This window comes from Salvelinus namaycush, chromosome 26 (genome assembly GCF_016432855.1).
Source record: "Salvelinus namaycush isolate Seneca chromosome 26, SaNama_1.0, whole genome shotgun sequence".
NCBI lineage: Eukaryota > Metazoa > Chordata > Actinopteri > Salmoniformes > Salmonidae > Salvelinus > Salvelinus namaycush.
The window spans coordinates 22,048,546-22,170,441 of NC_052332.1; the positions used below are offsets into that span (position 1 = coordinate 22,048,546).

General features: G+C 42.6%; 1 protein-coding gene across 3 annotated transcripts; it reads right to left on the bottom strand.

Moving 5' to 3' along the window:
- Positions 1 to 69,018: 69,018 nt before the first annotated feature.
- Positions 69,019 to 117,223, bottom strand: LOC120021655 (endoglin-like). 3 transcript variants are annotated; one of them, XM_038965472.1, is made up of 14 exons: positions 117,116 to 117,223; positions 115,587 to 115,813; positions 97,818 to 97,966; positions 83,165 to 83,284; positions 78,078 to 78,249; positions 77,750 to 77,936; positions 77,516 to 77,621; positions 77,087 to 77,288; positions 76,519 to 76,667; positions 75,840 to 76,070; positions 73,685 to 73,751; positions 70,629 to 70,736; positions 70,431 to 70,478; positions 69,019 to 70,216 (listed from the first exon to the last, which is right to left on the bottom strand). In XM_038965472.1, the coding sequence occupies exons 2-14, from the start codon at positions 115,648 to 115,650 to the stop codon at positions 70,092 to 70,094; spliced, it is 1,728 nt and encodes a 575-aa protein (XP_038821400.1). In that variant the 5' UTR covers positions 115,651 to 115,813; positions 117,116 to 117,223; the 3' UTR covers positions 69,019 to 70,091. The 3 variants fall into 3 exon arrangements, with proteins under 3 accessions (XP_038821400.1, XP_038821399.1, XP_038821401.1); XM_038965471.1 differs by having other exon boundaries at positions 97,818 to 97,990; XM_038965473.1 differs by lacking the exons at positions 69,019 to 70,216; positions 70,431 to 70,478; positions 70,629 to 70,736 and adding an exon at positions 71,743 to 72,769 and having other exon boundaries at positions 97,818 to 97,990.
- Between the last annotated feature and the right edge of the window lie 4,673 nt (positions 117,224 to 121,896).

Below are 121,896 nucleotides of genomic sequence, written 5' to 3' on the forward strand. Positions count from 1 at the left end.
GGGCAAAAATCAATGGGTGCTGGCCTGAGTGATTTATGGAGGTTTTCAAAAAAAGTCAAAAAATATTCTGTTTCATGTTTTGGGTTACCACGCACGATTTTCAATACAGTTTTAAATGCTTCATTTTGGCCTTTTAAAAAAAAATGTTATTTTCGACTATGAAGGGGTGATACGTTTTTTCCAAATTTTTGACATTTTTGACTTTTGACTTCCTATGAAATCACATTCCAAATGCACAAAACATATTCCTTAAGTACAAGTAAACATTTATAAAAAATTATGATAATAAATGTGACTAAAGTATTTTCATACAGTTCTTACACATGTGTAATTGACATAAAACTCAAAAGAATTTCAAAAAACGGTCCAGAAAGCACTTTTTTAAAGGGGGTGATACCTTTTTTCCAAATTTTTGACATTTTTGACTTTTGACTTTTGACTTCCTATGAAATCACATTCCAAATGCACAAAACATATTTCTTAAGTACAAATAAAAATTTCAAAAAAATTATGTTAATAAAATTTGACAAAAGTATTTTCATACAGTTCTTACACATGTGTAATTGACATAAAACTCGAAAGAATTTCGAAAAACGGTCCAGAAAGCACTTTTTTAAGGGGGTGATAAGTTTTTGCCAAAACTTTCAAAATCTCAAAATTTTAATCTTGGGTCTTGACTTGCGTTACAAAAGGCCTATGAAAAATTTAGATAGAACAAACTCGCCCACTATAGGAATTTTGGAGTGTTACACAGCTCATTTGCAATATGGCATTTGCCATCAACTTTGGATGAAACACCGCCAGAAGTAGTGTACTTGTCCATCGTGTATATGCTGCGCTCGGTGCCAATAAGTTGCCATGTTATTTTGTACAATTGGGGGGGGACTTCCCTTACATTGGATTAAAGTAGAGACTCTGGTAAATGGTATATCATACACTACAGCTGAGTAACAATTGGATAGTAATTTTGCTTTGAAAGTTGATAAACTTGTGAACTCACTTTTGAGAAAATGGCCTTTGAATCTTTTGGTACTACTACTGGAGAGCCATTCTTTGTCTACACCCATTCAGTATCATTCACACCCTCTTAAGCTTCAGCCTCACCCATCCTCTTTAAGGGTTGATCCGAGCGTTCTGTACTAACAACAGAAGTCAAGCACCCAAGCTAACTTGCTAGCTACTTCCAGACACAAATGACAGAACAGCTCACTGACCATTACTTGCCCTAGCAGAGCTGGTTAGGCTGTTATGTTATCCAGAGCTTTGGTGACTGCAACTATGTTGTCAGATTGTCCGTTCGTAAATTCAAAACGTGTTGCTCTCGGAGCGTTCAGAGCGCACACAGGACAGTCTGGCCGATGAGTAGGATTGATCCGAACATTCTGACCTCACAATGGCAGTCAAGCTAACTGGCTAACATTGGCTAGCTTGCTCGCTACTTCCAGACACATAATGAGAGAACACCCCACTCTGACCATTTTACCCATCCTAGCAGAGCTGGTTAGGCTGTTTTCATGTTATCCTGAGCGTTGTTGACTGTAACTGTGCTGCTGGCAACAATTTAATTACAATTTTTTGCCAACGTTTACTGACACCGACCATATACAATGGGTGTTGAGCGTTTGTAAATGTATCAATTATTCTGGTCATTGGCACACTCAGACGAGAGTGCTCTGAAATCGGAGTAGATGGCCAGACTGAATTTACAAACGCACCCGAAATGGTTGTTTACATAGTGGATGGAGTCTTTTGTTAAGACATGTAGCTAGCTAGCTAGGTAAACAATGAACCATAATCCCAACTCATGACGTTACTACCCTGCATGAATCTGCAGGTAGCTAACCAACAAGGTTCAGTGTTAGCTAGCTAACATTAGGCTATAGCTAGCCAAGCAAATAGCTCTGAGATACGAATAATAAGATCATACACATAACGTTAGCTAGTGAGCCAGCCAGCTAACGTTAGCTAGCTAGGTAAACAATGAACTATAATCCCAACTCATGACGTTACTACCCTGCATGAATCTGCAGGTAGCTAACCAACCAGGTTCAATGTTAGCTAGCTAGCCAAGCAGATGTCTGTCAAAATTAGAAACGTGTAATATCTGAAAATGTAGCTAGCTAGACTAGCTTACCTGTGTACATCATTCATGGATGGACGCGTCTCCTATCGGATGCCATGGTTGCTCTTAGTTTGAAGATGTAATCCGGAGACAGGTGTTTTCTCTATCATACTCGAATTCCATTGACTTCAAAACTCTCCTCCAGAAAGTGGAGAACAACACTTATGCAGTTTTAATACAAGATACTTAAAAAAAAAACATGTTAGACAGGATTACCTAGACATACTAACCAGCTCAAATAGACCGAAGCATGCTATATGGCAGACCAATCTAAACTCATCCCTCGGCATGTCGAGCTCACTCATTATCTCAGCCAATCATGTCTAGCGGGAAGGTTGGTGTCATTTTATGTGGCTAAACCAACTAGGCTCATAATTTTACAATTTAGTTGTATTTACAGATGGCATACAAGTTTGTTATTAAGGCACAGGAAAGTTCACATGTTCAAGAAGGCAATTCTGACAAAAAAAACGTATTTTGATGAAAAAAAAATACGTTTATGTTCAAACGGCTCTCCTGTGAAGTTGTGACCCGCGACATACGCCTAGTTTCCTGAAACGGGTCACATGATCACACCAGTAATAGATCTGTTGTTGTGTTACTTGTGAAGCACAGATGAGTGAGTATACATTTAAATCATTTTTAGTTTACTGGGCTGATGGTGCCTGCATCTGATGGTCAGTCTCAGCGGAGGGAGAGAGCAGACTGAGGATCCGCCTCTCAATATCGTCCACTCTCCCTTTCCTCCACTGACACTGACCAAAAAAGGGACACCCTCTTCCAGATGATGGCGAAACTCGAAGCAGAATCGGGTGCACCTACTGCCAACAGCCTGAGACAAAAAAACTGTTTTATTGGTGGGTTTTCTACAAAAATGTTTGCCGATCAACTGGGAATGCCTTGGAGATCGAACAGTCGATCGCGATCTAGTACTTCTCTCTGTGGGCTGATATTTCTGCTGCAGCAGTCCCTGGGGAGCTGAGTGGCAGTCTCAGGCTGTGCGCAGCTTAGAGGGAACATTGCTTTGTGACACCCGTGAATACCATGGAACTTGGGGTAGAAACAATGTGTTTTTACATGCCAACATTTGCCTGAAGCCTGGTCCACTCTGGGTTCGGGGGCTTGTGCTACCAGTGTCCTACCCCGATTGGCCGTGCTACTTGGGAGTACTGTTGTTACAGTGAACATCTGGGGAGGGGGACAAGAGGGGACCCCAACCCATGCCAGTTCCCCTCTCATCGCGCTAGGTGTGCAGGTGTTGCACGCATTGAAAATAGACCCAGGGAAAAAATCTTTATCATGGAGATTATCATGGCCAGCAGTCATAGGTACCGGTGACAACGCACCTTGTAACCCAGCTGGAAAAGGGACAGGCAGCTCTGAAAAACTGAGTGTGTCTACATGTAGCTCTCTCTCTCTCTCTCTAGATTTCTCTCGCTCGCCCTCTCTCTGAAACACACCTGAAGGTGTAGTACCACAGAGGGCCAGCATGCAAATAAGCCTCCTCTCCTGCAGGGAGAATATGTGGGAAACCAAATTGGATCGAATGTAATTCAGTTCACCAGGGGAATGAATCAATAATGCTGAGAAATGGCTTTCAGAGAGATGAGAGTGCCCCCTTCCTTGTTTAAAATGCTCCTGTTTGGAGTGCAATCTTTGCTGATAAGTCATGCTTCTCCATGCTGCAGCGAGGTAATCAGAAGTTATAGTTATTGCCGGCTGATGCCTGACTTCTTCCTTTGTTGTGATTTAGACAGTACAGCACTTCAGATAGAATGGCTTTTCTGTTTGGAATCTCTCAACTGTGTTTCTGTGCTGACTTGACACTCAGTATAAGGGAGGGAGATTGTTGCCACCACTGCACTTATTTGCTCAAATGCGTTTTATCAAGGAGAGTACCACCCGATAACTTCTGACACACAGACACACACACGCACACCAAGACAACTGTATCTAGCATACAGTAAGTTACTGAAGAAATACTATCTTTACTATACAACAAACTGTACATTGAGTTGTTGTTTGGCAAGCCTGATCAAATCACAATCAAAATAGATTTGTTTTTGTTTTTCTAGTCACAACCCATTTAAAAAAGATAACACATAAATACATGTAATGGACAGGGATACTTAATCTAGTTGCACGACTTGCACACATTATTGGCTTCTTTCACCCTATGTTTTCATTTTCACTAAACTCTACAGTACATACAGTCCAATCGCATGTGTACGTCAAAGGAAAAGACAAAAAGTCTGCACTTGTTAACTACTTCAAAATGCTGTCAAAACAAACAAATACAGGAAACCAAATCAATAGCCCTCTCAACCCAAATATTTTATCCAACAATCTGTCATCTAATCTCTCATGTGTAGTGTTAATTAATGTATGTTCGGCTACATATCTTCTGGCAGACCTTTATCATGTACTGTGTGTTTATGTAAACTGGCGCCTTATGGTGTGTGGTTTTCCCAGGCTGGGGGGTAGAGCTGGATCCATTAGCAACCATTAGTGGGCTCTGAAGAGGTCCCCTCTGTGTCTAAGGCTGATAAAAGCTTCTTCAGGCAGGAGGGCAAAATGGGAGGGATAGTGGGAGGCAGACAGGCAGGCAGGGAAGGCGGGAGAGAAGGAGGCAGTGGTGGCTGGAAGCCTTCCCTAATGACAGGCTCTGCTCTCCTCTCACGCCTCGCTGGGAGAGAGGGAGCCGCTGGGGGCCCATCTGATAGAGAGGGAGCAGAGGGGAGGAGAGGAAGAGGAGTAGGTCCTGAAGATGAAGAAAAGTGGAAGTAGGGGAGAGGGGTAAGTTGAGCCATTTTTTTTTACCTTCAGCATCACGCCATCAAGGGAAACATAGTATTCTTTCTAACAAATATATCTACATATATTTCAGGATGTTGTGTATCTCAAGAAATAATCAGAATTTATGTAAAGATTACAGCTTTGAAAACATAGCTTGTCCAAAAACAAGTGGTCTCTTGGCAAAACTTCCCCCGGAATGGGGTAAGTTGAGACAGGGGATAGGGTCATTTAAGCCGCCTACACATTTATGTACTGAATTAAATATTAACACTACCTTTTTAAAACCATGTCTATCTTTATTTCCCAAATACAATTCAACACAATCAAGATCCCTTTTTTGTCTTTTAATAATTTTAAGCATATTTTTTAATCACTTTTTTTTTTTACACTTTTAACATAGGCCAGGCCCTGTTGATACCTCATATCCCAGCGATAATGCCTTGCATTATGCCTGGGAACAAAACAGTACATTTTTCTCAACTTGCCATTGGCTGAACCATTGGCTTAACTTACCCCAAGGCAAACATTTTGACTATATTAACCCACACAGCTACAAGGATGCTTATAGAGACTCCAATTGACGTATAGAACAATCTTTAAATTATCTACTTTGGTTTAGATACAAGCATCATGAAACCCCTAACACAAATTCATTTGACTTGGTGAAAATCTGTTTTTTGGACCTACCTTGCCTACCACTTTTTCCATGAGGTTACTTTATTCACAGACTCCATGAAATGATGACCTCTTCCTAAATATTCAGTCAAATTATACATTTTTTGTATGGTTTTCTAGAAACAAGGGTGGCTCAACTTACCCCTTTAGCTCAACTTTCCCCATTCTCCCCTATAAAAAGGAATTAGGTGTGTGTGAGGAAAAAGAGAGTATTCATGAGGAACAGACGAATACATGGAGGTGACATGAGGAGGGTCACAGGATCAACCAGAGAGCCATGGCAGGGGAGATGTACAGTACAGTAGTGATGCAGCTCTCGTGTCGAGGGATTTTCTCCTTTCCTCTGTCAGGTTAATCTGATGTCATTATCTGTTGGCAGTCACTATGATGACTGCAGTGCCTGAGAGAGGAGCAACAGACAGTGCGGCTTGGTGGCCTGCGAAGACGGTGAGATGTGAGATCCATCCCATCAAGCGGAATCTGTGAAAAACAAGTGTTTATCAGGGCGTATCAGAGAGACTTGGGCCTACTAGCCTCCCTGCTTTTCATGTCTCAGAGAAGAGAGAGAATGAGAGAGTGAAATAGAGAGAGAGCTAGAGAGAAAGCAAACAACAATAATCAGAGCACTAGGGGCCACCGCTCGCAAAAACAATGGATTGGAATTTAATGGGTTGGTCATACTCAATCAGATCCAATGCAACAGCGGCCCCAATGGTCACCAGAGGACCTGAGTGGAATTAGAACTTGTTTTGGAGCACTGATTGTCTGATAGATGGATAGTTAGAGGCCTGACTCCCCCTGCATTGGAAATATAGTGGCTGACCCTGTGGAATGTAACTGAAGTATTTTACACATAAAATGATAGAAGTGTGAGAACTGTAGAGCACCAGAAAAACACACAGTGCACATGCATACAACTGTACATACACACTTCATATGTACATGTATATACTGTATTCTAGTCAAGGCTCATCCTTCAAAACTACTGCTGTATACACCTTTTCTATTCATATACTGTCCATATTGTCTATACACATCATATACATTTATATTCCGGACTCTGAAATTGCTCGTTCTACTATTTCAATATTTCTTAATTTGTTTATTTATTTAGGGTTTGCGTGTATTGTTTTGTACTGTTAGCTATTAATGCACTGTTGGAGCTAGGAACATAAGCATTTTGTTACATGCGTGATAATATCTGCAAAATATGTGAACGCAACCAATAAAATGTGATTTGATACAAATGCATTCATATACTCAAACACACGCACAGCCAAGAGTGATACAGTACAGTAGACTATGCTCGAGTAAGGTTGCCTGCCTATCACTCAGCAGAGCACACAATGCTGCTGTGTAGCGGTTATCACTCTGGTGCATCTGTGCAGCTGCTGTCTTTAGAATATTACACCAAATAGTGATGACAGCCACGCTTCATCAGGCCAGACCCACATTTCGGAGTAACAATGTGTGACCACTAAATGCTCACTGTACTAACAGGCTGGTAGAATGCACTGAGTCAGTGAGGTCATTCTACAGAACACTCCATGGGTAGTTTCACAACAATAGAATAGTATGTGAATGATAAGGCCATTGTATAATCTATGATGTAGACTCGACATGTACCTACTGTACTGTATATCAAAGAAATAACAGTGTCTTAAGCGAATCGCCACCTTCCTCTAGTTCTCCTCCATCCTCTAGTTCTCCTCCATCGAATCATGTTTTTGTTTAGCACCCCCCCCCAGCAATTTCTAAAAAGCAATTGAGAGCTTTGGGATTGTTGTACAACAGTCTGTTTGTGGGAGGGTTGTTGTGAACATGTGACAAGATGGATGTTTGGAGGCATCCTAGTAGAAAACATGATTCCACTTCACACTTAATGGACTGGCAAGCCTCGTCTAAGAGTCTTGAAGAGAAGAATGCGAGGGCGCCCAACCGAGGTGCCTATCCAACACTATCCAACACTTATGACATCCAAACACAACACCCATCTCATCTGTCCTCACTGGCACTGCTTGGCCAACACTGGGATGGGGTGTTGCCACAAACGCGTGCATTGTTATACAGTATGGCTAGACGGCTAGATGAATCATCCAAGTGTATAATAATGTATCATTTCCAACTATTATGTAACAGTCATATTTCAGGATATACATAGAAGCTAATCATGTTTTTTATATAGGAAAAGTACTCTGAAAGACCTATACAGAACTTCTTGTTCTTTTTAACCATGAAAAATTAAGTATTGGTTATTAAAGTGTTGCAGTCCCAATTATATCCAATAACTGGAATTTGTCTGTCCTGCTTGCAGTCAAACCCAGGACATCTTTCAATATCACAAAGCTTCAAAGCAGCCTTAATCTCATCTCACATCTCCCCACCACTACAAAGTGCCTAACGTACTCGCCCACAGGCACACGCACACACACACACACACCCCGACTGCTTCAAACCTTTTTTTAAAGTTCCCCAACCCTGAGCAGCCAAGCATCAACAAAGCGAGTCGAGGAGAGCAGGGGAGAGGGGAGGCAGGCTGACCTGACCTCCATAGCGATGAGGTGACTTTGATATTCCCCGGGTGTGCGTTCAAGTGGTCCGATTAAAAGCCTTTTATTCACAATGACCTTTCTCTGCCTCCTTCCTGGGAGAAATCTCTCCTCTTTTCCTTCGATGCAACGACAGGACTTCCCTGGAAACAAAAACCCAAGTGGCAGGTTGACACAAAGTCAATACGGAAGACATGTTTGTGTTTGAGCACATGCGCTGACCTCTTTGTTTACCACAGTGAGCCTGAGCGGGAGGGCACACCCCAACAGACAGACAAAAGTAGGTTAGGTTAGCATTACATTACCTTGTCTTCACATACCTGCTATGTGCACTTGCAACATAGTTTTGTTGGCTAACTACGTTGTACTGCCACTTTTTATTTAACCTTTATTTTCACAGGAAGTCATGCTGAGAACAATGTCTATTTTACAGATGAGCCCTGTATCAAACATAAAGTATACACATCAATACATAAAAAGATAAACATTATCATATAAAATAAACATATTCTTCAGTAAAAAGGTCCTAAATCAGCCGTCTGAATTGCCCTAGAGACACCAACTCTTCCAATTTTAGAGAGCTTTGGAGATTATTCCACAAGTAAGGTGCAAAAAAACTAACAGCAGATTTACTTAAATCAGCTGAGATTGAAGGATCTCCAGAATTAGCCATCCCTGAGACCAGGTCTGGTAGCTCGTAAGTCTGTACAGTGGCTTGCAAAAGTATTCACCCCCCTTGGCATTTTTCCTATTTTGTTGATTTAAACCTGGAATTAAAATAGATTTTTGTGGGGTTTGTATAATTTGATTTACACAGCATTCCTACCACTTTGAAGATGCAAAACATTTTTTTATTGTGAAACAAACAAGAAATAAGACCAAAAAAACGGAAAACTTGAGCGTGCATAACTATTCACCTCCCAAAGTCAATACTTTGTAGAGCCACCTTTTGCAGCAATTACAGCTGAAAGTCTCTTGGGGTATGTCTCTATAAGCTTGGCACATCTAGCCATTCGGATTTTTGCCCATTCTTCAAGGCAAAACTGCTCCAGCTCCTTCAAGTTGGATGGGTTCCGCTGGTGTACAGCAATCTTTAAGTCATACCACAGATTCTCAATTGGATTGAGGTCTGGGCTTTGACTAGGCCATTCCAAGACATTTAAATGTTTCCCCTTAAACCACTCGAGTGATGCTTTAGCAGTATGCCTAGGGTCATTGTCCTGCTGGAAGGTGAACCTCCATCCCAGTCTCAAATCTCTGGAAGACAAACAGGTTTCCCTCAAGAATTTCCCTTTATTTAGCGCCATCCATCATTCCTTCAATTCTGACCAGTTTCCCAGTCCCTGCCGATGAAAAACATCCCCACAGCATGATGCTGCCACCACCATGCTTCACTGTGGTGATGGTGTTCTCGGGGTGATGAGAGGTGTTGGGTTTGCGCCAGACATTGAGTTTTCCTTGATGGCCAAAAAGCTCAATTATAGTCTCATCTGACCAGAGCACCTTCTTCCATATGTTTGGGGAGTCTCACACATGCTTTTTGGCGAACACCAAACGTGTTAGCTTATTTTTTCAATGTCTTTATTCTGGCCACTCTTCCGTGTAGCCCAGCTCTAGGGAGTATACGGCTTAAAGTGGTCCTATGGACAGATACTCCAATCTCTGCTGTGGAGCTTTATCTTTGGTCTCTGTTGCCTCTCTGATTAATTCCCTCCTTGCCTGGTCCATGAGTTTTGGTGAGCGGCCCTCTCTTAGCAGATTTGTTGTGGTGCCATATTCTTTCCATTTTTTAATAATGGATTTAATGGTGCTCCGTGGGATGTTCAAATTTTCTGATATTTTTTCATAACCCAACCCTGATCTGTACTTCTTCACAACTTTGTCGCTGCTTGCTTGGTGGTGTCCCTTGCTTAGTTGTGTTGCAGATTCTGGGGCCTTTCAGAACAGGTGTTTATACACTGAGATCATGTGACAAATCATGTGACACTTAAATAAAGTCCACCTGTGTGCAATCTAACTCATTACGTGACTTCTGAAGGTAATTGGTTGCACCAGATCTTATATAGGGGCTTCATAGCAAAAGGGGTGAATACAGTTGAAGTCGGAAGTTTACATACACCTTAGCCATACACCATTTAAACTCAGTTTTTCACAATTCCTGAAATTTAATCCAAGTAAAAATGAGTTAGGATCACCACTTAATTTTAAGAGTGTGAAATGTTAGATTAATAGAGAGAATCATTTCATTCAGCTTTTATTTCTTTCATCACATTCCCAGTGGGTCAGAAGTTCACATACACTCAATTAGTATTTGGTAGCATTGCCTTTAAATTGTTTAACTTGGGTCAAACGTTTCGGGTAGCATTCTACAAGTTTCCCACAATACGTTGGGTGAATTTTGGCCCATTCCTCCTGACAAAGCTTGTGTAACTGAGTCAGGTTTGTCGGGCTCCTTGCTCGCCTTTTCAGTTCTGCCCACAAATTGTCTATAGGATTGAGGTCAGGGCTTTGTGATGGCCACTCCAATACCTTGACTTTGTTGTCCTTAAGCCATTTTGCCACACCTTTGGAAGTATGCTTGGGGTCATTGTCCATTTGGAAGACCCATTTGCGACCAAGCTTTAACTTCCTGACTGATGTCTTGAGATGTTGCTTCAATATATCCACATAATTTCCCCCCCCTATGATGCCATCTATTTTGTGAAGTGCACCAGTCCCTCCTGCAGCAAAGCACCCCCACAACATGAGGCTGCCACCCCCGTGCTTCACGGTTGGGATGGTGTTCTTCGGCTTGCAAGCCTCCCCCTTTTTCCCTCCGAACATAACGAAGGTCATTATGGCCAAACAGTTCTATTTTTGTTTCATCAGACCAGAGGACATTTCTCCAAAAAGTATGATCTTTGTGCCCATGTGTAGTTGAAAACCGTAGTCTGGCTTTTTTAGAGCGGTTTTGGAGTAGTGGCTTCTTCCAGCATCTTCACAAGGTCCTTTGCTGTTGTTCTGGGATTGATTTGCACTTTTTGCACCGAAGTACGTTCATCTCTAGGAGACAGAACGTGTCTCCTTCCTGAGCGGTATGACGGCTGCATGGTCCCATGGAGTTTATATTTGCGAACTATTGTTTGTACAGATGAACGTGGTACCTTCAGGCGTTTGGAAATTGCTCCCAAGGATGAACCAGACTTGTGGAGGTCTACAATTTTTTTCTGAGGTCATGGCTGATTTCTTTTGATTTTCCCTTCAGGTAACTTCGGGCGTTTGGAACTTCTGACCCACTGGAATTGTGATAGAGTGAATTATAAGTGAAATAATCTGTATGTAAACAATTGTTGGGAAAATCCCTTGTGTCATGCACAAAGTAGATGTCCTAACCGACTTGCCAAAACTGTAGTTCGTTAACAAGAAATTTGTGGAGTGGTTGAAACACTTAGTTTGAAGTAATTAAAACTCATTTATGAAACTTCCAACTTCAACTGTACATATGCACCCACCAATTTTCAGTTTTACATTTTTTGAATCAAGTAATTCTTTTCATTTCACACCAATTTTGACTATTTTGCGCATGCCCATTACATGAAATCCAAATAAAAATTTATTTAAATTACAGGTTGTAATGCAACAAAATCGGAAAAACGCCAAGGGGGGTGAATACTTTTGCAAGGAACTGTAGGTTAATAATGAAGTAAGGTACGGTGGAAGTTTATGCAAGAGGTCTTCACAAACAAAAAGAGTGCAATGCATCGATCTACAAAACTTCAAAGAGGGCCACCCTACTTTCTGATACAGAAAGCAATGAATACATTTTGAAGCTAGAAAAGATCTAAGCTGAGTGTTGATTAAAGATTGAAAAAATGTTGATAGACAGTTTAGGGATCAGGCGATAATTATTAATGTCAGAAGGGTTCCCACCTTTGTGGAGAGGGAGCTCATGGGAAGCCTTCCAGATCCTAGAGATAGCACCCAAGATAATTGTCAGGTTAATTAGAAATATGAGTCAATAATTACACAATTAGAGAAGCAGAAAGCTGCAGCAAGAAATTATCAAGCAAATCAGCCCCACTGGATTTTTTTTACATCAATCGTCTAGCATATCACAAGTAGAGAATTGTTGAAATGAAAACAAAGATTCACTAGAAGTCGACGGATTTTCCATCATGCCAACTAGAGGCAGGAAGAGGGAAAAGCAGTCGATTGACTGACCAGGGTAAATTAAACCACCATTTCTTTCAAATAAAAGGCCTCCCGAGTGGTGCAGCGGTCTAAGGCACTACATCGCAGTATAGTGGCTGTGTCACAACCAGCTGTGACCGGGCGGTGCACAATTGACCGGGTTTGTCCGGGGGGGCCTTACTTGGTTCATCGCACTCTAGCGACTCCTTGTGGTGGGCCAGGTGAGTGCAGGCTGACTTCTGGTCATCAGTTGAAGTGTTTCCTTCAACAAATTGGTGCAGCTGGCTTCCGGGTTAAGCGAGCGGGTGTTAAGAAGCACAGCTTGGCAGACTCCAGGAAGGCCAGCATCCTTGAGTCACCTCTTCACTGTTGACGTTGAGACTGGTGTTTTGTGGGTACTATTTAATGAAGCTGCCAGTTGAGGACTTGTGAGGCGTCGGTTTCTCAAACTAGACACTCTAATGTACTTGTCCTCTTGCTCAGTTGTGCACCGGGGCCTCCCACTCCTCTTTCTATTCTGGTTAGAGCCAGTTTGCACTGTTCTGTGAAGGGAGTAGTACACAGCGTTGTACGAGATCTTCAGTTTCTTGGCAATTTCTCGCATGGAATAGCCTTAATTTCTCAGAACAAGAATAGACTGATGAGTTTCAGAAGAAAGTGCTTTGTTTCTGGCCATTTTGAGCCTGTAAATCAAACCCACAAATGCTGATGCTCCAGATACTCAAGTAGTCTAAAGAAGGCCAGTTTTATTGCTTCTATAATCAGGACAACAGTTTTCAGCTGTGCTAACATAATTGCAAAAGGGTTTTCTAATGATCAATTAGCCTTTTAAAATTATAAACTTGGATTAGCTAACAAAATGTGCCATTGAAGCACAGGAGTGATGGTTGCTGATAATGGGCTTCTGTACGCCTATGTAGATATTCTATAAAAAACAAGCTGTTTCCAGCTACAATAGTCATTTACAATATGAACAATGTCTACACTGTATTTCTGATCAATTTGATGTTATTTTAATGGACAAAAAATTAGCTTTTCTTTCAAAAACAAGGACATTTCTAAGTGACCCCAAACTTTTGAACGGTAGTGTACATACACAGACAGTGAAAATGAAACAACTGATAGGGTGGCATCTCTCTTTCACACATCCGGGACACATCTAGAGGTGAGAGGTCATATCCACATGGACGGGACGTGATAATGGCCAGCGGTTATGTGTCAAAGCAGCCTGTGTCATACCAAGTCACTGTCAACTGACCTGCTGAAGAAAGGGTAACCATATGCTTTCACCACAACAGTCACAAATAGAGATATAAAATGTCATTGGGCAAATGTTATGTCAATGTCAGTGGCAAAGTAAATAACAGGACTATTCTTTTGACTGTGTTGTTCGTAGCTACTTACAAAAGAGGTTATGAATAAGAAACTGCATGTATTAGAGGTACCAAACAGATTGACACTGATCCTCATATAATCCTCATATAATTATCCTCACATATATATTTACAAATAAAAATCCTCACAAGCATTTCTTCATGATATGTATTACTCTGACTTTTTCTTTATCAGCCTGACCCTGAATTATCTCTAGAGCTGTTTTCATCTATTTTTGTCTCTCTGGCAAACAAACATGCACCCTTTAAATGTCTTAGAGTAAAAAATAGAACATATCCTTGGTTCTCTATAGAACTTTCATATCTCATTATGATGAGAAATCAGGCCTGGGTCAAGGCTTAAAAAACAGACTATTTAATCAGCAGCTTTTCAGGCAATTGAGAAATATATACACATCCTCAATTAAGAAAGCTAAATCATGCTACTTTCTAAATACTGTCTCAACTGCTGGTGAGCCATCTAAATTGTGGAAAACAGTTAATGCACTGAAGCGTGAAAATTAATCTCCCTCCCTGCCTAAGTAAGTTGTATCAGGGTCTAGCATCTTTACTGAGAAAAATGAGAAGTGATACAGTACTTTTTTTGTTGTTATAAAATTTACCCCCTTTTTCTCCCCATTTTCGTGATTACGATCTTGCCTCATCTTGCAACTCCCCAACTGGCTCGGAAGAGGCAAAGGTCGAGTCATGCTACATGACCTGCCAAGCTGCACTTCTTAACACTCGCTCGCTTAACCCGGAAGCTAGCTGCACCAATTTGTCGGAGGAAACAAATGTGCTTTTCTTTCAAAAACAAGGACATTTCTAAGTGACCCCAAACTTTTCAATGGTAGTGTATGTTTGTGTGTGTATGTGTGTTTGCAGGGGGGGAGCATCACCACTTATCACACACAGAGACTCACACATGCACACCAAGATACAACTCATAGCATCCTGCTGAAGAAAAGCCACTTTTCGGTGGGGAACCCAGACTTTAAAGTGAGCCAGAAGTATTACAACACAGACTAGCTCTCCCTTGCTTTCCCTGGAGTAATGCTTTCTCTGTCTTCCACATGGGTGCATATCTCAGCCTGAAAGAAAAGTGGTCAGAAAACAATTAGAACAACCGAAGGCATTACCATATCTGGATGCAATTTCTTTGTGCACCTTCCAGGCACTAATCAAGTGTGTCTGTTTGTGTTTTCATGTATCCATAATGCATGCATGTGTGTGTCTGCATGCGTGTTTATGTGTGTGATGTAATTGCATGATGCCCCTAAATAGGCTATAGCTTGGTCATACATACTTGCCAGATATAATATTTAATCTGCTGTTTTATTGGGATTTTTTATTAAAGAAAAATTTGGACTAGTAACCTGGAGGATTGATTGGCTCCATCTTCCAGTTCTAATGGTGACCAAACAGATACTGACCACCATGGGGATTTGTAACAATTATGTTCCCCACAGCTAACAGGGAATGAATGGGTCATTGAAATCCTTTCATCACCTCATCTTCATTACAATTCATCTTTCACATCAACTACAGCGGGTTACATAGGCTATGTTTTTAATGAAATTATGAAAAAGGATATGAGTGGAAAATGCAGAGTGATGTAAGATTTTCTTGAAACATAATATGCAATTGAGGAGATGCTTTTATCCAAAGCTATTTACAGTCAAGCATGCATACATTTTACATATGGGTGGTCTCAGGAATCAAACCCACTACCCTGGTCTTACAAGTGCCATGCTCTACCAACTGAGCTACAGCAGATCACAACATAAGCCATCTGATTATTGTAGGACTAGGCAATGTGAAGTCCTCTATTTTCCCAGCCTTTGGCATTGTTCTGTAGTAGAATGAGATCATCTCTCTAGTGTAAACTGTATTGGCACAGCATCAAAGTAGTATGATTGAACATGCATAACATGCATAATTTGGAATGACTAAAAACAAAGTACATGTAACAGCCTGCAAACTACAGTAAGTGCCTGAAAATTCTGCTGTCAAACACAGTGCTTCAGGTAACCTCACACATACCACACACACCCTGAGTTCCCCAATCCCCCACCCCTCCTTGGCTTAGATAATGCATGCAATCATAATAATTCTATTGGGATGCACATTAACACGTGTGCTGTTCCCTAAATTCATTCTGGCAGTACTGTCACCGGCCTGGGGTTTGTTGTCATCTGATTGGTTTACGCCGGCTCGTGAGCAACCTCCCCATCTGCCACTGCCTCTCTCTCTCTCCCTCCGCCGAAACGCTTTGCTCTGCGCTCAGGCCTCCTCATTCATTCTAATTATTCCAATTGAATAGAAGCAACTTGTTTACGAGGGGCAGGGCTGCTTAGCATTCCAAGAGTGAAGCCAGTTGTCTTCACAGACAGGCAGAGGTTTACCGAGAGACTCATTTGCATTTATGTTTCTCTTCCTAGTTATTTCCATATCTCAGGCTACAGGGAGGAAACCACGGACTGGGAAATATATCAATCATGTTTAAGCCATGACTAACAAGGTTTGCTGATTGAAGGGAGGGAATAAAATAATTTTACAAATACAGTTAGTAAGCTAATATTTATGGGGGAGTGAGGACGTTTTGAAGCAGCGAGGGAAGGCTGGATTAGGAGGAATCATAGCTTGGGAATATTTATGTACATGGCGTTTGAGCACATACATTATTAAAGTGCTCTTTGATGCTACCAAAACAGTTAAAACTTTTACAATATGTTCTAATGTAGAGGCTAAGACCCTGGCTTCAAGACAAAACAGTATGGGCTAAGCACAAATTATTTTCTGGATATTGGATTTTCCAAATGAGTCACAACCAAATTGTACGGATGGTGGCACTCAAAGATAATTCTAAATTATAGCCTCTCCACTCGAATGTGTTCTTAGTGAAAATTTCTACTGAGGTGTAATTTTTGTTCCCCTTGTTAATTCTCCTTTGAGCGGTTTCGTTTTAATCTCAGCCGAAGGGCAAATGAAATATACACTGCTCAAAAAAATAAAGGGAACACTTAAACAACACAATGTAACTCCAAGTCAATCACACTTCTGTGAAATCAAACTGTCCACTTAGGAAGCAACACTGATTGACAATAAATTTCACATGCTGTTGTGCAAATGGAATAGACAAAAGGTGGAAATTATAGGCAATTAGCAAGACACCCCCAAAAAAGGAGTGATTCTGCAGGTGGTGACCACAGACCACTTCTCAGTTCCTATGCTTTCTGGCTGATGTTTTGGTCACTTTTGAATGCTGGCGGTGCTCTCACTCTAGTGGTAGCATGAGACGGAGTCTACAACCCACACAAGTGGCTCAGGTAGTGCAGTTCATCCAGAATGGCACATCAATGCGAGCTGTGGCAAAAAGGTTTGCTGTGTCTGTCAGCGTAGTGTCCAGAGCATGGAGGCGCTACCAGGAGACAGGCCAGTACATCAGGAGACGTGGAGGAGGCCGTAGGAGGGCAACAACCCAGCAGCAGGACCGCTACCTCCGCCTTTGTGCAAGGAGGTGCACTGCCAGCGCCCTGCAAAATGACCTCCAGCAGGCCACAAATGTGCATGTGTCAGCATATGGTCTCACAAGGGGTCTGAGGATCTCATCTCGGTACCTAATGGCAGTCAGGCTACCTCTGGCGAGCACATGGAGGGCTGTGCGGCCCCACAAAGAAATGCCACCCCACACCATGACTGACCCATCGCCAAACCGGTCATGCTGGAGGATGTTGCAGGCAGCAGAACGTTCTCCACGGCGTCTCCAGACTCTGTCACGTCTGTCACATGTGCTCATGTGCTCAGTGTGAACCTGCTTTCATCTGTGAAGAGCACAGGGCGCCAGTGGCGAATTTGCCAATCTTGGTGTTCTCTGGCAAATGCCAAACGTCCTGCACGGTGTTGGGCTGTAAGCACAACCCCCACCTGTGGACGTCGGGCCCTCATACCACCCTCATGGAGTCTGTTTCTGACCGTTTGAGCAGACACATGCACATTTGTGGCCTGCTGGAGGTCATTTTGCAGGGCGCTGGCAGTGCACCTCCTTGCACAAAGGCGGAGGTAGCGGTCCTGCTGCTGGGTTGTTGCCCTCCTACGGCCTCCTCCACGTCTCCTGATGTACTGGCCTGTCTCCTGGTAGCGCCTCCATGCTCTGGACACTACGCTGACAGACACAGCAAACCTTTTTGCCACAGCTCGCATTGATGTGCCATCCTGGATGAACTGCACTACCTGAGCCACTTGTGTGGGTTGTAGATTCCGTCTCATGCTACCACTAGAGTGAGAGCACCGCCAGCATTCAAAAGTGACCAAAACATCAGCCAGGAAGCATAGGAACTGAGAAGTGGTCTGTGGTCACCACCTGCAGAATCACTCCTTTTTTGGGGGTGTCTTGCTAATTGCCTATAATTTCCACCTTTTGTCTATTCCATTTGCACAACAGCATGTGAAATTTATTGTCAATCAGTGTTGCTTCCTAAGTGGACAGTTTGATTTCACAGAAGTGTGATTGACTTGGAGTTACATTGTGTTGTTTCAGTGTTCCCTTTATTTTTTTGAGCAGTGTATATCACATGCTGAGAGCAAACACTGAATATGGATTTGTCTTTACTCTCAGATTTTTCTCAGATAGCACAGAAAATTCTCAGGACTCTGGGAGAAAGAGGGAGAGTCAGTCTTAGGCAGATAGGGGGGGGGGGTTTGCTTAGAATAATGACTCATTGATTGAAGCGAACGTTTTACCTCTTGACAAAAAAAATGAAATGGAGAAAACTCTGGGGGGAATGCATCTGCATCTGTATGATTGATCGAGTAATATCATGGCAGAGCCCAAAAACCTGAACAGCCCTTTTCAGCAGGAATCTCACTCTCGCTCAGCATTCAATTCCAGGCTAAAGACTTCTCACAAACCTCTTGGCTGGCCTCATAGTGAGTTTGAACTGCACTTTTTGGCTGGATTTTTTTGCTATTGATTACATGGTAAGCTTTAACTTATCTACAATACCGTTACAGAGCTGGGACGGACAATAAACCGAAAATGATCGATACTGATCATACCGACCACTTATCACGGGCATTTTGCTGATATTGTTCATTACGATAAGTAGCCTATACTAGAGAAAGTTTTTCATAAAATAAGTTTGCTAATATGGGTGATTGTTAAATGGGACAATTGGTGGCGACAACCATCAAACTAGATGTAGTAGTTTAAAGGATAATAAAAAAAGAACTGTGATGCACATTGTTATAAACTTAGTGTTCTATTTACTGTTATCACATCAATTCAGGCAATTTATCACAATATGGATTTTTGTCCATATCGCCCAGAATTACCCCGTTACATTATGTGATGGTTAAGGTCAATATGCATCCACATAACTTCCATGCACACCAACCTTTTCTCAGTCAGGGCTTTACCTACCTTGATACCATATGAGGTAGTTTATGAGCATGAGGAGCGAAGCTGCCATATGTCACAGAAATTAATTGTCACATAAATGGAGGTGTATTACCCTGGGCCTTCCCTGTGTCCCTGCACACTAATAAGGCTCCTATAGCAGCCCCTCAACAGGACCTCTATGACACACACAGAATACAGTCTTAGTAAGATTGCCTGCCTACACACACACCTCTGCAACCCAACAGTCGCCACAAACAATGGAAAGCCTCAATGTATACGGTATTTCGGATCTCTCATTTCATTCCCTCTGGTGAATGTATGTGGGCTTATGTTCTAAAAAGGAGGTAAGGCATTGTTTATATGTGGAAATGTGATATAGCTTTAGGACTTAAATGTACACTTCTGAATTGTTGAAAATAATATTTGACTGTAGGGTGAGAGCAGAATCTCATTGCTCAATGCTGACAAACAAAGAGGAAAAGAAAAACTGAATACAGACTTGGTTGAAACACCCACTACTTTAAACTTGACCTTGGCTACAGCTAACAGTAGCATGCTGCCGCTTTTTAGTGAGGAACACAATATGTAGGAGAGAGCTTCAAGGCCACAAACACATCAGCCTCTTTTCTCTTTTCTCATCCCATTGGTAAAGGGCATTTCCATCAAAAAGGACACATGAGCACCTACGTGAAGTTCATAAGAGTATATCAAATTGGGTATCAAATTAATGCTAAGAGCATATATTTTGGGGACATTAAGGTGTAGATACATTTTTCAACCATTTTCCATCTTAAAAATGAGGCATAAGTAAAGGCTTTGATTTCTGAATAAACAAATGGAAAAGGAGTCTTAGAAAACATCTACCAGATAAAGTCTTAAAAGGCATCAGGAATACATCAAAAAACAATAATGTTGACGCTAAGAACCCTGCCAACTAATATCAACACTTATATTTCGTTTTTAAGAAAGTGTTTACCCTGGGTAAGCTTAAGAAATATCGCCTTGTGCCTAATTCCGTTATCAAAAACCCACATATCTTTAAGATATTTTATAATTTCTCTCCCTCATGAGGAGGGAGGATACTGTCACAACTCCCGCCGAAGTCGGCTCCTCTCCTTGTTCGGGCGGCGGTCGACGTCACCGGTCTTCTCAGCTCCACCTTTCATTTTCCATTTGTTTTGTCTTGTTTTCCCGCACACCTGGTTTACATCCCCTCATCACTCTACGTGTATATTATCCTCTGTTCCCCCCATGTCTGTGTGTAATTGTTCGTTACGTTTATTGTGTGACGTGTCAGGCTGGTTTTTTCCAGGTATTGTTTTGAACCCATGGTATTGTATTGTTGTACATTATTTTGTGTGACCAGTGTGCTATTCGCTTTTGCCTTTGGCTGGAATGTTGTGACGCTGTTGCGTCCGACTGATTTGCTTCTGCCAATTAAAGTGTGCCTGTTCACTCATCTCTGCTCTCCTGCACCTGAATCTAGTTGACCAGTTGCGCACACAGTCTGACAGATACTGAAAGTTCTCAGAAGTGTCGTGTTGTTAACTATGCCGGATTAAGTGATATGACATGCTATTCTATGAAATCCTTTCTCTGTAATTAATATTACCTGATTGAGCTAATTATGTAAATGTAATTAACTAGAAAGTCGGGGCACGACGAAATAATATTTATAGAGCTGTTATCTTCCGAATAAACTTTCAAAGACCTAGTAATATTTTACATCAATAGCAGTCAATATTAATCGTCACCTTATTTCAGTCTCATCTGAAAGTTGTAAATTATTGGTTATCTTCACGAACACTAGCTAACAAGTTAAATCAGCAATACAAAAATGGGTTTAATTATTTATTTACTAAATACCTAACTAATCACACAGAATTACATATACACAGAATTAATCATACCTTGATTACAAATGATGTCATAAAGGAAAACGTCCCTAGGGGAAGGAACAGATATGACAGCTGGTTACACAAAGCAAAGGGGGCTGGGTTTGAGTGAAAGAGCGGGAAGACTGAAGAACAAAGGGAGAAGCGATGTCTCTATCGTAAATACAAGATATTATGCATTCTAAATTACCTCCCATTTGGAAAAGGAAAATGCAATGAATATTTACTCTGAGCTGCGCTTCAATAGGTTGGTGGTAGATGGAAGGCCGAGTTGCCCAAGAGTTCTTCCATCCTTTGGAGAGCGTCTGTGGTGGTAAACTGTACCCATTTTAGTAACGTTGTTGTGTGGTAGACGGTATACTCTGTCTGTCCTTTCCCAGTCCACGCTTGGCGGCTGGAGTGAATCAGAGTTCAAAGTTCATACCCCATTGCAATGCTTATATGCTCATGCTATATTCTGGCTGGTATTGTCGAAATGCATCATATTTGACGTGTCGATCGTCCTCTTCACGTGGGAATTCAATGCTAATTTCGTTAGGTAGCTGAGATTGGCTTTGCTCTGTAGGTGTCACCTACCCTTCTAACGTCAAGGCCGTCGCCTTACTGTCCCCGGAACAGGAAGTTATATTGTCGTCAAGGCTTTATATAGGAAGGGAGAGGAGGGCGTGTTTCATAGTTTATAACCAATGTCTCTTCACGTGGGCGGGCCACTGAGTCGGGCCTAATTCACTCATGAAAACCCAATTCTCACATTTTAGAAGCTAAAATTACATTTAATCTTTTCACAAATAATTTCATATTTAAACATTTAACTTCTTATGGCTGCAGGGGCAGTATTGAGTAGCTTGGATGAAAAGGTGCCCATTGTAAACGGCCAGCTCCTCAGTCTCAGTTGCTAATATATGCATATTATTATTAGTATTGGATAGATAACACTCTAAAGTTTCCAAAACTGTCAAAATATTGTCTGTGAGTAACACAGAACTGATATTGCAGGCGAAACCCTGAGGAAAATCCAAACAGGAAGTGGCTTCTATTTTGAAAACTCCATGTTCCATAGCCTCCCTGTAATGGCAGTCTAGCTCTTCCTCCTCCTCAGACGAGGAGAGGCGTGAAGGATCGGAGGACCAATGTGCAGCGTGGTAAGTTTCCATAATTTAATGACATGAAAACTAGACAAGAATACAAAACAACAAATGTACTAACCGTCACAGTCCCGTGTGGCACAAACACTGACACAGGAGACAACCACCCACAAAATCCCAACACAAAACAAGCCACCTATATATGATTCTCAATCAGGGACAACGATTGACAGCTGCCTCTGATTGAGAACCATATTAGGCTGAACACAGAAACAGACAAACTAGACACACAGCATAGAATGCTCACCCAGCTCACGTCCTGACCAACACTAAAACAAGCACAACACATAAGAACTCTGGTCAGGACGTTACACTCCCTTTGCTGGATTTAAAGGGATATGAACCAGATTCCTTTTCCTATCGCTTCCTCAAGGTGTCAACAGTCTTCAGACATAGTTTCAGGCTTTTATTTTGAAAAATGAGCCAGAACGAGAACATCTCGTCAAGTGGGCACATGAGTTTTGCTCGCGCAACAGAGTTTGGACAGCCATTGTTTTTCCCTCTCCTACTGTGAAAGACATTTGCGGTTGATATATTATCTATTATATATTTTAAAAACAACCTGAGGATTGATTATAAAAAACGTTTGACATGTTTCTGTGGACATTATGGAAACTATTTGGAATTTATCTGCGTTGTCGTGACCGCTCTTTCCTGTGGATTTCTGATCATAACGCGCCAAACAAACGGAGGTATTTTGGATATAAAAATAATCTTTATGGAACAAAAGGAACATTTGTTGTCTAACTGGGAGTCTCGTGAGTGAAAACATCCGAAGATCATCAAAGGTAAACGATTAATTTGATTGCTTTTCTGATTTTCGTGACCGAGCTACTTGATGCTAAGTGTACTTAATGTTTTGTCGAGCGATCGATAAACTTACACAAACGCTTGGATTGCTTTCGCTGTAAAGCATAATTTCAAAATCTGACACGACAGGTGGATTAACAAAAGGCTAAACTGTGTTTTCCTATATTGCACTTGTGATTTCATGAATATAAATATTTTTTGTAATATTTATTGAATGTAGCGCTATGCTATTCAGCGGTTGTTGATGACACTTATCCCGTTAACGGGATTGCAGCCATAACAAGTTAAATTGCACAACAATTCCATGTGAATCTGATAACTATAATGTGTAGACTTTCCACTGTACAGTTTATGTCATCCTATCATTGATGAGAATGTCTTAGATGACAACCAAACTGACATCATATTCATTAAGTACCAACGCATATGTTCAACTGGTTGGATTACCAAAATATGGTTCATTTCCCCCCACCTTCTGATGTTCCCAGAATCTCTATGTTAACCAAGGGATTTTCAATTGTCACATCAGTAGGGTAGAGAGAGGAAAAAAGTTGGGAGAGGTATTTATGACTGTCATAAACCTACCCCCAGGCCAGCGTCATGACAGAAGTAACAAGTAATGGTAGACCTACCAATTTGTTATAGTGATTTTCTGATATCAATTTTGGTCATTAATTATTCAGTAATTAAAACTCATAATTATCCATTATCCAACCACAGTTGGGTCACCTGCTTCTGTTCTCCCTTCCACTGGCATACTGTTATGCTCAGCTAATAACTGTTTTCTTTGTCTTTCTGTTGTTTGGTTAATTGCACCCACCTGGTGTCCCAGGCCTGAATCAGTCCCTGATTAGAGGGGAACAATGAAAGAATTTTGTGGAACTGGCTACAACATCCATAGTTGAGTTTGAGGGCGCTAAACAAGAGCAGGTACTGCAAGAAGCCCCTGGTGTGATGCATTGCCTACTGTGATTGGTTGAGATTTCACAACGCAGTGGACCACTCACGTTACTTGAACAATTCCCCACCCATACGGCACCGGTTAGTTGTCAATATCATCACTCAGCAAAATGCCTGTCATTCAGTCAGAGTCTGCAGCATAGTAAAGTGCAAATATGGATATTCAAAACTTATTCCGAAAGAGTGGCAAAAAAGCGAGCAGGTTGAGGCAGCATTGAACAGCCAGAAAGTCAAAGTACAGCAGAGTTAACCCGGCTTCATCAATATGTGCATAGACGACGTCGTCCCCACAGTGACCGTACGTACATTTCCCAACCAGAAGCCATGGATAACAGGCAACATCCGCACCAAGCTAAAGGCTAGAGCTGCCGCTTTCAAGGAGCGGGACACTAATCTGGATGCTTATAAGAAATCCCACTTTGCCCTCAGACGAATCATCAAACATGCAAAGCATCAATACAGGACTAAGATTGAATCCTACTTCACCGGCTCTGACGCTTGTCGGATGTGGCAGGGCTTGAAAAATATTACGGACTATAAAGGGAAACCCAGCCGCAAGCTGCCCACTGACGCGAGCCTACCAGACGAGCTGAATGCCTTTTATGCTCGCTTCGAGGCAAGCAACACCGAAACACGCATGAGAGCACCAGCTGTTCCGGACGACTGTGTGATCATGCTCTCTGTTGCCGATGTGAGCAAGACCTTTAAACAGGTCAGACACATTTATTCTACTGACAGATTACCAGGACGTGTACTCAAAGCATGCACGGACCAACTGGCTAGTGTTTTCACTGACATTTTCAACCTCTCCCTGACCAAGTCTGTAATACCTACATGTTTCTTATAGACCACCATGGTCCTTGTTCCCAAAAAAGTGAAGGTATCCTGCCTAAATGATTACCATCCCGTAGCACTCACATCGGTAGCCATGAAGTGCTTTGAAAAGCTGATCATGGCTCAGATCTACACCATCATACCGGAAAACCTAGACCCACTCCAATTCGGTTACCGCCCCAAAAGATCCACAGATGACGCAATCTCAATCGCACTCCTCACTGGCCTTTCCCACCTCGACAAAACCTACGTGAGAATGCTGTTCATTGACTACAGCTCAGCGTTCAACACCATAGTGCCTACGAAGCTCATCACTAAGCTAAGGATCATGGGACTAAACACCTCCCTCTGCAACTGGATCCTGGACTTTCTGACGGGCCGCCCCCAGTTGGTAAGGGTAGGCAACAACACGTCTGCAACGCTGATCCTCATCCCTGGGGCCTCTTAGGGATGTGTACTTAGTCTCCTCCTGTACACCCTGTTCACCCACGACTGCGTAGCCAAGCATGACTCCAACAACATCATTAAGTTTGCTGACGACACAACAGTGATAGGCCTGATCACTGATAACGATAAGACAGCCTATAGGGAGGAGGTCAGAGACCTGGCAGTGTGGTGCGAGGACAACAATATCTCCTTCAATGTGAGCAAGACAAAGGAACTGATCCTGGACTATAGGAAAAGGACAGACAGGCCCACATTAACATTGACGGGGCTGAAGTGGAGCAGGTCGAGAGTTTCAAGATCCTTGGTGTCCACATCACCAACAAACTATCATGGTCCAAACACGCCAAGACAGTTGTGAAGAGGGCACGACAACATCTTTTCCCCCTCAGGAGACTGAAATGATTTGGCATGGGTCCCCAGATCCTAAAAAACATCTACAGCTACAGCTGCCCTATTTACATTGACCTCCCCCCTTTGTTTTTACACTGCTGCTACTCGCTGTTTATTATCTATACATAGTCACTTTACAAATTACCTTGACTAACCTCTACCCCCGCACATTGACTCGGTACTAGTACCCCCTGTATTTTGGCTCATTATTGTTGTGATTTTTTTTGTTCATTTAAAAAAAAATATATATATATATATTTTTAGTTTTGTTTTTTTAGTAAATATTTTAACTCTATTTCTTGAACGGCATTGTTAAGGGCTTGTAAGTAAGCATTTCACGGTAAGGTCTTTATTTTTCATACTCTTTTTATCACTTAGCTACTTACTTTTTCTGTTGTTGTTGCATTGACAAAGCTGCAAGTAAGCATTTCATTGCATTGTTTACTCCATGTACAGCGCATTCGGAAAGTATTCAGCCCCCTTTACTTTTTCCACATTTTGTTACGTTACAGCCTTATTCTAAAATTGATTAAATCGTTTTTTCCCCCTTATCAATCTACACACAATACCCCATAATGACGAAGCAAAAACAGGTTTTTAGAATATTTTGCAAATGTATAAAAAAAGAGAAATACATTATTTACATACGTTTTCAGACCCTTTCATATGAGACTCGAAATAGAGCTTAGGTGCGTCCTGTTTCCAATAATCTGTCACGCCCTGACCATAGTTTGCTTTGTGTTTTGTTTGGTCAGGGTGTGATCTGAGTGAGCATTCTATGTTGTATGTCTGGTTTGTCTATTTCTATGTGTTTGGCCTGATATGGTTCTCAATCAGAGACAGGTGTTTTTGCGTTGTCTCTGATTGGGAACCATATTTAGGTAGCCTGTTTTGTATTGTGGGTTGTGGGTGATTGTCTATGTGTAGTGTTTAGTGTCAGCACTATTTGTTAGTTAGCTTCGGTCGTCGTTTATTGTTTTTGTATTAGTTTCGCAAAGTGTTCTCTTTCTATTAAAAACAAGATGAACACATACCACGCTGCATATTGGTCCTCCGATCCTTCAAACTTTTCCTCCTCAGACGAGGAGGAAGAAGACAGCCGTGACATAATCATCCTTGAGATGTTTCTACAACTTGATTGGATTCCACCTGTGGTAAATTCAATTGATTGGGCATGAATTGTAAAGGCAAACAAATGTCTATATAAGGTCCCACAATTGACAGTGCATGTCAGAACAAAAACAAACTATGAGGTTGAAGGAATTGTCCATAGAGCTCCGAGACATGATTGTGTCGAGGCAGAGATCTGGGAAAGGGTACCAAAACTTTTCTGCAGCATTGAAGGTCCCTAAGGACACAGTGGCCTCCATCATTCTTAAATGGAATAAGTTTGAAACTACCAAGACTTTTCCTAGAGCCCGGGCCAAACTGAGCAATCGGGGGAGAAGGGCCTTGGTCAGGGAGGTGACCAAGAACCCGATGGTCAGTCTGACAGAGCTCCAGAGTACCTCTGTGGAGATGGGAGAACCTCCCAGAAGGACAACCATCTCTGCAGCACTCCACCAATCAGGCCTTTATGGCAGAGTGGCCAGACGGAAGCCGCTCCTCAGTAAAATGCACATGACAGCCAGCTTAGAGTTTGCTGAAAGGCACCAAAAGGACTCTCAGACAATGAGAAACAAGATTCTCTGGTCTGATGAAACCAATGGTCCTTTGGAGGAAACTTTGCACCATCCCGACGGTGAAGCATGGTGGTGGCAGCATCATGCTGTGGGGATGTTTTTCAGCAGCAGGGACTGGGAGACTATTCAGGATTGAGGGAAAGATGAATGGAGCAAAGTACAGAGAGATCCTTGATGAAAACCTGTTCCAGAGCGCTCAGTACCTCAGACTGGGGGCGAAGGTTCACCTTCCAACAGGACAACGACGATAAGCACAGAGCAAAGACAACACAGGAGTGGCTTCAGAATGTCCTTGAGTTGCCCAGCCAGAGCCCGGACTTGAAACCGATCGAACATCTCTGGAGAGACCTGAAAACAGCTGTGCAGCGACGCTCCCCATCCAACCTGACAGAGCTTGAGAGGATCTGCAGAGAAGAATGGGAGAAACTCCCCAAATACAGGTGTGCCAAGCTTGTAGCTTCATACCCAAGAAGACTAGAGGCAGTAATCAACGCCAAAGGTGCTTCAACAAAGTACTGAGTAAAGGGTCTGAACACTTATGTAAATGTGATATTTCAGTTCATTATGGGGCCTTTTGTATAGATTGATAAGATTTATTTTTTTTTTAATCAATTTTAGAATAAGGCTGTAACATAACAAACGTGTAAAAAGCGATGGGGTCTTAATACTTTTCGAATGTACTGTATATTATGTGTATCATGACAAATAAACTAACTTGTGTGTGGGGGGGCAGCCAGAAAAGAGGGGGAAAATGGCCAGCGTTGTGGTTAGATTGTAGGTGAACAAAACATTGAAAATATATAGGCACTTAAGTTATGTGTCCTCAAATGTAATGTAATCTAAAAGTGTCACATTAGCTAGTAGAACTGACAAAATTAATCATACAGGTCTTATAACTTATTCCATTTTACAGGTGTCTCTTTATATTCATATAGCCTAGGGGCTATGTAGCTTTTAATCTGTCATTTTTGGATTTGTGTTGCGCTGTTATGCATACACTTGAATTTTTCTTTACAGTTCAGTTGTCCTGGTTGTGTCAGTATACAGTAACTTTAAAGAGTAACTGCCCCTAAAAAAGAACTTCTCATTTAGAAAACAGACTGTGTGGCATCAGTATGAGTCAGACACATATATTTCACTGTCAAAATTGACTACATTGTGTAAATAGGATAATTTTGGTCATAAAATCAGTCTTGTCCAAAACTGAGTTTTGTGAGACTTGTGGTCGTGACTGCATCACAATTTACATGAGGTTTGTTTCAATCCTACCCACATGCCCACAGCTAGCAGCACACACCTAGCAGCACACACTACTGTAATAATCAATTCGGAGTGCAGCTGCACGTGACCCGATCATAATGCTATGGCGCTAGTTAGGGACTGTCTGTAAATTACACAATGTACGTGGGACAATATGTTCAAATTCCAATATCTCCAAATTCCAATATTTCAATGACTTAAAAAAGTCAAACCAACTATAAATTGTAGAAATTCGTATACAAATACTGAAAGCATTTAATGAGAAAACTAAAAGGTGTGCAACATGAAAGTATTGTCTCATTTACATTGTTTAAATTATTGACAGTCCCTAACTAGCACCCCGAGCTATGCTATCCAAAGTCAGGTCGCACACTAGCCTGCTGAAGCTAATTGGCAAATAATTTGGCTAAATCTTCCCACCTGCGAAGACACATACACGAGACACCCACATCAAACCATACCCTGAAACCAACTCACGTTTGAATTCAGTCATGGCCTCTAGCATTTTAACAAATCTAAAACGAGGGCAAATCAGGAAGTGCAGTTGCCCTTTAAAACTAACTAATGTCATGTTGCACCTCTACCTTGCAACTTTTCAGATGAGCCAAGGGGAGGACAAATGAGAGCTGCAGGCCAGTAGGGGCAAATGGTAGGGAAGAGGATTATTCAGGTCAGGGTTTCCCAAACTCGGTCCTTGCACACGCACAATAATATTCCGATTTATAAACTTAGTTCATGTCATACAAACGCGTGTTTCCCGTTATAAATCAGACCTGAAACTTGCGCACGTGAACGAGCATTATAACTTCGCCTGAAAAACGCCCATCATTCGCTTTTTATGGTGATAATAACGCCCTTATTTGCTATATACTTTGGAATTATTGGAACTAGGCCAAGACAGTATCTAAGGAAATAGCAATGGCGAGCTTGATCAAATGCCTTTGGAGGTGTTGCAAGAATGTTTTATTTTGCAGTGACATTTGCTATATCTGACCGTTTCTGAAAGACAACAAACATTGCAAATTGTTGTAGACCTGTAAACAGATCGTTTGAATGCAATAATGGTTTCGCATTCACTTATTCCCAAAACTAAATATGCTGGACTGCCCACGAATTCTAAAAAAATCGAACCACACCAGGCCTACTTACAGCGGTAGCCTACACATTTCAATAGAAAATATCAACTGTCTGTTCACCTAAAGTCTACGTCTTCATAGAGCAAAAACTTGAAATTATAATAACCTGTCCAATAGGCACAATTAAATGAGAGATGGAACGAATGCTAGCCTATCCTAACTTGTTGTAGACCTACAGGCTATTTCACGAGTAGCCTATGAAACAATCACAGTCAGAAAAGGTGAGAAAGGTATTCTCAATAAGGCTAGTGCTAGGCTACTTTTGCATTCTTGCAATGCAAGACTTCTAGAACCACTAGAATCTGTGCACCTGCACGGTCTAAAGTTTGCGGATAAGCACATTCTCATGTCAAGTTCCGTTTTTTATAAATGCCAACTTTTGGGAGCATATTTTGTGAGTACGCAACACTTATAAATGAGGCCCCAGAAGAACAGAGCAAGCCATAACAGAAGAGGATAGACAAATAGACCGTAACAAACAAGAACCTGAGACGGCAACAGACAGGACACAGACGGCAACAGACAGGACACAGAGAAAGTGACAATGGAGTGCAGAAGGAGCGAGAACAGAGGTGGGTTGAGCACAGAGTAGACTGTATCACTTCCAGCTACTCTATAGGTTCTAATTAGTTTGTATTTGCAAAATAAGAGGTGAAATACAGACAGTGAAAAAGTAAAACAGGGTTTACAAAGAATTTGCAGGTGAGGTGAAAAGGCCTGTGAAATTACTATTTTACTTTTACACTTTTTACAACCAGGACAGGTCGAGAGAGGACGGTAGACAAGACCACAAAATAAAATACTAAGAGATAACAACAGAAAAGGACAGACAAGAGAGACAGCAACAGACAACACAAAGATTGCATTGGAGAGAGGCAGAGGAGGGGTGAGTACACAGTAGACTGTATTACTTAAAGCTGCTCTATTGATTCTAATTACTGCACAGTGTGTGTGTGTGTGTGTGTGTGTGTGTGTAATTGGTGAAACCCCTGAGCGGTTTCCTTCCTCTCCGGCAACTGAGTTAGGAAGGACGCCTGTATCTTTGTAGCGACTGGGTCTATTGATACACCATTCAAAGTGTAATTCATAACTTCACCATGCTCAAAGGGATATCTGTTAATTATATTTTTTCAGCCATTTACCAATAGGTGCCCTTCTTTGCGAGGCATTGAATCTGGTTGAATCTGCATTTGAAATTCACTGTTCGGCTGAGGATGTCACGAATCCCGCTTCCTGAGTCTGTTTTTGCCTGTGTTCTGTCCTGGAGTGTTTTTCCGGTGTCCTGGAACGCACCCTGTCTGGTTGCCGGGCGACGTAGCTAGTTGGGAGAGCTCTGATTACCCGCACCTGTATCCCATCAGCTATCTGCACACCTGGTCCTGATCATCACCCCTCCACTTCATAAGCTCTGACCTGACATCCATTCCCTGCCGGATCGTTAGCCATGAACAGTATGTTGTGCCAGCGTATCAGCCTCCAGTTTGATAGAGTTTGTTTTGTTGTTTTGTACGTCTTGCTTGCCTTGAACTTACCTCCGTTTGTTCTGTCTGCAGTCATTCACCCGGAACACTCACCCCATCCCTGCCTGGTCGTCGGTGGATTGGATCTGCCTATTCACTCCCATCAACTCACCTCCGCTGCCCGCTCCGCCACCTGGATCTTTCTACCTCTACGTTTAAACTTGTAAATAAATACTCACCTTCGTCCTACTCTCCTTGTCCTGGTCTGCTTCTGGGTTCTACTTTAGAAAACTGTGACAGAGGAACCTTAACGATAATTGTATACTGAACAAAAATATAAACGCAACAAGTGTTGGTCCCAGGTTTCATGAGCTGACATAAAAGATCACAGTAATTTTCCATATGCACAAAAAGCTTACTGCTCTAAAATGGTGTATACAAATTAGTTTACATCCCTGTTAGTGAGCATTTCTCCTTTACCAAGATAACCATCCACCTGACAGGTGTGGCATATCAGAAGCTGATTAAACAGCATGATCATTACACAGGTGCAACTTCTGCTGGGGATAATAAAAGGCCACTCTAAAATGTACAGTTTTGTCAAACAACACAATGCCACAGATGTCTCAAGTTTTGAGGGAGTGTGCAATTGCCATGCTGACTGCAGGAATTTCCACCACAGCTGTTGCTCTTGAATTTGCAGACGTGTTGCTGTGCGTTTTGTTGCTGTGCGTTTTGTTGCCAACCTTACTTTACTAGCTGACAACTTTACGTTTTTTTTTCTTTTTAATTACCGTTTATATTTTTTGTTTTTCCATCAACTATTTTCCCTCATTCAACTTTTTCACTCCGGACGCTTTATCTGGACATAGTTCGTCAGCACTTTCAACAGCCGAAGCTAAGTAGTAACATTAACATGATGTCTTCTAATTGCAGTCGCTGTACTCATAATATACAGGAGAACGATCGCCTTATGGCGAGGATAGCTGTGCTGCAAGCCCAGCTTCAGACGCAATCGTTAGGCAAGGGTAATTTCAGTGTAGGAAAGGATGAAACAGCGTCTGTGCCACCAGTAAGTACAGATAGTAACGTTAGTATAAATCCCCCCGCACAGTCCCCGCAGCCGGACAACTTTCTCATGGCTTCTGGAGGGAAATGCTGTAGGAATGCTCAACTGGTGTCGCTCATTCAGCCGACAAACTTTCAACCGGTTTTCCCCATTAAGTAGCGAGTCGGAGTCTGAGGCCGAGTCTTCTCTTGTCTCTACTCCTCCCGTTACGGGGTCTGAGACGCCGAAGGCTCCCACCATTAGCTCTGACAAATTGAAAACCCTAGTCATTGGCGACTCCATTACCCGCAGTATTAGACTTAAAACGAATCACCCAGCGATCATACACTGTTTACCAGGGGGCAGGGCTACCGACGTTAAGGCTAATCTGAAGATGGTGCTGGCTAAAGCTAAAACTGGCGAGTGTAGAGAGTATAGAGATATTGTTATCCACGTCGGCACCAACGATGTTAGGATGAAACAGTCAGAGGTCACCAAGCGCAACATAGCTTCAGCGTGTAAATCAGCTAGAAAGATGTGTCGGCATCGAATAATTGTCTCTGGCCCCCTCCCAGTTAGGGGGAGTGACGAGCTCTACAGCAGAGTCTCACAACTCAATCGCTGGTTGAAAACTGTTTTCTGCCCCTCCCAAAAGATAGAATTTGTAGATAATTGGCCCTCTTTCTGGGACTCACCCACAAACAGGACCAAGCCTGACCTGCTGAGGAGTGACGGACTCCATCCTAGCTGGAGGGGTGCTCTCATCTTATCTACCAACATAGACAGGGCTCTAACTCCTCTAGCTCCACAATGAAATAGGGTGCAGGCCAGGCAGCAGGCTGTTAGCCAACCTGCCAGCTTAGTGGAGTCTGCCACTAGCATAGTCAGTGTAGTCAGCTCAGCCATCCCCATTGAGACTGTGCCTCGACCTAGGTTGGGCAAAACTAAACATGGCGGTGTTCGGCTTAGCAATCTCATTAGGATAAAGACCTCCTCCATTCCTGCCATTATTGAAAGAGATCGTGATACCTCACATCTCAAAATAGGGTTACTTAATGTTAGATCCCTCACTTCAAAGGCAGTTATAGTCAATGAACTAATCACTGATCATAATCTTGATGTGATTGGCCTGACTGAAACATGGCTTAAGCCTGATGAATTTACTGTGTTAAATGAGGCCTCTCCTCCTGGTTACACTAGTGACCATATCCCCCGTGCATCCCGCAAAGGCGGAGGTGTTGCTAACATTTACGATAGCAAATTTCAATTTACAAAAAAATAAATGACATTTTCGTCTTTTGAGCTTCGAGTCATGAAATCTATGCAGCGTACTGAATCATTTTTTATAGCTACTGTTTACAGGCCTCCTGGGCCATATACAGCGTTCCTCTCTGAGTTCCCTGAATTCCTATCGGACCTTGTAGTCATAGCAGATCATATTCTAATTTTTGGTGATTTTAATATTCATATGGAGAAGTCCACAGACCCACTCCAAAAGGCTTTCGGAGCCATCATCGACTCAGTGGGTTTTGTCCAACATGTCTCTGGACCTACTCACTGCCACAGTCATACTCTGGACCTAGTTTTGTCCCATGGAATAAATGTTGTAGATCTTAATGTTTTTCCTCATAATCCTGGACTATCGGACCACCATTTTATTACGTTTGCAATCGCAACAAATAATCTGCTCAGACCCCAACCAAGGAGCATCAAAAGTCGTGCTATAAATTCTCAGACAACACAAAAATTCCTTGATGCCCTTCCAGACTCCTTCTGCCTACCCAAGGTCGTCAGAGGACAAAAATCAGTTAACCACCTAACTGAGGAACTCAATTTAACCTTGCGCAATACCCTAGATGCAGTTGCACCCCTAAAAACGAAAAACATTTGTCATAAGAAACTAGCTCCCTGGTATACAGAAAATACCTGAGCTCTGAAGCAAGCTTCCAGAAAATTGGAACGGAAATGGCGCCACACCAAACTGGAAGTCTTCCGACTAGCTTGGAAAGACAGTACCGTGCAGTATCGAAGAGCCCTCACTGCTGCTCGATCATCCTACTTTTCCAACTTAATTGAGGAAAATAAGAACAATCCAAAATTTATTTTTGATACTGTTGCAAAGCTAACTAAAAAGCAGCATTCCCCAAGAGAGGATGGCTTTCACTTCAGCAGTAATAAATTCATGAACTTCTTTGAGGAAAAGATCATGATCATTAGAAAGCAAATTACGGACTCCTCTTTAAATCTGCGTATTCCTCCAGGGCTTAGCTGTCCTGGATCTGCACAGCTCTGCCAGGGCCTGGGATCGGGAGACACCATCGATCACCACATTCTTTTGGAGAGACTGGAAACCCAAATTGGCCTACACGGACAAGTTCTGGCCTGGTTTAGATCTTATCTGTCGGAAAGATATCAGTTTGTCTCTGTGAATGGTTTGTCCTCTGACAAATCAACTGTACATTTCGGTGTTCCTCAAGGTTCCGTTTTAGGACCACTATTGTTTTCACTATATATTTTACCTCTTGGGGATGTTATTCGAAAACATAATGTTAACTTTCACTGCTATGCGGATGACACACAGCTGTACATTTCAATGAAACATGGTGAAGCCCCAAAATTGCCCTCGCTAGAAGCCTGTGTTTCAGACATAAGGAAGTGGATGGCTGAAAACGTTCTACTTTTAAACTCGGACAAAACAGAGATGCTTGTTCTAGGTCCCAAGAAACAAAGAGATCTTCTGTTAAATCTGACAATTAATCTTGATGGTTGTAAAGTCGTCTCAAATAAAACTGTGAAGGACCTCGGCGTTACTCTTGACCCTGATCTCTCTTTTGACGAACATATCAAGACTGTTTCAAGGACAGCTTTTTTCCATCTACGTAACATTGCAAAAATCAGAAATTTTCTGTCCAAAAATGATGCAGAAAAATTAATCCATGCATTTGTTACTTCTAGGTTAGACAACTGCAATGCTCTCCTTTCCGGCTACCCGGATAAAGCACTAAATAAACTTCAGTTAGTGCTAAATACGGCTGCTAGAATCCTGACTAGAACCAAGAAATTTGATCATATTACTCCAGTGCTAGCTTCCCTACACTGGCTTCCTGTTAAGGCAAGGGCTGATTTCAAGGTTTTACTGTTAACCTATAAAGCGTTACATGGGCTTGCTCCTACCTATCTTTCTGAGTTGGTCCTGCCGTACATACCTACACGTACGCTACGGTCACAAGACGCAGGCCTCCTAATTGTCCCTAGAATTTCTAAGCAAACAGCTGGAGGCAGGGCTTTCTCCTATAGATCTCCATTTTTATGGAACGGTCTGCCTACCCATGTGAGAGACGCAGACTCGGTCTCAACCTTTAAGTCTTTACTGAAGACTTATCTCTTCAGTAGGTCATATGATTGAGTGTAGTCTAGCCCAGGAGTGTGAAGGTGAACGGAAAGGCTCTGGAGCAACGAACCGCCCTTGCTGTCTCTGCCTGGCCGGTTCCCCTCTCTCCACTGGGATTCTCTGCCTCTAACCCTATTACAGGGGCTGAGTCACTGGCTTACTGGTGCTCTTTCATGCCGTGCCTAGGAGGGGTGCGTCACTTGAGTGGGTTGAGTTACTGACGTGATCTTCCTGTCTGGGTTGGCGCCCCCCCTTGGTTTGTGCTGTGGTGGAGATCTTTGTGGGCTATACTCGGCCTTGTCTCAGGATTGTAAGTTGGTGGTTGAAGATATCCCTCTTGTGGTGCGGGGGCTGTGCTTTGGCAAAGTGGGTGGGGTTATATCCTTCCTGTTTGGCCCTGTCCGGGGGTATCATCGGATGGGGCCACAGTGTCTCCTGACCCCTCCTGTCTCAGCCTCCAGTATTTATGCTGCAGTAGTTTATGTGTCGGGGGGCTAGGGTCAGTTGGTTATATCTGGAGTACTTCTCCTGTCTTATCCAGTGTCCTGTGTGAATTTAAGTATGCTCTCTCTAATTCTCTCCTTCTCTCTTTCTTTCTCTCTCTCGGAGGACCTGAACCCTAGGACCATACGTCAGGACTACCGGGCATGATGACTCCTTGCTGTCCCCAGTCCACCTGGCCTTGCTGCTATTCCAGTTTCAACTGTTCTGCCTGCGGTTATGGAACCCCTACCTGTCCCAGACCTGCTGTTTTCAACTCTTAATGATCGGCTATGAAAAGCCATCTAACATTTATTCCTGATTATTATTTGACCATGCTTGTCACTTATGAACATTTTGAACATCTTGGCCATGTTCTGTTATAATCTCCACCCGGCACAGCCAGAAGAGGACTGGCCACCCCTCATAGCCTGGTTCCTCTCTAGGTTTCTTCCTAGGATTTGGCCTTTCTAGGGAGTTTTTCCTAGCCACCGTGCTTCTACACCTGCATTGCTTGCTGTTTGGGGTTTCAGGCTGGGTTTCTGTACAGCACTTCGAGATATTAGCTGATGTACGAAGGGCTATATAAAATAAACTTGATTTGATTTGATGATTTGAATGTTAATTTATCTATCATAAGCTGCCTCCAACATCATTTTTGGGAATTCGGCAGTACGTCCAACCGACCTCACAACCACAGACCACATGTAACCACGCCAGCCCAGGACATCCACATCCGGCTTCTTCACCTGCGGGATTGTCTGAGATCAGCCACCTTCCATGGCCACTGGCAATCTGGAGAAGTGTGTTTCCCGGTTTCAATTGTACCAGGCAGAGGGCAGGCAGTGTGTGTGGGCGAGCAGTTTGCATCACAACGTGATGTCAACGTTGTGAACAGAGTGGCGGTGGGGTTATGGTATGGGCAGGCTTAAATTACGGACAACGAACACAATTGCATTTTATAGATGGCAATTTTAATGCACAGAGATACCGTGACGAGATCCTGAGGCCCATTGTCGTGTCATTCATCCGGCGCCATCACCTCATGTTTCAGCCAGAGAATGCATGTCGCAAGGATCTGTACACAATTCCTTGAAGCTGAAAATGTCCCAGTTCTTCCATGACCTGCATACTCACCAGACATGTCACCCATTGAGCACGTTTGGGATGCTCTGAATCGACAACAGCTAGTTCCAGTTCCCGCAACTTCGCACAGCCATTGAAGAGGAGTGAGACAACATTCCACAAGCCATAATCAACAGCGTGATCAACTCTATGCGAAGGAGATGTGTGCGCTGCATGAGGCAAATGGGGGTCACACCAGATACTGACTGGTTTTCTGATCCACGCCCCTACCTTTTATTTAAAGGTATCTGAGACCAACAGATGCATACTGTATCTGTATTCCCAGTCATGTGAAATCCATTGATTAGGGCCTAAATAATTTATTTCAATTGACTGATTTCCTGATATGAACTGTAACTCAGTAAATTCTTTGAAAATGTTGCATGTTGCGTTTATATTTTTGTTCAGTGTATGTGTGGGGTACAGAGATGAGGTAGTCATTCAAAAATCATGTTAAACACTTATTACACAGAATGAGTCCATTCAACTTATGTGACTTAAGCAAATGTTTACTCCTGAACTTATTTAGGCTTGCCATAACAAAGGGGTTGAATACTTATTGACTCAAGACATCTCCGCTTTTAATTTTTTAATTAATGTGTAAACATTTCTAAAAACATCATTCCAAACATAGTGCCACACAATCTCTATTTAATCCATTTTAAATTCAGGCTCTAACAGCAAAATGTGGAAAAAGTGTGAAGAGGTGTGAATACTGTATGGCACTTGGCACTGTATGTGTAATATAATTGAGGGCTTGGATACACAACTTTTTCTGATTACAGTTTGGAGCAATTTTCTACAATGTTCTGCTTAAAAGGTAGAGCCTCAAACATCAACTGTTTCTGAAATCAATTTCATTAACTTTTGTATCTATTTAACAGCAAAAAAAAAACTGTTGTCTAACATGGCTCTGTAACATTCTGCAAGGCGTCCAGAGTAATGTCTGCTGGTAAATAGCTCTCAAAGGGAAAATGAATTGGATTCTGATGTGAGATGTATTGCTCCTAGACACTCTGTCTTCTCCAGACATCAATCAGTGCTCCGGTGAGTTTGACGCTACACTGTCACATCTAGGATACAGAAACCTGTGATGACACTGTACAATGGAGAAGTCCAGGCTGCTCTGGAATACAATAGAACACAGGGTGACAAAAGGGTGACTGGGAATTACTATTCTAAAAGGGAATAATTATGTAATATGTCTCTAGTAAACGCAGAGAGTTAAGCTATATTTGTTTTACCATTGTTAAACCAAGAAAATACAAAAAGGTGATAGCTAAAGTGATCAGCACTGCAAAGTCAAATGTAGCATACTTACTAGCTTCTTACAGTCCAATTAGGCCTACAAACATTATTCCAACAGAAGTACTCTGGTATGGACTCTATGTAATCCAAAGTGCCACCAAAAATAGGTAATTGGACACTAATTGTAGTGACATCAAAGCTCCATATACATGTACAGCCAAGGTGGAGGGAGACAGGAGGAGTAAGAAGTGGACGAGGAGCAAGAGAAGTTGCCTTATCATTCCCAATAACATTCAGTCAGGTCACACGTCAGCCAAGAGGTCTGTGTGTATTTTGACCAAATGGGATTTGCTTTGAGCACATAGCACAGCCCATAAATTAGAGGATTACCCAAATCCCAGCTATGAGTGTGCAGTGAGGTGTGTGTGTAATATGTGTGTGTTAGTGTGCGCACTTGTGTGTGTATTTGTGTGTGCGCACGTGCATCTGTGCTTGTCTGTGTGTGTACACGTGCTGTACACTGTCTGTACAGAAGCTCAAGGGCAGTAGACAACCTTGTCTGGACTGGAGAGCCTAAGGGTGTAAAAGTCAGCGGCGAGAGGCAGCTTAAGCCGGGAGAGAAAGTAGCTGCAGCCATGCTTACATCTAGTTTATGGGAGATTCCCCGCCAGTAGGAGCAGAAAATATTTTGGGTTTATTCGATTTTTCTGGCAATTCTCACATAGGGACTACATTGGGGGGAAGAATGTTTAACATGCTTTTTACATTTGTACCACAAACATTTTTGGGGAAAATTATGATGAAATCATGGTGTCTGAGAAAGGCCCAAAAAATTGCCAAAGACTCCTGCTACCGTAGTCATAGACTGTTCTCCGTGCTCCCGTCCGGCAGGTAGTACTGGTGCATCAAGGCTCAGACAAACAGACTCCTAAACAGCTTCTATCCCCTGGCCATAAGACTGTTGACTGGCTAACAATTACTTTTCTCCCTCTCCCACAGACTAGCCACACTGACTCTATGCCCATCCACAGCTCTCTACCCACTCAGAAACAACCTACACTGCTGCTACAATGATTACTGATTGCAATTACCATAAGTATTTATCTACTTATCCCGCTACTGGTCACTATTACTCCTGTTCTTTAACTCTCATCGTAGTTCTTGTGTGGTTTTTCTTCTTACTTGTATTTTATATTCTATTTTCTATTATTATCTATATTATTATTATTATCACTGCATTGTTGGGAAATAGCTCTCAAGGTATGCATTTCACTGGGGAGGGGGGGGGGGGGGGATCATGAGAAAAGATAATTACTTGACACATTGGAAAGAATTAACCAAATTTAGCAAACTAGAATGCTGTTTGGCCCTAAACAGAGAGTACACAGTGGCAGAATACCTGACCACCGTGACTGACCCAAACTTAAGGAAAGCTTTGACTATGTACAGACTCAGTGAGCATAGCCTTGCTATTGAGAAAGGCCGCCGTAGGCAGACCTGGCTCTCAAGAGAAGACAGGCTATGTGCACACTGCCCACAAAATGAGGTGGAAACTGAGCTGCACTTCTTAAGCTCCTGCCAAATGTATGACCATATTAGAGACACATATTTCCCTCAGATTACACAGATCCACAAAGAATTCGAAAACAAACCCAATTTTGAAAAACTCCCATATCTACTGGGTGAAATACCAGTGCCATCACAGCAGCAATATTTGTGAGCTGTTGCCACAAGAAAAGGGCACCAGGGAAGAACAAACACCATTGTAAATACAACCCATATTTATGTTTATTTATTTTATTTTGTACTTTAACCATTTGCACATCGTTACAACACTGTATATATACATAATATTACATTTGTAATGTCTTTATTCTTTTGGAACTTCTATGAGTGCATTTTTTATGTTTATTTCACTTTTGTATATTATACTTCACTTGCTTTGGCAATGTTAACACACGTTTCCCATGCCAATAAAGCCCCTTGAATTTAATTGAATGAGTGAGAGTGAGAGACATGCTTCCAATTTCTGCAGACCCACTGAGGGTGTGTTGGTGTTAACTAATCTAGCATTCACGGCGGGCTGGTCATTAGCGTCAAAGTTTGTAATCAGCTAGCTAATTGCGGTCGGTAGCTACCGCCATAGTGGAAAACGGCACAAAGTTTGTAATTTCCTAACAGAAACTGAAAAGGTAGATGAGCCGGGAATCTCTCTTCGATTATGAATCTTTAATATCCAACTTCCAGCTTCACATAAACATTTACGGGTGAAATATCCCCTGCCTGGGTGTATTCACTAGAAAACAACAGATTTCTTCTTCTGTGAGGTTTAACAGTGGTTGGCATCTAATATGTTGCATTATTGCCCCACACTGAACTATAGTAGAAATCCATTACACTTTGTGATTAAAAAAATACCCTACCAAACCCATCACCAACAGCCTGAGAGGACGGGACAATACCACTCAACACACGCTGTAACTCTTCTGAAGTCAAATCTCGTACCACTAAGTACTTCTCTGCAGCTGCCACCACAGCATCTATTTTCTGTGATTTACGTTTACGTTCCTCTCAGAATCCCTCACCCTTGACCCATCCTCCTCTACTTTCTTACTGCCTCAGCATACGACACCTTCTGCACTGCTCTGACTCTAGCTACCTTAAACTGCTTCTCTCGCAACGGACACTTCCGATCCCCAGCAACATGTGCACCCCTACAGTTGACACAACTTTGTCCACGAAACAACACAATCCTGTAATAAATTGGAATATATTATGTTTCACAGAGTCGTGGCTGAACGACAACATGGACAATATAGAACTGGAGGGATTTTCCATGCACCGGCAGGACAGAGAAGCAACGTCTGATAAGACGAGGGGCAGGGGTGTGTGTCTTTTTGTCAATAACAGCTGGTGGGCGATGTCTAATATTAAAGAAGTCTTGAGGTATTGCTCGCCTGAGGTAGAGTACCTTATGATAATCTGTAGACCACACTATCTACCAAGAGAGTTCTCATCTATATTATTCGTAGCTGTCTGTTTACTACCACAAACCAATGCTGGCACTAAAACCGCACTCAACCAGCTGTATAATGCCATAAGCAAACAAGAAAATGCTAATCCAAAAGCGGCGCTCCTAGCGGCATACAGGCAAACTTAATTATTTCATACAGGCAAACTTAATTATTTTTACCTAATTTCTACCAACATGTCACATGTGCAACAAGAGGAAGGAAAAACTCTAGACCAACTTTACTCCACACACGAAGAGGCATAGAAAGCTCTCCCCCGTCCTCCATTTGGCAAATATGACCATAATTCTATCCTCCTGATTCCTGCTTACAAGCAAAAACTAAAGCAGGAGGTACTAGTCACTCGCTCAATACGGAAGTGGTCAGATGACGCGGATGCTACGCTACAGGACTGTTTTGCTATCACAGACTGGAAAATGTTCCGGGATTCATCAAATGGCATTGAGGAGTATACCACCTCAGTCATCGGCTTCATCAATAAGTGCATCGACGACGTAGTCCCCACAGTGACCGTACGTAAATATTCCAACCAGAAGCCATGGATTACAGGAAACATCCGCATCAAGCTAAACGGCTAGACCTGCCGCTTTCAAGGAGCGGGACACTAATTCGGACGCCTATAAGAAATCCCGCTATGCATTCAGATGAACCATCAAACAAGCAAAGCGTTTATACAAGATTAAGATTGAATCAACTACACAGGCTCTGACGCTCGTCGGATGTTGCAGGGTGTAACGGCTGTTGGTGGAAGAAGGTGAGTACCAAGGTGCAGCGTGGTACGTGTCCATGATTTTTATTATAACCGAACACTAGAACAAAAATGATCAAAGCGGCACAAACGAAACAGTTCTATCTGGTGTAGACACACAAAACAGAAAACAACTACCCACAAACACAGGTGGGAACAGGCTACCTAAGTATGGTTCTCAATCAGAGACAACGATAGACAGCTGCCTCTGATTGAGAACCACACCCGGCCAAACACATAGAAAAGGACAACATAGAACAAAACATAGAATGCCCACCCCAACTCACGCCCTGACCATACCAAAATAGAGACATAAAAAAGGAACTAAGGTCAGGGCGTGACACAGGGCTTGGAAACTATTACGTTCTACAAAGGGAAAGCCAGCCCTAAGCTGCACAGTGACGCGAGCCTACCTGACGAGCTAATTGCCTTTCATGCTCGCTTCGAGGCAAGCAACACTGAAGCATGCATGAGAGCACCATCTGTCTGGACGACTGTGTGATAACGCTCTCGGCAGCCGATGTGAGCAAGACCTATAAACAGGTCAACATTCACAAAGCCGTGGGGCCAGACGGATTCCCAGAACGTGTACTCAAAGCATGCGAGGACCAACTGGCGAGTGTCTTCACTGACATTTTCATCCTCTCCTTGACCGAGTCTGTAACACCTACATGTTTCAAGCAGACCACAATAGTCCCTGTGCCAAAGGAAGCGAAGGTAACCTGCCTAAATGATTACCGCCCCGTAGCACTCACGTCAGTAGCCATGAAGTGCTTTGAAAGGCTGGTCATGGCTCACATCAACAGCATCCTCCCTAGACCCACTCCAATTCGCATACGCCCCAACAGATCCACAGATGACGCAATCTCAATCGCACTCCACACTACCCTTTCCCACCTGGACAAAAGGAACACCTATGTGAGAATGCTGTTCAACACCATAGTGCCCACAAAGCTCATCACTAAGCTTTGGACCCTCCCTCTGCAACTGGATCCTGGACTTCCTGAAGTGGTGCCCCCAGGTGGTAAGGGTAGGCAACAACACGTCTGCTGTGGTGATTCTCAACACTGGGGCCCCTCAGGGGTGTGTATTTAGTCCCCTCCTGTACTCCCTGTTCACCCACGACTGCCTGGCCAAACCCGACTCCAACACCATCATTAAGTTTGCTGACGATACAACAGTGGTAGGCCTGATCACCGGCAACGATGAGACAGCCTATAGGGAGGAGGTCAGAGACCTGGCAGTGTGGTGCCAGGACAACAAACTCTCCCTCAATGTGAGCAAGACAAAAGAGCTAATCATGGCCTACAGGAAAAGGCAGGCCGAACAGGCCACCATTAACATCGACGGGGCTGTAGTGGAGCGGGTCGAGAATGTTTCAAGTTCCTTGGTGTCCACATCACCAATGAACTATCATGGTCCAAACACACCAAGACAGTCGTGAAGAGGGCACTACAACACCTTTTGTCCCTTGGGAGACTGAAAAGATTTGGCATGGGTTCCCAGATCCTCAAAAAGTTCTACAGCAGCACAATCGAGAGCATCCTGACCGATTGTATCACCGCCTGGTATGGCATCTGACCGTAAGGCACTACAGAGAGTAATGAGTACTGCCCAGTACATCACTGGGGCCAAGCTTCCTGCCATCCTGGACCTATATACTAGGCGGTGTCAGAGGAAAGCCCAAAAAATTGTCAAAGACTCCAGTCATCCAAGTCATAGACTATTTTCTCTGCTACCGCACAGCAAGTAGTACCGGAGCGCCAAGTCCAGGACCAAAATACTCCTTAACAGCTTCTACCTCCAAGCCATAAGACTGCTGAACAATTAACCAGATGGCTACCGGAATATTACATTGACACCCCCCCACCCAATTAGTTTTTTACACTGCTGCTACTCGCTGTTTATTATCTATGCAGTCACTTCACCCCTACCTACATGTACAAATTACCTCGACAAACCTGTACCCCCGCGCATTGACTCGGTATCTGTACTGCCTGTATATAGCCTCGTTATTGTTATTTTATTGTGTAATTTTTTACTTTAGTTTATTTGGTAAATATTTTCTTAACTCTTTCTTGAACTGTACTGTTGGTTAAGGGCTTGTAAGTAAGCATTTTACGGTAAGGTATGCACTTGTTTTATTCGGCGCATGTGACAAATAAAGTTTGATTTGATCCTCTATCCCATGCCCTCCTGCACACTTCCCACATCTTTGAATCTCCCTCCTACACACTGCTGTGACATGACTATAGACTAGACGTTGCATCTGAAACAACACAGTGGATTCGCCACAAAAGCTCTGACAGGATAACTAATACACTACATGACCAAAAGTATGTGGACACCTGCTTGTCGAACATCTCGATCCAAAATCATCTGCATTAATATGGAGTTGGTCCCCCCTTTGTTGCTATAACAGCCTCCACTCTTCTGGGAAGGCTTTCCACTAGATGCTGGAACATTTCTGTGGGGGCCTGCTTCCATTCAGTCACTATTGCATTTGTGAGGTTGGGCACTGATGTTGGGCGATTAGGCCTGGCTCGCAGTCAGCGTTCCAATTCATCCCAAAGGTGTTCGATGGAGTTGAGGTCAGGAGTCTGTGCAGGCCAGTCAAGATCTTCCACACCGATCTAGACAAACCATTTATGTATGGAACTCACTTTGTGCCCAGGGGCATTGTCATGCTGAAACAGGAAAGGGCTTTCCCCAAACTGTTGCCACAAAGTTGGAAGCACAGAATCGTCTCGAATGTCATTGTATGCTGTAGCGTTAAGATTTCCCTTCACTGTAACTAACGTGCCTAGCCCGAACCATGAAAAAAAGCCCCAGACCATTATTCCTCCTCCACCAAACTTTACAGTTGGCACTATGCGTTGGGGCAGGTAGCGTTCTCCTGGCATCCGCCAAACCCATATTATTTGTTCGGACTGCCAGATGGTAAAGCGTGATTCGTCACTCCAGAGATCGCGTATCCACTGCTCCAGAGTCCAATGGCGGCGAACTTTACACCACTCCAGCCGACGCTTGGCATTGCGCATGGTAATCTTAGAGCTCCCGACGAACAGTTATTGTGCTAACTTTGCTTTCAGAGGCAGTTTGGAACTCGGTAGTGAGTGTTGCAACTGAGGACAGACGATTTTTACGCACTCCAGCAGTCGGCGGTCCCGTTCTTGTGTGGCCTACCACTTCACGGCTTAGCCATTTTTGCTCCTAGACGTTTCCATGTCATAATAACAGCAATTACAATTGACCGAGGCAGCTCTAGCCACGTTGGAAGTCACTGAGCTCTTCAGTAAGGCCATTCTACTGCCAATGTTTGTCTATGGAGATTACATGGCTGTGTGCTCGATTTTTATACACATTTCAGCAACGGGTGTGGCTGAAATAGCCAAATCCACTAATTTGAAGGGGTGTCCAAATACTTTTGTATATTTAGTGTATATACTAACATGACCTTGCCGGATAAAGACTCAAAACTCAAAAGGACTGACAGTGACTGCTATGTTTCACCATGCTCACCACCAGGTCTGCGTCACACCAAACACAAGGAATCTTAAACTTGAATTGTTCCACATCCACACTTAATGCTACCCTAGAAATCACAAATTTCAACGGTGCCATTCCTAAGACTAAAGCAAGAAACAGATCTTGACCCAAGTTGCGTGACATGGCGCACCCGCTCCCTCTGCTCAGAAGAAACACAAACAAATATCACAAGTCGACTACAGGTTACCTTCACTGATTCAACTGCACCCAACTCCTTTCCCAACCACCCTGAAACCACAAACGGATCCGCCAAAATGCAAGGATCGACTTACTCCTACTGGACCAGATTCTTCTTTATCATGTCCATCGATACCATGATTGGGTTCCGAGCTCTTCACCACACCTACCACCTCATTTAACTCACCCACATTCACTTCCATTTCACCTCCAGAACTCGGTCTGGCGCACGGCTCACTCTGTTTGCACTTAACACCAATTTTCAACACCCCATCTTCACTTTTACCACCATCTTCCTCAAATTCAAATCCAACCTCTGCTTTCCTCATTTTCTTCAACCTCCTTTTTTCCCCTCCATTCCTCCTCAGAAATCCACCTTTCTCTGTCCCTGTCCCAATATTCCTCTTTTCCCAACTTTTCCCATCTTTTCCGCAGCATCAATCCTCAATCGGAACTCCCACTCCTGTTCGTCTGCTATCCCTTTTAGAAACTAGAGAGTGTTTTCTATCCAATAGTAATAATAATATGCATATTGTACGAGCAAGAATTGAGTACGAGGCCGTTTGAAATGGGCATCTTTTATCTGGCTACTCAATACTGCCCCTTGCAGCCATAAGAAGTTTTAACACTTATATTTGTTATTACAGTACATGATTCCATATGTGTTATTTCATAGTTTTGATGTCTTCACTATTATTCTACAATGTGGAAAATAGTACAAATTTGAAAAACCCTTGAATGATTAGGTGTCTCCAAACTTTTGACTGGTACTGTGTATATATATAAATATACAGAACAACGACCCTAAGACAACGAACCCGATTCGAACATCTCTGGAGAGACCTGAAAATAGCTGTGTAGCGACGCTCCACATCCAACCTGACAGAGCTTGAGAGGATCTGCAGAGAAGAATGGGAGAAACTCCCCAAATACAGGTGTGCCAAGCTTGTAGTGTCATACCCAAGAAGACTGTAATCGCTGCCAAAGGTGCTTTAACAAAGTACTGAGTAAAGGGTCTGAATACTCATGTAAATGTGATACTTCTAAAAACCTGTATTTTCTTTGTCATTATGGGGTATTAAGAGTAGATTGAGTGGGGAAAAAACAATTCAATCCAATTTAGAATAAGCCAGTAACGTAACAGAATGTGGAAAAAGTCAAGGGGTCTGTATACTTTCCAAATGCACTGTACAGTCGTGGACAAAAGTTTTGAGAATGACACAAATATTAATTTGCACAAAGTCTGCTGCCTCAGTATGTTTGATGGCAATTTGCATATACTCCAGAATGTTATGAAGAGTGATCAGATGAATTGCAATTAATTGCAAAGTCCCTCTTTGCCATGCAAATGAACTGAATCCCCCAAAAACATTTCCACTGCATTTCAGCCCTGCACAAAAGGACCAGCTGACATCATGTCAGTGATTCTCTTGTTAACACAGGTGTGAGTGTTGACGAGGACAAGGCTGGAGATCACTCTGTCATGCTGATTGAGTTCGAATAACAGACTGGAAGCTTCAAAAGGAGGGTGGTGCTTGGAATCATTGTTCTTCCTCTGTCAACCATGGTTACCTGCAAGGAAATACATGCCGTCATCATTGCTTTGCACAAAAAGGGCTTCACAGGCAAGGATATTGCTGCCAGTAAGATTGCACCTAAATCAACCATTTATCGGATCATCAAGAACTTCAAGGAGAGAGGTTCAATTGTTGTGAAGAAGGCTTCAGGGTGCCCAAGAAAGTCCAGCAAGCGCCAGGACCGTCTCCTAAAGTTGATTCAGCTGTGGGATCGGGGCACCAGTACAGAGCTTGCTCAGGAATGGCAGCAGGCAGGTGTGAGTGCATCTGCACGCACAGTGAGGTGAAGACTTTTGGAGGATGGCCTGGTGTCAAGAAGGGCAGCAAAGAAGCCAATTCTCTCCAGGAAAAACATCAGGGACAGACTGATATTCTGCAAAAGGTACAGGGATTGGACTGCTGAGGACTGGGGTAAAGTCATTTTCTCTGATGAATCCCCTTTCCGATTGTTTGGGGCATCCAGAAAAAAGCTTGTTCAGAGAAGACAAGGTGAGCGCTACCATCAGTCCTGTGTCATGCCAACAGTAAAGCATCCTGAGACCATTCATGTGTGGGGTTGCTTCTCAGCCAAGGGAGTGGGCTTACTCACAGTTTTGCCTAAGAGCACAGCTATGAATAAAGAATGGTACCAACACATCCTCCGAGAGCAACTTCTCCCAACCATCCAGGAACAGTTTGGTGATGAACAATGCCTTTTCCAGCATGATGGAGCACCTTGCCATGAGGCAAAAGTGAGAACTAAGTGGCTCGGGGAACAAAACATCAATATTCTGGGTCCATGGCCAGGAAACTCCCCAGACCTTAATCCCATTGAGAACTTGTGGTCAATCCTCAAGAGGCGGGTGGACAAACAAAAACCCACAAATTCTGACAAACTCCAAGCATTGATTATGCAAGAATGGGCTGCCATCAGTTAGAATGTGGCCCAGAAGTTAATTGACAGCATGCCAGGGCGGTTTTTAGAGGTCTTGAAAAAGAAGGGTCAACACTGCAAATATTCTCTTATCAACTTCATGTAATTGTCAATAAAAGCCTTTGACACTTGTGAAATGCTTGCAATTATACTTCAGTATTCCATAGTAACATCTGACAAAAATATCTAAAGACACTGAAGCAGCAAACGTTGTGGAAATTAATATTTGTGTCATTCTCAAAACTTTTGGCCACGACTGTATATATACACATTTGTTTATCATAGACAGAATGTAGCCAGCTACAATTCCTTAATGTTTTGCTTGAAGTTAATCTTGCATTTTAACTTGCTACCGGAGAAAAACTTGAGGAAAGTAACATTACCGGAGAAAAGTAGCCTGCACAATGACGAGAGGAAAGACATTTCATCCGAGTGGATAGGTGCAACTGAAGCACAAAACGTGTCCTCTTACATTCATGATTTGGAGAAAACCCTGACTGAAGCCGAGCAGAAGTTATAATAAGAGGCATTACATTTTTAGATCTGCATTTACAAAACGCAGCAAGATACCTTTCCTTTTCAGCTTGAAAAACGCAGAATCCTTCATTTTGTCCCCTGATAATAGAAATGTGTGTACATTTATGAACAAAATTCTAACTTCCTCAACCTTTAACAACACAAGGAGTAACGTGGATACCCAGTAAGCAAGCTAACGTTAATGCTAATGCTAAATCAGAATAAAACATGTGTTAATTAAGACTCCCCTTGATAATTTTGCAAGATATCTATCAAAACCTAGCTAGCCTACTAGTTCAAAGACAACATTGGAACATGCATGAACCCCAATAACATTTTTCCCTGGTCAAGTAAGCTATCAATATGATTAGGCCTCTCCCATTGGCGAGGGAACATTTACAGTATATCACCTACACCTTTACTAAAATCTATAATATGAATGAACCTTTTATTACTGTTTTAATCTGTTGAGAGAAACATATTCAATATGATATTGGTAACAGAGCCATTTCTAGAGAATTGCTCTTGAGAATTTCTCTACTTTTGGACTGTTTAGAACCTTAGTTATTTATATATGGCATGTCAACTGTTCATATTTTTCTCTCTAATTATAAACAATTGGCTATCTGTCCATGACATCACATTGTAACCCCGACAACATCCATTAAAGAGCATCCTGTACTGTGTTTCCTCATGCATTCCTCTCCATGTTGTCATCTTCAGAGACCCACTAGAGATGGAGGATACCGCAACATGGGCCAATCTGGCAGCATCTGGTGGTTGTCACGAGAAATTGCAGTCATACAGGCAGGTAATACAATATTGTATACTCTAACAGTATATAGCCATTTTATTCTTACCCTTTCTTTCATAACCGCTTATCTAAAAGGACGAAGTAGGTGAATGCCATATGGAGAAACCCTATCAAGTCATTTTACCTATGATAAACTTCTACACCTTTGTCGCGGCAGGTAGCCTAGTGGTTAGAGCTTTGGGCCAGTAACTGAAAGGTTGCTGGATAGAATTCCTGAGCTGACAAGATAAAAGTCTGTCCTACTGCCCCTGAACAAGGCAGTTAACCCACTGTTTCCCGATAGGCCGTCATTGTAAATAAGAATTTGTTCTTAACTGACTTGCCTAGTTAAATTCAAATAAAAAATGATGAATCCCAATGGAATGTAAACCATGAAGTAGGCCTATCAATGTAAGACAGGGGTTCTTAAACCTTTTCAGCCTGGGACCCAAATGAGAAATTCTGTGTTTTCCTGGGACCCAAGCATAGGAAAATATGCAACTATACATAAATATTGGTACATTTCATTGCCATTATGTCTAAAACAAATGCGATATAGGCAAAAACAAATAACAATGAAATTAAATATCCATATAAATATCTTTCATGTTATTTCCCCCTATTAAAAACACTTCACATCTGTCTAGGTTGGAACTGTTGCTGTTCAAATATAATAAATAATTTTCATTCTGAACTGGAATAAACTGATTGATCACATCACACAGATGAATAACAGAACACACTTACAGGCTCAGTTTTTGATAGTGCAACCCTAAGTAACAGTACAGATGAAAAATGATCAGGCCTACTGTACATCTTACTGTAGAAATTATTGTTGAAAGAAAGTCTAGGTTGGAACGGTTGCTTTTAAAATACAGTACATGTTTCTGAATCAGTAGCTAGCTTGCTTTGGCGAATGTTAGCAATTAGCTGTGTACAAGGCCAGGGGATTGTTTGAAAGAGAAACTCACATCTACTACTATGAGAGTTAGTACTGCCTTATTTTTGCTCATCATCACCTGTAATAAAATGACAACAATACCTTGCTAGCTGACTTACTTTTTCACTGTCGAAGCACTGTTTCCTGAAGCATTATGCCCTGGACGTGTCGTTTTATTAATTTGTTCGTTAACTCATTACTAAGCACATTGTGGGCGCTCCTCGTTATAAGTTTGTATGAAAGAGAGATAAACTCATCGCTGTATATGCGTTTAATGACAATTGAGCTCAGTCAGAACTTGTGGCTAGCATAACTCAATTTGATAACAGCGGTGAGTGATAGCGAGTGGGAATGACAAGTCACTGGCAGACAGCGCATCATCTGCTGCTGAGAACGACAGTGCGGCATTGTGTGTGTCGCGGAGTGATCTTCAAGAAAACAGCAGAAAAAAGATCCGGTAAACCGCGAAGCACACGGGCATCTCCCTCACGCTCGCGCAGCTGCCAAACTGAGCAGAGATCGCACTGAACAGAGGGCGCAGATGCACTTGGCCAAATCAAATCCAGTAATTTATTAAATAATTACAAATGTACTCTGACACGTCAAGACCCACCGTTAACAGGTCCGCGACCGACCCATACCTCAAGAAAGGCTGATGTAAGAGCATATGACAGGGACAATCTTTGTATCAGTCAGGTGCACTCAGACAAATGCAAGTCAGTAGACACTGTTTGAGGGGAAATGTAATGCTGCAGTCTGGGCCTTCTAAGAATTTCCTGCTTTGTTTGCCCTACTCAAATTGAATAGCTTCAACCATGTCATATGGACTAGAGAAGGATATTATAATGGAAAGACTAATGTATAGGGCGATGAATATTTCTATAAAACCTCTAATAAAAGTTGTGAAAAGACCTGGAACTGTACTATCGTGGTAGTACAAAAGGTAATTGGGAAATTTTACATTTCCAGCACATTTCAATTATTTCTGGGAAACCAAGCCTTGTGGTACATTTTAAAGATGCAGTCAGATCTTAAGCACTTCCAAATTCGTAACATATATACAGTATGTATTGGAAGTCATAACATAACATATATCATTCTATGCTCTACTGCTATGAACTAATGTGCTACTCATAGATAAAATCATGTACTAGGCCGTACTGTGGGGCTAGATCCAGTCAGTGTTTCCAGTAATACAGTACAACGGCTATCTTTACTTGATAGGTACTGTAATGTAAGTGGTACTGCATGTTTCAGTGGAAGTAATAAGAAGCACAATGGTGTCCAGTGAAACATCCCAGGAGTGACAATGAGGACGGCTCAGTGCTCTACTAAAGGCACTGCTCTTCACGGTCTGTACACACACACACAGACACACACACACACACACACACACACACACACTCACACATACAGTACACTAACTCTATGCAGCTACACTCAGACAAAACATCCAATGACATTGACTAGTGGGGTGTTTGTCCGTAAACAGTCATTGTGTGAGCGGCTGCCAGCCTTGAAAACAAAATATTTGGTGGAACCTTAAACATTCAACACCTTCTGTTTCTAGAACCAAACATTTGCTCTTCTGTTTCTAGAACCAAACATTTGAGTTTGGACTCCTATGTGAGTCAATGTACCAACAACTGCAGTGATCAAATCAAATTTTATTTGTCACGTGCCGAATACAATTGTGAAATGGTTACTTATAAGCCCTTAACCAAAAATGCAGTTTTAAGAAAATATATTTAAATAAAAGTATGAGATAAGAATAACAAATAATTAAAGAGCAGCAGTAGATAACAATAGCGGGGCTATATACAGGGGGTACCAGTACAGAGTCAATGTGCGGGGGCACCGGTGTCGAGGTAATTGAGGTAATATGTACATGTCGGTAGAGTTAATAAAGTGACTATGCATAGATAATAACACAGAGTAGCAGCAGCGTTCCGGGGGGGGGGGCAATGCAAATAGTCTGGGTAGCCATTTGATTAGCTGTTCAGGAGTCTTATGGCTTGGGGTAGGAGCTATTTAGGAGTCTCTTGGACCTAGACTTGGTGCTCCGGTACCGCTTGCCGTGTGGTAGCAGAGAGAACAGTCTATGACTAGGGTGGCTGGAGTCTTTGACTGTGAGGTCCTGGATGGCAGGAAGCTTGGCCCCGGTGATGTAATGGGCCGTACGCACTACCCTCTGTAGTGTCTTGCGATCGGAGGCTGTGAGCAGTTGCCATACCAGGCAGTGATGCAACCCGTCAGGATTCTCTCGATGGTGCAGCTGTAAAACCTTTTGAGGATTTGAGGACCCATGCCAAATCTTTTCTGTCTCCTGGGGGGGAATAGGTTTTGTCGTGCCCTCTTCACGACTGTCTTGGTGTGCTTGCACCATGTCAGTTTGTTGGTGATGTGGACGCCAGGGAACTTGAAGCTCTCAACCTGCTCCACTACTTCCCCCTCAATGGAATGGGGGCGTGCTCGGTTCTTCTTTTCTTGTAGTTCACAATCATCAACAATGATGTTGTCATTTAAACACAAAAATTGAACAAAAGTTGTCATTTAAACAAAAAATTGAACAAAAGTGTTGACTTATTTTCAATACTTGTGAATGGTATCAGGTACTGTATATGTCAACCTGTAATATGGTTTGCCCTGTTGATGTGCGTGTAAGCGTTTTAGTTATTGTAAGAGCCCATAAGAGCAGAAACTATTACGATTGGTTCAGTCAGGCGTCTAATCAAAACGGTGCAGAGGCGGGAGCAGGGTAGAGGTGGGAGTGGGAGCTCAACATGGAGAAGACACTGGGAGTGACTGCTTTGACTGCAGGCTAGCTTGGGGGCAGATGGATGGGACTACGATTGTAACAAAGTTGTAGCTTTGTTTTTGGCTGATTTGGCACAACTGTACTGTGACGGGTCGGCATGGCATATCGTACACAATATAGTCCAAATAGGTGAAGTGAAATGAAAGAAACAACTTGTTAAAATATATATATATATATATATATATATGAAAAGTGGTGGGTGCATATGTATTCACCCCCTTTGCTATGAAGCCCCTAAATAACATCTGGTGCAACCTATTACCTTCAGAAGTAACATAATTAGTTAAATAAAGTCCACCTGTGTGCAATCTAAGTGTCCCATGATATAAATATACACCTGTTCTGAAAGGCCCCAGAGTCTGCAACATCATTAAGCAAGAGGCACCACCACGCAAGCGGCACTATGAAGACCAAGGAGCTCTCGAAAACAGGTCAGGGACAACGTTGTGGAGAAGTACAGATCAGGATTGGGCTATAAAAAAATATCCACCACTAAATCCATTATAAAAAAATTGAAAGAATATAGCACCACAACAAACCTGCCAAGAGAGGGCCGCCCACCAAAACTCACAGACCAGGCAAGGAGGGCATTAATCAGAGAGGCAACAAAGAGACCAAAGATAAACCTGAAGGAGCTGCAAAGCTCCACAGCGGAGATTTTAGTATTTATCCATAGGACCACTTTAAGCCGTACACTCCACAGAGCTGGGCTTTACAGAGGAGTGGCCAGAAAAAAGCCATTGCTTAAAGAAAAAAATAAGCAAACACGTTTTGTGTTTGCCAAAAGGCATGTGGGAGACTCCCCAAACATATGGAAGAAGGTACTCTGGTCAAATGAGACTAAAATTGAGCTTTTTGGCCATCAAGGAAAACGCTATGTCTGGTGCAAACCCAACACCTCTCATCACCCCAAGAACTCCATCCCCACAGTGAAGCATACTGGTGGCAGCATCATGCTGTGGGGAAGTTTTTCATCGGCAGGGACTGGGAAACTGGTCAGAATTGAAGGAATGATGGAGGGCGCTAAGTACAGGGAAATTCTTGAGGGAAACCTGTTTCAGTCTTCCAGAGATTTGAGACTGGGACGGTGGTTCACCTTCCAGCAGGACAATGGCCCTAAGCATACTGCTTAAGCAACACTCGAGTGGTTTAAGGGGAAACATTTAAATGTCTTGGAATGGCCTAGTCAAAGCCCAGACCTCAATCCAATTGAGAATCTGTGGTATGACTTAAAGATTGCTGTACACCAGCGGAATCCATCCAACTTGAAGGAGCTGGAGCAGTTTTGCCTTGAAGAATGGGCAAAAATCCCAGTGGCTAGATGTGCCAAGCTTATAGACACATACCCCAAGAGACTTGCAGCTGTAATTTCTGCAAAAGGTGGCTCTTTCAAAGTATTGACATTGGGCGGGTCAATAGTTATGCACGCTCAAGTTCTGTTTTTCTGTCTTATTTCTTGTTTGTTTCACATTAAAAAATATTTTGCATCTTCAAACTTGTAGGCATGTTGTGTAAATCAAATGATACAAATCCCCCCAAAGTCCATTTTAATTCCAGTTTGTAAGGCAACAAAATAGGAAAAAAGCCAAGGGGGTGAATACTTTCTCAAGCCACTGTACCAACACCTCAAATGTTCTACTGATTGAGCTCCTGCACTGCTTATAGAATATTAGCTAAAAACTATTGTGGAGCTCCTCCACCTAAATGTAAACAGTACCGGCACCCAAAATGAGTCCCGGCACCTATGTCAGTCCAAGTACTGTTTATCGTACTTTCATTAGCTTGTCCATAGACTATGGGTGCTTTGTATATGGTTCTGTGGCTATTACATTGCTATTGCACCTTGGTAGGATGCAAGCAAAGGCGCTCAGGATGTGCGATGGTGCCTTTAAAATTACACCAGTTGAGGCTTTACAAGTAGATACTAGGGAAATGCCACTAACCCTTAGATGAGTTAAGCTAGCCCTTGCATACTGGGCAAGACTGAAGGGTAGTACTGCAGATCATCTTACGCTGACAGTATTGGAAGACTGCTGGTAATATGAACGACATCAAAAGAGGGATTTCGGCCCAGGGATTGAGAAAAGATTGATGAATATAGACTCAGGGACCGTGTTATAGGGCCGTCTGTGGCAATAGGAAATGTGCCACCATGGTTTTATACAAGACCATATGTTGAGCCTGATCTAAGAAAACAAACAGGGGTGTGAAGAAGATAATGTAGCAACAATATATTAGTAATCAGTTTTATTCTTGCATTGCAGTGTACAAAGATGGTTCAAAGGATCCCATGAATGGGAAGACAGGAGCAGGTGTGTTTATTCCTGATTGCGATGTTATTCTTTGTAAGAGACTAACAAATAATTTATCTGTATATTCAAGTGAAATGGTTGCGATAATTGTATTAAAATGGATAGAGGAGGTGCAACCAAGAACAGTACTAATATGTTGGGACTCTGCATCAGTTTTGTGTAGTTTAAGATCTGGAAAGTCAGAACGTGAGGATTTATGGTTTGAAGTAATGATGCTGTTGTAGTTACAAAGACATGGTATTGACATTCAGTTCTGTTGGATTTCTGCTCATACAAGAGTTAATGGAAATGATACAGTAGATATACAGTGCCTTCAGAAAGTATTCATACCCCTTGACTTTTTCCACAATTTGTTATGTTACAGCCTTATTCTAAAATTGATCAAATACTTTTTCCCCCTCATCAATCTACGCACAATACCCCATAATGACAAAGTGAAAACAGTTTTTTTGAAATGTCTGCAAATGTATTAAATAAAAAAAACATACCTTATTTACAAAAGTAAATTTGATTTTCAAGTAGATTCGGCCACTCAGGAACATTCACTGTCTTCTTGGTAGGCAACTCCATTGTAGATTTGGACTTGTGTTTTGGGTTATTGTCCAGTTGAAGGTTAATTAATCTCCCCGTGTCTGATGGAAAGCAGACTGAACCAGGTTTTCCTCTACGATTTTGCCAGTGCTTAGCTCTACCATTCCCTTTCTTTTTAATCCTGAAAATCTCCTCAGTCATTAACCATTACAACCATACTGATAACATGATGCAGCCACCACTATGCTTAGAAATATGGAGAGTGTTTTTCAGAAATGTGTATTGGATTTGCCCCAAACAGTAACACTTTGTATTAGGGACAAAAAAGTTAATTGCTTTGCAATTTTTTTTGCAGTATTACTTTAGTGCCTTGTTGCAAACAGGATGCATATTTCAGAATATTTTTATTCTGTACAGGCTTCTTTATTTTCACTCTGTCAATTAGCTTAGTATTGTGGAGTAACTACAATATTGTTGATTCATCCTCAGTTTTCTCCTATCCTGGCATTAAACTCTGTAACTGTTTTAAAGTCACCATTGGCTTCATGGTGAAATCCCTGAGCGGTTTCCTTCCTCTCTGTCAACTGAGTTTGGAAGGATGCCTTTATCTTTATAGTGACTGGGTGTATTGATACACCATCCAAAGTGTAGTTAATAACTTCACCATGCTCAAAGGGATATTCAATGTCTTTTTTTTTTACCTAGCTACCAATAGGTGCCATTCTTAGCGAGGCATTGGAAAACCTCCCTGGTGTTTGTGGTTGAAACTGTGTTTGAAATTCAGTCCTCATTCTGAGGGACCTTACAGATAATTGTATGTGTGGAGTACAGACGTGAGGTAGTCATTAAAAAATTATGTTAAAAACTATTATTGCACATAGAGTGAGTCCATGCAACTTATTATGTGGCTTGTTGAGCAAAATTGTACTCCTGAACTTATTTAGGCTTACCATAACAAATGGGTTGAATACTTATTGACTCAAGACATGTCAGCATTTCATTTTTTATTAATTTGTAAAAAAAAATATATATATTTCCACTTTGACATTATGGGGTATTGTGTGTAGGCCAGTGCCCCAAAAAAATCTAAATGTTATCCATTTTCAATTCAGGCACTGTAATAGCAACAAAAAAAGCAGGGAATAATAATATTGTGGATATACAGGTACAGTTGTAGAGGAGAAATGAAAACATTAATTCGGGAAAAATGAGTTAGATTGCTGGCAGAGACAATGGGATGAAAGTAGTAAGGGATACATTTTAATAATACAAGGAAACCTGTACGGGAGTGTCATGTAATGGGAACAGAATGGAGGAAGTTGTGTTGTGTAGGATGAGATTAGGGCATATGGGATTTAATTCTTCTTTGAAATTGATAGGGAAACATGGGACTGGAATGTGTACACATGTACAGTACAACCTTGCTGCTTTGAGGGCACCTATGAACCTGTCTCTAGCTAGCACTACTTTATTCTGCCCTGGGGACAACTGTACAACCTTGCTGCTTTGAGGGCACCTATAGAGATGTCTCTAGCTAGCTCTACTTTCTTCTGCCCTGGAGGCAACTGCACAACCTTGCAGCTTTGAGGGCACCTATGAATGTTTCTCTAGGTAGCTCTACTTTCTTCTGTGCTAAGTGCACCTAGTGTGCGCACAAAAAACAGAATAATAGTACCCTGCAAGCAGACAGAGTGTAACGTCCTGACCAGAGTTCTTATGTGTTTTGCTTGTTTAGTGTTGGTCAGGACGTGAGCTGGGTGGGAATTCTATGTTGTGTGTCCAGCCTAATATGGTTCTCAATCAGAGACAGCTGTCAATCGTTGTCCCTGATTGAGAATCATATATAGGTGGCTTGTTTTGTGTTGGGGATTGTGGGTGGTTGTTTCCTGTCTCTGTGTTTGTTGTTCTGCACCAGATAGGACTGTCTCGGCTTTCACGTTTTGTTATTTTGTTATTTGTTAATGTTCACCGTTTATCGTCTGATTAAACATGTTGAACACTAACTGCGCTGCCTTTTGGTCCTCTCCTTCATCCCAGGAAGAAAGCCGTTACACAGAGATTTATGCTTATTAATGAAGAGGGTAACTACCTTACTAACAATAGCCTATTGCTTTTCAGGGTAGCTTATTATCCCACTCAGTGCTGCCAACTCCTCAGTAAGGAAAGTCCTAAAAGTCGCTAAATGACGTCATCACCCAATTTGCATAATTGGCCATGTGCATGTAATTGTGATGGACGCTGTAGGAGAGAGGAATAACGTCGTGGGAGAGACAAAAAGTGAGTAAAAAACACCCTAAATATGTTTAGAACTACAAATTAACTTTCTTCTGTCGATTCTTGTTTTTTTTAATGTCACAATTCTAACCCTCCTCCTTTATCCGGGCTTAGGACCGGCAAAAGTGACCCAAAAGAGACACTGGCGGAGTTACTTCGTTTTTTATTTTATATATATTTTTAGTTTGTTTTTTAGTTTCGTTTTTTACATTTACATCCCGCCCTGAATGTAAGCCAGGGCAGGATCAGCCAGCGGCGGCTTCCCGCATGTGCGATTAATTTGCAGTCTGGAGACGGAGGGGTGAACCTCTCCTGCTCTGACTGCAGCTGGGAGGGACTGCTGCGCGAGGACTGAGCCGCCTGTGAGTGCTTTGGGATGGGGCCCACGGCAGCACCCGCTGCTCATTGAGAAGAGTAAGAACGATACGTGAGAAGGAATTCATGCAATCATACATTAACAAAGTGCAAGAGGTGAACAGCTGATGCTATTTCCAAGCTCCAGTGTCCACCAGAAAAGTCTACTACTGCTACAATGCATGCGATAGAGTCAATACGTGTTCAACTGAAATATGTAACTCGTTTTAGGAAACTAGGCGTATGTCGCACATCACTACTTCACAGGAGCGGCATTTGAACGTAAACATTTATTTTTTATCAAAAAGCATTTTTTGGCAGAAATGCTGTCTGGAACGTGAACTTTCATGTGCATTAATAACATGTGAACTTTCATGTGCCTTAATAACAAACTTATATTCCATCCATAAATACAAATAAAATTGTTGAATAACGAGCCTAGTTGGTTTAGACACAGAAAAAGTCAGGAACCTTCCCGCGAGCCATGATTGGCTGAGATAATGGATGGGATGGACATGCCAGGAGATGAGTTTGGATTCGTCTGCCATGTAGCTTGCTTCTGTCTATAATGTGGGCTGTTCAGTATGTGCTTACAGTAATTTCTACCGTGCCGTTTTTGAAAAAAAAATGTTAGCCATCGAGAACTACAAAAGTTTTGCTACTTTTCTCAACAACTTTGATGCCCTAAATTTAGCAGGCGCTGTCGACAGATCAGTTGGAAAAAGTGATGGGCTACTTTCTGCACACATGACTTGACACAACGCTGGTCAAACAAGATGTAGCTACAAACAAAACAGAGTTAAATGGTTCCAGTCTGCCGTGAAGCATTCATCCATGTATACGGGTAAGATTGTAGCTACATTTTCAGATACGTTTCTAATTTTGTCAGAAAGTCATTTTTATTGCAAGTTAAAGCGTACTGTTAGTTAGCTATCAAACGCTAGCTTGCTGGCTCGCTAGATAACGTTACGCGTATGATCTGTGTAGTAATATTATTCTAATCAGAAATCCATTTGCATTGCTAGTTATAGCCTAATGTTATTTAGCTAACATTGAACCTAGTTTGTTAGCAGATTCATACTACAGCTATGACAATGTTTGTATTGGTAGTAGTATGAGTTGGGATTATGCCGGTTCCTTGTTTAGCTAGCTAGCTACCTAGGTAGTTACATGTCTAAACAGAAAACTCCAATTCAGCAGGATTATTACATGACCCATCAAGTTAGCCAGGTGTGTCTGGGGGTGATTACGGCCATCTATTGTATTTCATGAACATGTGTACATGTCTAGACGATAGTGACCCATCCACTTAGCTAGATGTGGCTGGGGGGTGGTTATAGCAATTCCTTTGCATGACCCATCAATTTAGACAAGTGTGTCGGGTAAGCGTCATATAATAATGATAAAATATTTATAAAATATTTTTATCTGGACACTCTGTTTTTGATATTGCTACTATGCAAGTTACCACTTCACTGTACCATTTACACCTTCTGTATCCTGTGCATGTGACAATTAAACTTTTATTTGATATATGGTGTGTTTCCTGCATGGCCTCACGTGAATCCTTAACGAGATGGGTGGAGCTAAGGCTTTAGAGGGTGTGAACATGCTGCATTGGTGTAGACCAGCCATAAAGTATGGGTCGTGACCCACTTAATGGTGGTTCGCGACATGTCAGAGTAAACTTATAATTATTTAATTACTGGAATTGATTTGGCCAAGTGCATCTGCGCTCTCTGTTCAGTGCGCCATCACTAAATGCATGCTCTTCAACCGATCGCTACTCGCACCTGCCCGCCCGTCCAGCATCACTACTCTAGACGGTTCTGACTTAGAATATGTAGACAACTACAAATACCTAGGTGTCTGGTTAGACTGTAACTCTCCTTCCAGACTCACATTAAGCATCTCCAATCCAAAATGAAATCTAGAATCGGCTTCCCATTTCGCAACAAAGCATCCTTCACTCATGCTGCCAATTATACCCTCGTAAAACTGACTATCCTACCGATCCTTGACTTTGGCGATGTCATTTACAAAATAGCCTCCAACACTCTACTCAGCAAACTGGATGCAGTCTATCACAGTGCCACCCGTTTTGTCACTAAAGCCCCATATACTACCCACCACTGCGACCTGTATGCTCTCGTTGGCTGGCCCTCGCTTCATATTCATCGCCAAAACCACTGGCTCCAGGTCATCTATAAGTCTTTGCTAGGTAAAGCCCCGCCTAATCTCAGCTCACTGGTCATCATAGCAGCACCCACCCGAGGCACGTGCTCCAGCAGGTATATTTCACTGGTCAACCCCAAAGCCAATTCCTTCTTTGGCTGCCTATCCTTCCAGTTCTCTGCTGCCAATGACTGGAACGATTTGCAAAAATCACTAAAGCTGGAGACTCATATCTCTCTCACTAACTTTAAGCATCAGCTGTCAGAGCAGCTCACAGATCATTGCACCTGTACATAGCCCATCTGTAAATAGCCCATCCAACTACCTCATCCCCATATTGTTATTTCTTTTTTTGCTCCTTTGCACCCCAGCATCTCTACTTGTACATTCATCTTCTGCACATGTATCACTCCAGTGTTTAATTGCTAAATTGTAATTACTTCACCACTACGGCCTATTTATTGCCTTACCTCCCTAATCTTACCTCATTTGCAGACACTGTATATATATTTTTTCTATTGTCTTATTGACTGTACGTTTTGTTTATTCCATGTGTAACACTGTGTTGTTTGTGTCGCACTGCTTTGCTTTATCTTGGCCAGGTCGCAGTTGTAAATGAGAACTTGTTCTCAACTGACCTACCTGGTTAAATAAAGGTGAAATAAAAAAAAATATTTAAAAAAGAAACTTGTCATTCCCACTCGCCATCACTCACCGCTGTCATCAAATGGAGTAATGCTAGCCACAAGTTCTGACTGAGCTCAATTGTCATGAAACGCATATATAGCGATGAGTTTCTCTCTCTTTCATACAAACTTATAATGAGGAGCGCCCACAATGTGTTTTGTGTGTGAAGTGCTTAGTAATGAGTCTCTCATAACGAACAATTAATATGTCCTGACCAAACATCACAGCATGATGGTAAACCCATGGAGTTATTTCGGAACAGGCCATAACGCTTCAGGAAACAGTGCTTCAACAGTGGAAAAGTAAGTCAGCTAGCAAGGCATTGTTGTGATTTTATAACAGGTGATGATGAGCAGAAATAAGGGAGTACTAACCAACTCTCATAGTAGTTGTGAGTTTCCCTTTCAAACAATCCCCTGGCCTTGTACACAGCTAATAGCTAACATTCGCCAATGCAAGCTAGCTATTGATAGTGCAACCCTAGTAACAGTACAGATGAAAAGATGTACAGTAGGCCTGATCATTTAATGTAGAAATATTGTTGAAAACTAGTCTAGGTTGGAACTGTTGCTATTAAAATACAATAATATGTTTTATTCTTAACTGGAATAAACTGAAGCGAGATGCTAACACACTCACATAGTTCTGAGTTGCTCATCTACAGCAGGAAGCAGTCTCCTGCCTGACTGAGAAAGCAGTATATGTTCTGGTCCAGTTTGGCACCACATACCTATGCGAGTCAGGGTTCTCAACTCTGACATACTTAAAAAACAAGTACAAAAACTGTCAAGACATGCTCTCATTAGGACTGCGTGTGTGTTTTCTGGTCTACATCTGTGTGATGTGATCAATCAGTTTATTCCAGTTCAGAATAAAAATATGTATTGTATTTTAACAGCAACAGTTCCAACCTAGACTTTCTTTCAACAATAATTTCTACAGTAAGATGTACAGTAGGCCTGATCATTTTTCATCTGTACTGTTACTTAGGGTTGCACTATCAAAAACTGAGCCTGTGAGTGTGTTCTGTTATTCATCTGTGTGATGTGATCAATCAGTTTATTCCAGTTCAGAATGAAAATTATTTATTATATTTGAACAGCAACAGTTCCAACCTAGACAGATGTCGAGTGTTTTTAATGGGGGGAAATAACATGAATAGATATTTATATGGATCTTTAATTTCATTGTTATTTTTTGTCTATATTGCATTTGTTTTAGCCATAATGGCAATGAAATGTACCAATATTTATGTATAGTTGCATATTTTCCTATGCTTGGGTCCCAGGAAAACACAGAATTTCTTATTTGGGTCCCAGGCTGAAAAAGTTTACGAACCCATGGTGTAGACAAAGAAGAGCTCTCCAGTAGGTATACCATTTTCTCAAAAGTGGGGTTACAAGTTTATCAACTTTCAAAGCAGAATTACTTTCCCATTGTTCTTCAACTGCAGTGTATGAGTCTCTACTTGTAATCCAATGTAAAAAAACACAATTTCAAATTTTGCTACAAAAGACCGAATCGAGGCGGTCAGTCACATACAAGTTTTACTTGCTATCTTAAAGCACTATGCAGAAATCACACCATTTCCTGGTTGCTAAAATTTGAATAGTTCGCCTAATTTTACTTGACAAAACAAGTGTAGTGTAGAGAATAATTGTACCATCTAAACTGCTGTGAAATATATTTTCCATAACCAAAAATATTGTATTTTCAGATCGTTGAAGCTGGTGTACAAAACTGAAAGTAAAAAAATGCAAAAATGATACTTAAGAACTGTAAGCATAGAAATAGTGCACATAGAACACATCTATCGCATTTATTTGAATTTGGTCTTGTTGCCCAAAAAGTTACATATTGCAGCCTTAACATTGTAAGCTAGAATATTGTAGCTAGCTAATTAGCTAGCAGCTAGCTAACATCACTTAGCTAGGTTATCTAGCTTTCTATCTAACTAATGTAGCAAAATAGCTGCCAACTAGAGTCAAGTTTCACATTCAGTATCTAATCAATAGATAGCTAAAACCCACTGCACTAGCAAGCAAATGTGGAAAAACTTGCTACTATCCAACGTACGTTTTCTGCTGCAAACAAATGAAAACCAATCAAGCCAAAATACTTTAATGCAGATGTTTCGGTCATTAACTATGTCAACATTCACAGACAACTTTCAACAGATTATTTGTTAGCTTGAGTCAGAGACATCTAAGTGTTAATGTCTCATCTGCTTTATACATCCATTGACATCCTCAAACAAGCAGTATGAATGTTAGCGGACTAAACTCAAAAGTTTATGATGAACTTCACCAACAGAGTGGAGCAGAGACCAGCCTTTGTGAAATCAAGCGCCGATTACATCAACAAAAACTAGAAAAAAGTTGCTTGTATTTTATTAACGTTTATTGTAAAAGTAAGGATTTCAGCAAACAATTAAGGGCATGCAACTACAGAGGACAAACATAGGTACAACGTACATGATTACATTTTGTTTTGACCTTAGACAAATGGATGTAGTCTGATCTAGATTCCACAAAGCCTGATCTCTGCTCCACTCTGTTGTTGAAGTTCATCAGAAACTTTGTTCAACTTGGAGTGGAGTTTAGTCTACTATATGAATGTAAACTTTGACATACAGTAAAAAGTGTGCGTGTGTGTGTTATATCCCATGTAATCCTGACCTTCAACCACACAAAGGCAGAAAAGTCAACTTTGCCATTTATACACATAGAAGTAATCCTTGAAGACCACTCCTAATCAACAAATACATCAATGTGTGCTACTTAACAATACACTATTTCCAACTGCTCTAATTTAAAAACGCATAATTGTTCCTTTCGTCTCATCATGATCAGAAGGGCACTCAAGTGGATTTCTCATAGTCGTATGAGGTAAATACCACCTTCCCACTTGGTTAGGAACGCAGCATAACATTGTGGGACACCCAAGGCATAGCAGATGCTTGAGTTGCTTCTCTTTCTATGCTTGAGTCTCACAGCAGCTATGTTCTGCAATGTTAACTCCTCTGACCTTGACCCTGCTCTTACATGTAAGCCAGCAAGGGAATCATAATAGACCTGAAGATATCACAATAAGAATCACAAACACCCAATTAGTTTCATAAACTCATTTTATTAAGACAGTTGATACACAAAAAAACATATATACTTTTCAAAAGACAACATACGGTATCATTTGAATTTGTTCAGTGCACCATAAAAGGCACTTTAGCCAGGGTTATGGAATTCCCTGCATTTTTCATCCATGCATAGAATTGGAGCAGTAATTTTGTTAAGATGACAGACTCTAACAACGTTGTTAACAATCCTGAAGGGTGACATCCTGTATAGACACATTATACCCAGGCACAAACAAGCCTTTAATCTAAGGCATTATTTCTAACACAGCAGCCCAGAACAGATCAAAATTAGGGAAATGACTTCATGTTGCTGCTTATAGGAAAAAATAGATTACAGAAAAACGTATTCCTGTGAATACATTTCAAGGGTTAAGATACTTGGTAATGTTATTATTGCTGTCTGTCCAGATGAGTTTCAATGTATTCCGTTTTTACATATTATATTAGTTAAAAAAAAAAATGTGATAAAACAAAAAAAGTAATACCCTTTTTTTTGTGATTTCAATTGCATATGATGCAAGAAATATTGGATGATATTTTTCTTACACACTTAGACCTTGTACGTTTGGGAGCCTCCCAATTCAAGAGCTGCATTGAGTGTATCACTCAATAACAAAGAGCTCATAACCACTTCCTAAGTCCCCCTTTCTGGATTTAAACAAAGACACCTCCCGAAAGACAAACACTCACTTTCTCTCACACACACACACACACACACACACACACACACACACACACACACACACACACACACACACACACACACACACACACACACACACTCTCTCTCGTAATACATGCACATATTCTGTCTTCAACACACACATACACACAACACAGTCTGCTCGCCTTGCCTCGCGAGTGTCTAACATTGTGAGAAAGGGAAATGTGTTGTGTGTTGAGGATTGCTTGGCTCATGAGCAGAGGAAGCCCTCTGAGGCTGGGCCAGAATCTGCTGGGTTAACGACTGGATTAACTGACAGCCCATCTGATTTACCCTGCTTTCTGTCAGTACTCTGAGAGCCTAGCTGTCACAGACTGTCTGATACTACAACACTCCCTTCATTCACTGTTGCTTGCCTGTGGAGGTTCAGTTCAGTGGGACGCCGGTGCTCCCCTTATATGCTGACTATTGTGGGTTAAAAGTGGCTCATAATAGCTTCAATGGGGCCTCCCGAGTGGCGCAGCGGTCTATTGCACAAACCATCTTTTGATTTCTGAACGTGTCGGCACCGGGTACTCGGGATATGGCTATGTTATTAATGTCATGTTAAATCAGGACTTTTGATTTGAACATATGGGGTGTTTTAGTTTTGTAGGCGAGGCTACCTATTTCTGATCTCGCTCCCAATGATCAGTGCTTCAGTTTATTATGTTGCTGTCCAGAGGTTCTGAATTTGTGATGCACCCGACTGTTCACATTCTTCTGCGCAATAGCCTTTTGATTTGAACATTTGAAAAGTTTTGGGGTGTGTACTAAGCTATTTGATTTAATATATATCTATATATGTATATATTTGAACGGAATAAGTTAGAGCATGCACACTTGCATGCATGCACTCACTCAGTCACACATGCACATAGAAACACACACACAATGCATTATTAGTTAGCTACATAATTATTTAGGTGGGGGGAAAGAAACATATTGGTCCATTCAAAACAGTGTTTGGTTGAGGAAGCTCACTTGGTTTTAAGATGGCTGCTTTTGATGACAGTATCAAAACAAATGAATGACTAATTAATAATTAATTACTCAACACATATACATTTGTGTAATGAACAATAACTAGTACAATCATAACAATAAAAACAGAAAAATTATTTTTGGTACAGTATTGCTGTTTCTTTAAGAGACATGGCTGAATGGAATGTTTGAAGGGAATGTCTTTATACCCAGCAGGTCATAATCACAAAGCTTTTCTTTGTATTGTGAGAGCATTTTCAAAGAGGTAAAAAGAGGCAATACAATAAAAATACATTTACATTTGTACAATTACACACAGAATGGGTTTACACTTACGGTTCAACCATCTATCACATCTGATTTCCATTTTTCTTGGCACTGGACATCAATCATTTGTCCCTAAATTACAATAATGTCAAATATAGTTTTTCCTGAGTTCAATCATTTAGATGTTAAATCTTCATTTTTCATCTTTTTTTTGTTGGTCTTTACAAATCTCACAATGTTTTGGGTAAAAACTTGCTTTGGGGTTGACTTTAGTTTGCATTGAGGAAAGTAAAATGTGTCTCTATCTAGACATAATACAATTTCAGATAAATATTATATTTTTTAAAAATGGACTATAAAAACTATTAATTCGCAAAGGCTCCTAAGTAACATTGACATGCATGGACATTTTGTTACAAATTCTGCTTGTATGTAACAGATGGCTTGGAGCAAAACAATATGATGTACAGTGCATTTGGAAAGAATTCCAACACCTTCCCTTTTTCTACATTTTGTTACGTTACAGCCTTATTCTAAAATGTATTAAATCGTTTTTTCCCCTCATCAATCTACACACAATACCCCATAATGACAAAGCAAAAACAGTTTTTGTGCAAATATATTACAAATTAAAAACTGAAATAATACCATTTCCATAAGTATTCAGACCCTTTACTCACTACTTTGTTGAAGCACCTTTGGCAGCAATTACATCTTTGAGTCTTCTTGGGTATGATGCTACAAGCTTGGCACACCTGTATTTGGGTATGATCTCCCATTCTTCTCTGCAGATCCTCTCAAGTTCTGTCAGGTTGGATGTGGAGTGTAGCTGCACAGATATTTTCAGGTCTCTCCAGAGATGTTTGGTCGGGTTCAGTCCGGGCTCTGGCTGGGCCACTCAAGGACATTCAGAGACTTGTCCCGAAGCCACTCCTGGTTTGTCTTGACTGTGTGCTTACGGTCATTGTCCTGTTGGAAGGTGAACCTTTGCCCCAGTCTGAGGTCCTGAGCGCTCTGGAGCAGGTTTTCATCAAGGATCTCTCTGTACTTTGCTCCGTTCATCTTTCTCTTGATTCTCAGTCTTCCAGTCCCTGCCGCTGAAAAACATCCCCACTGCATGATGCTGCCACCACCATTGTTCACCGTAGGGATGGTGCCAGGTTTCCTCCAGACGTGATGCTTGGCATTCAGGCCAAAGAGTTTAATCTTGGTTTCATCAGACCAGATAATATTGTTTCTCATGGTCAGCGTCCTTTAGGTGCCTTTCGACAAACTCCAAACAGGCTGTCATGTGTATTTTACTGAGGAGTGGCTTCAGTCTGGCCACTCTACCATAAAGGCCTGATTGGTGGAGTGCTGCAGAGATGGTTGTCCTTCTGGAAGGTTCTCCCATCTCCACAGAGGAACTCAGGTGCTCTGTCAGAGTGACCATCGGGTTCTTGGTCACCTCCCTGACCAAGGCCCTTCTCCCCCGATTGCCCAGTTTGGCTGGGAGACCAGCTTTAGGAAGAGTCTTGGTGGTTCCAAACTTCTTCCATTTAAGAATGATGGAGGCCACTGTGTTCTTGGGGACCTTCAATGCTGCAGAAATGTTTTGGTACCCTTCCCCAGACCTGTGCCTTGACACAACCCTGTCTCGGAGCTCCAAGGAGAATTCCTTTGAACTGATGGCTTTTTCTCTGACATGCACTGTCAACTGTGGGACCTTATATAGACAGGTGTGTGCTTTTCCAAATCATGTCCAATCAATTTAATTTACCACATGTGGACTCCATCAAGTTATAGAAAAGGATGATAAATGGAAAAAGGATGAACCTGAGCTGAATTTCGAATCGCATAGCAAAGGGTCTGAATACTTATGTAAATAAGTGTCATGCCCTGACCATGAGAGCCCTCAGAATGTGACTAGGGGTGTGTTCTAGTCATTGATTTTCTATGTGGCTGGGTTGTATGGATCCCAATTAGAGGCAGCTGGTAATCGTCGCCTCTAATTGGGGATCATATTTAGGAAGCCCTTTCTTCCACCTGTTTTGCGGGATATTGTGTATGTGCATGTTGCACCACTGAGGTTACGTTTCGTTGTTGGTTTATTGTTTTTTTCTGGAAGTTTCACTGCAAATAAAGATGTGGAACTCAACACACGCTGCGCCTTGGTCCCGTCCTTATTACGAACGTGACAATAAGTAGAATTTTTTTTTTTTGCAAAAACCTGTTTTCACTTTGTCATTATGTGGTATTGTTTGTAGATTGATGAGCTTTTTAAATATTTTTATCAATTTTAGAATAAGGCTGTAATGTAACGAAATGTGGAAAAAGGGAAGGGGTCTGAAAACCTTCCGAATGCATTGTAACTCAAGTGAAACGGAATGAAAGAGAGAAACAAAAAAATAAGGTATCTGACTAGCTCACCAGAATAACCCATTCTCATGCTTGTGCTTAACAATCCGACATCTACATAAATTACGAGGTAGCCTTTTCCCAATCTTTCCTGACTCATATAAAGACAGGTACCCCTTGGTATTGGAGGAGAACATTGGATATTTTAGCTTTGTTGATCTGTCTGAAATCTTCAAATCTGACATGGTGTCTTCCAGCCACCCATATACAGTAATACAATTTTAATTAAAACTACAGTCAATGTGATAGATTCTGGACTGACACCTGTTCTATCTCTAAATTGCCTACAATAAGGGGCCTTGACATTTCCAATCACAACAACTGTGGATGTCGAGAGACAAAAACAGTTTCTCTAATAATGTTTTTAAAAGTCAATCTTTTGTCTCTTTTTTTCACTGACTGACTCGTATTGTGCCGCCATCAGAGAGGCACAATTTATTGAGAAGAATGCAATGAATTTCCTGTTAGTTCTTAGGGGATATGCTTTGTTTTTCCTGTTGCTGGGAGCCGGGGTCTTTTTTTCACCCTCGCTGACTCTCCGTCTGGAACTTTTGCTGGGAGGCTAGAGAGGTGAATGTTAGGAGCCTGGACTAGACTAGAGCCGCCCCCCAGCCTCCCATTCCTGCTCCTCCCACCCCTCCCCGTCCCCGACCTCACCACTTTCAGGTGGGGTCACGGGTGAGAGCGGGTGCGTGTTTGTGGTGTGAATAAAGAGAGGGGGGTAATGCTTTCTTAAGCATGGTGAAAGAGCGACCAAATAGCACGAGGCCCCTCGGTGTGTCGGAAAGGGGAGACGGTGGTGCTGATGATCTCATGCCATGCTGCTGGTTGGCGTGCTCTGAGTGCTGCCAATGCTGGCATTAGCACTACTGTTCTCAGAGGGGGAGGGGTTCGTAGAAACGGGTTGCCGTTTGCTGGTCAGAGAGCAAGGACATCCTGGGGAGAGAAAAAATGTTACTTGTTGATTGATTGATTGATTGCATGAATGATTGAGGGAGAAAGACCATGAGAGAGATCAGAAAAGGAGGAGGAGACAGGTTTTCCTGATCTATATGCGGTGCCTACATTACCATTCCCTATTCATGGAAAATATAGCTCTTTATGTTTAACTGTAACTGGCATCAAACAGAAACATTGACTAGCATCTTACCTGAGAGGTTTACTGCAGTCGACCCGACATCCAGTCCGGTGGGGTATCCTAGATCCCATAAAACAGAATAATACCATTTTAAAATGAAGTCATGGTAAAAATTAAGAGAGATCTCAAATCAAGAGAAAAAGACCTCTAAAACACTTTTGAAGTATGTCATTGTAACACCACAAAACAGATAGTGGGACTCCGACTCACCTGTGCGGATCTTGATGAACCACAGAGCTCCGATAAGCAGAACTCCGATCAGGAAGCCTCCGAAAGCGATGCCCAGCACGGCTGACAGACCAAAGTCAATACACACAGCTAGAACACACAGAAGAAACACATGAATGCATGTCTTACATTGGGGTATTTTGTAGTATCGTTGGATATCAGTGGAATCACAGAGATCAAATCAAATTGTATTGGTCACATACATGTGTTTAGCAGATGTTATTGCGGGTGTAGCGAAATGCTTGTAATTTAAACCATTATTATTCCTCCTATGATTTCTTCATTTTCAGCACACTTCATAGGCACACAACCAGTTAACATTACACGCTCATAATTTTTTTTTTTTGTCTTAAGCACATTGTACAATTTAGGCCAAATCTGTTTGTGGAAGCAAATGCTTATCGCTGTTGTGTACTCGCTAGTTCTGGCTTTCTCATCATGCGATGTGAAGTCCCAGAGCTTGGCCCTGGCAGTGCCACCATGGTAGCCTGTGTGTGGCGTGGTCCCGCACAAGCCGTTGCACCAATTACAGACGTAGATGCAAACAAAACAACTGGAGCCAATGGCTGAGGTAGAATTGCTCTCTCTCGACAGAACTCTCAAATCAACTATTCTGACAAGTCAGAAAACAGGCCTTGGCCATGTGCTACATTGACACAGGCCTCTGACACTAACACACACACACACACACACACACACACACACACACACACACACACACACACACACACACACACACACACACACACACACACACAAACATGTGTGCATCCTAGCAATTGAGCATATGTGCACAAATGCATGCACACCAAGGCACACACACGTTTCCCTGCTTCTGCTTCCTTACTAGTGAACATTTCCAACATGGATCCTGAAAATTTGGGAGGAAGCTAATCATCAGTCCCCTGGGCAGAAGCCATCCTGTTTCTTACCCTATGCAGTTTCTCTCACCTGCCACCTTAAGCCTCCTGCATCCTGTGCCACTGCGCTACATGCTAGGCTCAGCGCTACGCTAGGCTACCGACCGCTCTCTCTTTTCCTGAAGAAAAGACAGGATGCAGGAAGGGTGAGGGACAGCATTCTGTTTGTTTGGCTGCACCTCTTGTCACCATCCAAGCCATGTGTATCTGGTTAATATTGTTATTTATTGTGTCTATGTTATAGTCTATGTTCTTTAAATAATAAAAAAGATCATTCATCGCCTCACCTTATTAGAATCACTTAATCATCACTGCTCTACTGTCACAATATATTGAAACCTTTGTGTGCCAATGAAATTAAACTAATGTGGAGAATACATCCTTCAATAAAGTCTAATGAATTATATTGTAAGTGATTAAAGTTATCTTTATAGGAGGATAATTAATGATCTACTACTGTAGTAACAATACAGACTCAAAGGCCCTGTCCCAGTTCATGCCTAAACAGAAACCTGTTTTACAGTCTTTCTTTTATTTGTTTTCCAGAATGGGCCGACTTGTTATTTGTGTGTTTGGGTTTGACAGCAAAGCTGAACAAACAGAGACAGGAAGCAGAAGCCTTGTTGTAGGTGGGGAGGAGGTGGAGAAGACGGACAGCAGCAGGCCTGTACTACGACACTACTACTCCAAAGAGCCCTCTGGGGGACAGCTACCAAACAGGAAGGACAACCGAGGGGGAGTCACATCCTGGCCAATGAAAGCAGGCCGGACCCCCAGCAACAACATCAGGAGTCAGTCTGCTTCAACTGTCAGAAAAGCTAAATTCCAACACTCAGGCCAGAATTCTGAAGCAGAACTGAGAGCCCAGAAAGTTGGCTGGCTCCAGTTGTTTGGTGTGTGCACTGTGTAGTCACTTGGCAGGCGTGGATAAAAAGGAGCGCTTAGGTCAATGAGGAGTTGCATGCAGTTTAATGGGAGGAAACGTTGTTCCCTTGCCACTGATTCCCGTTCAGCCATTCTCCATCACAAGTCCCTGAGTCCCTCCACACGCTCACATCACCTTTCCATTACATAAGAACCAGAATGGGCTGGCCAGTAAAACAGGATGCAAAAACAAAAATGAGCAGCGAGGATCTGGCTGTGTCGCCTCCAACCCCATCACCATCAAGCCGCTGATGCTCCAACCTGTATCCTCTTCTTCTCCTGCATGAGGAAATTGCAGGAAACAATTACTTGTTGGCCATAGCTGGGGAGCTATGTCCCAAGCCAAAGCTGGGTAGCTATGTTCCAAGCCAAAACATGAACCTGGGGTTCGTTCTCTTTTCTTTTTCACCCCAAAATAATGGGCTTGCAGAGGGTTGAGGAATGCAAGGTTAGTTCCTGACTCATCTGCCCAGAGATTGTCCTCCCCTTTGAAGAGTGACACCTTCCCCTCTTTGTTTTCGGGGGTTTCTGACAATAGCTCCAGTAATTTTTTTGGACGGACAGCCGCTCGGCCAGACCTCGGACACAATGGATTCCCCCGAGGGTCATTACTGGCTGATTGTGGCCACAAAGTCAGGCTGCAGGCCTTCCTAAGGAAGAGGCCCCACCCCACCTCGCATCCCCTCTACGACCCCTCTCTTTTCGTATATCCTGAACTCATCATCGCCATGACAACGGGCCCAACGTTAAAGTGGAGCTCGATGGAAGGCGAGACAAATGAGACAGACTGGCAGCAGCTGCTGTGGCTGGAATGAGATGGATGATGGAATGTTCAGAGAGGGGAATTGCTGAGGAGGACAATGCGGTGGCTCTCCTATTATTGCATTTGACAGCAGTGTTAGTGCTGATTTCATTTGGATATCTTTTGGTTTTCCACAGGAAAGAAGATGGCACATTATAGCATAGGGGAAGTTGGGGGTCATATCAACGATAGAGAAGAGTCATGTTTAAAAATACACTCATTTTGAATTTATGAATTCTGTCATTTAAGTGCCAACATTGGGGTTATCATGTGTACTGTAAATGTTGACTGATGCCAAAGCTGATAAGAGAAAAAGTAAGGGTTGAGTTGCCAGAAGGACAAACTATACTACAACAACAGCGCTGGAAGGATTTGGAGTTAACTGAACTCACTTGGTGGTGGGATGTATGTCTGGGTGACCTCCAAATTCTTCTTCACTCTTCCTCCATCTCCACATTTCTACAAGAGAATACGAAGAGAGTGAGACACACATCATTAATTTTGCTTTGTTGGCAAAGATCCTAAAACCTACTAAAGTCAACTCAAAACATAAAAAATGCTTTAAGGTGAAAGGGAAAGTTCACTAAATATTTGGGTTGTTGACAAAGCTACAGTTTAGAATGAACAATGTTTAGTGAGAAACAGTTGGCACACTATCCCTTGAAGCATATTCTCTGTGTATGATATTTCATTTTCAGTCTAGCTCTAAATGTACACTTTCTGGAGCCGTTGTTGCTGTTATGAGGTTGAAATCAATTTGTCAGAGAAAAATGTATTCAAGGATCTATGAAAAATGCTCAATAATGAAAGAAAGCATACTAAAAGAAAAAACGAACATATTTTCCCCCCAACACACACACCTACATGCACACACACACCTCCCCCCAACACACACCTACACCTAAAGTTGAAGTTGGAATTTATATACATTTAGGTTGGAGTCATTAAAACTCATTTTTCAACCACTCCACATATTTCTTGTTAACAAACTATAGTTTTGGCAAGTCGGTTAGGACATCTACTTTGTGCATGACACAAGTGATTTTTCCAACGATTGTTGATAGACAGATAATTTCACTTAAATTCATTGTATCACAATTCCAGTGGGTCAGAAGTTTACATACACTAAGTTGACTGTGCCTTTAAACAGCTTTGAAAATTCCAGAAAATGATGTCCTGGCTTTAGAAGCTTCTGATAGGCTAATTGACATAATTTGAGTCAATTGGAGGTGTACATGTGACTGTATTGCAAGGCTTACCTTCAAACTCAGTGCCTCTTTGCTTGACATTATGTGAAAATCAAAAGAAATCAGCCAAGACCTCAGAAAAAAAAATTGTAGACCCCGCTGGTTCATCCGTGGGAGCAATTTCCAAATGACTGAATGTACCACGTTCATCTGTACAAACAATAGTATGCCAGTATAAACACCATGGGACCACGCAGCCGTCATACCGCTCAGGAAAAAAACGCATTCTGTCTCCTAGAGATGAACGTACTTTGGTGCGAAAAGTGCAAATAAATCCCAGAACGACAGCAAAGGACCTTGTGAAGATGCTGGAGGAAACAGGTACAAAAGTATCTATATCCACAGTAAAACGAGTCCTATATCGCATAACCTGAAAGGCCGCTCAGTAAAGGAAGAAGCCACTGCTCCAAAACCGCCATAAAAAAGACAGAAGAAGCCGGTTTGCAACTGCACATGGGGACAAAGATCGTACTTTTTGGAGAAATGTCCTCTGGTCTGATGAAACAAAAATATAACTGTTTGGCCATAATGACCATCGTTAAGTTTGGAGGAAAAAGGGGGAAGCTTGCAAGCCGAAGAACACCATCCCAACCGTAAAGCACGGGGGTAACAGCATCATGTTGTAGGGGTGCTTTGCTGCAGGAGGGACTGGTGCACTTTACAAAATAGATAGCATCATGAGGACGGAAAATTATGTGGATATATTGAAGCAACATCTCAAGACAACAGTCAGGAAGTTAAAGCTTGTTCGCAAATGGGTCTTTCAAATGGACAATGACCCCAAGCATACTTCCAAAGTTGTGGCAAAATGGCTTAAGGACAACAAAGTCAAGGTATTGGAGTGGCCATCACAAAGCCCTGACCTCAATCCCATAGAAAATGTGTGGGCAGAACTGAAAAAGCGTGTGCAAGCAAGGAGACCTACAAACCTGACTCAGTTACACCAGCTCTGTCAGGAGGAATGGGCAAAAGTTCACCAAACTTATTGTGGGAAGGTTGTGGAAGGCTACCCAAAACTGTTGACCCAAGTTAAACAATTTAAAGGCAATTCTACCAAATACTAATTGAATGTATGTAAACTTCTGACCCACTGGGAATGTGATGAAAGAAATAAAAGCTGAAAGAAATAATTCTCTCTACTATTATTCTGACATTTCACATTCTTAGAATAAAGTGGTGATCCTAACTGACATAAGACAGGGAATTTTTACTAGGATTAAATGTCAGGAATTGTGAAAAACTGAGTTTAAATGTATTTTGGCTAAGGTGTATGTAAACTTCCGACTTCAACTGTACATACCTCCCTGAAGCAGAGTTTGACGGAGCACTCCAGGTCCCAGCTAGTGGACGCCAGGTCTTGGAGCAGCTCTAGGGAGAAGCTAACCCTGGCACTGTTGGGGCACATGGTGGAGAAGCACATCTCTGACCTGAAGGGGATGTCCCTGACCACTGGGCATGAGCCCTTGGAGTGCACCGAGCAGTTGATCACCTTGATGGTCAGCACAATCTCCCCCAGCATCCTCCCTGAGATCTGGAGGAGAGGAGAGGGATGAGTGGGGACAGGAATGATTGGAGTGCTAGAAATGTTTGCATACACTGCAGTATGGGTATTGTTTTTTGGCCTAGAGCAGGCCTAGTGGGAGACGTTGGTGGATGCATTTGCTCCCATGTACATACTGCATACTACATTGTATGGTCACTATATCATATATGGTGTTATACTGTATATCAATATGACAACACTATGTACTGTAGATACATCCAGTCCTCTCCTGGATGGAGCTACATCCCCAAACATTAATTAATACCTGTAGATTGCCATTCTATTGAAGAGACTTTTGCTTTGTGTGTTAGGAGTCATGCAGATGTGAAGGTGTGCAGGGCTTAGAGGATGAGAATTTGGGCACGGCGGAGGAACTGGGAGAGGATTAGAAAGAGCAGGAAGGTGTTGAAGTGAAATAAATAAAAAAGGCTCTCACCTCTGCGTAGATCCTCTTGTCGCTCTGCACCTTGGCGTTGAGGTCCAGAGGGGAGCGGTAGTCTGGAGAGGTGTACAGCTGCATGATCAGAGGCATCTGAGGGGGGCTAGGGGGCGATGGGGTGGTCTCGGTGGGTGCAGTCTCTGTGACTGAGACAGCAAGACACAACGTTCACCTGTCAGTAAGAATCCATTTGTACATGATACTACAGGATAGGTGTACCATATATTTGTTTTAATATAATCATAAATAATAATAATAATAATGTTGGCTGAGCTAGTTAGCTAGTCTAGTACAGGAGCCTGCTGGCAACAGTGGCATAGTGTTAGCTACCAATTACTGAGAAAGCTTGATAAAGCATATTTTTATTGCAGTTTTGCACCATTATACCAACCAACAGTATGAGCATTTATGATTGTAGAACTGGTCACTCTGCGTCGGAATTTGCATTAACTTCATACATTAACTAATCGGAACAATTGTCAAATTTACAGGAACTCCCTAGTTATGCTACCCTTGCTAGAGGCTAATATTGACTATGCTCACTGTGACTATAACTGTATTTTACCTGGTGTGTGGTCCTTATTCCCCAGGACCAGTGTGACCATGGTGCCCTCGGTTCGGATCTCAGAGTAGCTGGTGATGGTGCTTGCTTTGAAATGGTCCATGGCCTTCTTCTGTACAGCATCGGCACTGTCTGTGGTGATGGCGACCACGGGAGGGATCGTATGCATCGTGTTGGTGGCAGCAAGCATGATCACGTTGTTAGACTGAGCGAGATAGAGATAAAATTAACATAATTTGATATAATAGATAGTACTGTATGGTTATTTTCCAATTTATATAGGACACCTTTGTCAGTAGAGTATAATGCATACTGATCTGAGCCTGAAATTATGACCAGACAAATGCAGGTAAAATGTCTGAGTCATTGGTGATTCAGTTTCAGGCATTGATACTACAATTTAGTCAACTGTAAATGTTATCCAGTGCTTACACAGAGGCTGGTGTGCTGTGGGTCATGGATGCTCCACGTGGTACCATTAGGACCTCTTAGGAACAGACTGATCTGCCTCTCACTGATGACGTGCACAGAGACATAGCTGGAACAATAAAATAGTGTTGATTTACTGTTCAAAAGCACCAACAACCAACACAATAACCAGTATAAGGCCACTATCATGGAAAGTGTTGCTAATGTTTTCAGCCAAGAGACTCTTCACTGTCTTACCGAATGCTGACATCCTCAGGGATGTTAACGATGTACAGTTCTTTCTCAGTGTGACTGTTGAGAGGCTGGTTCGAGCAGGACTTGATCGATGAAGGTATGTTTGATTTGAATGTCAGATAGTGCTTGAGGGAGTGCCATTCATTTTGAAGTGTACAGTTGTTGGAGCCAGTTGGAAGGAGTCTTGTTCCTGTAAAATCATTAATATTTATTATTCAGATTTGTTACATAATCTGTCATTCTTCGGTCACAGCAAAAACGGACAGTTTGTGGGAGTTGTGTAAGTTTGAGGTACGTTGTATGTATCTGACTGTATCTGACAGTGTCTTACCCTCTCTCCCTGTGGAAGCGATGCTAGTTGGGTTCTGGATGGTGGTGAAAGATGTCACCCCACCAAACTCCTCGGTGGCCCACCTCACTAGAGCTTCGTTGTCTGTGGGCAGGGCTTTTCTATGGACGTTGCCTTTTGAACCATGAAACATTATATTGGAGTTATTGGCCACCTGGAGAGCAAAGGAAAATACATTAGACATTTAATTTCAGGTCTCTTTGACTATCTATCTATTGTATGTAAGTTATGATACAATGGGTTCACTTCATTTGAACACATTGCAATAATGCAACACAGTCCGCTGGTCAAACTAGACCACAGAATAAAAATGTACATACTACTTATTAAGTTATATTCTCAGATAGACTCCCCTCACAATTCGATTATTAAGAAGAGGCGTGTGCCTAGGCAGTAGTTCATAAACAAACACACTACACATATAAGGCAAGTGTGATTGAATCTGTCTGTTAACATGATCCACTCCATTCTTTTTAATTTCCTTTATGTACATGGAGGGATTCTTGTTTATATACAGTACAACCCTAAGTCATTAAGCCACTCTACCTCTATGAGGGTCAGACAGCTCTGTTTGTCTGCTCATTGTTACCGTGGCATCAGGTGAGTCAGTGCCTTATTTAGAGGCTGCTACCTCATGTTTGCCCAATGTGTCTGACAACAGCCACATCAAAGCATGCCCCCCTCCCTCTTCCTCTCCCTCCCTCTCTGTCTCTCTCTCTCTCTTTCTGTCTGTCTATATCTTGATCTCCCTCTTTCTCCAGCTCTCCTTTTCTCTCTCCATCTCTCTTTCTCTCTCTCGCTCTCTTTATTCTCTGAGCAGAGCAGAGCCATTTGAAAAGGAATGTTTATTATGCTAAAGTGTCTACAAGCCCGGTTGAACAACTCCATTGGAGCCAAGGTCTTTCCTTCGCTTCCTGAGTGGGGCCGGGAAATGGGGACCTTTTTAACTCTGTGCGTCAGCGGAGTCGGCAGGAATCTGGCTCCATACGGGTATAAATATATACATCCAGCCTAGTGCATGCACACTACAGCACACATTCCCCTGTTTTCCCAACAGGCCAGGGAAATAATGGACTGTACATGAAGCACTCAAGTAGGTGTTCTAATGTATCGGTCGGTTATGTGCCATTTTGGTGTAACCTAAGAGTCGCGCCCAATCTGTACTCATCTGCTAATCAAATATTTGTATAAAGACAACTATCCTTCTATAAGCATATTAAAAAACAATTAGATTATTAGCCCAAGAGCTTGAGAATAGAGTCCCTTTATATATTATACAGAGCATATGGATGGAGCGGATATCCATTTCCCTTTGGATCCTGTCTCAACAATGGCTTCATTTTCTCCCCCATCAATGTTCTCATCACTATTCCCGCTGCATTCCAGCTAATTTAGCACACAGATGGACAAATTGTTCTGGACTGGCGGGACTTATATAGGTCCGATGTGTTGTTACAATTAATTTCAGGATAATGGATAGCATAAAAACAACAACAAACAATTAGCTACGCTGCATTGCACAAACTCACAGGAGGTACAGTATGTGCTCAGTGTTTTTCCAAGAAGAGGCTAGGGAAGGGGGAGAGAGCAGCAGCCATTGTGTTGGCAATGATTTTGGCGTTTGAGGAATAATTCCATATATTTCCTGGTGGTCGAGGTCTTAGGGTGAAAACTAAGGGCTGGAAAGAAGACCACTGATTGTTCTCTCTGTGGACCTCCATGTTAGCGGTCAGTGTGTGTATGTGTGTGTTAAGGCCTGCCAGCTGCAGCCAGACCCCATAAAGCCAGTCAGAACGCTCTGCTGAGAGCCAAGTAAACCTGTGTGATTGATTGGTCCTTCTCATGCGTGTATATTTTGTTTAACGTGGATCGAAATAGAAAGACGGGAAACTACAGAGACGAGAACATAAAAAACATCACAATGGAGAGAGAGGAGGAGGGGCGGAGAAGGGAGTAAGTAAGGAAGAGAGAAAGAGACTGAGAGGGATCAGCAAATGATAGAAGGAACTACTTTGACATGAATTTGTCTCCTGGGGGTCAGAGTTTGACGCTGCACAGCCCGGGGACATAACGCACAACAGGAAGTAGTCTGAGCAAGAAATGGCTTGTCTACTGGCACTTTCAGAAACTTCTCAGATTAGACTTCCTTCCTTTGGCCTGATCCAGAGGGGTTGAATGAGCCAGGGATGACAAGCTCCACGCATCTTCCTGTCCTATACTCCTCACATCTCCTCTCTTCTCCTCTTCTCTCCTTCTCTGTCCTCCCCTCTGATTCACCGCACTTCTCTCCTCTTCTTCTCTACTCCCCTCTTCTCGTACTGCATCATTAACCCCGTGGAGAACACTGGAGTGACAGCTAGGTACCATATCGCTCAGACACTGTGCAGACACTGTATTGTGTGTAGCCATGACACTCATCATTGTGTGTCTGTGTCGTTGCTATCACAGAGGAGTCAGGGGGATTTAAGTCACTGTCAGAGAGAGCTATCTGGTGGGCTGTTTAGAACAGGCACCCATCCAAAATAGATTAGGTTCGAGGTCAAGGCCATTCGCCTATCTGTCTGTCTCTGTCCCCTTGGCTCCGAAGACGCATCGTGAACTGTCTGCACGAGGGCGTGCGGGGGACAATGCCAGAGGGGTCATCAACTCTTACATAACATAGAAGAGAGAGCACTGGGTGTTTCTCAATATGCATACTACCGTGCTCCACACTCTCATGCTCCGAGTGAATTCTCAGATGAAGTTCTCTTGAGTACGTTCTTGCGAGGACAAGAGTGTGGAGAACGCATAAAACATTACATTTGAGAAGCACTCACACTCCCCCTACTATATTACATCACGCTGCACCTTCCCATTCACTGAACATTCTTCCAGCCAGGACAATTGCAGCAATAGACGAAACAAGATATACACAAACCAAACGTTTTACTTCATAACTATCAGTTACGTGAATCATAATAATGTAGCTAACCAGATAGTTTAACAGGCAAAAATGACCTGAAATGAATATTATGCAAGAAAGATCTCAATTCTTTGTTGGTAGCTAGCTAACAATTCTTCATGGCTATCTGGCTACCTAACAGTAGTAGCTAGCCAGTTAGCCCTATTGACTTATTATGGGCTTGCGATCTACGGTACGTAGGCAGGTAAACATTTCAAAATGTAATTTTAATCCAGATAAAATATTGTAGTCAGACAACATATGAGATGTGAATAGGCAACATTTCATTCCCAAATCAAAGTATATTTTTCTTTGCATACTTTCCGTTGAAGCTTGCATCGATGCATGCTTCAAAATATGTAGAAACGGAGTATGCATTCCATTAGTGCCCCCCGGGCTCCTTTTCGCATACTTTGATTTGGACTCATACTCCGAGCCTCCCGTGCTCCAATTTGCGTGCTTGGAGCACGGTAGTATGCATTTTGAGAAACACCCACTGTGTATCATGTCTTGGTGTGAAGCTAAATTACCACCCCATATTAGACGGGAGAACAAACGACAAGATCTACAACAGGGAGGAAGGGAGGAGGGACAACTGAGGATGCGAGACCTTGAACCTTGACGATGAACCCACAGGTCGGTGGCCTTTTGTGAATGTACGCAAATGTACTCTGTCCCATCTGAGTGTGTGTGGTGACTCTTCCCTGTCCCGGTCACAGCTGGATAGAACACTGGGCCTGTACCCAACAGATCTGTCAGCCTCGTGACGCACTTCCTTTTTCCATTCAAATGGTAACATTCCCAAGTGATCCACTACACTATCCCATCCTCCCATCCCACACACACATCCCCTCTTCATGTAAAATGGTCCCCCTCTCTGCAGGACACGATAGGCTATCCTACTGTCACAGACTGCTGACAGTGTTGTAAACATTGAATCATCCTATTTATCGTGGAAGATTACTGAGTTTTAACAGCACCTTAATACGGCGAAGTTTAAATAGAGGGTAGAAGGGGGTCGAAATAGATAAAAGATCATGTTATTTATTTGACCCTTTGTGTGAGAAGCAGAGATCAAGAGGAAGATGCTTGGGCTGTGGACTTGGTCTGAACTCTCAACTCAGCTTGGTACTTGTGTTCATTGTGATAAAAAGCAAGAGTTCTGTTTCAAGAGAATGGGTGCCTACAGACAAGTTGCGGTTTGAGTCCCAGGCAGGGATCCAAAATCAATAACACTATAATTTACTGTCAAACTCCAAAAGAAAACATCCTATCAGTCCCTTCTGCTTCATTTTCAAAATTCGGTTGACAAGACGAAACCCTTTGAGACACACCATCTCTTTCTGAAGGAGTCCTTTCTTTCTAAAAACTCACTTGAAGTGTGTAAATCTAGTAGATAGGTTGAACACAATACTGAAGTTAATGTCTCCACTATAACAATATACATCCCCAGTGTCTGACAGAGACTATTAGCTTGCTCCCTACTCCAACACACTTTAAGCATTTTTATAATGTGTACCAGATATAAAATACACACAGGTTCTTCGGTACTGGGAAACTCAACAAACAAGGGTAATTGCTTCTACAAACTGTCCCAGGGGCTTGCACAGCTGTGACTGGTTTGGAGAGCCCATCTGGGCCTGCAGAAAAGCATTTCTCCCCTGGTTAACTATGGAAGTAGGGAGCCTGGCAGTGAGGCTCTACTCCCCCCCCCCCCCCCCCCCCCCCCCCCCCCAGCTCCAAACACTGGAGCTGAACAGAGCAGAGTAGAGTGAAGCAGCTCAGCTGGCAGGAACAGGAGAGCTGCCAGGCTAGACTCCTAGGCCTTGCCAAGCCCCCATTAGCGAACTATCAGGCAATGCTGCCAGCTATCTATCAGGCAATACCTGTTGAGAGTCCTTCTCTATTTCTGTTGGCGATTGGGCATTAAGGTGTCTAATAGAAGTAAGTATCTGCTTTTCTCCCGGCTAGGATATACTGTAATTCCTGGAGTAATAATTTGCATATAACTTTTGTGTACTTTTCATACACTGACATACTGTAATGCCCTTACACTAACTGATACACAACCCCAAAGGAAACAAGTGGCAAAAGGAAACACTTAAATGAGGAGAGATGGTATACTTACGTATAAGCTGACATCCTCGTTAGCATTGGTCAGAAAGTATATGGCCTGCTCTGAGGCTGTGGTGATGATGAGGTGCATTGGCTTGGCAGTGGTCATGTTTAGTTCAAACATGGTGGAAGCCTAGAGGGGACCGAAGAATCAAGTTAAACTTCAAGAAAAATATATTCAAGTTTGTGATGACTGCAAATGCAAAAAAGCATGATATTATCATGTTTATCACAATTCACCCTATGTTTTTTACTGCAAGAAAAACAATTCTTACACACCCCCAATCACCCACACCTACACATCAACTTAACCACCACATCAACAATGGCCGTACATTCAAAACTGAGCCATGCATGGTATGTACAGTAGCTATAGCATAAACATGTGGCTGGCAGGGGAAGTGGTGGTGGCTTTAATTCCCACAGGAACTTTGCTGTGATTATAAAATAATCATCAAGAATCAAGCAGTATAAACCTTTTTTGTACGAGATCACACTGGGGTCGCAGAGAGGGCAATGTTTACTGTAGGATTCTAAGAGCTAATCTGTTTGGTCACCTTATATAAGGGTAATTATGCAATGTCATTGTTTCTTGATAAATTGTGAGCTGGCATAGATTCTAAATGTACTTTATGACAGATTATAGGATGAGGCGTACTGCTTCCATGTGTGTCTGACTGACTAGCACATACTGCACACACACAAAACCTGGTTCCCGATCTATTCCCCTCACACGTATATGGACTCCACACCTCCATGCTGAAAAATCTACTTCTCCAATAGTGTTATTACATTTCACTGAGTCAGTGCATGGCATCATCAAAATACAATGACTCCACACTGCAATGTAATGATCCTGTGGTGGGGTAACACATGGCGTTCGAAAGACACAAATGTAATCTAACACCTTCATTTATTTTGAAGGGACCAGGCTTGGGATTGAATTGTCGCCTGACAGCTCAACACAAGGGTTTCTATTGTGTTCTGTCTCTCCCACAGAGAAAGTCATTGAGAAAAGCGCATTTCTGTTCCCTTCCAGAGGCATCACATCAGCACAATACGTGTGAAAAATACAAGGATGGGCCGCATGCCAAATTATGTACCACTTTCTTCACTTCTTCAATTCCAGAGATGACAAGATTCAAAGAATTCCGTTGATGGTAGGTCACTTGTGTGATTTGATAAAGACAGCTGATCTAAGACACATAACATTATGTAGTCTCTCTAGCATTGGGAAAGTTATCTACTATAAATCACTGCGTAATTATGGCGCAATATGGAAATGTGACATATTCACCCCAAGTGGCTGGTGTTGGCAGACAGACAGTTCTGACTGAAGCTCCAAGGAGTCTGTAGTAGAGGAACAGACTACAGCAACACCTGTCCAATACTACAGTCAAACCGGCACAACCAGCTCATGGAACCAATCCAACACCAGCCAAACACCAGTGAATCCAATCCAACACCAGCCAAACACCAGTGAATCCAATCCAAAACCAGCCAAACAGCAGTGAATCCAATCCAACACCAGCCAAACAGCAGTGAATCCAATCCAACACCAGCCAAACACCAGTGAATCCAATCCAAAACCAGCCAAACAGCAGTGAATCCAATCCAACACCAGCCAAACACCAGTGAATCCAATCCAACACCAGCCAAACAGCAGTGAATCCAATCCAACACCAGCCAAACACCAGTGAATCCAATCCAACACCATTCCAACACCAGTGATCCCAGTACAGCAACAGTTCCTGCTGTGAGGCTTGGGGCACCAGGAGGAGTGGAGGTGAGAGGCTTGGGGTACCAGGAGGAGTGGAGTTGAGAGGCTTGGGGTACCAGGAGAAGTGGAGGTGAGAGGCTTGGGGTACCAGGAGAAGTGGAGGTGAGAGGCTTGGGGTACCAGGAGGAGTGGAGGTGAGAGGCTTGGGGTACCAGGAGGAGTGGAGGTGAGAAGCTTAGCCATATCCACTCCACTAATCTCTTCTCCCCTCTCCAGTGACAGCAGAGTCAACATGCCCACCTGGCCGGCCCCATACAGTGGACTCCCAACCCTGACAGAGAGAGGACAGGATGTGCATGGATGCCCTCCTGTAGTGCACACTATCTGCTTCAGAGGTCCTGGAGGAGATTAAATAGCCTCTTTCTGAGTGGCAGTGGCCCCGACACATGCTTAGCTCACAAAGAAAAGCTCCACTAGGCAGCTACAGGATTCAGCAGGCTGGAAGCCAGCTGTACAGAGGGTCAGAGAGGCATATTCTACACTGAACAAAAATATAAATGCAACATGTAAAGTGTTTTTCATAATTGTCCATACACACAAAAAGCTTATTTCTCTTAAATGTTGTGCGCACATTTTTTTACATCCCTGTTAGTGAGCATTTCTTCTTTGCCAAGATAATCCATTCACCTGACAGGTATGGCATATCAAGAAGCTGATTAAACAGCATGATCATTACACAGGTGCACTTTGTGCTGGGGACAATAAACAGCCATAAGCCACCTCCAACATCGTTTTAGAGAATTTGGCAGTACGTCCAACTGGCCTCACAACTGCAGACCACATGTAACCACGCAGGCCCAGGACCTCCACATCCGCCTTTTTCACCTGCGGGATCGTCTGAGACCAGCCACCCAGACAGCTGATGAAACTGTGGGTTTGCACAACCGAAGAATTTCTGTCAGAACTGTCAGAAATCGTCTCAGCGAAGCGCATCTGCGTGCTTGTGATCCTCACCAGGGTCTTGACCTGAATGCAGTTCAGCGGCGTAACCGACTTCAGTGGGCAAATGCTTACCTCAGATGACCACTGGCACGCTGGAGAAGTGTGCTCTTGCATTTTATCGATGGCAATTTGAATAAACAAAGATACCGTGACGAGATCCTGAGGCCCATTGTCGTGCCATTCATCCGCCGCCATCACCTCATGTTTCAAAATGACAATGCACAGCCCCATGTCTCAAGGATCTGTACACAATTCCTGGAATCTGAAAATGTCCCAGTTCTTCCATGTTCTGCATTCTCACCAGACATACTAACCATTGAGCAGTAACTTTGCATAGCCATTGAAGAAAAGTGGGACAGCATTCCACAGGCCACAATCAACAGCCTGATCAACTCTATGCGAAGGAGATGTGTCGCACTGAATGATGCAAATGGTGGTCACACCAGATACTAACTGGTTTTCTGATCCACAGCTCTACATGTTTTTAAAGGTATCTGTGAGCAGCAGACCAGTAGACAACAGGTGAACAGTGTTGGGCTTCAACTTCCGGTAAGTCAAATATGTTCTTGCAATATTGCCCACAGTCAAGAATGCGTTATAAGCTAGCGAAGTTTACAAAGATAGAGATGAGGAAGACAGGATATTTATATTCTGTTTTGAACTTGCCAATTAATTACCATAAATGAATTGGTATTTACTTCCTTCGTATATCAGTAGGGAGGAAAGGAAGGTAAAAGGTTTGCGGTTGTGAATCCCATTGTTTTGTTAAAATACTGAAGTGGAGGAAAGTACTTAAATAACACTAACACACAGTTCTGAAGAGGTGCTTTTGGGGAATTAACTATTTATATTTTATCCTGACGTGGCGGTTTTCCAAAAAATTATCTCTAATCTCTTGCTTGCTTTGGAGCTGGATTTTCTTTGCTGCTGGCCTTTTTTCTTTGTGTGGATGAGTGTGCTGAGGAACACAGTGTCTTTTGTTCCTATCTGCTCGCTCTTATTAAATTGATTGTCTGCTGCCTGCTGCTGACAGCATGCATTCCGAGAGGGCCACGCTGGGCTCAGGCGAGGGGCCAACATGAAATAATCGGACCCCTGATGTTTGGAGCTGGTCGGAGGAGACCACCAGTGTATTGTCTGAGTCCTACCACAGGGCTAATACACAAGGCCTCTGCAAGGGCCATGTTCAACACACACAGACACACAAACAGACAGCACACCACAATAGCTGCTGTCAACAGGCCATTTGAAATGCCAGGCAGGTTAGGGTTAAGGTTTGGGTTAGGCTCAAAACAAAAATCTCTAAATCAACCTATTGCTGGATTTGAAAATGCAACCTTTGGCACCAGAGGCAGATGCTTTCAAAGCATTTCAGTTTTTAAGTTGAAGTATTAATTCAAAAGTTTTAAGGTTAGGGTTACAGGAAAACTCCACCCAAAAACAATATATTGGTATTTGTTTCATTACTCCATTGTTGACATAATCCCAAAATGGGATGTTTTTTATATTTTGAAAGTTACATATCTTGACAACTTGATTGCTAACAAGCAAAACATTTTGGGAATATGTCAACAATGGACAAATTAAACAAATCTATTTTACTAGGCAAGTCAGTAAAGAACAAATTCTTAATTTCAATGACAGCCTAGGAACAGTGGGTTAACTGCCTTGTTCAGGGGAAGAACAACAGCTTTTTAACTTTTCAGCTTGGGGATTTGATTTTTAACTTTTCAGCTTGGGGATTTGATCTTGCAACCTTTCGGTTCCTAGTCCAACACTCTAACCACTAGGCTACCTGCCGCCCCAAATACCAAAAATAGTTTTTGCGTGGAATTTTCCTTTAAGTTTAGGCATTAACTCCAAAATCTTAAGGTTAGCCATTAACGCTGATGGTTAATTTTTGGGATAGGCTTAAAACCAAATTCCTCTTTCTATTGCTGGATTTGAACATGCAACCTTTGGCACCTGAGGCAGATGCTTATGACTATCCGCCATCTTTATCCACAACACCTTAGCAAAACCAAAACCTACTTGAAGGCAGTTGTGGAAAAAGTACTCAATTGTCATACTTGAGTAAAAGTAAAGATACATTAATAGAAAATGACGCAAGAAAAAGTGAAAGACACCCAGTAAAATACTACTTGAGTAAAAGTCTAAAAGTATTGGGGTTTAAATGTGCTTAAGTATCAAAAGCAAATGGAATTGCTAAAATGTACGGAATTGAAATGGAATGGAATTGCTCAAATGTAAGGTATCAAAAGTACAAGTATAAACCATTTCAAATTCCTTACATTAAGCAAACCAGACGGCATGGTTTTCTTGTTTTTTTATTTATTTACGCATAGCCAGGGGCACACTCCAACACTCAGACACCACTTACAAACAAAGCATTTGTGTTTAGTGAGTCCGCCAGATCAGAAGCCGTAGGGATGACCAGGGATGTTCTCTTGATAAGTGTGTGAATTCGACCATTTTCCTGTCAAAATGTAAGGAGTACTTTTGGGTGTCAGGGAAAAAGTATGTAGTAAAAAGTACATTATTCACTTTAAGAATGTAGTGAAGTACAAGGAAAAGTTGTCAAAAATATAAACAGTAAAGTAGAGATACCCCAAAAAACAACTGAAGTAGTACTTCAAATTATTTTTACTTAAGTACTTTACACCACTGCTTTAAGGTAACAGCGCTCACTGTTGCCGCTAGTGGACGGTTTCCACACCGTCTCCCGACGTCCTCGGACATGTATGGACGTCGAATACTGACTTGTATCACGGGTGACCTGGCTGGTGTGTGTGTGTGTGTGTGTGTGTGTGTGTGTGTGTGTGTGTGTGTGTGTGTGTGTGTGTGTGTGTGTGTGTGTGTGTGTGTGTGTGTGTGTGTGTGTGTGTGTGTGTGTGTGTGTGTGTGTGTGTGTGTGTGTGTGTGTGTGAAGATAATAGTAGGGACAATGAGTCTGGTAATACGTATGAAAAAATGATCAGTTGCCCTCCCAACTGTCTATCATCACAGAGTATTAAAGCACACTGCTTGCCTAGTCTTTTTAGCAGTGTCCGAAAATGTTTATCAGAATACCCTGAAGAATAACTCAATAATCAGTCAGCTGAGAGATACATGTCTTCTTTCTTCTTGGGATTCATGATATAAATTGACCTCTAGTTGCCTCAACAAGTGAAGTGTCCATAGCTTAGATGACTAAGTTCTTCTCTGACAACTAGACTATACACTTCCCGTTCGATTAAACAGTAGGGTTGATTAAACATAGTTGGGTCTTAGGTGAGTTGTTATCCTGGTTGCTAGGATTGCTAGGAATCATATTGTTAAATAATGGGTGAGTTCTTGAAAAGCACACAGTATACAGTAAATGTGTGACTAATTGTCCTGTTATTTGACAGTTTACCAGTCTGATATGGGCAACTGATTCACTCAGTTTGAGTCAATAGAGTCAAGGATGTGTCTGTGACTAATATATGAGTCGACAGGATTTACTCTTGCAAATCAGTTGGGAAACAGTCATTTCACTTTAAACCAAAAATCAATGGCCTTTACTAAAGAACTGTCCTCCCTTCTTCTAACTTTCTCCATCACTCTCTCGCTTCACTCTATTAGTTTGAACAATGCACATTGCCGTCCCTGGTCACTCGCCCTTGCTATTTTTGTTCCTGTGCTTTCCAGATACAATTGTTTTCCTTTTTTTTGAGAGAGAGAGCTTCTTGAGAGCCACTTTTTTTAAAGGCTTTTGCTGGTGCATAACAGCTTCCCGTTACTCTTTGTCTCTCTCCCCTAACCCGAGCCGGCTCCGACGGTCCAGTCTCGGCTATGAGCCAAGGCCCTCACACTCGTGCCTGAATGTGACATCAATGGGATCTTGACAAGCCCCTTCCCTCCTGCCCTATCCAGCCCTCCTGCCTTCCACCCCCCTCTTCCCTCCGTCCTCTATCCCTCCATTCCCCTCCAAGGCTGAACCCATACACAGGCCGCCAGGCAGCCACACTTCCTATATGACCCCTCCCTTTCCACAAACACCTTTGTCACCACCTCTCCTCTTTAGGGGGCCTAATATTCCATCATAGTTGTTTACAGTGCCTAGTGGACATTGAGGAATGGTCAGGGTTGTATCCTGGCAGGGGGTGAGGGGTGTTCAGGGGTGATGATGGGTGATGATGGGAGCGGGGGGAGTTCATGTGAACTCTTGTTTAGGATGGAGGGATTTGTTTTTTGTCTGTGTGGAGTGCATGCAGGTGAGCACTGAAATACTCCGCAAAACCCCAAACTAAACCGCTGAAAACAGAGGGGGAGGTAGAGAGAGAGAGACAGAAGAGAGAGAGACTGATGGGGGGACGACAACAAATAACTCTGTTCTCCATCCTCTGGTAGTTTTGCCTTCAGCCAAAAACATACCCCTGCTTTGTGTCTAACGATAAACAAAACCTCAAAATCGTACATTTTCAGCACTGCCCCAAACTGATGCAATAAAGGAAGTGATAAGGCTGTGTGTGTAGAGAAATGACATGACCCATCACTCTCCAATTGTAAACATTCAGCCTGGTCCCACAGGAGAACATGGAATGTTCACGGGATCACACGGCAGGCTTCAACTCCAGCCTTTGTGTTCCTCCTACTCTCCAATCTTTTCATTTTTCATAATCAAATCAAATCAAATTTTATTTGTCACATGCCCCATATACAACAAGTGAAATGGTTACTTACAAGCCCTTGACCAACAAAGCAGTTTTAAGAAAGTACCCTTCAAAAAAGTATGAGATAAGAATAACAAATTATTAAAGAGCAGCAGAAAATAACAATAGCGGGGCTATATACAGGGAGTACCGGCACAGAGTCAAAGTGCGGGGGCACTGGTGTCGAGGTAATTGAGGTAATTATGTACATGTAGGTAGAGTTATTGAAGTGACCATGCATAGATAATAACAGAGCAGCAGCAGGTTCCAGAGGGAGGGGGGGGCAATGCAAATAGTCTGGTTAGCCATTTGATTAGCTGTTCAGGAGTCTTATGGCTTGGGGGTAGAAGCTATTTAGGAGTCTCTTGGACCTAGACTTGGCACTCCGGTACTGCTTGCCGTGCGGTAGCAGAGAGAACAGTCTATGACTAGGGTGGCTGGAGTCTTTGACAATTAGGGCCGGGAAGCTTGGCCCCGGTGATGTACTGGGCCGTTCGCACTACACTCTGTAGTGCCTTGTGGTCGGAGGCCGAGCAGTTGCCATACCAGGCAGTGATGCAACCCGTCAGGATGCTCTTGATGGTGCAGCTGTAAAACCTTTTGAGGATCTGAGGACCCATGCCAAATATTTTCTGTCTCCTGAGGGGGAATAGGTTTTGTCGTGCCCTCTTCACGACTGTCTTGGTGTGCTTGGACCATGTTAGTTTGTTGATGATGTGGACGCCAAGGAACTTGAAGCTCTCAACCTGCTCCACTACAGCCCCGTCGATGAGAATGGGGGCGTGCTCTCTCCTCCTTTTCCTGTAGTCTCCTTTGTCTTGATCACGTTGAGGGAGAGGTTGTTGTCCTTGCACCAGACGGTCAGGCCTCTGACCTCCTCCCTATAGGCTCTCATCGTCGTCGGTGATCAGACCTACCACTGTTATGTCATCAAAAAACGTAATGATGGTGTTGGAGTCGTGCCTGGCCGTGCAGTCATGAGTGAATAGGGAGTACAGGAAGGTACTGAGCACGCACCCCTGAGGGGCGCCCGTGTTGAGGATCTGCATGGCGGATGTGTTGTTACCTACTCTTATCCACCTGGTGGCGGCCCGTCAGGAAGTCCAGGATCTAGATGCAGAGGGAGGTGTTTAGTCCCAGGGTCCTTAGCTTAGTGATGAGCTTTGAGGGCACTATGGTGTGGAGCGCTGAGCTGTAGTCAATGAATAGTATTCTCACATGGGTGTTATTTTTGTCCAGGTGTGAAAGGGCAGTGTAATAGAGATTGCATCATCTGTGGATCTGTTGGTGTGTTATTCAAATTGGAGTGAGTCTAGGGTTTCTAGGATAATGGTGTTGATGTGAGCCATGACCAGCCTTTCAAAGCATTTCATGGCTACAGACGTGAGTGCTACGGGTTGGTAGTCATTTAGGCAGGGTACCTTAGTGTTCTTGTGCACAGGGACTATGGTGGTCTACTTGAAACATGTTGGTATTACAGACTTAGACAGGGAGAGGTTGAAAATGTCAGTGAAGACACTTGCTAGTTCGTCAGCGCATGCTCGGAGTACACGTCCTGGTAATCCATCTGGCCCTGCGGCCTTGTGAATGTTGACCTGTTTAAAGGCCTTACTCACATCGGCTGCGGAGAGCGTGATCACACAGTCATCCGGAACAGCTGATGCTCTCATGCATGTTTCAGTGTTACTTGCCTCGAAGCGAGCATAGAAGTTATTTAGCTCCTCTGGTAGGCTTGTGTCACTGGGCAGCTCTTGGCTGTGCTTCCCTTTGTAGTCTGTAATAGTTTGCAGGCCCTGCCACATCCGACGAGCGTCAGAGCTGGTGTAGTACGATTCAATCTTAGTCCTATATTGATGCTTTGCCTGTTTGATGGTTCGTAAGAGGGCATAGCGGGATTTCTTATAAGCTTCCGGGTTAGAGTCCCTCTCCTTGAAAGCGGCAGCTCTACCCTTTAGCTCAGTGCGAATGTTACCTGTAATCCCTGGCTTCTGGTTTGGGTATGTACAGTGGGGAGAACAAGTATTTGATACACTGACGATCATAAGTACACTTCAACTGTGAGAGACGGACTCTAAAACAAAAATCCAGAAAATCACATTGTATGATTTTTAAGTAATTAATTTGCATTTTATTGCATGACATAAGTATTTGATACATCAGAAAAGCAGAACTTAATATTTGGTACAGAAACCTTTGTTTGCAATTACAGAGATCATACGTTTCCTGTAGTTCTTGACCAGGTTTGCACACACTGCAGCAGGGATTTTGGCCCACTCCTCCATACATACCTTCTCCAGATCCTTCAGGTTTCGGGGCTGTCGCTGGGCAATACGGACTTTCAGCTCCCTCCAAAGATTTTCTATTGGGTTCAGGTCTGGAGACTGGCTAGGCCACTCCAGGACCTTGAGATGCTTCTTACGGAGCCACTCCTTAGTTGCCCTGGCTGTGTGTTTCGGGTCGTTGTCATGCTGGAAGACCCAGCCACGACCCATCTTCAATGCTCTTACTGAGGGAAGGAGGTTGTTGGCCAAGATCTCGCGATACATGGCCCCATCCATCCTCCCCTCAATACGGTGCAGTCGTCCTGTCCCCTTTGCAGAAAAGCATCCCCAAAGAATGATGTTTCCACCTCCATGCTTCACGGTTGGGATGGTGTTCTTGGGGTTGTACTCATCCTTCTTCTTCCTCCAAACACGGCAAGTGGAGTTTAGACCAAAAAGCTCTATTTTTGTCTCATCAGACCACATGACCTTCTCCCATTCCTCCTCTGGATCATCCAGATGGTCATTGGCAAACTTCAGACGGGCCTGGACATGCGCTGGCTTGAGCAGGGAATCCTTGCGTGCGCTGCAGGATTTTAATCCATGACGGCGTAGTGTGTTACTAATGGTTTTCTTTAAGACTGTGGTCCCAGCTCTCTTCAGGTCATTGACCAGGTCCTGCCGTGTAGTTCTGGGCTGATCCCTCACCTTCCTCATGATCATTGATGCCCCACGAGGTGAGATCTTGCATGGAGCCCCAGACCGAGGGTGATTGACCGTCATCTTGAACTTCTTCCATTTTCTAATAATTGCGCCAACAGTTGTTGCCTTCTCACCAAGCTGCTTGCCTATTGTCCTGTAGCCCATCCCAGCCTTGTGCAGGTCTACAATTTTATCCCTGATGTCCTTACACAGCTCTCTGGTCTTGGCCATTGTGGAGAGGTTGGAGTCTGTTTGATTGAGTGTGTGGACAGGTGTCTTTTATACAGGTAACGAGTTCAAACAGGTGCAGTTAATACAGGTAATGAGTGGAAAACAGGAGGGCTTCTTAAAGAAAAACTAACAGGTCTGTGAGAGCCGGAATTCTTACTGGTTGGTAGGTGATCAAATACTTATGTCATGCAATAAAATGCAAATTAATTACTTAAAAATCCTACAATGTGATTTTCTGGATTTTTGTTTTAGATTCCGTCTCTCACAGTTGAAGTGTACCTATGATAAAAAATTACAGACCTCTACATGCTTTGTAAGTAGGAAAACAAAATCGGCAGTGTATCAAATACTTGTTCTCCCCACTGTACGTACTGTCACTGTGGGGACGACGTCCTCGATGCACCTATTGATAAAACCAGTGACTGATGTGGTGTACTCCTCAATGCCATCGGAAGAATCCCGGAACGTATTCCAGTCTGTGCTAGAAAAACAGTCCTGTAGTTTAGTATCTGCTTCATCTGACCACTCTTTTATAGACTGAGTCACTGGTGCTTCCTGCTTTAATTTTTGTTTGCACGCGTCTCTGTGTGTGGAGCAAAGGTGGTCTAGAATTGTTTTCCTTCTGGTTGCACATTTAACATACTGATAGAAATGAGGTAAAACTGATTTAAGTTTCCCTGCATTAAAGTCCCCAGCCACTAGGACCGCCGCCTCTGGATGAGCGTTTTCCTGTTTGCCTATGGCGGAATACAGCTCATTTAGTGTGGTTTTAGTGCCAGCCTCTGTCTGTGGTGGTATGTAGACAGTTACGAAAATACAGATGAACTCTCTAGGTAGATAGTGTGGTCTACAGCTTATCATGAGATACTCTACCTCAGGCGAGCAAAACCATGAGACTTCCTTAGATATCGTGCACCAGCTGTTGTTTACATAAATGCATAGGCCCCCATCCCGTGTCTTACCAGAGGCTGCTGTTCTGTCCTGCTGATAGAGTGTATAACCCTCCAGTTGTTCCTAATGTCGTCGTTCAGCCACGACTCGGTGAAACATAATATATACCGTTTTTGTAGGATAAACGTGCTTTCAGTTCGTCCCATTTGTTTTCCAGCGATTGAACGTTAGCTAGCAGGACGGAAGGTATGGGTAGATTAGCCACTCGTCGCCTGATCCTCGCAAGGCACCCTGATCTCTTACCGCAAAATCTGCGTTTCCTTCTCCAGTGAATAACGGGGATCTGGGCCTGGTCGGGTGTCTGTATTATATCCCTCCCATCTGACTCATTGAAGAAGAACTCTTTGTCCAGTTTGAGGTGAGCACTCGCAGTTTTGATGTCCAGAAGCTCTTTTCGGTCATAAGAGATGGTTGCAGCAACATTATGTACAAACCAAGTAACGAACAACGCAAAAAAATGAACAAAATAGCATGGTTGGTTAAGAGCCGATAAGATGGCAGCCTTCCCCTTTCACAAACCTGGCAGCGAAGCGCATCACCACATTTCTCTTTCTCGGACCACTATAGGACCTTTCTTGGCTATCTTTGTTCAATTGTGTACATAAAAACATGGTTAAGAACAAGTCAGCATGTTCCAGTTGTTTTCTAGGAGGTCTGCCAGAGGGAGAAGCAGAGGAAGACAGGAAGATTCTTCCAGTATTTATCCATTTAGTAGGGTGTTAGGTCATGAGACAAAATCTGGATGCTGAGCGATAATTTTTCTATTTGATACTGGTGCTCACTTTATAAATCATGATATTTTGATAAACTGTGAATTAAATTGAAATAATTTATGTATAACGTGTGTAAATGTCAATGTTGCCTGATTATTAACTGTTCGTGAGCATGTCTCGCTGACATCAAGGCGAGCTCCCTCAATCAGTGAGGCCAGAGCGATTTTACGATTCTGACAACCACTTTTCGCTCTCTCCTGAAAACACTTCTTTCACATTTGTCAATTCAGGAGGTGTTATCTTGTCCAATCATAAACGATTTCGGTACCAACTTGAAGTATACAAGTTGACTGACGTCTGGAAGAAGTTTTGTGGAGCAACTGAGCAAACGCAAGAATCGCCTGAGTGAGAAGGTAAGCAAGCTGTCATCTACACACGTTTGACCATATACGTTTTTTTGCGTTTCTTCAAATGTGTATCTCTACAAAGCTCAGCTTTTTGGGAGCATTTTGCTACTGTATTCTGCTATCAAGATGTCATGCTGATTGTATTCTTGCCATCTTTAACAGATACCTTGCATGTCTGGATGGCTTCTTCTACCCCACTTCTGACCAATTAGTCTGTATAATGGAAGGACAGACACACACACACAGTTTATGGGTTTTGTGAAAAGTACAGATGCTCATTCTGTTTTTGTTTGATGTTAATAGGCCTGTATTCTTTGCACATTCACTATGAACTATGGAACCTACTGCACTGACATCTACCGGTATGAAATGTTTTATCTTTGCTGCTAATAAATGGGCCAAAGACACAACAAAGAATATGTTTGGAAAGGGGTTTGTTGTGTACGCATTTATCTCACCTTTGCTAGAGTAGCTGTCAGGGAGGTTAGCCGCCACCACACACACACAGCACACAGCGTAGTCTAAAGTTTCCGTATGCTGCCCAGTCGAAACAGTTCGCACATAGACTGAGTGTACAAAACATTAGGAATACCTTCCTAATATTGAGTTTGCCCTCAGAACAGTCTCAAGAGCATGGACTCTTGCTGGCCCCGGGTGACTCCTATGCTTTCCACAGTTGTGTCAACTTGGCTGGATGTCCTTTGGGAAACTGTTGAGCGTGAAAAACCCAGCAGCGATGCAGTTCTTAACACACACAAACCGGTGTGCCTGGCACCTACTACCATACCCCGTTCAAAGGCACTTAAATATTTTACACATACACATACACACACTGAATGGCACACATACACAATCCTGTCTCAATTGTCTCATGGCTTAAAACTCTTTCTTTAACCTGTCTCCTCCCCTTTATTTATACTGATTGACGTGGATTTAGCAGGTGTCATCAATAAGGGATCATAGCTGGATTCACCTGGTCAGTCTATGACATGAAAAGAGCAGGTGTTCCTAATGTTTTGTACCTTCAGTGTATATTATGACAACATTTTGTGATTTGGTGTTCGACAGCATTCAGCAGGTTTTTTCCAGATGTTCGATCCCAGAATTTTTTTTCTTGAGGCTTGTCGAAGTTCGGTAGCCGATGTCTACGCCCCTTCGTCCGTAATTGGTCAACAGTAGGGATTCTTCAATTAAGTTGTCATTTAACGACAGACATTTCACTTGAGAAATATTGTACCAAACATCTTAGTTAGATGTAAAATTGCGCAACTAAGAACTCAGCAAAAATGTCAAAATTAAATACAGATTTCTTGTGTCATCTTAGAGTAATTCAAACTATTTTGAGGAAGTGTACTGGCTACGGCATATCAAGAGGGACAAACAGTAAATGAGATGAGAGAAAGTGTTTGTGTGTGTGTGTGATAGAGAGAGAGCATTGATAAGAAATTACGAATATGTGCTGACCAGACACTGTCAAAGAATGAAAATTAAGTCTGGGGTGAAATAGCAGTGTAGGATTACATTCCTGATCTTGGGACAGTTACGTAATTTTACACCCAAATGGCTATAATTGGAATTACATATTGTTATACAATTTGGGGTACAACTTTGAAATCAACCTGTATTCTACACACTTAGCCCCATTCCCCATGCAGGCTGTTGGATGAGGTGGTGTGTTTTCACACTGCTTTGTATAGTGTAAGGAACCCCAGTCACCTCAGGGGACCCTGGCTCCATGTTATGTCTGGCATGTGTTTGTACTTATCAGGCTGAGCAGAGGAGGTGTCGGTCATGTTGACTCTCAGCCACATGGGAAAGCTAGCTAATTTATCTGACATCAATCTCATGTGTAAACTAGCCTAGTGTGTTAATGCTCATCTGGTATCACTCAACCTGTGTTTTCAATGTACTGGACTATTCAGAATGAGTGTACTGGATGCATCTAATTCTAGTGGAGGGTTTCCACAGTAGTTCAGTACATACACACAGTACATAGATTGCCTTACCCCAGGAAGGAAGTGCAGGCTGAGGATGTGCACCTCTTTACTGTCCTTAGTGGTGTAGCTGGTCCAGCAGCCTTTTGGCATCTCCCTCACCCTGATCCAAGCATTCTGGTTGTCAGGAACCTTCACTGGCTCACACGTCTGCTGGGATGCTGGGTGAGAGACAAGGGGCAAACCTGGATAAGCAAAGTAGAGAGGTCACACATTCTAGGACCATACATTTTATTTAACCTTTATTTAACCAGGCACTTCTGTTAAGAACAAATTCTTATTTACAATCGTAGCCAATGATGGCCTGGCAAGTGGCTAGAGCCTTGAATGCCATGTTTAAACTTGCAAAACAGGCCTATGCTTACGAATAGGGTTTCAAAAGGAGCGTATATAGCTGGAAACGTTCAAGTAACAAAGTTACACTGATTTGCCAGATGGTGGTGCTATAAAAAGAGATTGAAAATGCAATGTTTGAAAGGTCATGGACCTCACCCTGTTTGACCTAGTCATGAAATTCGGTACATAGGGCGCTCTCCTCACAAGGAACAAATTTGCCTAGGGACCCGCCATGATGGATTTTCCGCCATTTAAAATGTTGTGAAAAACACTTAAAACGCTACTCTTCTGGCAGCGAATGACCGGTCGGCACGAAACTTGATATGTTGCGTCTATGGACAAAGTTCTCTCAAATAATATTTTCCAATCTAGTACCTAAAAAAACATGTTTACCAATAAACATTCATGTGGCTGGCAGATAAATGCATATAAATCAGTCAAGGACATTCGTATTGTAACAAAATATGGTACACATGTTGCAAATTCTGTCAATACTCAACATATGCAAGAACATTCATATTGACCACACGGTAGCACTATCTCTTGATCTGTTTGACTCAAAGTGATGAAATGTGGCATGCTGTATGCTCAGGGATATGAGTCCAGCAAACCCACGCAATATCTCAAACACCACTGGCCAGATTTGAATGAAACTTGGGTGAATGATGCTTCTAGCCATAGAGATCTGGCATTTACAAAAGTACACTGATTGGCCCAAGGGGGGCGTTGCATCATTCGTGGGGAACGATATGTTTACTGTTGCCTTGCTTTACTATGACAGTATTTATTTGTGGTCAATGTTTTGATGTCAAACTGGTGGCAGTTGTGAAAAAAGTCAATAGTTGGACGAGTTGCTGAGGTAATTGAAATTGTTGATTATATTAAGCTATTTTCTCTTGAAAAATATGGTCTATCTACTAGAAACTCATGGACAATATGGTAAATTACTTGTAGTTTTGCAACCCTACATAAAAATAACTGCCGATGTGAAATGCATTAGGTACAAGAACATAGGTACAATAAAGAGAGAAAACCAAGGAGAGCTGGTAGAGCTAACACCCTCTATTATGACAATATGAATAATGCATTATGAATTTCCTTGAAATGTTTTATGCATCAACCATAAATACATTAAAACACATTATATCATTAGTAAGATATATTCATACACATTATAGGCAACATACAAAGAGCTCGGTAGACCCGCAATATAATGCATGATCTGAAACACATATTAAATCACCCTCTTGGTTACAGCCTAGACTAGCCTATGGAGGGTGTTGCTTTCCTGTTCTATTCATCTCTGATTCCTCCACATGCACTCCATCACTCCTGCTTCAGTGACTGTCTATGGGAGTGGAGGAGGGTTGCATGGCGGGTCATTTGGAAGCAGTGCTGCCGTGTTTTCTAATCAGGAGATAAAGTAAGAAGTATGGATGCTAAATGGGTGGGAGGGGCTACCGGTCTGATCGGCACGGCTGATAGGTCAAGTTTATCTGGGACCTCACGGCTACATGGGCAACATTAAATCAAGTCCACTCGTCTCCTCCCTACTATCCCTCACTCCCTGACTGCACCACACTGCACCGCAGGGAGTTTCCTCCACAACCTCTGCTCTCTGTCACACAGACACAAGGGCAGCTGATTTATTGCATGTGAGGCTGTGTGTGTCAGGGCTGAAGATGAAGGGAACCACTGAAATAATGTATTTGCTCTTTTTGTTCCTTTTACTTTGTCCCCTGGGGGAGTATCCTGTTGGTGCTCAATAAATATTGCCCACCAGTAAACCACCTCCTCCTTCAGGAAGAGCAGGGTCAGGTGCTGCGTCCTACCCAATCAACAGTCAGCACTAAGACCAAGTCCCGCCCAGCCTAGTGAGCGATGGGAAATCTGATTGGGGCCCTGATGCCCCCCACCTCAGACTGTCTGTCTCCTGACCCTATAGGATGTGACTCAGATAGTATCATAGGACTGATACAGAGACAACCCTGGTCTGAGTTTGAATCCCAATCAGTAGACATACATCTAAACGGAATACAATATCACCACTGACACCCATTATGGAAAGGGATGATATTATTGAGCACAGAGGCAGTGGTGGAAAAAGTACCTAATTGTCATACTTGAGTAAAAGCAAAGATCCCTTAATAGAAAATGAATCGAGTAAAAGCGAAAGTCACCCAGTAAAATACAACTTCAGTAAAAGTCTAAAAGTATTTGTTCACATTCCTTATATTAAGCAAACCAGACGGCATCATTTTCTTGTTTATCTATTTACGGATAGCCAGGGGCACACTCCAACACTCAGATATCATTTACAAACGAAGAATTTGTGTTTAGTGAGTCCGCCAGATCATAGGCAGTAGGGATGACCAGGGATGTTCTCTTGATAAGTGTATTAATTGAAAAATGTTCATGTCCTGCTAAGCATTCAAAATGTACTTTTGGGTGTCAGGGAAAATGTACAGTATAGAGTAAAAAGTACATTATTTTCTTTAGGAATGTAGTGGAGTAAATGTAAAAGTTAGAAATATAAAAAGTGAAGTATAGATATGCCAAAAGTAGAACATTAAAGTATTTTTACTGAAATACTTCATACTACCGCGCAGAGGACAATCCTCTTTGGGAAAACTGATGAGAATTTTCAGCTCGTTACATTCTCTTATTTAGACCGGTATAATAGTTTAATCTGAGAACTTATTACAAAAGATCAAAACTGTTATGAACACCTAAGAGACAATCATAGCTTCTCAGTTCCAGGGTCTGTTTCTATGCACGAATCATAACAGAGTAGCAGTGCTGATCAAAGATCAGGTCACCCTGTCCATATAACCGTATTCATTATGATCTAACTGGCTAAACGAATCCTATATCAGCACTCATACACCGAGACTCTTGAATACGGGCCCACATCTGAAGACTCAGGATTTTCCGTATCTACTGTAGCTACAAGGTGCAAAGCATTTGGGGGAGGGGTTGATGGTTGATGAGCGCCATGGAAGGATAGAGAGACAGAGAGGGGAAGGGGGGTGTGGGGGTGAACAGGAAACAACAACTTTTGTGAGGGCAACAGGAAATGCCCTGTTTAGACGGGTGGCCTGATGATGACGGAGAGCCCTGGCAGAGGACATTGTCGTCACCACGAGGGGAAGGGATGGAGGGAGGGAAAGGAGAGAGAGAAGGGGTATGAGTAAAGTCAAGCCAATGCCCACCACACAAACAGCTCTTTCTTTCAAGCCTCTCATCTTTTCGTTAATTAACTCTTTATTTCTTTCCCCACTGTGCAGTGAGAGATCCTCCCTGTCTTTTCTCATCATCCCTCTTCTTCTGCTCTGGTCAAGTACCGGCTTCCTGTTATTCTGCCTCTGTGCTTTAATGTCCACTCAACAGCCAGATTACCTCCCATAAAGAAGCACCGTCTCATTCCACTGTGACAGAGTCAACAGCCTGTGACTGCGTCGGGGGGGAGAATACTTTGCGTAAATCACCCCCTGGTGTCTGCAAAGCACACACACAGACACACACACACAGAGACGCACACACACCGATACTCCCCTAATCCTATTTACCGGTCACTAAGGATATAAACCATAGTCACACTGACCCCTCTGCCTGACCCGGAAATGCCAACTACCTCATTAAGCGGTTTGCTGTTAAATGAGCTATAGAGAAGCGCCGTTCCATTCCTCCTCTGTCTTTATCTATTTTTATCAGCAGCGCCTCCAATTTTCTTTTCCACGATGGTGGTGATTCCCATATAGATGTGAGGGGGAGTCAGGGGGATTTTGAAAGAATCCATCATAATGATTCTAGATGACAGAGGATGTATAGGAAATGATGATGAGCCTCATGCTTCACAGTGTTGTGTCACAGTGTTTATCTGAGTATGGAAGTCCTTGGCTTGAAACATGTCTGGCCATGTTGCTGAATCTGCCATTCATACCTCTCCTCCTCCCTTGTACTTTTTTTCCCTGTCTGTGTCTATCTCTGGACTGTCCCTTCTTGTCTCATTGTTCTGGTCAACTCCCAAACCTGATGTTGGGCCAAAGAAAATGCTCAATCAGGCATGTGTCTCCTGTCTGATGCAGGGGCGGACTACGGTGGGGGGTGCGGGGGCTCGAGTTAGTAGGGGGAGATTTCTCAATGCTGAAAAGTACACAAAGTTATCCCTCTGACGCAGCTTGGTACATTCCAAGTCTACCATCTGTGGCTGTGAGTGTATGTCTCCTTAGGACAGTAGACCACTGTTTATTTTTTGGGACAGAAATAGTTTGTTTAATATTAACGTTTATACCTAACATTGTGATAAATGTTTAATATCTACAGATGTCACTGACGTAGTAAACAACTAAACAGCAAAAAATGTGCTATTTTTTATTGGCAATCCTGTAAACGTTTTTTGTAACTCTTCAAGGCATACTGTAGGTGTATTATGAACAAAAACATCCTGTAGCAGAAAAACCCAGCATGGCTCCTTCCTAGAAAAAACTGCCAGAAAGCAGAAATACTAAACGCATGACTTCATCATCAGCCTCATCTGACTTGGATCGGACTACCAGTTCTTGTTTGGGGGGTGAAAGGTTCATCGTCAGTATTCTGTAGGGTGGATCTCCCGACTCAGCAGAAAGAGGACCTTGGCTGGAAATAACAACCCACACAACTCTGACAATAAAGGTTATATATTCAAGAGAGGCATTGTGACCCTGCCAGCAACAAGCCACATCCTGGAAACACTGACTTCCTTTATTGAGTCTCCTCGCAGAGTCAAAAGATCAAACCACTATTCACTTTGACAGGGAGGGACAGGAAACGCAGATGAAGCAGTTTTGACTTGTACTATCCTACATTCACCTTTATTTGAGAGGTTATTCACTTTTTTATTTAGACATGAGAATTTGATTTGGGGATTCAACAGAGTACTTTTATTTGATTGCAATTCATGAATAAAGTAGTCTGCCAAAAGCCCGTCACCTACAACAGGACTCTAACAAGAAATCTTACACATTGATGACAACTGTTTCTATTTTAGTCTAGCAGTAGTCCTTTACTACTCTCACTACAACCCCTTTTCTGACAAAGAATAATTAGGAGGAAACACATTTTCTTACATTTTATCTAGGCTCAATATTTACCACATCTTTGGAAGCAATTCACCAGTCTATTTTGTCAACAGTTCTATGTTCCAAAAGAAATGTGATCTGTGGGTAACTTTTTTCCCCACTTACACCCTCATGCCCAAAGTTCTGGAACTGTCATCAAGATGAGTGGCTTGGCTCTCCAATTATCTAACTGCTGTATATTACTGCATCAAAAGTACCATGATGATAAGTTACCAATCAACTAAAGCATATTACATGCCATAATATATGTTAAAAACTACAAAATAATGTATTGCCCTGGCATGAATCAATTGTTCTGTATAAAATGTATTTCAACTGGTTCCAAAAATGGTGTCTGCGTCACATCTAAACCCCGCCTTATCTGTAAATCTAGGGTAAACCCGGGCAAACACAGAGCAGTGTCTGGGGCTACTGTCTCACAGAGACAGAGTAAACTGTTTGCGCCCCGGGTCTGGTCGGAGGAGCCATGATGGTGAAGGGGAGAGGTAGGGGGGTGGTCGGAGCACACGGAGGGGGGTGGGGGGGGTCTGGCCTGCCCCAGCCTTTCCAGCTCCACACACCTATTGTCCTGGTGTTTCCGCGGCCGCAGACTGAGGCTTGACCATCCACAGGAAGGTAAACAAGCTCTTATCAGCGTTCTGCAGGGGCCCGCAGTGTCCCCTGGCCTCTCACCCCTACACTGCACAACACTACACTGTGCCTCACCTCTCTCCCCATGCCAACAAAATCCCCACAGTCTACAAAAAAAGTCCCTAATTATTGCTATCATTTTTATTACTAATGTGTGTGGGGAGGTTGTGTATGTGGTAGTGGGGGGAGGTTGTGTGTGTGGTAGTGGGGGGAGGTTGTGTATGTGGTAGTGGGGGGAGGTTGTGTATGTGGTAGTGGGGGGAGGTTGGGTATGTGGTAGTGGGGGGAGGTTGTGTATGTGGTAGTGGGGGGAGGTTGTGTATGTGGTAGTGGGGGGAGGTTGTGTATGTGGTAGTGGGGGGAGGTTGTGTGTGTGGTAGTGGGGGGAGGTTGTGTATGTGGTAGTGGGGGGAGGTGGTGTATGTGGTAGTGGGAGGAGGTGGTGTATGTGGTAGTGGGAGGAGGTGGTGTATGTGGTAGTGGGGGGAGGTTGTGTATGTGGTAGTGGGGGGAGGTTGTGTATGTGGTAGTGGGGGGAGGTTGTGTATGTGGTAGTGGGGGGAGGTTGTGTATGTGGTAGAGGGGGGAGGTTGTGTATGTGATAGTGGGGGGAGTTTGTGTATGTGGTAGTAGGGGGAGGATGTCACGGCTGTCTTCGTCCTCCTCATCTGACGAGGAGAAACGAGAAGGATCGGAGGACCAATACGCAGCGAGGTAAGTGCTTGTCATTATTTAATGAAAGAAACTGAACACTACAAAAACAACAAAGAAACAACCGTGAAGCTAAATAACAATAGTGCTGACACAAACACTACACATAGACAATCACCCACAAACCCCAACAGAAAACAGGCTATCTAAATATGGTTCCCAATCAGAGACAATGAATGACAGCTGCCTCTGATTGAGAACCATATCAGGCCAAACGAGAAAACCCCACATAGAAACAGACAACATAGATAATACCCACCCAACTCACGTCCTGACCAACTAAATAAAGACTAAACAAAGGAAATAAGGTCAGACACGTGACAGAGGATGTGTACAGTTTTGGAGTGTACATCGTTTTTCAACCACTCCACAAATTTCTTGTTAACAAACTATAGTTTTGGCAAGTCGGTTAGGACATCTACTCTGTCATTTTTCCAAAAATTGTTTACAGACAGATCATTTCACTTATAATTCACTGCATCACAATTCTAGTGGGTCAGAAGTTTACATACACTAAGTTGACTGTGCCTGTAAACAGCTTGGAAAATTCCAGAAAATTGTGTCATGGCTCTTTAGAAGCTTCTGTTTGGCTAATTGACATAATTTGAGTCAATTGGAGGTGTACCTGTGGATGAATTACAAGGCCTACCTTCAAACTCAGTGCCTCTTTTCTTGACATCATGGGAAAATCAAAAGAAATCAGCCAAGACCTTTTGTAGACCTCCACAAGTCTGGTTCATCTTTGGGAGCAATTTCTAAACGCCTGAAGGTACCACGTTCATCTGTACAAACAATAGTACGCAAGTATAAACAACATGGGACCACGCAGCCGTCATACCGTTCAGGAAGGAGACGCGTTCTGTCTCCTAGAGAAGAACGTATTTTGGTGCGAAAAGTGCAAATCAATCCCAGAACAACAGCAAAGGACCTTGTGAAGATGCTGGAGGAAACCGGTACAAAAGTATCTATATCCACAGTAAAACGAGTCCTATATCGACATAACCTGAAAGGCCGCTCAACAACGAAGAAGCCACTGCTCCAAAACCACCATGAAAAAGCCAGACTACGGTTTGCAACTGCACATGGGGACAAAGATCGTACTTTTTGGATAAAGTGGGGGTAGGTTGTGTGTGTGGTAGTGGGGGGAGGTTGTGTATGTGGTAGTGGGGGGAGGTTGTGTGTGTGGTAGTGGGGGGAGGTTGTGTATGTGGTAGTGGGAGGAGGTTGTGTGTGTGGTAGTGGGGGGAGGTTGTGTATGTGGTAGTGGGAGGAGGTTGTGTGTGTGGTAGTGGGGGGAGGTTGTGTATGTGGTAGTGGGGGGAGGGTCTGTGTGTGTGTGTGTGTGTGTGTGTGTGTGTGTGTGTGTGTGTGTGTGTGTGTGTGTGTGTGTGTGTGTGTGTGTGTGTGTGTGTGTGTGTGTGTGTGTGTGTGTGTGTGTGTGAGAGACTTTCTTTAGTCGAGCAGTAGTAAATAAATATACTGTATATATACACTACATAGCCAAAGTATGTGGACACCTGCTCATCGAACATCTCATTCCAAAATCATGGTTATTCATATGATGTTGTTCCCCTCTTTGCTGATATAACAGCCTCCACTCTTCTGGGAAGGCTTTCCACTAGATGTTGGAACATTGCTGCGGGGACTTGCTTCCATTCAGCCACAAGAGCATTAGTGAGGTCAGGCACTGATGTTGGGCGATCAGGCCTGGCTCGCAGTCGGCGTTCCAATTCATTCCAAAGGTGTTCGATGGAGTTGAGGTCAGGGCTCTGTGCAGGCCAGTCAAGTTCTTCCACACTGATCTCAACAAACCATTTCTGTATGGACCTCGCTTTGTGCACGGGGGCATTGTCATGCTGAAACAGGAAAGGGCCTTCCCCAAATTGTTGCCACAAAGTTGGAAACACAGAATCATCTAGAATTGCATTGTATGCTGTAACGTTAAGATTTCCCTTTACTGGGAAATCTAGCCCGAACCATGAAAAACAGCACCAGTCCATTATTCCTCCTCCACCAAACTTTACAGTTGGTAATATGCATTCATGCAGGTAGCGTTCTTCTGGCATCCACCAAATAGTGAAGCGTGATTCATCACGCCCAAGAAAGCATTTTCACTGCTCCAGAGTCCAATGGCGGCAAGCTTTAGACCACTCAAGCCGACGGTTGGCATTGCACATGGTGATCTTAGGCTTGTGTGCGGCTGCTCGGCCATGGAAACCCATTTCATGAAACTCCCAACGAACAGTTCTTGTGCTGACGTTGCTTCCAGAGGCAGTTTGGAACTTTGTAGTGAGTTTTACAACCGAGGACAGACATTTTTACGCGCTACGTGCTTCAGCACTCAGCGGTCCCGTTCTGTGAGCTTGTGTGGCCTATCGTTCTGTGAGCTTGTGTGGCCGTTGTTGCTTCTAGACGTTTCCACTTCACAATAACAGCATTTACAGTTGACCAGGGCAGCTCCAACAGAAATTTGACAAACTGACTTGTTGGAAAGGTGGCATCCTATGACGGTGTCTCGTTGAAAGTCACTGAGGTCTTCAGTAAGACCATTCTACTGCTAATGTCTGTCTATGGAGATTGCATGGCTGTGTGCTCGATTTTATACACCTGTCAGCAACGGGTGTGGCTGAAATAGCTGAATCCACTAATTTGAAGGCGTGTCCACATACTTTTGTATATACAGTATATACACTGCATTCGGGAAAGTATTCAGACCCCTTGACTTTTTCCACATTTTGTTACGTTACAGCCTTATTCTCAAATGGATTAAATTAATGCCAAAAAAAAAACGAAAACAGGTTTTTAGACATTTTTGCAAATGTATAACAAATAAAAAACAGAAATACCATATTTACATTTACCTCCCCATCCAAGTGGATAGAGCTTGAGAGGATCTGCAAAGAAGAATGGGAGAAACTCCACAAATACAGGTGTGGCAAGATTGTAGCTTGATACCCAAAAAGATTCAAGACTGTCATAGTTGCCAAAGGCGCTTCAACAAAGTACTGAGTAAAGGGTCTGATACTTATGTAAATGTGATATTTCTGTTTTTTATTTTGAATAAATTTGCGAACTTTTCTAAAAAACGTTTTTTGCTTTGTCATTATTGGGTATTGTATGCAGCTTGATGGTGGGGGGGGGGAATATTTAATACATTTTTGAATAAGGCTGTAACGTAATAAAATGTGGAAAAAGTCAAGGGGTCTGAATACTTTCCGAATGCACTGTATATATTTTTTATTTTTTTATGGCAGACGAAACACATGTCTTGTGAACTAATGTGAACTAATCCATTGCGGAGGCTGAGACCAATGCATTGAGGAGGCCGCGGGGATGGCACTTCCAAGAAGTGTGGCTAAATTCACAATGCATGTATCTCTCCAGAATGCGCTCTCTCTCGCCAATTTGTGCACATTCATTGTTTGCGGTTGATTGTTAGTGTCTATCTATTCCTAATTCCATATATCACCAGTAGTACATTTACCATTAATTCCTATAATTTCTAATATACAATGTTTGTTTGGTTACGGTCATTTCTGTTAATGCATTCAATATATTATTATTCCAGTCTTTTGTCATTCTCATTGTCGGAGTGGACACGTTGAGCGCACAACCTATGTTACACTTGTGAGAAACAAGTTTTGGTAAATTTTATTCCATTTACGAGTTTTGTCAATTTAGTCATTGTCTTTATTTAGAGCCGTCCTGTCAATCTTGAGTATGGACGCGCACCTGATTACGGATAGAAGTAGGCCTGTAGGCTAACTGGCCTGCGTGCAAATGTATGAATATAAATGTGCCCATTTGGGAATCTGATAGTATTTCTGATTGACTTAACGCACCACCAATAGTTCCTCAATGTATTTGAAAAAGGTTTCCAGTTCTCTCCCTTTTGACCACTCAGCGTGAAAGGGAAAAATGTTATGCTCTGATCCAGTGGAAGCGTCATGAAAAAGGCCTACCTGATTACTTCTCGTCACTTCTCTGTCCCAAGCTCACTGGCACGGGAAACTCTGAGGGCCCAGAATATTTATACAATGTTGCAAGTTTGCTAGCAGGAGCTTCAGGCTGACTCAAGGTAATAGTTGATACAATGTTTCAAGTTCGTTGCAGACAGGCCATGTGTAGCCAATTTGATTTATAGGATATTTATTTTTATCAGGATATTCTCTACCTGCAGGCTGCAATGGCTTTACATACAGAAACATATATCTGTCATATTCCAGGCAGCATCAGCGTGTGCAATGTTTCCGTTTCGTTGCTTTGGTTGTCTCTTCCTTCAAATTGACAAGGTGTTCCATAAACACTCTATTAGCTCTCAGTCCTCAGGTTGGTCACAGTGTGAACAAACATTTGTTGGCTGTATAGGCGGTTTTTACATAGTTGGCAATGGCAATACAAGTTATCTTTTAGGTTTGTATAATTTTTTGGGATAGAATTAGGATTAACCACATGACAATGATTTTGAGATACGAAGACCTTATTATAAATTAAATGAAACTTCCATGAAAATGTGCACATGAAAACCATAACTGGCACTCATATCGGTGGAAATGGTAAGATAAACTGGCATTCCACATGAAAAAGTTTGCCGATTCCTCATGTAGCCTATGACCGGCTACTTCAGCAGAGTAAAGCCAGATGGTCGGGTCAGGTTAAGTTTTTTTTTTCTGGCTCTCTAGATCTCTGGCTCCCTCAAGTCATGTGTGTCTTATTTCATCAAACAGTGTGCTTAAAGCATCAGAAAATCTCAATGCATTGCCTACAGTATATTGTTGATTTTATTAAAACACATATGTGTCTATATACTGTATGGTAAAATTTCAACCAGTCAATTGGGTTGAAAGAACAGCCGACTTTTGGTCGACCAAGATTGTTTACATCGGGGAACGCCCTGTTGTGTGTGTGGTTATTTAGGTGTGTTAATGGAATTGAGCTGTGGTAGAAAAAGAACCCGATTGTCATACTTGAGTAAAGGTAAAGATGGCTTAATAGAAAATTACTCACATAAAAGTGAAAGTCACCCAGTAAAATCCTACTTGAGTAAAATTCGAAAAGTATTTGGTTTTAAATGTACTTAAGAATCAAAAGTAAATGTAATTCCTAAAATATACTCAAGTATCAAAAGTAAAAGTGTAAATAAATTCAAATTCCTTATATTAAGCAAACCAGACGGCAGCATTTTCTTATTTTTTTAATTTACGGATAGCCAGGGGCACACTCCAACACTCAGACATAATTTACAAATGAAGCATGTGTTTAGTGAGTCCGCCAGATCAGAAGCAGTAGGGATGACCGGGGATGTTCTCTTGATAAGTGTGTGAATTAGACCATTTTCCTGTCCTGCTAAGCATTCAAAATGTAACGAGTACTTTTGGGTGTCAGGGAAAATGTACAGAGTAGAAAGTACATACTTTTCTTTAGGAATGTAGTGAAGTAAAAGTTGTGAAAAAATCTAAATAGTAAAGTACAGATACCCCAAAAAACTACTTTAGTACTTTCAAGTATTTTTACACCACTGGCATTGAGGATGTGAAAGCTGGTCTGTAGACAGCTTGTCTTCATATATAATCGGCTCTGTTTACACCTCTTGTCAGATATCTCCTCATGTCAGAAGTAGTACAACAAATCCATTGAGGGCCTATGGCTGACCCACACACACACACACACGTATCTCTTAGAAGCTTGAGAGCTGTCTCTAAATTAATCTTTATGGTTTGTCTGTCTGTTGCTGTTCCTAAGGCAATCTGATGCTTTGATGTTGAAAAACTTAGTGTGCTCTTGTCATTCACTATACTAGCAGTTCTTTCCTAGAATGGTGATGCTAGGAACTTTAGATATGACGAATGTTAAATACATTGCCGTTCCCCATTGATACACTACAGGCTCTCTCTATATATCTCTCTGTCTCTCTCACAGACACACACAAACACACACATACAGAAACATATATCTGTCATATTCCAGGCAGCATCAGCGTGTGCAATGATTCCGTTTCGTTGCTTTGGTTGTCTCTTCCTTCAAATTGACAAGGTGTTCCATAAACACTCTATTAGCTCTCAGTCTTCAGGTTGGTCACAGTGTGAACAAATTAATTTATCACTAAACGGCGAGACATTGTGAATTTGCTCTATAGTGAGAGTCTATTCATCTTCCAGGCATTAATTAGCAAACGTGGTTTTTGGAGGGAAAGACTAATTTAGCGGTCGCTGTGCTAACTCCGTTCCACCGAGCAGATGGAAACGGCAGAGACGCATTGCACACTGGGTGCTTCCAATCATTTAAGATTGATGTCGCTTTGCACAGCATATGTTGCTCATAGAACCAACAGACATTACCCCGTTTTTCTCCACTGATTTCCCAGAAAATATTAACGAGCCCACTTTGGGATCGTCGCATCATAGATAGCATAGCTATGAACGTTCTGCTACTTTTCCACACGTTTGAGAAGTTGAAGAAGTGGAGTTAGGTAGAGTCTGGAGCAAAGACAGAAAGATTGTGCTGCTTTGCAGTGCCAAGTTTTATTTTTCTTCCTCTAAGAGTAATGAAATAGTCTGAGAGTGGAAAGCTGTCAACAAGCTTGACTATATTTCCTCAGGAAGATAAGTACAGACTGTTAAGAGCCCTGAGCATGGCTTTGGGATTTGTTGGAGCCATATGACAAACATCTGCACTACAGGGCTTTTAATTAAAGCCTATCCCTTGATCACACTTTCTACTTTTCAATGTATTAATAATGGGAAAAGATTCTATCAAAAGCCTTCCATCATATTCAGAGGGACTCTCTATAACCCTGAATGTGGCCCCTACATAAGCACGCCAACACACACAGGAGCACACTCATGCGTGCACACACACAAGCACACACACCAAGTGTGTCATAAATCAAAGAGAATTTTGAGCACTTCACCACATGAATCCAGAGAAAGCAGCATGACACCTGAATCAACAAGAAGGTTCAACTTTATACACCCAGGCTTGCATAGCTCTACCATTAGGGTCAAATAACAAGTGACTGTAGCTACCCTACGTTGTTTCAATTCTGAACACCAATCGTGGTTTTTAAGATTTGTGAGACACATCGCAACAAGCTTCAACTAAAGCCTGTGACACCTGTCATTGCTTCAAAGCATCAACTGTTCAATAATAATTTCCTGTCCTTTAGAAGCTTAGCTGACAACTATCTCTGTTCTGCCTGAAGAAAGCAGCACATCAACATAGCATACTAAATAGTTTATGAATTTGCATAGTGGGAAATAAGGAATAGGTACCAAACAGCCAACCCAAGTACTACTCTCTCTGGGATTTGGGGAAGATAACCCAAAAATAATGTTTAAAGGGACAGGTACAAATCCCCTTTCAAGACTTCTTCTGATTGGGCAGACCCTTGGCTGAGTATGGGCAGACTGGCCAGAGATAATAGCTACACAACGCCATGCCTTATCTGTCCACAGTGTGCAGACGGCTGCCGCTGGCATGTGCACATAGCGGTCGCCATTCTGATGAGGAGTTTTATCTCCGCGCCATGTACTAATGAGCCATTCAGGTCGCACGCCACTGCCTGCCGACCAACCCAACCTGGGGGACCTGGGCCTTACCGATCCCCATGGATAGTGCACCACGATGAGAAAGACAGGCAGACAAGGTCCAGGGCCTGGCCAGAAACAGTGCCTGAAACGAGTGGACACTTAAATATCAATGACTGTGTTTTCGTTTAACATGGTCATCTTTTGTTAAAAACTAAAGTACTCCATGTAAATATTTGTGTGTATTTGTTAAGAGCTCAACGGAACTAGTGCTCTCTCTCTCTTTGCCTTACAGCCAAGTAATAGAATAATTACTGAGGCTCAAGCATCTCCTTGCAGATGAGAAACGATTGTGTATGTTACTCTCAAAATGTTTTTCCTAGATATGAAAAGTCTTAAATTAAATGGTTTCTGAGATGAAAGTGTGCCTATCAACATTAGGTGATGCATAGCCTAAATAGAGTGAGCTAGATGTGTTTTACAGTGCTTTGATATATGCCTTACCGCATGAGGGGTGCCTTGTTAACAACTTAATTCAAGAAAAACATAACTCACAAGCTGGAAAAAAATGATTTGTCTCTAAACATTTTATATGACACTGCTGCTGCCCTGCTTTACTCCAGAGATAAAGTGAACCATCACACATCATTCATAATCTATACACAAACAGGAAAAGTTATCCGGCAGCAAACATTATTGTAACTCATCAAACGCTTACTCTCCCTTTTAGGTACAACAGACATAAATAGAGAGAGAGCAAGAGAGAGAGAGGTAGAGGTGAACAACATACTGTAGCATACCCACTGGGCACAGACATCAATTCAACGTCTATTCCACGTTGGTTCAATGTAATTTCATTGAAATGACGTGGAAACAACGTTTATTCAACCAGCGTGTGCCCACTGGGTAGCTAGTCCTGCTCAGCACTGCTAGTCAAAGAGAGAAAAAGAGGCAGTCAGAAATGGATTGTTGATTGCAACAGTGAGATAGAAATCGGTCTGCAGCAGCGACAAGTGGTCGCGTCACTATGTCTCCCTGGTCCTGCCACCCAGTCTGGCTGCAGTGTGGGGAAGTGGGCTATTTAGACTCTCAACGCCATTTTTAACAGAGGCAGCAGTTTTTTTTGTTTTTTTGTTATTTCCCTCTGCAAGTTCCTACTAAGGAGCTGTCTGTCACCTCTTTTTATCCCTCTCTTTCTCTCTCATCTCTCTCTGCATCTTGCCATAGTGTATTTCTCTCTCACACACAATCTCTCTCTCCCTTTAGTCCCTCCCCCTCTTTCTGTTCTACCTCTCCTTAGCATCATCTGTCTGTCTCTCTCTCTCTCTCTCTCTCTCTCTCTCAATCTCTCTGCCTCATCCCTCACTTCACCCTCCTCTCTCTCTCTCTCTCTCTCTCCTTCCCTCCTTTCATCCCTTTCTCTCTCTCTGCACCCCTTTCCCGATCAACCCACTGTGTCACTGATGTATTGTTGGATAGTTACATAATCCACGCTTAACCACCACCACCATCTCCAACCCTCAACACCCCCCCCCCCCCCCCCCCCCCCCCCCAGCCTCCAGCATAGCTTCCTCAGGATGTGGTCCTAGTGGCTTCCCTGCCTGCTGTTCTGCTGCTCTCCTTACCTTTCTTCCCTCCATCTCCCTCCCTCCTAGTCTGTCAGCTTCCCCCAAGCTCTCCTTCAGGCTCCCCTCCCTCTACGGCAGCTGCCTAATCACTTTTGTACTTTTCCTCCAGTCTGTGGAGAAGGACCCGGCTGGGAGGAAGTGCAGCGGGAGGCCAAGAGTCGACAACCATCACGTCAGGCTCCCACGGGGAACTAACTGCAGTGGGGAGCCGATGAGGCCTACAGTCAACCTAGCCTCCTGTAGGGACACCCCCAGAGAGGGGCTGTACAGCTGATGGCCCCCATGGAACTACAGAACAGAAGTCTGGAGTCCAACTACTGTCTGGAGCCCAAACGGAGGCCCCCAACAGGGGCAACAGGGATTTAATCCAGTGAGACCAAAGCAGTCGACACAGATTCCCAACTAGAATCCACTACAGAGGGCTACACTGTCGACAGACAGTCACAGTTGCAGCCACAACCTCAGCCACTCACTAGTGATGGGTGTAAAAAATGCTGTATTCAGAAACGTTGCTATAGTATTCCTATTTGGAAGTCTCACAGAATATTCCAATAAATGTCTTGGCATGTCTCGGTTATGTTGCAGTTTCTAGTTGTATTAGTCGTATTTACAGGATACACATGGTATATACCATCCAACAAAATGCTACTTGCAGGTTCCTTCTCCACAATGGTACAACAATAAGAAATAAAAAAATAATACAAACTGTTTTGGACTGCTTTCCTTTGTCTGCAAGAGCCAAATACATAAAATGTGCATATATCAGTGCACGAACATGAGGATCCACTGGAATAGCATGAACTACACCTGCTCTGTCTGACATAACTATCTGAAATAAGCATCACTCCAAGGATCTACACATGTTAGCGGCCAGAGCATAACACAAGACCTGTCAGAGCATAACTGAACACTGCAGATTCTCTTCCATTTCCTACATAACACTCCAGCTAACTGCCAACTAACCACTGCAGCCACAGAGAGCAATTGTAATGACACCTTTTTGTAGGAACTAATGGAGGGTAGTTTTGTTCTATGACATCTCCATCAGCTAATGTCACTTTTTGTGAATTTTGAAACATTTATGTAATCAAAATAAGCACATAAAGCAGATAAATGCTTCATAATTCATAAAAGTCATGTTAACTGACTGATATTACAAATGTATAAGATCTAAGCCTGTGTTAACCTCAAACCTTATTATTTGCGTTTATCCCAAAACCCCATTCATTCACCATTGATTTTTAGGAATAGCTGAACAAACCTGAGGTTTAATTTCCATTTTTTAGGACTACAAGCTGGCGAGCTCTATTTAACATACCTCTTTTTTTAATCATACGCCCCAAAAACTTACTTGATAAATATATCAAATATACACGCAAACCAAGACAAATCTAGGCTACCTATAGCGTATACCAGCACAATAATAAACTGATGCACACATTTCTCATTTAGTCCTTATACTTTATGAGTTTTAATGAAAGTAGTCTTTAGGAAATATTGTCAGTCACTATACACGTTACACCTCTATATACAGACTCATCCAATCAACTGGTAATCCTGAGAGAACCACTGAAAACAGCTGTGAAAATAAAGCCCTGGTTGTTTTTAAAAAAGAGATGAGGTTAGAATAAGTAAATCATGACAGTTCAAATCAAGGTTAATGCCGGTTTTTGAACTTTGCTTACACAGAAGGAAAGACCCTCTAGGCTTCAATTCAGCACCAGTCTCCAAGTCGAGTCTAGCACACTAGCCGTCAACCAAACAGCTCTTCACTTACACAACCATTAAGAAGAGATGGAAGTTGGAGGTTCAACCAACCGTTGGTCTTACCTGAAGTGGCGATGGCAAGGCAGAGTAGAAGCAGAGGTAAAAGTGGCATGTTGCTGCTCTCCATCTCTAAGTCAGATATCTGTGGGAGTCACAATGAAGAACTTGTCGGTGTCTAGGTGCTCGGGCAGCGTCCTCGTCCAATGGCAGCACGGCTGTGACTGTTGTGGCAGTGGTTCCGCTCCAGAGGGGTTACCACACAAATCCAGCCTTGATAGGTCAAAGGTCAGCTAGGAGAAATGAGGCGGGGCGTCAGTAGGAGATTGCCAACTGCCAAGCAAAGTCATAGATGTGGTGAATACTGAAAATATCCAATCAATAAGGAATAGTGTATACCTCTGGTATTACTGATGCTGCACATTTATATAATTACATCAGAGTATAATTAACATAATGTCAATGGATATTAATCAATGTAATACTCATCCTCTACACTCAATGCTGGCAAGCTTAACAAATCCCCTCAAGTAACCTTTCCTGTTGAAAATTAAATTGTGAGATGGTGTTGCCAAGATTATAAACTGCATCACTTTCTTTTTTTCTGTCTTTTATCTGGAATAGTGGTATCTGAGATTATTATAGGATAAAATGTTCTCTCCAGAGGGCCTCTTCCTAAACGTCCAAGATCAGATGAAGTACACTGATTAACATCTATGTTAGTGATGATTAACAAGGCAATTTCTAATAAATGTATGTACTGTACCTCTCTCTACTCAACTACCCCCCATTTCTAGTTAGGTGCTTGATTAGAACTGTTGCTACCATACCAAATTCAGATAAAAAATGGGATAATTCGTTAAAACTTGACACGTGACATTGCCATCAACTTCTGCAACTAATGATAGGCTACAAACGTATAACATTTATACTTCCAATGTGATTGTCTGTCCTTGGATAGCCTAGAATATTATCATGGGGCCCGGAGCTCTAGGGTTATCCAGTGGTCAGTAACTGCTGGCCCAGTCTGCCAGGAAACAGTATGGCGTCGCTTTCTTTAAATAATGTTACAATAGGGAGATCTGATAAGCGGGGGAGACTGCTCTTGTTATATGATTCATATAGAGCGAGGGGAAAAGACTATATAAACTGTTTATGCAACCAAAGCAAAGCAAAAGTAACTTTGGCTACTTTCTTAACCAGACAAACACGAATTATTGAGTCAAATGCCTAATAACGGTTTAACTATAGAAAATGGTCACTAGAAAGTAGTTGAATATTTCAGGTAAACGGAAGACAGGCTATTAAAGTGAAACCAAAGCAAAACCGTTAATGTTTTTATTTGGCTGAAATAAATAGGACGAATAAGTGAAACTCATAATTCTGGTTTTCAGAAATGTACGATAATACGGCTATAGGCTAGACGTTTATCTGACAATAACTCACAGTACACAACTTTATAATTCATGTTAACAAGTTATCTTACCTAATTGTCACCTATCATTGGCTTCAAATAAACAACACATAAAGGGAATACATTGTACCAGGGACAACAGCTAAAGCTGTCAGCGAAGCATTGATTAAAAGAAACTCACATATCAACGGAGAATGTCCCTTTTAAATTGCGGGTATAAACCACGAGTGCAAAAGAAGCAGTCAGTCATGTAAACCCTCATAAACTTTCTAGTGTAGCTGGGCGGGCGGGGAAGCGCAGATTTACTTTCGTACCACTCCCAAAGACCAGAGCTTCGCGCGCTGGTGCTAATGCCGGTGACTGACGTCAATACCCGCACTGCTTGTCAGCACAGAACATTGTGAGAGAAACTAGGGATTTCTTTGAGATCTTGCATCTCAGGTGAATCGACAACAATGAGATATGGTCGACCGGTAGCAGCCTAATGAAAGAAAAGAAAGTATAAATCACAGAAGCATGAGTTTGTTCTTTCCATAACCCATTCAACATGGTTTATTACATTGTAATAACATAGCAATAACCCAAAATGTTACGTATTATCAAGAGTAAAGGGGTTGTGTCTTTATAATCTCAGATGGGATGATGATGATGATGATGATGATGATGATGATGATGATGATGATGATGATGATGATGATGATGATCCCTAGGTTTTGGAAGAATCTCACCTCAGTATAACATATTATTGTCAAAAACAACTGGGGACCACACCGCCCTCTTGAGGCCAATATTGCCACAATCATCATTTGTCGCTCTATGGGAGTTGTGACTGTACTCTCTCTCATCCTTTTGTTTTGTTTTGTTTATGAGAACAAATTGACATCATGTTACCAGGGATGTAATTTCAGAATGAAAAATTAATAATTATGTATAAACATATTACTAATATAGAATGGTATGATGTGATGATGATATCCAACAATTGTCCTCTTGTCAAATGTCTTATTTGATAGGCTAATTAATAAGTTATCCAGTCAGTTGTATATTTGTGACGGAAGTCATTAAAATGTCTTGTTAACAAACTATAGTTTTGGCAAGTCGGTTAGGACATCTACTTTGTGCATGACACAAGTAATTTTTTCCAACAATTGTTTACAGACAGATTATTTCACTTATAATTCACTGTATCACAATTCCAGTGGGTCAGAAGTTTACATACACTAAGTTGACTGTGCCTTTAAACAGCTTGGAAAATTCCAGAAAATTATGTCATGGCTTTAGAAGCTTCTGAAAGGCTAATTGACATCACTTGAGTCAATTGGAGGTGTACCTGTGGATGTATTTCAAGGCCTACCTTCAAACTCAATGCCTCTTTGCTTGACATCATGGGAAAATCAAAGGAAATCAGCCAAGACCTCAGAAAAAAAATTGTAGACCTCCACAAGTCTGGTTCATCCTTGGGAGCAATTTCCAAACGCCTGAAGGTACCACGTTCATCTGTACAAACAATAGTACGCAAGCATAAACACCATGGGATCACGCAGCCGTCAAACAGTTCAGGAAAGAGACGTGTTCTTTCTCCTAGAGATGAACGTAATTTGGTGCAAATCAGTGCCAGAACAACAGCAAAGGACCTTGTGAAGATGCTGGAGGAAACAGGTACAAAAGTATCTATATCCACAGTAAAACGAGTCCTATATTGACATAACCTGAAAGGCCGCTCAGCAAGGAAGAAGCCACTGGTCCAAAACTGCCATGAAAAAGCCAGACTAGGGTTTGCAACTGCACATGGGGACAAAGATCATACTTTCTGGAGAAATGTCCTCTGGTCTGATGAAACAAAAATAGAACTGTTTGGCCATAATGACCATCATTATGTTTGGAGGAAAAAGGGGGAGGCTTGCCGAAGAACACCATCCCAACCGTGAAGCACTGGGGTGGCAGCATCATGTTGTGGGGGTGCTTTGCTGCAGGAGGGACTGGTGCACTTCACAAAATAGATGGCATCATGAGGAACAAACATTAGGTGGATATATTGAAGCAACATCTCATAACATCAGTCAGGAAGTTAAAGCTTGGTCGCAAATGGGTCTTCCAAATGGACAATGACCCCAAGCATACTTCCAAAGTTGTGGCAAAATGGCTTAAGGACAACAAAGTCAAGGTATTGGAGTGGCCATCACAAAGCCCTGACCTCAATCCTATAGGACATTTGTGGGCAGAACTGAAAAAGTGTGTGCGAGCAAGGAGGTGAACATGTTTGTAAAAGTGATGCATGCAACCTTTAAATTAATTTAGGATATTTTAAATGAAAACATAAGAATTGAACAGTACAGCACAGGAGGTTGGTGGCACCTTAACTGGGGAGGATGGGCTTGTGGTAATTGCTGGAATAGGTGTTTTTCATGTGTTTGATGCAATTCCATTCACTCTGTTCCAGCCATTATTATGATCTGTCCTCCCCTCGAAGCCTCCACTGCAGTACAAGTACTGGAACGAGCTGCAAAAACCACTCAAACTAGACAGTTTTCTCTCCATTCAAGACTCAATCATGGACACTTGCTGACAGTTGTGGCTGCTTCGCGTGATGTATCGTTGTCTCTACCTTCTTGCTTTTCTGCCAATAATGTTTGTACCATGTTTTGTGCTGCTACCATGTTGTGTTGCTACCATGTTGTTGTCATGTGGTGTTGCTGCCATGCTATGTTATTGTCTTAGGTCTCTCTTTATGTAGTGTTGTGGTGTCTCTCTTGTCGTGATGTGTGTTTTGTACTATATTTTTAATCCCCCGTCCCCGCAGGAGGCCTTTTGCCTTTTGGTAGGCCGTCATTGTAAATAAGAATTTGTTCTTAACTGACTTGCCTAGGTATGTAAAGGTTAAATAAAAAATACATTAAATAAATAAATGGTACACTATACAGTACATACAAAAGTATGTGGACACTCCTTCAAATGAGTGGATTCTGCTATTTCAGCCACACCTGTTGCTGACAGATGTATAAAATCGAGCACACAGTCATGCAATCTCCATAGACAAACATTGGCAGACGCATGGCGTTACTGAATAGCTCAATGACTTTCAACATGGCACCATCATAGGATGCCACCTTTCCAACAAGTCAGTTTGTCAAATTTCTGCCCTGCTAGAGCTATCCCGGTCAACTGTAAGTACTGTTATTGTTAAACATCTAGGAGCAACAATGGGTCAGCCGCGAAGTAGTAGGCCCCACAAGTTCACCGAACGGTGCCGCCAAATGCTGACGCGCGTAGCGGGCAAAAATCATCGGTCCTCGGTTGCAACACTCACTAATGAGTTCCAAACTGCCTATGGAAGCAACGTCAGCACAATAACTGTTCGTTGGGAGCTTCATGGAAATGCGCAATGCCAAACATCGGCTGGAGTGGTCTAAATCTTGCCGCCATTGGACTCTGTAGCAGTGGAAACGCATTCTCTGGAGTGATGAATCACGCTTAACCATCTGGCAGTCCGACGGACAAATCTGTGTTTGGCGGATGCCAGGAGAATGCTACCTGCCCCAATGCATACTGACAACTCTAAACTTTGGTGGAGGAGGCATAATGGTCTGGGGCTGTTTTTAATGGTTCGGGCTCGGCCTTTTAGTTCCAGCTTAGTGGCAACATTTTGGGGAAGGACCTTTCCTGATTCTGCATTACAATGCCCCCTTGCACAAAGCGAGGTCCATACAGAAATTGTTTGTCGAGATCGGTGTGGAAGAACTTGACTGGCCTGCACAGAGCCCTGACCTCAACACCATCTAACAGGATTTGAGTTATGTGATACATGAATGTTTTTTGTTCTTCCCTGGAGTCATGTAGTCAATAATGTTATCTTAGGTATCTCCCCTGTAAGTCTGGTGTCAACAATCTGAAATGTATACATTTTCCATAGTATAAACGAGTCATGATCTGGAATCATGAAGCAAGTGTTTTTGTAGGCTACATAGCAAACACAAAATCCTATAGTCCATTTTTTTCACAGGACTGGTACTATAGCAAACATGTAATGGCTACAAAACACATTGAGGAATAATCATATTCCGAATTTACACATACACTACATGACCAAAAGTATGTGGACACCTGCTCGTCGAACATCTCATTCCAAAATCATGGACATTAATAGGGAGTCGGTCTCGGTCTCCCTTTTGCTGCTATAACAGCCTCCACTCTTCTGAGAAGGCTTTTCACTAGATGTTGGAACATTGCTGCTCAGACTTGCTTCCATTCAGCCATAAGAGCATTAGTGAGGTCGGGCACTGATATTGGGTGATTAGGCCTGACTCGCAGTCGGCGTTCCAATTCATCCCTAAGGTGTTAAATACAACATGCACACACGCTCAGCTTGTTGTGGACACCACTCTACATGTAAGTAGACACAGGAGGACCACAGTACATTGGCCATTCATCACAGACAGCTAGATAGATAAGCACCCACAAGCCTAGCATAGCAACGTCCCATGCACACCAGACAGTCTGCACGTACACCTCAGCATTTAGGGGGTGTCTCCTCTATAAGCTGTGAGCGACACTTCCCTTCTATCCACAGTGGGCCACTGGGGGGGGGTTATTTCTCTGTAGTCCTTCAATAACAGGAAACAATCCGCCGCTCTGTGGTCATCGTCTGTCATCGCTGGTCCAGCAGGTCGACACGGGTTTCAGCGCGGTGCCACGAGTTTCCATGTCGCCGGCCAGCAGCACGTCAGTCTGAGGGGGACGTTTGTGAAAGTGTCCATGCGCCAGCTCACAGGTTTCCTTATGGCTCTCGTGGGTTCTGGGTCAAGGCAGTGTGTTAGCAAAGGGCTTTGAAACATGACGTGGGAGATTGGCAAGACAGGAGCTGGAGGTCATACAGTGCATTTGTTAAATCATGGAGGCCCTCGTTGGGTTTTCTTTGATTCATAGTATTGGCCTAAGGCTGCAAGTGTATGTGTAGGCCAGTGG

Bases quoted from the DNA above. Each gene is read 5' to 3' on its own strand.
- LOC120021655 (XM_038965471.1), bottom strand. From the start codon at position 115,650: ATGGAGAGCAGCAACATGCCACTTTTACCTCTGCTTCTACTCTGCCTT. The intron at 83,285-97,817 runs GTAAGGCAATCT...GGTCCCCTCTAG, and splicing joins GCCTGCACTTCCTTCCTGGG to GCTTCCACCATGTTTGAACT. The intron at 76,668-77,086 runs GTAAAATACAGT...TTGCTGTCTCAG, and splicing joins GAATAAGGACCACACACCAG to TCACAGAGACTGCACCCACC.